General features: G+C 35.7%; 1 protein-coding gene across 1 annotated transcript; it reads left to right on the forward strand.

Moving 5' to 3' along the window:
- The first annotated feature begins 24,239 nt into the window (after positions 1 to 24,239).
- Positions 24,240 to 120,881, forward strand: LOC131049199 (diacylglycerol kinase 7). The gene is made up of 12 exons (XM_057983241.2): positions 24,240 to 24,777; positions 25,955 to 26,077; positions 26,217 to 26,354; positions 26,559 to 26,644; positions 46,545 to 46,632; positions 48,221 to 48,296; positions 71,021 to 71,103; positions 78,561 to 78,631; positions 101,322 to 101,399; positions 107,721 to 107,808; positions 120,124 to 120,240; positions 120,380 to 120,881. The coding sequence occupies exons 1-12, from the start codon at positions 24,397 to 24,399 to the stop codon at positions 120,536 to 120,538; spliced, it is 1,488 nt and encodes a 495-aa protein (XP_057839224.2). The 5' UTR covers positions 24,240 to 24,396; the 3' UTR covers positions 120,539 to 120,881.
- Positions 120,882 to 144,179: the final 23,298 nt, after the last annotated feature.

Raw genomic sequence — 144,179 nt, forward strand, 5'->3', positions numbered from 1 at the left:
TAATTCAATAGGAGAGTTTTACGGATAAATGAGATAGAGGTGACACATGATTAGTAAAATCAATGACTAAAGTTAATTAGATTAATCATGATTTGAGTAGTGCAAATGATTATTTTGATTAATGTATTGATCTTAGTGAATTAATGTACGAGGCTAATCCATGACCATATATTATCTTGTACTTGCAAGCTCATCCTTGAACATTATCATCAAAAAAATTAGTTTATCATCTATTGTTCTTGATCCTAAGCCTTATTAGATCCAAATCTTCATCAATTTTTGTGCACTTGTCAATTATAGAGCCATGTACATTTGTTTTCTATTTCTATGAACCCACACATTTCAATAACTAGGTCAATATTTCTAATTCTCAACTTTAATAATTAATAAGTATAGGTTAATTGTGGTTGGATGATTGTATTTTATTTACATTATTTTTCTCTTACAAAACACATTAGATTATTTAAATATTTTTAAAATATGTTAACCACTAAGTAACACTTGTTTCAATAATCCAATGTATAAACAATAATTTTATCTTAATCTACTACAATTAAAATGGTGTTAGTTTTGGCATAAGTATATATGGGCAAATGATGAATGACATAATTTTGTGAAGAGTTCATTTTTTAGCTTTTATTCACCCTTATGCATTTATATCTCAATATACTATTGTCTAAATTACACATATATCCACACAACTACTTTTATATGTAATTGTTATCCGCCTTGATTTGATCATTTGTGCACCTAAAATAATTTCTATGATCACTAGATGACCTTGTAATTATAAACTTGATCCTTTCTTTTCTAGAATTCAAATATAAGATTCAATCGATAAGATCCTTTATTTCCCACCTCAGGTCAATTAAATACACATTTGATGCAATTTGACGCTATATGCTAGTATTTAACGACATTTAATGCATTCATTCTAACCATACAAGAAAAATTGAATTCATATGCATTTTAGAGCATTAAAAAAGCAATCACCAGTGACACACTTTTATTTGGTTCTTTAAAGGAGTAAATACTATGTATACATCCTTCTAGGGTACTCGAACTTTTGTACATATTTCTCAAGGTTAATGTAAGATAACTTATGGAACCTTTGTAAGGTATTTTTAAATACCATCAACATTCATATCAATAGAAGTAGCAAAGCAAACAAATTCTTTTATTTTGAAAATTCTTATTAATGCCTGAGACATTCTACAAAAACCTACATAAAAGTTATTACTATTGAAATTCTTTTATTTTGTAAATTCTTACTAATGTAGAGACATTCTAAGCAAGGGGTGGAATGTAATGTTAACAAACAAAAACTCTCACTTTTTAGTTTTAATTTGACAATCATTTACATCTCAAAATATTAATATTAATTATAAACATAATTTTTTTTAAAAAACACCACATAAAAAGAAAGATATGACCTCATCAATATTTAATTTTAGATAGATGTATAAGTATAAAATAAAAATAAAAATATTTAAAAAATAATAATAATCTACCATTTCATGAGAGGTCTCTGCGTGCGAAAAAGAGATGCAATGCATCAACATCTTCTTTCGAGTGCTCTTATCCGCCGCAGGGAAATTACAGAGGTTCTGCTAATCGATTCGTTGTTTTGGCTAATAACTCCGGGACTGAGGATCTTGGTAGGGTCATTTCACGGACCCGTGATCAAGAGGCCTTCTTTGCAAAAACAAAATACTCTTTGGTTAATGCGGTTAGGGCTCCCCCTCCTCTTTACAAAGGCTGGGATCAGGATTGGCATTTGGTTAGCCGCAGAAGGGCATTAGGGCAACCAAACGGCCTCAAAAGGATTTCCAATCATTGTCGGGAGGAGGGTTTTGTAAAACCTAACCAACCAAAGAGTTCCTTTGCTCGCTACATTCCTCCATGAAAATCCCTGGGCAAATTATCAGAGGATATGGAAACCTCTAACCATCACAATTCTAAGGAAATTAAGCACCCTAGGTCGGATCTACCTTCAAATTCCCCAACTACTCCTAACAGGTTGGTCATTGAAATTGATAATTATACTTAGGCTAGGTATCAAATGCATTGTAGTGATAGAATGATCTTTGCTCGATGGAAAGGCTGGGGGATCCCGTCGGAACAAATTGCTAATTGGGTGTCATCCTCCTTCAATAACCAGGTAAAAATTGACATCCTTCCTAATAATTTCTTAGCTATTGAATGTGGTAATTAGAATCTTAGAAATTCATTTCTTAATGAGGATATATTAAAATTTAAAGGTCTAGGGTTTGATTGTTGGGAATGGCAACCTCTCTTTCTCCCATCTCAATTTAATTCCTGCATGGTTAATAGAGAAATTTCACTTGATAAATTCCCTGTAGAATTGCGCAATAATGACTTTTTAAGAATAATAGGCAACAAAATAGGTAAATTTGTAGAAGTCAAAAAATCAGCCCTAAGCTTCTTTAACCAGCTCTTAATCATTAAAATGAATATTAACATTAAATCTTTAGAGCCTATAACTCTGAAATGTGATAAATCTTGTTTAACCCTAGAATTGCCCTTTTATAATGGTCCTTTCAAAGATTCTATGCCAAGGAAGATCCCCTCCAAGAAACCTTTCCTTGTATCGTTGCTCAAGTCTAATGGCGCTCCGTTTAGATTTGTGGAAGGAGGGGGTTTTACCCTAGAGGGCTATAAGATTGATATTAACCCTAATCATCTTACCTCTAACCTATATCCTCATAGCTCCCCTGTTAAGCCCTCTCGCTCCCCTCTTCCTTCACTACTAACTATAAATTCACCTATAGCTGACTCTCTTTTGCGGGATCGAGATCTGGAAGATGGTGAAATCAATGAGGTTATCCCCTAGAAAGAGTAGCTCGACCTGACAAATTTGTCATCATCTAGCTCTCTCATTCCACCAGAGAGGCTGAGTCTCTTGGGGTCTCCCCCTTTAATGGAACTAATTGCCTCTGAGCAATTAGTAGAGTTGGATAGGCTTTCCCCGGATCTAGGATTGGCATCCTTACAGGGTCAACCAATATCTCTAGTCTCAAGTATGGAGGGCTTTGAGGAGGCAGAGGTTTGCCCTCCATCTCTGAAGGTTGTTTCTGATCCAATTGTAGAATCTGAGAATGATCGAGTGGCTAGGGAAGTTAAAAGCATTGCCAATTTTGTAGGGGAAGAAGTAGTAAATGACCTCATGGACCTATTGGTTGATGAAATATGTGATGATGAGGAGTTGGAAAGACAAAGGGATCTCCTTGTCAAAAATCTAGTGGATGTTACTAGAGTCGACTTAGAAACAAATGAACTCTTTGTAGCATTAGATAACTTAGAAAATGATAACCCAAATATTCTAGGCATTCTCAGCTCTGATAGAAGAGAAGACTCCCCTGACTGTGCTAAACATAGTAAGAGAAGAGGTAGGAGATCCCTTGCTAAACTAAGATCAAAGGATGGAGAAGCCAAGGGTCAATCTAAAATATCTACTATTTTTAATGCAGGGGAGGGGAAGTTCCTCCCCATAGAGCCATGAAAATCATAACTTGGAATGTTAGGGGTCTGAATGACCCCTAACAAATAGTGCATCTTAAAGTGCTACACCTCTGATTCTAAACCAGATATAATGTTAATCCAAGAAATCAAAATGAACTCCTCTGATATAGCCCTTTTTGAGAAAAAACTAGGCGTTAGACAGCTAAAGCACTCCCCTGCAACAGGGGCCTTAGGGGGCTTAGCCATCATTTGGGACTCTAGATTCATCTCATTTACACCTTTAGAGATTAAGCAAAATTGGATGGGAGGAGAAGTAATAAGTTATAAAAATAACCTAAGATTCAAATTGAATAACGTTTACGGTCCTATCCAAAATAGGGATAAGGCTAGGGTGTGGGTGGAACTGGAGTCTTTCCTCAGAAGTTTCCCAAATGATGTAAGCATCATTGGGGGAGATTTCAATGCTATCACTAAGGTAGCAGACAAAAGAGGAGGTAGCAGCAAACTTCCTCCAGCGGCTGTAGATTTCAATCATTGGATCAATAGGAACTCCCTGTTGGAAATCCAGATGACAAATAATGCCTTCACCTGGAACAATAGAAGGCCTGATTTCTGTAACATTGTTGAGAAACTAGATAGGTTCTTTATCCATGGAGGGCTCTCAGAGCTTAACTTTACCCTAAATGCAGAAACCCTCCCTTTAGCAGGATCTGACCATTTCCCCCTCCAACTAATCTTATTATCTGACCACTCCCCTAAAAAATGTCCCTTCAAATTTGAGAGCATGTGGTTCAGAGATGATAACTTTTTAAACTTAATTGAGAACTGGTGGAGAAGCTTTGTTTTCTCTGGTTCAAAGATGTTTATTATCACAAGCAAGTTAAAGCTTATCAAAAGGAAGCTCTTAGAATGGAACAGGACTAATTTTGGAAATATTTTTGATAAAAAAACTCCTAATAGAAAATGATCTTAAGAATGTTAACATTGAGGTTCTTGAGAAGGGGATGGATGAACATCTCTTCCTCAAAGAAAAGGCTCTACTCTCTGAGTATGAAAAGACACTCTCAAATGAAGAGATCTTTTGGAAACAAAAATCGAGGGAGACTTGGTTGAGTGATGGGGACCAAAATACTAAGTTTTTCCACAATAGTACTAAGCAGAGGCGATGGGTCAATCGAATTTCTAAAATTAAGAATTGCCAGGGTTCCATCATGTCTGAACTGGATGATGTTGCCTCCGAGGCAGTAAGGTTTTTTGATAAAATCTTAAACAATATTGAAGGCTCCAACCTTAGAGGCCAACTCAATATTATCAAGAATCTTCCAAAACTCATTAACGATGACCACAAAAAAATCCTATCAAAAAAATTTTCTGAGGAGGAGGTTAAATCTGTCCTTATGAAGATGAATCCCGTCAAGTCCCCGGGCCCGGATGGCTTTCCCACTAGCTTTTTCCAAAAATGTTGGGGTTTTATGGGGACAAAGATCACAGATGCCTTAGAAGGTATTAGGAACTCTGGTAAGATTCTCAAAGAAATCAACAATACCTTCTTAGCTCTCATCCCCAAAAAAGAGAATCCTAAAAGCTTTAATGACTTCAGACCAATAGCCATTTGCAACACTCTGTACAAACTCTTAACCAAAACCCTAGCAACTAGACTCTAGAATCTTCTCCCCATTATTATTAGTGAAGAAAAAATTGGCTTCGTAGCACATAGATCAATCTATGATGGGGTTATTATAGCCCAAGAGGCCATTCATTCGGTCCAGCTCAACAGGGCTCCAAGTATGCTAGTCAAATTAGACATAAGCAAAGCTTACGACAAAGTTGATTGGTGCTTCCTATGCAAATGCTTGGAGGCCTTTGGATTTTCCAAATCCTGGATCAACCTAATCTTTGAATGTATATCCACCCCCAAATTCTCAGTCTTGGTTAATGGTTCCCCGGAAGGTTTCTTCAGTAGCTCAAGAGGGCTCAGGCAAGGAGATCATATGTCCCCCTTCCTCTTCATCATCATGGTTGAAGCCCTAGGTAGATCCATCTCTAAGGCCAAAGAGGAAGGAGGGATCCAAGGAATCCCCATTACCAGCGGCCTCCCTCCCTTTACCCACTAGCAATTTGTCGACGACACGATGCTTTTTGGGCAGGGAAGTGAGCGCCTTCAAAGGCATCCTTAATTCCTATATGCTAGCCTCGGGTCAAGAGGTGAATTTGGCCAAGTCTGCAGTTTTTATGTTCAGCATAGACCCCTCCTTAGGGAAAGTGATCATCAATGTCCTGGAGATTAGTGAAGGAACTCTTCCTTGAAAATACCTAGGCATTCCCCTTGACAAGGGTCGAAGACCCTCAAAATTATGGGACAACTTGGTGGATAAAATCAACTCTAGGATTAACACTTGGAAAGGAAAATGGCTCTCATCTGCAAGTAGAGCAACCTTGGTTAGATCGGTCTTGTCAGCTATGCCCATTTACTAGCTCTCCTGTCAACATTTATCTTCTTCTAAACTTGCAGAGCTCAACAAGCATCTCAAGACTTTCTTTTGGCAAGGTGCTAATGACAATTGTAAAATATCACTCATATCCTGGGATAAGATATGCAAACCTAAAGAAGAAGGAGGAATTGGCATTAAAAACCTTCATCATTAGGGAAAAGCCTTGGGTGCCAAGTTGGTCTGGAGGATGTTCAAAACCCCCCACCTCAAATGGGCTCACTTGTTGCACCACAAATACCTTAATGGAGGGAATCTTATCCAAATCTTCACAGAAACCAACCCTCCCAAAGGGTCCTGCCTATGGAATTTTATGTTAGACTGCAGGAGGATTATCTCAGACAGACTTACTTGGAACCTGGGGTCCAGGGATAAAGCTCTTTTCTGGTCGGATTCATGGGGTGGATATAAGGCTATTGATAATATCCATGACTTTGGTGCTACTCGTATCCTTCTTAAATCTCATAGAGGGCCCCTGTTAAACAACTATATCTCCCCTTCAGAGGATGGGGCTGGTTGGCAGTGGATCGAGAAGGAAGATGAGGATATCCCGGTAAGGGATAAACAAAAACTTATGGCAATTCTTAAATCAAGGAACATTGCCTTAGGTCAGAATGAAGACAAGCTCGTATGGGATGACTCCTTAAGAGGAGAATACAACTCTAAGGATGGGTACTCTCTCATCTCCAAATTGTTTATAAGACCTATGACTGAGCTTCCCATGAAACTTTGTTGGGATAAATATTGTCTACCTAAGGCAGGTATCTTCTCCTGGCTTGCGGTTCAGAACAAGCTCCTAACTGCGGACAAATTTAGAAGAATGGGGTATGAGGGCCCTAGTAGATGTCCTCTTTGCGAGGCAGACAAGGAAGACACCAATCATATCCTCCTTAACTGCCCCTTTGCTCACAAATGTTGTATCTAGTTTACCAACAAACTTGAATGGTCTGCGGCCTTCCCCCACACCATCTTTGGAATGCTCAAGGCATGGCCTCCCCTCAGGCGTGGTTGTCTCTTTGAAGGTTTATGGACAACTCTTCCTTCTTCCATTATGTGGGAACTATGGAAGGAGAGAAATAAACGTCTCTTTAAAAATGAAAAACTAGAGGTTCCCAGAATCATTAACAGGATAGAGTCAACTATCACTAAGCTCATGAACAACCGACTATCATCAGGCACATTGAAGAATGCCTCTATCACTTATTGGGATGAAAAGATGAAAAAATTATGGGAAGGCTTATCCTTTCCTCCCTTTGTAGGAGATGGTCCTATTGCAAATCTTCGATCAAGGGATGCATGCAGATGGCAACCCCCAGGCGAAGGTTGGGTGAAGCTAAACTTTGATGGGCATCCCATGGCAACCCAGGGAACTAGCAACCCTTGCCTCTCCAGTTGGTATCAACACCAACAATTGGGCAGAACTTATGGCCCTAGTGGAGGGTCTTCATTTATGTAGGAAACTAGGAGTTAAGAACTTGGAAATTGAAGGAGATTCGGCTATAATTGTCAATGCTCTGAGGAAAGGTAGTATGCCTAACTAGAGACTAAATACTTTGTTGTCAAAAGCTCTTGACTTATGCAGAGATTTTGATAGGTTCATAGTTAATCATATTTATAGGGAGGGCAATAAAAGAGCGGATGAGTTGGCCAACTTGGGAGTCGATGGCATCAATCTCCTATTTGTACCACCTTGAGGCAACCCCCTCTTTTTTTTCGTGTCCTAAGTGGTCGTTAGCATGTTTCTCCTTTCATCCCCTTATGTTTCTCCTTCCCAGACTCTGTTTTAACCCCCTTATTTATTCCTCTTCCTGCCCCCTATATTTACGTATAGATACTCAGACAAACATTCAGTTTAAATATGCCCATATATCTGTTCTCCTAGACTTTAACTTAGGTAGTTAGGCTCAATCCATGGTCGGATATAATCATTAAAACACAAATCTCAATCATAGATTTTATTCCTCTCCTTCATAGCCATTTAGTCTTCCATCCTTTAGCCCAAGGAGAGGCCCCTCGTCTAATATTTGTGTATATACTTATCTGGGAACTTTCATTATCAGACCCTCACCTTGATTCAGTCATCCATCCTCATATTCAACCTCTCATTAGCACACACACACACACACACACACACACACACACACACATATGCAGGTTTTATCTCACATTCTTGCAGTCCATGACCCTTTCATGAATTATCTGGGACAGATAAGCACTCTCAACACATGTATCCTTCTTTCATCGAAATACTATATTCGGTCACTATGGTTGTTTCCTCACCGATACCTATCTGTTATTCATTGGGTTTTATGTTGAAGAAACCTCGGGCTTCGATGACCTCCTTTATCTTTTCCATCGAAACACTTCTTCCATCGAAATCATCATGCCTTGTCGGTGAATGGATCTATTGTCTCACCGAAGCCTTTCTTTATCCTCCCTTATCATCCTCCACCGATAAAGTTGCATTGGTGAAACCATGCGTATCGGAGGCATGCCTTTTCACTTCCTCGAAACCTATTTCCTCGTCGATATCTTTTATCGATGTAGCTTCCTTTTGTTTGATCGAATTTATTCTTTCAATGAGAACATTCCTTTCGGTGAGTCCTTTTTATGTTACATCGAGGGTACTATCTCCTCAAAGACCTTTTCCCAATGATAAAAACCATCTCCGCTTTCCTCGATATCTTTGGTCAATGGAATTACTATCTTTGATGAGTCTTTTCTGAAGTTCATCGATGCTTCCTTTCTTTGATGGCCCTTCTATATCGATGAGACATCGTTGGGTCTCATCGATATTATTTGAACCTGGATATCTTAAATAGGATGCTATTACACCCGCTTGATGACTTGTGGGCTACCACGGTATTAATGAAAATGATAATTTCTTTTAACAATAGGGGGCTTTTATAATTTAACTTCACAGGTAATCCTTCTTTCATTGAAATACTGTATTCGGTCACTATGGTTGTTTCCTCACCGATACCTATCTGATATCCATTGGGTTTTTATGTCGAAGAAACCGCGGGCTTCGATGACCTCCTTTATTTTCTCCACCGAAACACTTCTTCCATTGAAATCATCATGCCTTGTCGGTGAATGGCTCTATTGTCTCACCAAAGCCTTTCTTTTTCTTCCCTTATCATCTTCCACCAATAAAGTTGCATCGGTGAAACCATGCGTATCAGAGGCATGCCTTTTTGCCTCCTCGAAACCTATTTCCTCATCGATATCTTTTATTGATGTAGCCTTCTTTTGTCTGATCGACATTTTTCTTTTGATGAGAACATTCCCTTCAGTGAGTCCTTTTTATGTTACAACGATGGTATTATCTCCTCGTAGACCTTCCTGTCGATGAAAACCATCTCCGCTTTCCTCGATATCTTTTGTCGATGGAATTTTTGTCCTCAATGAGTCTTTTCTAAAGTTCATCGGCGCTTCCTTTCTTCGATGGCCCTTCTATATCGATGAGACATCGTTGGGTCTCATTGATATTATTTGAACCCAGATATCTTAAAGAGGATGCTATTACACCCGCTTGATGACTTGTGGGCTACCATGGTATTAATGAAAATGATAATTCTTTTAACAATAGGGGGCTTTTATAATTTAACTTCACAGATAATCCTTCTTTCATTGAAATACTGTATTCGGTCACTATGGTTGTTTCCTCACCGATACCTATTTGATATCCAATGGGTTTTTTATGTTGAAGAAACCGCGGGCTTCGGTGACCTCCTTTATTTTCTCCACCGAAACACTTCTTCCATCGAAATCATCATGCCCTGTCGGTGAATGGATCTATTGTCTCATCGAAGCCTTTCTTTATCCTCCCTTATCTTCCACTGATAAAGTTGCATCAGTGAAACCATGCGTATCGGAGGCATGCCTTTTAGCCTCCTCGAAACCTATTTCCTCATCGATATATTTTATCGAGGTAGCCTCCTTTTGTCTAATCGACATTATTCTTTCGATGAGAACATTCCTTTCGGTGAGAAGTTACACCAATGGCATTATCTCCTCATAGACCTTTTCCTGTCAATGAAAACCATCTCCGCTTTCCTCGATATCTTTTGTCGATGGAATTTCTGTCTTTGATGAGTCTTTTTTGAAGTTCATCGGCGCTTCCTTTCTTCAATGGCCCTTCTATATCGATGAAGAGATCATTGGGTCTCATCGATATTATCATCCTCCCTTATCATCCTTCACCGATAAAGTCACATCAGTGAAATCATGCATATCGGAGGCATGCCTTTTCGCTTCCTCGAAACCTATTTCCTCATCGATATCTTTTATCGATGTAGCTTCCTTTTGTCTGATCGACTTTATTCTTTCGATGGGAACATTCCTTTCGGTGATTATGTTACACTGATGGTACTATCTCCTCAAAGACCTTTTCCCGTCGATAAAAACCATCTCTGCTTTCCTCGATATCTTTTGTCGATGGAATTAATGTCTTCGATGAGTCTTTTCTGAAGTTCATCGGCGCTTCCTTTCTTCGATGGCCCTTCTATACTGATGAGACATCGTTGGGTCTCATCGATATTATTTGAACCTGGATATCTTAAATAGGTTGCTATTACACCTGCTTGATGACTTGTGGGCTACCATGGTATTAATGAAAATGACAATTTCTTTTAACAATATGGGGCTTTTATAATTTAACTTCACAGATAATCCTTCTTTCATCGAAATACTGTATTCGGTCACTATGGTTGTTTCCTCACTGATACCTATCTGATATCCATTGGGTTTTTATGTCGAAGAAACCTTGGGCTTCGGTGACCTTTTTTCCATCGAAATCATCATGCCTTGTCGATGAATGGATCTATTGTCTCACCAAAGCCTTTCTTTATCCTCCCTTATCATCTTCCACCGATAAAGGCGCATCAGTGAAACCATACGTATCAGAGGCATGCCTTTTAGCATCCTCGATACCTATTTCCTCATCGATATCTTTATCAATGTAGCTTCCTTTTGTCTGATCGACATCATTCTTTCGATGAGAACTTTCCTTTCGGTGAGCCCTTTTTATGTTACACTGATGGTATTATCTCCTCGAAGACCTTTTCCCGTCGATGAAAACCATCTTCGCTCTCCTTGTTATCTTTTGTCGATGGAATTACTGTCTTCAATGAGTCTTTTATGAAGTTCATCGCCGCTCTGCTAGGATAAGCTTTAAGACTAAAAGGAGGCAATACCTTACATTAATGAGCATAGGTATATAAACGTGCTGGCATATCTCGCTCCCGGATATATGTGATCACAGATATATAGGTATTATTATTATTTATGTAGATATTGCCTTCTTTTAGGACTAACACTTACCTAGGTATCCTCATCTCTATTTTACCTTTTCGATCCCCTATATTCTTGATGTTTTGTCTCTTGTTTTGTTCTTAAGAAGCTTTCAGGCTTTCATGTCTCTAGGTTGCTTTAACTTAGCTTCATAATCTTGTTAAGCTATGTATGTTCTTTAAGATGGTAGCTCCTCGCGATCTCTTTGCAGGAATACTTATGGAATTTGCCTCATTAATATTTATTGAGTTTATGCTCTTCGATGGGCAATCACTCTTGCATTATGTTTGTGGAGATTTTTTCAGACTAATATTTTGAGTTGTGTATCCTAACAGGGTGACCATCCAGGCAAGTATGATATATTGTATAAGTTGACTTGTTCGGTTTTCCTTTTCCTAACATTCTGGTGAGAGATTTCTCAAGATTTTGTGTAGCATATGGAGCAGAGTATGCTTAACCCTGTGTTTTAGGAATAGCAAGAACTGTCGCCCACAAATGGCAGCATCACCCCAAGAAATGGGCAATCTAATGCTCAACTTTACACAAAGGATTTCTACAGACAATCTTCATTATTTTGAACAAGTTCCCTTGTGATCATCATGTATCTCCATTTTGTATCGCATTCTTAATTTTTTCTAATCCTTGAGGGATCTGGGCTAGACCAGAGGTTTTCTTCCCTCCATTCTTTCCTACCGGTGCCCACACCGAATGGAGGTGTAAATATAATTCTATCTATTTTTTAAAATTAATAAAATTGTTTGGCCTCGACCTTTTATCGATAAAAAAAAAATAAAAAAAAATCTACCATTTCATAACTACAATGTGTAGTATTTAAAAAAAAATTATTAGTAGACATTAATAATAATTAATTTAGTTATAAAATATATTAATAAATTCTAATTTTTAATGATTTTTCAAATAATGACAAGAAAGCTAAAATATAAAAATTATATATAAATTATCAAATTTTAGAAATTAGAATAAAAAAATGTGTATTATGAAAATAAAATAATGTAGTCACACTAATATGAATATGAATGTTAATTATGTATTCATCTAATTCTAATGTTAATTAAGATGAAGGTATTATACTCATATAAGTATGGATACAAAAACACCCTTCAGTTTTATTTTGATATGTTTGTGACACTTAAATGTATGTAAAACAAAAAAAAAAATTAAAAAAATTACTTTCTATATTTTTTAATTATTCAATATCAATTAACTTGGTAATAGTCCAAAAAAACACATTTAATTTGTTTCCTCCAATCAAATACTAATGATAATCTTTTTAGCTAACTTAAACTTAAATTGTTAGTGTGATATTTAAAATATAATTATTTTTAACTTTATTTTTATTTTTAACATTGATATTTTAAACCAATTTTCTGATTCACCAAAACAATAAAAATTAATGATACCTTATAAATTACAAAACCCTCAGTAACTCTCATAAATGATCGTCAATTTTCAAAATACCACGTCTCGAACGTTCCAGAAACAAATTATAGTTCAACAACAAAAGTCGCGAAGGAAGAAGGAAAATGCTATTGTTCAACTGAAAGCCGTTTTAAATGTGGAAATCTTTGTTTGTTCTCGAAGATTTGACAAACTCATACCTTGAAAAGCGGACTGTCAAACAAGGATAGCCAAATTTGAAAGATTTCATCACGTGAATTGAATACCTACATCATTTAATAGATTCCAATCTTTCGTTCAGTTCAAAGTTTGGTATCATGTTCTAGACTTTTTTCTTTTAGAGTGTAATAAATGCAGGTTTTGGTTGAATGATTTCCCTTAAAAGTAGTATTAATTTAGATTTATGTTTGTGATTTTAATTTTGAATTTGAGTTTTTAAATAATTTATATGATTAAAAAATTAAAAATAATAATAATAAAAAATATTTTAATTTTGAATATATTAATTTGTAAATTTAAAATTTTATTAAATTTTTAAATGAATTAAAAGTATAATTTTATATATTTAATAAGAATATAATAATTAAATGATGTTATATTTTCACAAGTTCAAATTGATATATTCTGTGAATCAAAATACAAATATCAAAAATCTTTACATAATTATAATAAAAAACTTTATCTAACAAACAAGCACATCTCACTTTTCTTACTTAACCCCACTATGAAATCACAATAGCTAGAAACAAAAAACTATTGAGAGGGAATAATGTTTTACTTTTGGTCAAAATTATCTATTTATATTTACTTGAGTACACAAAATTCTTTTCTTCTGGAATGTATTTGATTCTAGGATTGATTTTTTTATTTGGGGAAAAATTACATTTAAGGAGCTTTTTTCTCTTGGTCAAATTTATCTATTTATATTCTTTTCTTCTAGTATGTGTCTACTCTAGGATTGATTTTTTTGGGGAAAAAATTGCATTTAAGGAGTGTTGGATATTTAATTGAGTTGTTCTAATTAATCTAAATTTAAAAAAATATTAATTCTCTAATTTCAATTAATTAAAAAAAAATTAAATGAAAATTATATATATCAATTAATTTTTAACTTCTAGTTAAAGTAGTATTAATTTAGATTTATGTTTGTGATTTTAATTTTGAATTTGAGTTTTTAAAGAATTAAATGATTAAAAAATTAAAAATAATAATAATAAAAAATATTTTAATTTTGAATATATTAATTTGTAAATTTAAAATTTCATTAAATTTTTAAATGAATTAAAAGTATAATTTTATATATTTAATAAGAATATAATAATTAAATGATGTTATATTTTCACAATTTCAAATTGATATATTATGTGATTCAAAATACAAATATAAAAAATCTTTACATAATTATAATAAAAAACTTTATCTAACAAACAAGCACATCTCACTTTTCTTACTTAACCCCACTATGAAATCATAATAGCTAGAAACAAAAAACTATTGAGAGGAAATAATGTTTTACTTTTGGTCAAAATTATCTATTTATATTTACTTGAGTACACAAAATTCTTTTCTTCTGGAATGTATTTGATTCTAGGATTGATTTTTTTATTTGGGGAAAAATTACATTTAAGGAGATTTTTTCTCTTGGTCAAATTTATCTATTTATATTCTTTTCTTCTAGTATGTGTCTACTCTAGGATTGATTTTTTTTGGGGGAAAAATTTGCATTTAAGAAGTGTTTTTGGGAGGGTCAAGGATGGTGTTTCACATAAGTCTATTAGATATTTAATTGAGTTGTTTTAATTAATCTAAATTTTAAAAAATATTAATTCTTGAATTTCAATTAATTAAAAAATTTAAATGAAAATTTTATATATCAATTAAATTTTCTTTTGAGAGAAGAGGATGTATCAAATTATATATCCTCCCTTTACTTAATTATTCTTTATGTGGAATGATTTTAGAACATCTTTTTTTCTTATTTTCAAAATAGCATAATAACTCCTACAAATGGTATGGTCAAACATGATCAAAGCACCATGCATATCAAAATAGGTAAAAGTGAGCACATCTCTTTATATATCCTCCCTTTACTTAATTATTCTTTATGTGGAATGATTTTAGAACATCTTTTTTTCTTATTCTCAAAATAGCATAATTACTCCTACAAATGGTATGGTCAAACATGATCAAAGCACCATGCATATCAAAATAGGTAAAAGTGAGCACATCTCTTTGGCCATGCAAGAATTCAAGCTGGTAACTTAAAAATAATAATTGAACTGAATTTTTTTCATTGTTCTTTAATGGAATTCAGTATGAATTTTGATATCCATCCAAGGTGATATATTAATACATTGTGTAGATGGACAAGATCTTTTCTAGTGTTGTTGGAGAACAATTAGGGACATTGTTACAACATGTTGCAAATTATGAAATTATCATGGTATAAAATGGTAGGGCATATTATATGCTAACTTTACCTATTTTGCACTTCCTCGATTTGGCCCCTATTTAGTCAAGCAAGTTAGGAGAAGAGGTTTTTACAAATTCCTCCCTTGATTGTGACATGTGCTATGACAACTATAAATTATAGACCTTCACTCATGCCCCCAACAACTCCAAGAAAATTAAATATTGATTACAACCACACATCTTCTATTATTGGTTGCATAAATAATTCTACAACAATTCACATTGTGCACTACCAGCGAGTGGCTTTAGTATATGCTCATCAATCAACATCAAGAACAACACCTACTCAAACCAAAGTAGAAATAACATCTCCAATGGGTGACCCATGTAAAATACAATAATCTATACAAAAATATTTGATTATTCCCATGCATAAATTTATATACTCATGGCCTTTATAGTTATGCACACATATCAGACAACACCCTTGCATGAATCATAAGCAATCAACTCTCCTCGAGACAAAGAGCACATAAAGCCTCTGCAGATTCAATATAATAGTTGAGTTTTCAATTTGACTACATCAAACTTATGTAACACATCTTGAACAATAGCCACAATAAAACACATAATCTTGTCCAATGATAACTTCAATATTTTGTGCCAATGAGCCACTTCAAGTAGCAACAATATTTTGGATCATTATTTTTGACCTCATACACTAGTGTTAATTTCATATTTTGCATACAAAAACCATTTTCTCTCAACAAGGGCACATGGATTCAATGAGACTCTCTTCTTTTAATACCATAATATAAGGGTAACTCCTTTTAGCATATGCAATCATGCATGGTCAAGAATGTATTTTAGATTGTTGTAACAACAAACACACTTTATACCTTCATTGGTTCCTAGGTAGAAGCGTGACTATTTTAGATCTTCATTGATTCCTAAGATTTGCAAAAGTTTTTGATGTTCAAATTTCTAGGTCATTAGTACTATGTACATCACCAAGCCACACCTCATGCACAATAATGATCATTTCATGTGTTAGCACCCCTACATCTTGCTAAAGTAATGAGGGCACAAATCTATAAGAAATAGTGCATCGTCCCAATTTTTATGTTGGCGCCTCTAGGTCATCCCAACGTAATATGGATCATATCACTTTATAGGAAATGGTAGTGGTCTAGATACAACTACACGATTTTTTCATATAACCAATGGTTTTTAAATCAACATCAACTAAGTTCTTCATCTATGCACTAGATGTATGTAGCCATTACTTTATAAGTTCTTCATCTATGCACTAGATGTATGTAGCCATTACTTTATAAAAAAAGGTGAATGATGCATGCATAAAATAACTATTAAGTAAACAAAAATAGCTTTCAATTAAAAATAAAATAAATAATGCAAATGAAATAAAATAATCACTAAGTAAATATAATAGTTCTAAGTTAATATTTATCAATGTGTATTTAGGTAAAAGTATTTAAGATATCTATGCTAGTTTATATTGTTTCTAAAGAGTTGTCTTTTTAACTTAATAATTATCTTTTACCTAATTTTTTTATATATACATGTCAATTATGTTTTAGCTTTTTGACCTAAGATTTTATGATGCCATTGTAGAAAGTCTCTCAAAATAATTATAATAATATATAAATTCATAAGATTTATAACAAAATATTATAATATTCATCAAAGTATTAAGATTATACTATTTTATTATATAAATCTTATAATTAAAATATTAGTTTTATATATATTACATTGCAATTATTTGTAATGATTAGAATACTTGTCACATTTATATTAATTTAATATTTAAATTTATTATAGGGTAAAAGTACAAAGTTGTGTCACGCTTTTATAAAGAAAATGGACAATGCTGATTCAACTTTTTAAATTGAATCAATAAAAAGTGAAATGTATATTTTGAATTTTGAAATGATGTAAACTAATAAAATGTATATTATTTTGTATAATTTATGTTTGTAATTTTTATAAAATTTTTAAAAATTATTTGAATATAGTTTTGTAAAAAGTAAACAATATAATTTAATTGATGATAAAATGTTGAAATTGAAGTTACACAAGTCGCCACCCTTTATTTAATAAATTTTACCTTATTCTTCTTGATGCTTCTAGATTAGATTGTGTACAATTTTTTTACCATCAATGTTTTAAATCACACTCCATGATTCATCATCAGGATGAGAAAATGAATCAAGGAGTGTGATTTGAAACGTTGATGATAAAAAAATTATACACAAATTTCCAATCCACGAGCATCAAGAAGATTATAGCATGGATTGTGGAAATCTGATAGCATTAAATTTATTATAAGATATTAAAAAAAAAAATTATAAGTAAATCATGGCCTTGAGGACCACTCCCATTGTATTATATTTATGGTAAAAAATATAAGTCCACTCAACTATTATGGGTTGTAACAAAAACCCAAATCGAGGTGATGGACATGGGTATTCTAACAAAACCTCCTAATAAGTTGTTATCCTACCATCTATCTCTTACTAGCTTACTATTTATTGGCATTGTACCAAGATTGCATTAATGAAGTATAGTATTGTCATTGATGTTAATAGTAATCGGTAATGGAGTTGTAATGCAACCAGTAGTAGAGCAGTGAAGGAAACTAGTATTGTTATTCAAGCAGAGTGATCAACCGGTAACCCTAACCGATGGAGCTTGGTGAATCAAGTATGTTGATCTATGATCAAATGGTGATCGGAGATGGAGATGTCATGTATGCATGATGCACGTGATGAGTTTCAAAGTGATTTTGGCGTGCGAAGATAACTATTTATCTTGGGAATGAGCAAATGCATATCATGAAGTGATAAACTGCGTGATGAGTTACAAGATTTGATGTGTGGTGATCCAGGAGCGGTTCAAGTTGTCTAGAACAATGTGTAGTTGATTGCTATGTAATCTAACAATCATGTTTGAACCGATATGTTTGTAATCTTGATGAGATTTGTAGGTTTTGTGATGTGTTATCAGCCTATTGTATTTGCTTATAAGGTCAATGAGTTGTTTTGTAATTATGTTGGCAATTTTGTTAAGTGTGGTAGTGAGACTATTGCCAAATCAGAAGGAGTGACTGTAAAATTTTTTGAAGGCAGATAGGAGCATAAAAGGATCTGACTAAGCAAGATAGTTCTATTACTAGATTAGCAAAGACCCTATTATTCTCTAACAATTACAACAGTTAAATCCCCTAAGCAGGTAAGCTTTAACAGGCTTGGTGTTGTCTAAATCCTCTAACCAGGTGATCCATTAGTTTGGATTTGAAATCCTCTATCGAGGTTACTCCTAACAGAGTATTGCCTTTAATAGGGTATTGTAGTCAATCCCTTAACCCAGTGGTCCCTAATCAGATTTGTTCTTAACATGGCATTATTGTATAAGCTTCTAACAAGGCTTGGCTCCTAACAAGGAGAACTTCAGAAGAGTTTAGAATACTTATGGGCTTTCATCCCCATCGTGGTTTTTCCCATTTGGGTTTCCACATCAAAAATCATTGTGTCAAGTGGTGAATGATTTTGTGGATATGTTTTGATATGGTTGATTTGATTAACTGGTAAAGACCCTTAGATATGATTAGATGACCGGAAGTGATCTGAAATGAGCTATTACTGATGTTAGTAAAGTGGTCTAATGTTTTGGTTAAATGGTATGTGAGTTATAGATCTGTTACATTGTATCATTGTTGTTTTGGTCAATCGACAAAGTTTGACAGTGCAGTAATAGTTTTAGATATAGTGTCTAAACCGATTAGTTTAGTGATTGGTTTATGAGTTGGGATTATGATTGGTGAAAGTTTAGTTTGTTTTCTATCTACTAATTCACCCCCCCCTCTCAGTAGTTGACCGAATCCTTATTGATTCATCATATTATCACTATCAAGTTTTATCTCTATATATTAGTAGTATTAAGTGGAAACAACTAATAGCAAGTCTGCCATAGTAAAAATTCACATTTCTACTGTATGATTATTATCTGATATGAGTGTGTTCAACCATGCTACTCCTTTAGTCACTAGCAACCCCATAGATTGATTGCTTCAAAAAATTTGTGCCTCTCACCACCTTCCTTCTCCTTGTAGCCTCATTTTATTGCCTCTAATTGTTTAGACATCAAACTATCTAGACATCAAGTTAGGGAATTTTTTGCTATATTTTGATTTTTTTTAATAATTTTCTTGTAGGAAGAAAAATAAAATAAAATAGACAAGTCCTTGGCAAAAGAATTTTAAAAAAAGAATAATATATTTACTTGAATCATATTTTGGTTTGGAAATGCAAGATATGATTTAGGACAGAGGTTTGCTTGAGATTATTTAGCTAGAGCTTAGTTTTTTTATGCAACTTGTCTTTCCTATTTTGATAGCCTGTATTTTGATTAAGTTTTAGGTAACTAGGCTTTATTTTCCTTTTGCGCCATCTTTAGTCATTTAGCACCCTTGTAAAAATTGAAATATGATTTTTATTGTAAGTTAATATAAAGGGCGAGGGACCCAAATTTCTTCTCTTCATAGATTGACATGAAAAATAAACCATATCCCCTTATGATTATATCTTTCTTGGGTATAACTTGAATGATCATTTCTTGATCCATAAATGCAAAGTAGAAATTGATCCTATCTAAATTATTTACATTGCTTCTACAACCAAAAAGTTTCCATTCTACATTAAAATAAGTAATCTCAAATTAGTTGGAAGGATAGTCTATTACAATGTATAGAGTCCAATTTACCATGTCCCTTATGTTAATAGGGGTGATGCCATAATGGAAGTAACCCTCATACTAACATAATAGTTTGTTGCTTGTGGAAAAGCAGCTTGATTGGTTGGGTCTCCCTTCTCCTTGTTAGGAAAATCATATAAGTTGATCAAAACATTTCCTACATAACCCCACAAGAGAAAATCATGCATACAAGCTTACATAAATACCATATGCAAAAATCAAAGATATGTCACAAGATAACACATGATATACCCTAGGAATAGCCTCAAGGGTAAATCCAACCTCACTCTTGATGTATTATTTAATAATGAAAACACTACAATACTCTTATAGAGTATCCTAGAATACTTTTGTAACATCAAGCTCCATGTATTCTCCACGAGTCTAAGCATGCATTTATACATCCTATGCCATGCTTCACATATGCACTCTTTAAACGAAATCCCAACATAATGACAACTAACCCCAATAATAAATACTTAAATAACCAAACAACCAGTTCCTTAACCACTAAGGGTGAAACCATGTGCCTCAAAACCTTGAGTACATAAAACCTTTAACCCCACATTTATTTTTTCCTACTAAGTTTCTAAAACATTATATATTTTTCCATGTGCAATCCACACATAAATTATCTATCCAATGTTACCTGCAACTTTACAAGTGGACCTAAATAAATATTTAATGTGACTAAACGATATCCTAAAGATGCACCATAAACAAGTATTAATTTTACATGAATAAAATTTTTATTATTGTGCAAGGTGTACAACACTTCATTCCTAACACTTTTTCTTTCTAGGCTAAAATTTACACAAAAAATACCATTCCTACAATCTTATAAAAAATGCTCTCTCCCTAAAGTTGCACGTCTCTCACATTTTCTTACAAGCTTCTTAAAAGTGCCTTCACCCCAACTAATACACCCCAAAAAAGGTAGAAACCCTAGGTTCTTTCTATAACTAAGAATTTGCATATTTAGATTCAAAAAATAAATTCCATATTTTCCTAAAGCTCACAAACACACCTTTCCCTTTAAGTTGAATACACCTAAGAAAATGTGAGTTTCATAATTTCGTCTATGATATCTCTTTCATATATGCATTTAAAAATTAATGTCATGTTGGTCATAATACTTTTTGTGACAACATACATAGATATGCTATAACACAATGGTTGATTGGTTGCATAAAAATGTGTTTTTTTGCTTACCCTCCCTTTTTGTCGTATTTAGTTGAAAATTTTGAAAAAAAAATCTCCTTCCTATAATCTTGCAAACTTCCTAAAAACACTTTTCCACTCAAGTACAATATGCTTATAAATATTTGCTTCTTGGAGTTTATGAATTTTTTCTCTCACATCTACATTCAAAATATGGAAACAATATTCACATATTAGTTGGAAGGCTTGGTTTTTGTGCCTTGGAATACATGCCTTAAAAAACTTTGTATCTACAACCCGTTAATGTGTCTCGAAGGGTTCATCCCCTTTCAGAAGCAGCAAAAGAAGAGGTCAAATGGGAACCACCTACTAAGAACTGGATTAAAATAAACTTTGACGGGGCTTCTAGGGGAAACCCAGGAATCTCAGGAGTGGGAGTAGTTGCAAGAAATGATAAAGGGGTCATCCAATTCAAGGGGGCTCGACGACTTTAGAATGGGACAAATAACGAAGCTGAAGGACAGGTGACATTAATGGCCACAAAATTGGCCATAAACATGAAAGTACCAAAAGTGCACCTGGAAGGGGATTCCCAAGTGGTGATCAATGCAATAGCGAAGGGTAACACCCCCTTGTGGAAACTATCTCATTGGGTGGAGATAATACGAGAAAAACTCACCTCCTTTGAGGATTTTCGGGTCTCCCATGTCAGGAGAGGTGCCAATGTAGTGGTGGACCTCCTCTCCAATATTGGATGTGATATGACATGTCAAGTGGCAAAGTGGTGGTCGGGAAACGATAGAGCATGGAAGTGGAATTAATGCAGTCCGGGAAGCACAAAACCAGTAAGCACGCAACACAACTAGCAAGGACGAGTACTCACTATCACAGGCATCGTAATTAATGTGGCAGTTCAAAAGCACGAAGTATTTGTTCGAGACAATGGCGGTGGGCAGTAAATCTGCCATGAAATATCTTTCCATTAATATCACAGATTATGCATTTATGTCTTGTCGCAAACTACGATGGATTTACAACTATTTTGAATTTTGAGTAATGTATTAGTTAAAAACCGGATTAATGAAGGTTTGTTGTGTCTCTGCAGTTTAGTTTTTTTGTATCAACAGGGTTTGAGCAGGTCCAATGGAGGCTAATTTCACTCTCAGAACAGAGAAGAAATTAGTCCCTTTTCTGGGAACGGTGTCGGACAAACGAATGCAAGGCCTTTTTAAATATAAGGAAGAAAAGTTGTGGAGTGTGGCTCGGCTAATGCTGGGGGAGGAATTGGTGCATATCCATTTCAGGTACAGGACAAACATGGAGGTCTACTCTTTGATAATGGCCTGGGCTTGCGAATTTGAACCCGAAGTGGAGAAAGTCAAACTTACAATGAAAAAGCTTGTTGACGGGGACTACTTGATCAATCTTGATTCCATCCTGGAATGGGTGATCCCTCAGACCGAAATTCGTATCCGGGAAGGAGAGGCAGAGGAGGAGATACTACCGTTTGTCAGAGGACTGGAGAATCGGTTAAAGGAGCAATGCAGGGAACGAGCTTGTATTGGCTGGGAAGCCATGAAGCTCTGTGTTAAGTTGATATGAATAGATGAGGTTCTAAAGGCACTCAAGGTGGTGGCGCACATGGAGGTGGGAAGAGAGCTTCATGATTGGTTCGAGGAGGGGAGAGCAGTCCAGTTCCTAGCAAGCCTCGAAGGTGACCTAGACTTTGGGAACTTGGACTGCATTCCGAAGATGAAGACTGAAGCAGCCAAAGGGAAAGCTTTGATAGAGATTGTTGATGAGGAGGTGAAGAAGCCGAACCAGAGCGATTCAGATTGAGCGATCATGGTGCCAAAAATCTGTTTTTTGCTTTATGCTTATATGGTTTAAAAAAAAACAATATTTAGGGATGACTGTATTATTTTGTGCATGAATACACAGTATTGTTTTTACTTCTATTTCCGGTTTGTTGGAACTCTGCACAGTAGGTTTGAACTGAATGTTGGGCTGATGTTGAAATCTGAATGGCCCTGGAAGAATGTAGCTATTTTTGAAAATCAATATATTAAAATTACCGATAAAAAAAAAAAAAAACTTTGTATCTACTTCCAAGAGCTAATCTCACATTAGTTGGAAGACTTGGTCCACAACAATGGTAACATATATAGTCCAATATAATATGATCCTTATTTCAATAGAAGTTTTGCCATAATGAAAGTGAGTCTCCTTCTAATATAACAATGGATTAGTATGTTTGCTTGCTTGATCTTTCCTCTCTTATTCAATGACTAATTTTTTTCCAAAAAATTCCTTCTTAGAAGCTTGAATTTTGTTTCTACAATTAACAAATCCTCATATCTACATTCCAAAAAAATCAATATGACATTAGTTAAAAGATTCGATATGCAACTATATATATAAATATATAAAAACACATAATCCTCTTCAAATATAATAAATAATTGATCAAAGAATTTTTTTTCCATATTCACCCTCAAATATACCTCAAAATAATAAATAGAAGAAAAATATACTCAATAAAAAATTCATGATGAAAAAGCTACCCACTTATTTTTCTTTAAAAAATGCATATATTAATAAAAAAAAGAATATACAATAGATATACATTTTAAGAAATGCACCTCGAAACAATTTAAAAAAAAAAAACTACCCACTAATGACAATGATTAATATATTAAATCCTCAATATACTCATTCTATGAAGAAGGACAAAGGTCAACTATTCAACCTTTAAGGGAAAGAAAAAGATAAACCATTTATAAAAAATAATAATTAAAAATAATAAAAATTCAATAATACCCATTTTACAAACAACGGCCGAGAACTCAACCTTCCGAGATATAGACAGGTCACGGACTTATAAAAATAGTAAATTGAATTTTAATTTGTTCCCAAGGAAATGGAAGGTGAAAAATACTAAACGCTGACAGATAATCTATAGGAAACGGTATCAAGTTGGAAACCTCCCGCTTATTTAAATTAAAAGCGATATAATATTATAAAATAATAAAAAACCAATACAGTTGTTTAATGAATTTAAAAAATATTTTGTCCGCTAATTAAAATCATCCATCCCTTCAAACCTGAAAAACGCAAACAAGGGAAAAAGAACAAAGGCTGTTATAAAAAAATAAAATAAAGGCTGTTATAAGCTGTAATGCTGCCACGTAGGATTCCTATATTACATCATCCCTCCTAGTGCTCACGAGAGTCTTCACTGTCTTTTTTGAAAATTTTTGTAGTCCTCAGTACGTTCCGAGTTCGAACCCACGCACGCACCAAATTTCCCTCCTGCAATTGCATCACCAGTGCCCGAAAGGGGAAACAAGAACAGGAAACAATGGCGGTGGAAGAAGAGGGAAAACAGAGAGGTCCTAGATTTGACTCCTTTAATACCGAAATTGAAGAATCCCACGGCGAAACGAGCCGGGTAGCGGCCAGATCGTCTGTCGTCGATTCTCTCCACGGCTGTGGGCTTAGCGGATTTCGGGTTAATAAAGATGAATTGAAGAAAAAATTGCTGATTCCTGAATATTTGAGAAATGCAATGATGGAGGCCGTTACAAAGAAGGAGTTCGTGTATGACGCGGATCGCCATCGTGGGGACGAGACCAGTACCGCGCCTGAAGCTGCCGTAATCGTTTTTATCAATTCAAAGAGCGGCGGCCACCACGGCCCTGCGCTCAAGGCCAGGCTTCAGGAGCTTATCAGTGAACAACAGGTTAGATAGATTCCGTGGCCTTTTACTTATTATTCTGATGATCATATGTCTGGTAATTTGATGTTTTGCTAGAATTTTCATCTTAGCCGAATTTGTTCCTCTAAATCTTAGTAGTCCTCTTGTGTTCCCTATATCATTTCGCATTCTGTTCGCTTCCTCATGTTAATCAGGAAATCTTTCATAGGACTGCTTTTTCTTGAAATTGCAGAATGGTTGATCAATCTTTCTCCTTAAAAGAAAAAAGGTATTTGTAGTACATACAGCTTCCGACCAAACATTTTCAATTTTATACGAATATTTGTCTTAGGGCTAATTGTCATTTATTTTCTTTTTCTTGGGGAGAATTTGCTAATTTGCTATTTCTATGGTTACCTGGAGACTGCTAATGCATAGGCGTCTCTAGCTGAGCTCGGGCTTAAAGGTTCCTGCGGCTCCGGGGCAAATAACCCACCCTGCTTCCAACCTGCGCTGGGGTGAGGGTACAGAGACACCATTTAAATTAGTAGTCGCCAGTAAATGAATAAGGGTACGGTTATATTGTACGTAAATGTAGTCACCAAAATTTGTTGGTGCAGGGACGGGGACATTGTACTCATTCATGTACTGGAGTTTCGGGGTATTTATTAGCCAAGTCGTGAGAAACAGCCAACAAAAAGTACTCTGCTCCCAATTATTACTTAAGGAACTGTAATCAACTTATTTTTTATTTTGAAGTCTAAGGACTTCAACAAAATATATCTCGTATACTCTTTTTATCATTTTAATTTTAAGGTCTGTATGCTTGACGTGTACATTTTTGTTTGATCTTGAGATCCAGACTTTTGAAGACATAAATTCTCTAGATTTTTTTTCTCTGTGGAGAAGGTCTGTTTGGCAGCTTTTAGCTCATTCATAAATAACCGATCGAAGAGAAATTAGTGCAGGAATTATATTTCTTAACATTTATTTCTAATTTTTTTCTGTAATCTGATTGTTATTATAGTGTGGCAGTTGTGGGGTAGCCAAAATGGTTTCTGCCTGTGTCGTTTTGTGAATCTGAACATAGGGAGACACTTTTAATAATTTCATTTCTGTTGCACATATACTTGCAATAACTAGCTATTAACTCAATGCATAGAAACAAAAGATTGCAAAAATTTATCATGATTTGTTCCCTGTGTTATTTTTGTTTGAACAGGTCTTTGATCTGTCAAGTGTAAAACCCTCAGAATTCCTTCACCATGGTCTAGGTTGTTTGGAGGAATTGGCCAACTTTGGGGACCATTGTGCTCAAGAAACCCGTAAGAGAGTACGGATTGTGGTGAGTAGATCACCTTGTACAACTTTTCCTATGATTCCTGATAGCCTATTAAGGTGCTAAATTAATTTAGTATTTAATTGAAACATATCTGGCATCCAAGGATGAATAAATATTGTATGAGTTTGTCAATGTTGGGCAGGTAGCAGGTGGTGATGGGTCTGTGGGATGGGTGCTGGGATGCATTGGAGAGCTTCATTTGGAAAACATAAAACCAATCCCACCTGTTGGAGTTATTCCTCTTGGCACAGGCAATGATCTTTCTCGAAGTTTTGGCTGGGTGGGTAGTTTTCTTTTGCCCAAGGATATATCTATCCTCATGCATATTCCTGACATTTTTGTTTTATTCAAGTCAAAGGTTGAGACGCATCACATATCAGGATTGTTTACAGGTTCAGCATTAAGCTTTGCTGCTTTTAGAAATTAAAATATGGTGTCTATTTACAATGCACACTGCATGACCATCTTGTAATGTCTTTTACAGGGTGGGTCCTTCCCATTTGCATGGAAGTCAGCAATCAAGAGCTCCTTGTTGAGGGTGATTAGTGGTCGAATTCGTCGGCTTGATAGGTAAGCTGGATCTCTCAGTTAAGTTATATTTTTAGAACTCTCAAAAACTTATTTCTCTACAGAACATAAAATTTATATTTTGTCACTGGCAGTTACATTAGTGCTTATTTGTTTCTCTCTCACTGGCATCTATCCTATTCTAGTTTCTTAGATTGGAAATATCCTTTGAACTTCCAACCTAAGAACCATTAGCTGATACTTTTATGAATTTGCTTTCACCCTTTATTATCTGTCCTTGTTTCAAGGATTGACTTTGTATTTTTAGAACTTTAAAAAACTTATCTCTATTAAAGCAACATAGAAGTTCGATTTTGTGACCGACTGCCACTTCGGTTTATTTGTTTCTTGTTAACTGCCATCTGTCCAATTCCTGGTTCCTAGATGGGAAATATCTTTCTTGAACTTCCAACTTAAGAACCATTAGCTGATTTTTTTTATGAATTTGTTCTGGCCTTTTATTATCTGTTCTTGTTTCAAGATTTGGACACTTATTAGTTGTTTCTATTGTGTCTATTGTTCATTAATTTGCCTATTTTTAGAATTTTCAAAAACTTATCTAGGGAAACAACATAGAATATTGATTTTTTGACTCACTGCTACTTTGGTGGTACTTATTTGTTTTTTTATTAATTGCCATCCATCTGATTGTAGTTTCTTAGATGGGAAATATCCTTCTTGAACTTCCAACTTGAGAACTATTAGTTAAAACTTCTATGATTTTGTTCTGGTTTGTTGTTAATTCAAGATTTGAACACTTATTAATTGTTCTTAATATATTTATTATTTATCAATTGACTTTGTATTTTAATCTTGACATTAGAAAACAAGAAAAAACAAAATTAAATTTTGACATAAGTGATGTTCAAGGAAATCAGTCTTGAAGTCTAGTGATCAGATCCATGATTGATGATAAAAGGGACCTTACCAACATGCCCATTGCAATTGCCTCTTCAACATTCGTTAATCAAGCAATTTGATATTTATGCATGCTTAAATGCTTTAACACCCCATAGTTCCTGGTTTTTATCGGTGGACTACTAAATACATCTAAAGGTATACACAACTCATTTCTAGACTTTTGTAAGGCTACTCATGGCTTAGCAGACTCTGCAACCTTGTTTTAGGATCCATTGGCAGCCTCTAGAACATGTTGATCAAGAATGTTGCTTATCATTGATCACCATTGACTTCAAGTAATTACAGCACAATTTTCTATAATCAATCATCATTGACTTCGAGCAATTACGACAATCGGTAAAAGGAAGATAATAATGATATCAGGAAAAGATGTGTGTGAGGAGCAGATACACAATCAAGATCAGACCTCTAACTGATCCAATTCAGATCTGTTATACAAACAACTAACAGTATTAACAATTATCTTTGTGGTATATGTTTAACCTATGCACTATATGCTAGTATTTATATAATCTGTTATATATGCTGAATATAAAATACATATACATGATTATGAATCTTTTTGTAAAACCTAATCACGTAGTGAAGGAAGGAGGTGTAAGGAAGGGGAGTAATGATAAGATCTCCATCTAAGTAGGTCACCCTGAGTGGATGTCCATGCTGCCTACCACTAGGGCCAAGAGGGCAAAGATCTGCTCTTGTGCTTAGATAGGAAGAGTGAGAGGCCCCCTAGCTATGTCAAGTATAGAAGTTGCCTCATCTATAGAGACTTTGGAAAGCTGTGCAATTGTAGCATCTAAATCAACACACTTAGGGGTTACATCACAATTTTTTGTCACACCCTCATTGTATTCAGTTTTCTTATGTTATAAGAGACAAAGTTTGGAGTTTATATAGACCAAATCCTCTGTTATTTTTGCACTCAAATTGTTGCACTTGACCAAGTGGATGGAGGATTATGTACTGTAATTCTGCTTAGCTGAAGAACTTTCAACCTATTGAGTTTGCATACAACATTTAGTATTCAATTTTATAAATCAAAACTTAAAACATAAATTATGAAATCATATTATTATAAAATGTTCAATTTGAACCAGAACAAATAGATAGCAGAAAACTAAACTTATGAACAACACAAAGACAAGAACTTATCCTGGGAAAACCCTCCACCTGAGGGTGAAAAACCTAGCCCACTCAAAAATGAACTTTATTATATCTCTGAAAATGAATACAACTGTTGATAGTTTCAGATTACTATCAATCACAATAAGATAAGATTGATTGTCTACAAATCAATCATGACAATGAAGTCAAAAGATACATCTTGAATACATTCTATAAACCTTCATAAGTCTGAGATCACTGAACACAGAAAACATACAATATTAATGAACTGACAGACTACATACACAATGTCCTCAACTTGCTAAAAGACAAACGAGAGAAGCCAGCAATATATAACTATCCATCTGCCAACGAAGAAGAAGAGCCACAAAAATGGAAGAGAGATGAATATAAAGAATTGGAATTGCAAATGAAGAGACTCCACGAAGGAAGAGGAAAAGACACCAACTGCCACATCTTCACTGATAGACATGAAAAGTCACCGACAGCCACATAGACATAAAAAGTCACCAATCTTCACCGACAGAACATGAAAAGAAAACAGAAGCCAATGAACCGTTGCAAGGTAGATAAAGGTAACAGAATCCACTAGATAAATAGGGGACGTTGCATCTTTGATCTCTAACGCAGCTATACCTTCAACATAAAATATAATATATAGCATGATAGCATCAAATGAAAAATAAGAAAAGTAAAAAATAAAAAGATAAGTACTTGGGAGAGAATTTTAATTAAAAGAGGCTGCAAGTATAAGGAGCCTTGACCATGTAGATACCACCACTCATCAACACTTTTCCTATATTTGTCTAGAAGAGTGGAAACATTATGATTTTTTGAAGCTATGATGTGGCCAAACTCACTCAAAACAATACTTTGGATTTTTTTATTTGAAAATTTCTTTCTAAATGCAGCCTTATAGCCAGCAACAATCTCCCCACCTCCATATTGGGGCACCCTCCTTGGCAATGAAAGTACTTGTTTGCTATAATAATTTGGCAACAAAGTAAATGCTAAGAAATGTAAGGGGGTGGTCATCTTGTTCCAACGATTAACAAAAACCTTTTGCACAATTTTGAAAAATGTTTCTATTAGATCATGTTCCTTGGCTTCTATTATTGCTCTTATTTTCTCCACCATGGAATGCATGCCATCAAAAATTTCACTGAAACATGAGCGATTAGTATCAACATACCTAATCATGCTCGTGATGGGCTTAGTGAAATTCAAAACATATTCCACATGAGCCCACCATTCTAGGATTGATGCTTTTACTTTTTGGGCTCTTTCTATGCTTGACTACCTCTATACACTTCACAAGTTGTCGACGACCATAAAAATCAAGGCCTCTCTCACCTTCACAAGTAGTCTTAAGATGACTGTGTAAGATGCTTTGGCAACCTAACATGGTTTTAAAAAAATACACATCACATATCAACAATACAAAATAAAAAATAAAAAATTAAAAAATGTATTAAAAAGTAAAATTTAAATTACCTTCATAGCTTGATTGGCAAGTTCTTCTTTTCTTCACTTTGTAATGCTTGTGCTTGCGACTCTCGCTCGAGTCCTTCCTTGCACTTGATCCTTTGTGGTTCCTCTGCGCATGTGTGGGGATAGTGTCTGCTCAGCCAAAGGCGTTGATGCCCTAGATGCCGTTCCTGCCCTAGATGCCGTTCCTGTTCGCTTTGTCTCTATTCACCCCAACAGTCGTGGCAATACCTGAATGTTGATCTTGGCCTTCATGGATGCAGTAAGGGTTTCCTCAATGATATAGGCATTTTTCCCTTTGGTCACAGGAGCTTGGATTGTGACTTTGAGAAGTAGATCTTTTCTCCCGTGCATTCCAACATTCACTCCCTAGAGCTGGTGTGAGTGGTAATTTGGTAGTTGGTCCATTTGGTGTGGTGAAATGTGAGGGACTGTTCCTTCAATGATGCCATTGCCCATTGAGGTTCGGGCATTGGGGTTGGACCTTTGGCTTGGGATGCACAAACAAAAAAGAGCAAGATGGTCCTTGATCCGTTGGTGATCTCTATGTCTTGCTCAAAAACGACCTTCAAACGGGCTTCTTCATCCCCAGTTTTAGTTTTTTCTGAAGATTTAAAGAAGGACGTCTTCAAAGGAGAGCAATTTTACATCATCGATGGATTGATCGGACAATTCAAACGACTTTGACCAAAGCTCTTAAACCTACACAAATGGATCCAAGTTGTATGGCAACCTATGCTCAAAGGTAATGTGGAAGTCTACCCTTGTACGTAGGGGTTTTTTATTGTGGTGTTTGATTGTAAACAAGATTGGGATGCCATCCTTCATACTCAAGGACTAACATAATTAGGAGGTATATTGCAAAGGGTCTTCACCATATCCCACCAATAAGGTGATCTAAAAATGTTGAAAGGAAGCCCGTTGCCATAAATGCAACAAGCAATGCTCTAATCTGCAACCTCTCTTACTGCATTTTTAAAGGCCTTGTCCAATGGGGCTCTTTTTTGCAAAACTGAAACGTTCTATTCTTTAGAGGATAGCGGCATTGGCATGAAAGGATGTGGGCCAACTAGTTGTGAGAAGTCACCAGGTGGTTTCTTTGAGATTCTCTTGGCAAGAGGATGTGCAAGAGCCTTTGATTTATTATTTGGTTTGTCAACATCCTCTTGTTCTTTAATATAAGCCAATATTTTTTTCTTTGGCAACCCTTTTTTTTTTCCTTGGACAAACTTTTATTTCTTTTAAAGGGATTGTGCATATGTGAGCTTTCAATTGAAAAAATGAGCTCATAATCTTTTCCATGTTGGCTACAATGCCAAAGAAAACCCCCACCACTAGGAATTTGTTGAATCATTGTAGTATGTTGCCAAAGAGGTGACATTGCATCATATTTAAAAGAACTCTTGATTTTGGGCAATCAAACTAGAGCTTCTAGCCATTTTGTATGAACCTCAAATGAAAACATTACAAATTAGTAACACTTCAATTGAAAAAGTAAATTAAAAATTTGCATTATGATCCCTTATAATGCATAAAATGTTTTAAGAAAAATAAAAAAATATTGAAAACATGAAAAAAATGAAAGATTACTTACCTTTGAAGGCTAAATCTTCCTTGTGCAGCAATTCCTAAACTTCTGATGTAGGTTTTATTCCCCTGTAGCCCTCACCTTCGGAAATAAACAAAGCAGCCTGTAAAACCCAACAATGAGGGAACGAATGCTTTTCTTGGTGTTTTGTGCTTGTCAAATGACTTGCAAACACCAAATACCATCACTTTAGGGCGAATGAATGCGTTGGAGGGACTGCATATATTAAAAAATTGTTTTATTCTTGTTGACAAATGAACTTTTTGGCATCCAGGGCCGTGGGTACACTCAGGGTACCGCCTGTGCATACCCAAGTTTGTACCTAGATTGGAATCGCACTGGTACGTGTACTCGGCTTTACCAGCAGTACCTGATAACATAGCCCTTTCATCTATTCTCCATGGCATTTATTGGATGGGGATGGTGGGATGCATTTTGATGATGGTTGTATACAAATTGTACATACAGTTACATAATACATATATTATATATGTGTGTGTATTTATGCACACATATATGTGGATGTTTTTACAAGTTTAGCTGTACATGACATGAGGATTTAAGTTTAGACAGTCATATAATTCATCAAATTCAAGATTAAGTATTAAATACTAATTGATTCAAGTATAGCAGCAATAATCCTTGTTCAATAGCCTTTTGGGGCTAAATCTGTCTCTTCTCCTAGCTCATATGCAAGGTTATCTCTACCTCTCTTAGATTCTTTCAAGCTGAACTTGATTGTGCTTGTCAAGGCAATCCATGAGTTTCTGATGCTGAGCGTGCCATTTGGGACTCCATATGGTCTCTTTTTAGGGTGAGTTCTAGTAAAGTGAAATTTGTAACCAACAAGAAGGCTGTAGCTGCATTTGTGTTTCTGGTCTCTATTTGACAATTCAGGGTGGAAATTTTCTGCTAATTATTGGAGGAGATTCAATGGTATTTTTCTATGCCATTTGAAATTGGGGATATTTGGATTGGAAAGTTGAAAATATCATAAGGGAAGCTTGGCCTTTGTTAGATATGTTGGCTTCCTTCACTTTCATTATTGTTTCTGGAAGGCCAATAATGTCATCAATTTTCTTGCAAACTATGTGATTGATGTAGAGGACGAAGTATTTTTCATAATAATGCCCCATGTTGGAAAGGATTCTTCTCTATCTGGGATGTGATGCCAATTGTTTTATCATTGCTGTTGTGTTGCAGTGGTCTCTCATTTTGACTTCTATTCATTCCTTCTTTGCTGGTTCAACTTGGGGTTTTAGCAATTTGTTTTGTTTTGGTTATGGAGCCAAGATATTTTTTTTTGGTGGGCAAGAGGAAAATATCCTCGTGTGGGCCTATCATTGACTTGCATTTAGCAAAGATTTTAGAGCTGCTCTTTGATTGTATTTTGGGGTCAATAAGTGATATCTCGAGGAAGGATTTCTTGGATAATGTTTGTGGAGGACTAGATTTGGTTATAGTGGAAGCTAGGGCCTTTGATGGACAATTTCTTCTTGTGACGGGTCAGGATTTTTTGGGATCTGTGCCCATTCCTTTGTTTTGAGAATAAGAAGCTTGCTTCAATCATTGATAGAAGTTGAAAAGATGTAGAGTTTTTTTGTTCACGATGGCGATGATTGTGCTTGTGGGATTGGTTTGAACCATGTGTGGCCACTCTTCATTTGTTGGGTTCACACTTGGATAAATTCAAGTTGGAATGTGCTCACAGTATGGTCAGAATGCTGGTTAGGGTTGCTGGGTGCTTCTTGTGGAAGGCAGCGGTAGTGCTTCAGAGGTGAAGGAGGAAGGCATGGTGGAGCTGAATTTATTCTGGCTTCTTTTCCAAGATGATCTGTGGTTCCCCAAATTTTTTCCATTGCTTCCATTTATGGTTGTTGTTCCAAATTTATAGGGAGTATGTTTGTGTAATCTTCGTTGTTATACAAACTTTTTGATTAGTGAGCCCTAACTAATAATGGTTGCTCTTTGTTGTCAAAATTTAATATAATATAATAGGAGAGGGCCCTACCCCTCAATTTATGAATTAAAAAGGTATAGCAGCAATATTTTTTTAAAGTTTGATTGTTTTGGATGCAAAATGACAAAATATTCAACAATAGGCATATCAATAGTATTATACTGATAATTATATAAATATGCAATTGTCAACAACTAGACCTGTTATGGTTGTGCCACATCTTGGCTATTAATATCAAAATTGGTCTTTTGACTCCAAGTTGGCCCTTATATCATATTGTGATCCATCCATTAACACCCCAATAGATCCTTGCTGCACCTCCTCATCAATTTGCTTACTTTTCCATCCCCCCTTTTTAATTTTTTTAAACCCCAAAAGATTGGGGGGTGTCTAGGTTTCTGATATGTAGGGTTTTCAAAGTGGTTGTTTCAAGGACATTCTCAAAAATTGTAGGTATGAGGGATGGGCTCAAGGCACATGGATGGTAGGTTTGGAGGACACATCCTTGTGTAACATAGTTTTTTTTTGTAGAATATCCCAAGAATTGAAACTGATTTGTTCATTATTAAACTTTGCAACTGTCAAATTTTATCAAAATGTCCAAGTTTTTTGTCAATTAGTCAAATAACTGAACAGATTTTTTCATTCCATTATGAAACTTTTCAACTGTCAAATCTCTCTAAATGTTTAAGTGTAAGAAGTGCAAAATACAGCGGGCTCCACCAATGAATCATCATTATATGTAATATAAACCCATAACTGTTTTTGAAAATTTTCACCAACTAAAAGTAGCATGCAATGTAACATCCTTTCCACTTTCTAGTCATCCAGTTCCTGAGATGGGCAAGGTGAGAGCATACAGCATTCAGGACTATACAATAAAATTGAATGTTGCAACTGAAATGGAAATGCACTAGGCGGAAAGCCAACCAATCTCACTTATTCAGTGGAATGCTTATGCAATACTGAAAGAAAGAACACTACACACTTATTTAATGGAGTGCAATTACAAACATGCACTTATTCAGTGGGAAAGCAAAATGGGCACCTCCATTTATTTAATGGGAAAGAAAATACAAATGTAACCACTTGTTCAGTAGGGTAAGCAAGGCAACGTCTACCCAGCCCCTACGATGCACTGACATCTTATGCATACAATACATGCTATACACACATTACATGTTACACATACGTATAAATGCATGGCAACGTCTACCACATCCTATGCATACAATACATGTTACCCATACATTACATGTTACATATATATATAACTGCATGCCTGCATACCAGTGCATCGTAGGGGCTGGATAGACATTGCTGGGTAAGCAACAACCAAACTGTCCACTTATTCAGTGGGAAAATAAAGAAAAACCACTTGTTCTGTGGGATGAGTGGATAAATCAATGAGTATATGCTAAATACATTGGCGGTTCTACCATCCGCTGTTTACAATGACATATCAGATACATTACAACACATATAAACTGCTGCAAACTCCATAATTGATCCAAACAATATGGCTAAAAACAATGGCGGTTCTACCATTCACCGTTTACAATGATATATCAGATACATTACAACATATATAAACTGCAGCAAACTCCATGATTGATCCAAATAACATGGAATATTCAGCTTATCAATGAATCAACATCAAAATGCCTTATAAGGCTGAAGAGAAATGTTGTGCAGGTTTGATAACCCTTTTGCTGATGTATGTTAGAACTGAAACACTGCTGGAATGCTTAGAAAACTTTGTAAGGAAGTATTTTAACACACCCACTTGCAAACTACTAGAAAGGCACTTCCAACTCCATCAATCACACCCTAAAATCATTGCTAAACATGATATATTACACTGAAATAGAAATGACAACTATCTATAGGTTTGAAACAGCTTATTGAATAGCTGATGAACAAGTACAACAGGTACAAAACATGATCAAACTCACTAAAACCCATAAAGTTCACTTGGAAGTTGCTGGGCCTAACATGGCAGAGCTTTGGCACCTCCAAACAAGGTGTTTTGTACCTCAAAATTGAAGTGAACCTCTTTGTTTCTTCACGTGCCCACTTCCATGATGTTTTATAACCAACCTAACACAGTAAGGAAGTCTTCAAATTTTCAATTAGTCTTTCATTCCCTGAAAAAACTTACAAGGCAATCTTCACAACTGCACAGAAAATCATGTACAATCTATTTTCAGAAGATGAAGAAGTGGGACTGATTTGATAAATCCAGTAGGAAACGTAATCATTATTAAATCTCTATAAATGTATAAGTACAAGATTGCTTCATGTTATACAGTTTAGTTAGTCAGTCTGCTTTTAGAAAGTGGAGAATAGCATGCACCTTGGAATCATAAAAGGTTACATAACTGTCTGGAGTCTGTATTGGTTGAAAATATCTCACATTTAGCATGTCTGCAATCAACACTGTCATGTTAATTCTAGAGTTTTAGTCAGTAGATATCTATTAAGCAGAGTTACCCGGGGATGCGTCCCCGACCTGAAAACCCCCGTCCCCGTCCCGGGGACGTTTCGGGGACTTGGGGACGGCCAGTGGACGTTTCCCCCCATCCCCAAATTGGCCTGTATTTTGAGGGGACGTCCGTATGTCCCGGGGATGGCTAGGGACGGCTGGGACATCCCCAATCTGTCCCGGGGACGGCCAGACGTCCCCCATATCTAAGGCCCTTAAAAAATATTAAAAAAATTTAAAAAGTTGTATTTTCAATTTTTTAGTTAAATTTTCTAATATAGGCCCCTTATTAATTCAAATTGTTATTAAAAATAAAAAAAATAAAAAGATAACATTAATTAAATTTTAAATTTATTAATTTAATTCATAATTTTGACAATGAAACTATATGGCAGCAGTGTAGCCTTTGGGCATTTTGACACAGAGATTAGAAAATCGCCAAACTCGGCGAGTCAATAGAAAAATAACACCCAACGCCTTTATTAAAGAATTAGTTTTTTTGGCTTCGCGGGGCGCTGCTCCTCGACCCTGCCCTGTATCGCGACAGGGAGCGCACAAGGGGCGCTACCCCTTGACCCCGCAAGGGGCAATGCCCCTTGACCCCACCTTGGGGGCGCTGTCCCCCAACCCCCGTTGAAAAATATGGGGGAAAACTGCGTCGATAGAAGTAGGGAAAATTTAACCTCCAAGTCTATTGATATGCATATTGACAATGTGAATGAATTGAAATTCTGATTTATGAATGCATAATTGCATATTGTCTATTGAGTATTAACAATGTTGTATGTTCAAAATTTACATTCTAAAATGTTTTCAACTTTTCATAGTATCATACACATGCTATATCCGTGTTTTATTGCTTACATATGAATATAATGTATGTATGCATGCTTTATCCATGTTTTCATATGAACATTTAGAATTTTAAAATTTTCCTATATATTTAAAATTTTTCCTATATTTTATATAGCCGTCCCCTTTGCCATCCCCCGCCGTCCCCAAATTTGGCAAAAAAATTTGCTGTCCCGGAAACGCGTCCCGCTGTCCCCTACTGTCCCTGTCTCGGAAACTCGAGGTAACTTTGCTATTAAGAGAATGGTTTAACTGCATCTTATGTGTTCTGAAGTTGTTAGGTAAACTTATTTGTAGCACACACATACGACTATTCTCTTCTCTCACATCATAGCTCTTCAAGAGTCCCCCTCCTAGATTTATTTTCTCAAAAGAAACCATGGCTTGTATCAAATGCTGCTTGAAATCTTGTGGTTTGCTCCTAATAATTTCAGCATAGTCTAATCATTGCATGAGATAAATTGACAGGCAATTTTAGGGTTCTCAGGCCTCCTGAGCACGATGGTGACCTCTGTTTTACTTCAAATTGCCTAAATTTTTCAGCTAGCCCTAGATTTTGCTTTGATTTCTGTGCCCTCATCCAATTTGACCCTAAATTTTAACTACCCAAACTTTGACAAAATGACAATCGTTCTTAGGGTTTTCAAATGACATGCACGTAATGGTGATGCCCATTTTGCTCTAAACTTGATGAGAAATTTACCTACCTCCAAATCCACAAAAACAACAAATCTAGGACTTGTTGTGACCTAATCACACATCACCCCATTCAAAATGGGGACCCTCTACCTTTTAGGCCCTCTCTGTCTGTTGGTTTTCGTTTTTTTTGGTCTTTGGTGGCAGTCTCATTAGTCTCTTTGAGTTTGTAAGTGAGTTGGGTCAATTTGATCAAGTCTACTTTTCGTTTGGGCAAATTTGGCCAAGTCTAGGGCTTGTTTTGTCAGTTTTTGGGGTTTCTCCCTTCAGTCCTAGATTTTAGGGGTTTCCTTCTAGGGTCTTTTAAAATTGAATGTAGAGCTGGAATCAGGACCCTTCAAGGAACCTCCCAATGAAATTTGAGCGAATTCTGAGCAACTTTCTATTTTAAGAAAGTTCCTATTTTTTTAGGGATTTCATTGCCTCCCAGAATGTCTTTATTTTACTAAAAATCAAACTTACTATTTTTAGTAATTTCTATTTATAGTAAGTCATCATGTGTCTTGGTTTGGGCTCTAACTTTGACATTTGAGGCACTTTCTATTTTTGGAAAGTTCATTTGTAGCAGGTTCATTGCAGGTAGACATTGAAGACTGAACAATTCTGAAGATTCATCTAAATCCGGAAAGTCAAAAGTAGGCAGAGTGATAAAAATTTGGCTATGTATGGGAATCAGTCTAGAAATGGGAAGTTTGAAGATCATCCAAGTTTGGAAAATTCACCTTGATTTCTAAAGGGGCATCCTGAAACATGCAAATTGGCTAAGTTTGGAAATTGTGGAAAATGTGAAAATCCATTTCCAATTGAAATTGGTGCCCATTTCTAGAGAAGGGGCACCAAAATGCTCATGTCCTAGAATTCATGAAAAAAAAAAATTCCTTCCTAAGGTCAAAACAATGCCCATTTCCCAAGGAGGGTGCTAAAATGCTCATGCCATGGAAAAGACAAATTGTATGAATTCTTTGCCTTAGTGAAAATTCCACCCAAGGGGTCAAGTTGCGCGCTAAATGATGTTTGCAAGGGAAAAGTAAAAGATATCAAAAATCCATCACAAAGGAGAAATGGCACCCATGGAGGAAGAATGGCGCCAAAATGAGGTTAGCAAGGAAAACACAAAATGATTAAAATCTATGCCCAAGTCCAAATAGTGCCCAAGGAAGAGATAGGGCAGCAAATCAAGGTGCTTGTGGAAATCAAGAAATTCAATGAATCCTTAGCCAAGTGAAAAATCCACCCAAGGTAGTCAGGTGGGCACTAGAATGAGTTCATCATGGAAAGTGATTAAAGTATGAAATTCCTTCACTACGTGGATTTAGCGCCCTAGCCTAAGGAGGGGTGCTAACGTGCTTGTACCTTAGAAAATGTTAAATGCTGGAAAATCCATGACCAAGGCAAATTAGCCCCCAAGACATGATCAGGGCACCAAAGGAGGGTTATCATAGAAAATAAAAAAAAGTTTTGAATTCCAAGCCAAGATGGAAATAGCGCCCAAACACCAGGAGGGGCACCGAATCACTCTATCATGAAAAATGAAGAAATTTAAGATTTCCATCTCCAAGGCAATGGGACGCTCAAGGCAAGATTTCCTTCACAATTTGGATTCCACGCCCAAGTTAAAGAATGAAGGAATTTTTCTAAGGCAAAGGGGAAAATGAGGGTCAAGAATGGAATGTAAAAGCAAGAAATCCCCTCGGTTAAAATTTTAAGAATTCCATTTTTAGACATCAAATCTCATTAGAATTTGAATTTTTTTACAGATTTGGACTCGTGAGAGAATTCTCTCCCCTAGACCCGGGTCCTAAATTTTAGGAAAGTTCCTAAAAAATAGGAGATGGTGGAAAAGTGTAGAAAATCCCCTCCAGAGCAAGGAAAGTTGAGCCAAGTGAATGTATTAGGTGAATCTTGAAAGAATCTTCCAATTTCCCTCCAAAAAATAAAAAATGGGAAGATGATGAGTTGGCGTGGGAATATTCTAAGTATGATGTATAACTCAATGCACTAAAAGAAAGTTCCATTTTGGAACTCAACTATGAAGGTAGGACCCATTTGCATGGCATCTTGGAGAGGAAGTATGACGCGTAATTAATGCGATTTCCAAATTTGATTCCTCCTAAGAAACTCTATATAAGCATGAAGGTACAATTCATTTCTCATGTGCGAGTTTCAAGAAAGAAGAGTTGGAAAGGAAGTGAAGAAAGTCATACTTAGAGAATTTTTTCATCCTTTTTCAAGGAGCTACCCTCACCAAGTAGGCACAAATAAAGGCTGAGATGAAGGGCTTTCTTCTTGATTCTGAGATGGTGTCCAGGTAGAAGGATATCAGTGATACAAATTTAGGAACTTTCAACATGGCTTCCTTCAAAATCAGGATGTTTGGAACAACAGGGCACAATCCATCTCCAACCATTGCCAGAATTGTTAGAAGTGGAATTGTTGCGGCAGCTGGGTTTCCCCTTGCTATCCAATGTCCAAACTTGATCCTGGAATGTGCAAAACACTACAATCCGGAAAGGAGGACAATTTCAACATCAAGTGGCAAGCTGTTAGCCACCTTGACTCCAGATCAATTGGTGAAGCCTTTGGAATTCCTTCACATCATTCGATGACTTACCGGACTACGAATGGAGCTAAGGCAATATATAATGCAGGTCCTGACAGATATGCAAAGACTATCAACAAGCATTGGTTGCAAAAACCTAGACCACACATCTCCAAAATGCCTAAGACACTCACCATTTTCATTTTCAAGCAGTAGTATGTGGACCTGATAATGACACTAAGTAGGATAATGGGATGTTCACATATCGTGAATTTTGAGCTGTGGATGTTTTTCTACATTGGTGAAATCATGGATGCTAATGGGTTGGTGGACTGGGCTAGACTAATCAGCCACTACGTGCATGAGCAGCTAAAAGATTTGAAAGAAAAGAAGTCCTAGTCCTTCTACATGAGCTCCTATGTAATTTACATGCTTGCAAGGATGGGAGACTTTGATGGTTTGCTAGGAAAAGGAGTTATGGGCTATGGACCGACACAGCTGAAAGTTCATGAGAATTATCCTCAGCTGCATCTCTACAGTACTAATTCTTTTAAGCTGGCGAATGACACTTTCTCTATGTACCTGATCAGATTCATGCAAAATGAGCTCCACACGAGAGTGTCACCACAGGCTAGGGCATTGGTTCAGAAATTTCGAGCCACGTTCTTGCAATTTCCAAAGTTCACAATATCAGAACATAGGGTTTCACTTTCCAGCCATATAAACTACCACGGTATCCATTTGACAAAATGATATTGCTAGAACTTGTGAGGCAGTTAACAGCTTATGACCAGATTCAGAAGAAGAAAAAGAAGTTGTCTATTGAATTCCCAATCATCCTCGAGGACTATGTGGAAGTGTGCCCGAACCTGGCAGCAATTGAGAAGGCAACATAAGAATTGGCATTTTATCGCTTGGCATATTACACCATTGGGTCCCACTATGATCCACATCATAAGATCAGAAAGGTTGTTGGAGTAAAGTTTTTACACAAGTTTCACTTGGAGGACTATTGGGAAGATGCAAGGGACGTTTTTGATGTTAGAAAGAAGATGTTTTCCAAGCTGCCCTTGCAAACAAGCAGAATAGGTGAAGTAATGCAGGTGCCTGATCAAGTGACGGAAGATTCGGACTTGGTGCAACCAAAATTCAAAAAGGTGAAAGCTCAACCTATACAACTCCCAAATTGGTTAGAACCAGAAGTTGATGATTTGGATATTTAGGCCAAACCAGTTCTAAAATTTACTAAACATTGGGTTGATCGACATATAAGAAGGTTGAAAGAAGGAAATGTCCACCTGACTTTTCGATTAATTGGAAATCTTGATTCCAACAACGAGGCTATGGGAGGATCTTCACAGGCCCAAGGTGAAGAAGGAGAAGTTCAACAAAGGGAAGGAAGAATGTTCAGCAGGAAGCCCAACAAGAAGTCCATCAGGAAGAACCACCACAAAAAAGAGCAAGTGTGGAAAGGATGCAGTCGCCAGCTAGTTCTTCCAATGTGCGGGAGGTAGAAATGTTTTCACAGGAAAATCTAGCAAGTCCACCTCTAGGCAACATCCCTGACAGTGCTCCAACACAAGATATTATTAGTGTGTGTGCTTCACATAGATCCAATTAGCCAGGAGGTCAGAGACAGGAAATTCCTCCTCATCAGGAAGAACCTCGCCAAGATAGTTTTGTGGAAGCCATCCTTGGGGAGATGGATGAAATATCGCAAGAGCATGAGCAGATGGAAATTCATAGTCACTCCTTTCTTGCTCTTGATTGGTTGATGGATAGATTAAGGAGGGAGACGAAAAAGGAATTGATCCAGCATGGGAGTTAGAAGAGCTTTTGAGGAAAATGGATCAGCCGGTAGAGAAGAAGGCTCCCTTGAAATTCTCCAAGGTTGTAAGGGATGAATCTGGATCTCGAACCTTGCATATAGCTGAGCCTGCAGTAGACAAAGACAGGAATGAGATTATCACTTCCTCTCTCCCTAAGGAAGTTGCTAATGACACACAAGTAATTAGGGAAATGGCTTAGAGTTCCAGGGAATGGGTGGAAGACGTCTTTACTGCAGCTGGGAAGTTCATTGAAGACTTAGCTCGTCTTCATTCTAGATTTGTTGCCCTTCTAAATAGATTGGAGGTAGCGGAAGATCTATGGGAGGACGTTCACATCTATCGGGACTTGACCATTCTACGACTCAGGGCTTTAATGAAAGTTCCAAAGCAAACACTAATTGATGGGAAAGTAATTCAGGAGAACGAGGTTTATGACTTTTCCCGATGGTTCTGCGTCATTTGCTCCAGAAGGAATACCTTTGAAATGTTTAGCATGGAGTCTTCAACTTTGAAAGACTCGATTAGAAGGGTGCAGGAAGAAATCATTAGCGGGATTGAAGCATTGTTCGCAAAGAAATTGAGTGAAGATGGAGTGATAGTGAACTCCTTGAAATCCCAATTGCACGAATTCTTCTTCGTAGGTTCATTTTCTAAGGAACATTTTGCAAATGTTTCTTCATTCTCTAGCACGATGAAAAAAACACAAGAAATGATGGTGGAGTGGGAGAACTTCTTTTCCAAGAGTGAGGAAGAAATCACCTTGATGGAGTTTGACATAGAAAGTGTGCCAAGTGTCTCTGTAGGAGAACTGGAAGCCGTCATCGCTAAATTAATCACGTATGCAATTAATGAGAGTGACAATGGTCATCCATTCTTGGACAAGAATCTCTCGACTGAATAGTGGTGGCACGTTTATTGATCAAATATTTTGACTAAGCGGCGGTCCCGTCAATGCATGTTGAATGCATGAAGAATCTTTTGCATGCAGCCGCTGTATTAATGATTTTATGACAGATTCCTTCTACATGTAGCCGTCGCATGGAGAATGATGGGCATTTATTTTTGCATGTGGAATATTCATTATTTTTGGGCAGATTTGATGTAATGGGTGCATTTAATGCACGAATGGATGCCATTTTTAGGCTTATTTGAATTGATTGTATATGGGTTTCATGGGCATTAATTGCTGATTCCCACCTTGTTGCATCTTGAGTGGGGAATCTCTTAGGATGAAGACCTAATTAGGGTTTGCATTTCTTCATGGCCAGAGTCCTATATAAAGGGGTGACCCCCCTCATTTGTAAGAGAGGAGAGATTGAATTCAGAGATTGTTGCTAAGAGTTTTTGAGCAGCCACTTAATACATTGTTCAATTGTTGGTGTATTCTTGTGTTGTTTTGAAGCTTGCATGGTCTCACTCTCTTCATTAGATCATATTTGCTTTCAAGTTATTAGATGAACGAGATTTGATAGGATTGCTTGTTGTAAAATCTGAGCTCGTACCTTTGGTTTGTAGCTGATTGTTGCCTATTGTGTAAGGTTAATCTGAGCCTATTTATGTGTGTACTTAACTTCGATTATCGGGTGGATGTTATTCGAATTGATGGCATACATTGGTAATTTGAAAATTCATTTCACAATCCCTGAAGATTGCACCACCTTCGTGTAGTTGTGCTATGCTAGCAAAGCAAAGCATGGTTTGATTTTGCACAAGTGATCTCATCTCTTTGTTCATAGGATTAGATTAGACTTAGCATAGCTCTCTTAACCCTTTCCACTTTACTTTTTGCATATCTATAATCCAAAAAAAAAAAAAAAAAGAGCTTTTATTGATAAATCATTCGCGACTTGAATTCCTTGAAACTACAAGTTTGTTAAAATCTTCTATGAGCATATGTAAGGCCCCTTGGATTACCAGTAAATACATCAGCCGTTTGAGGAGCTTAAACTTTGTCAACTTCTAAATGCTTTCAATTTTGAGTACAAAATAACATTAATGTTCCACAATAAAACTGTCTTGCCACAAAGCTAAATGAACTGTAATGTCCCCACTATGAAATATAATTCAATAATAAATAATAATAATATAATTAAAATACATAAGAATAAAACTAAAGTTTAATTTAAAATATAAAAGAATATAATTAAAGCTAATCAAAATTTAATTAAGTTAATGAATGGTCAAAAGACATGAAATGAAAAGTTGTGACTCCGTGACTCCTTAAACATGAGATATAAAAGGGAGAAGAGACTGTCATTTGAGGGAGGGAGGAGAAAAGAAAGAAGGAAGCATGTGAATCAAAGAAGATTCAATGGAAGAAGGAAAGAATGGGTAGTGAATAAGGGAGTGACTCTTCCAAAGGAGAGCATAAATTATGAAAGGTTGTGACTCTTTCGAAGGGCAGGCATGTTGAAATAAGGGAGTGACTCTTCCAAAGGGGAGCAGAAATTATGAAAGGTTGTGACTCTTTCGAAGGGCAGGCATGTTGAAGGGGTGTGACTTCTCCCTTACAATGGAAGATATAAAGGGAGATAAGTTTGGGGAATAATATATTATTCTCAGAAGGAAGCAATGAAAAGTGGTGACTTCAATTCTCATGAAAGGTGGTGCCTCATTCCCTATTAAAGGTGGTGACTCTTTAAAGTATAAAGGAAAGATCAGAGCCTTTTGTTTAGAGAAGATCTAAGCGTAAATTATAGGAGATTTATGTGCAGATTTGAAGATCATTATAGCAGACTTATAAAAAGATATATAGCAGACTTGTGAGCAGAATTTAAGGATTATGGCAGTAATTAAACCAGAATTACATCTGCATCAGCAAATGCAATCAGATCTACAGCAAGGCGATCTGTTATAATCTATTAGATTACTTTAGAAATATGCTTGAATCTAAATATCCATACACTTATCGATCATGTGGAAGGGAGTGCAACAAGGGGAATGGTGAAAGATTCTTCACTGGGTATGCTGCCTCGTAAAGATGGTTAAGGATTGTTTGTTAAGGACCACGAGACCACCTCATGATGATGGTTAAGTACCATCTGTTAAGGACCACATGAGGCCAAGGAGGATAAGGTCTCGACATTGGGCTGGGGTTGAGGTTCAAGGGCACCCTATTGCAGCTCCACTACTATCTCCATATTGATCAATTGTTGAAGCGAATCAATCATAAGAGGTGAGAAGATTACAAGTAAGGGAACAGTTTTGGGGTCATCTTCTAGGTACGCCACCTCATGGTATATGACAAGGGAGTCTCATGGGGCCAAAGGGTTACAAAGGGTACTGCCTTTGGGCTTAGAAAGGATGGACTTCCAGGTCACCCTATTGTGAATGCTCCTCATGTTTTCTATCATGGTGAATGAATGCATTAAGAATGATCAAACATGAGAAGTAGGATAGGGGTGGCTAGATTGAGGGGAACGGTTATAGGACACCTCACTAGGTATTCCACTTCATATGGATGGCATAGGCCACATGAGGCCAAGGGAAGGATAAGGTCCACCCTTGGGCCTAGGGTAGAGGATCTCTAGGGCACCCTATTGAGTCACCCTATCTTAGGTCTTCTATGGCTGAGCATTCTCAAACTAGTTAAGCAATCTTGTGTTTAGATCTATAATTCTAATATATGTTTGATGATTTCTAATTAGAAGATCTATTTTATGAATTATGATTGTAAGCAATTCCTAACTTGTTTGCAGCATCTCAGTCAAAGTGAAAGGTATCTCTAGCCCTACCTTGTTTAAATAAAAAATTCGTGTATTTATAATTTGGGGACATTACATGAACTCATTGAATGATTGCTGGGCCTATATCCTTGGAGAAAGTTTTTTTATTCTTGTTGCTACCCAAATCTGCATCCCCTTATGGATATAAATTAATTATTTCCTTGGCTCTGACTATGCACATTAGGGTTAAAATATATTCCATATCTTGTAGTATTTACTCCAAAAAACTAAAGCCAACAAAAATAGGTTGCGGTTCACTTGCATCCACTGTTGGCTTTTTGATATATTTTTGTTAATTTCTCAATTAGTTAGAATTCTTCTTGCACTATACTTTGATGTGTAATTGGTTGTTTATCCTTTCAAGCAGAGAAGGTGTATCCTCTATGCTTAGTAATATAAGATGCACGCACTTTTCTTTATTTCACCTTTTTTTGAAGAAAAGTTGTTGATTCCTTTAGTTTTAATCTTCCCATTTTTCCATTTGAGTTATTGAAAGTGAAACCAAAGATCCCGAATAATCTTCTCAGGGTTATTACCCTTTATTCCTTTAAATGAAACCTTTATGTATATTGATTGTATCATGGAATTCCGATAGACACACATACGTTTTTGTTGAAATCATAATGAAGAAACATCTTTGTTTGAGCACAAGCTTGCTTTTCTGAATAATAAACTTCATTTTTGCTATTAAGCAGTTGGCAGGTGGTCATGACAACAGTAGATGAAAAAAAATTAGAATTGCCCTATGCACTCAAGCCACGTCAACAAACTTCAATTCCTCAGGTTTGTATAGTTATTAACTTATTTATTATAATTATTAGGTGGACAATTTTCCTTTTTGTCTGTAAATTAAGGACATGAAATAAAGACAAATTTTTTGAACTTCAAATTCATCCTCTTTTTATACCGTTTCCTTACAGATTCATAATATAATTACTATATAACAGTTCAGATTATATAAACTGATAGCATGATTGTTTAGTTTTGGTTGTTAGTATATAACATTTCAGGTTATCTTGTCTAGGTTTTTGAATGTACAAATTTTGTGAGGTGAAATAGATGCAAGCTTTACATCTTTGTCTGAAATAAATGTGAAAACTCTATTTATTAGCAATAGCTTTAAGTTTAAATATCCAATAATTTAAATGGGATTTTAGATGAGAATGTAAATACAGAAGTTGACTTCTTATGGTTATGATTTCAAAGAAAACAACCATTGCAAAATTATTAAGATTATACAGATATATGTATGCGTATCTGTCTGAGAGAGAGAGAGAGGGTGGATCACTAGTATTGAATCAACCTGAGGAAGGGATAGGGGTTTCTTCTATATGGTGGGGTGGCCACTGAATAAAATGTGAGGATAATATATCGTTGCTGAGGATTTATACAACTTTATCTGGATTCAGATGAATTAATTATTTGATAGACTATGGGATTATGGTCAATTAGTGTCAAGATACTCTATATATAGAATTCTTTTTATATCCATTTTTGTTTTTTATCTTTCTCAGATAGCTGTATCATAGAAGTTTCTTTATATCTATGGTTGATTCAGATGAATAATTATTTGATAGACTATGGGACTTTTGTGGTCAATTGATGCCAGGTCACTCTATATGTATAGAATTCTTTTTTTATCCTTTTTTGATCAGAAAGCACGTCTTAATCCTAACCAGGGTAGTTTTGTTTCACATGTCATCTGCACATGTTTGTCACAACAAATATAAGCTTTTCAGACAAAAGTGTGCTAAGGACAATACTTATTTTCTTTATGATTTCGGTCTTTCATGCCTTGAAGATTATTTCAGGTTGTTTTGAATAATATTACAATAACTTTCTTTGTTGCAAATGAAGATAGGTTGGTAGTGTGGTATAATAAAAGATTTGCTAGATTTTCGAGACTGTGATACCATCCAAAGATAATATTGTAATTTGTTACTAATGCAATACTTCTGTTGGTAACCACATTGACAACCATTCATTATTGATAGTTTCATGTGGTGCAAAATGGAGGATGGTGTACTTTTGGTGAGATTTTTTAGGCCTTCTTCTCATTGGTGATAACAATAGCCTTTGGGTTGGACATAATTACATGCTTTTCGTGGTACTCCTTGATAAAATATATAATATTATCCAAGGCCAACATATGCAATCCCATTAAAGGCTTCAAATATCCAAATAAAATGCTGTTATAGCAAGAAAGGTCATGTAAACCTGGTATATTATTTTCAGATTCAGGCTGTGAACTGTTTTGACATAATGTAGGTTTTGTATCCTGGATATCTCCCCGATACCCTATACATTTAAGTTCTTGTTTATATGTTTATTCTTGAAACAAAAATAAGCATAAGTTTTACTTTTTGTGCAGGATGGGATTCAAGATGGCACCTTGTCTAGTACTTTTGTTTCCTATGAAGGAGTATTTTACAATTACTTCAGTATGGGTATGGTATTCCTAACATTTTAAACTCAGTGACTTGGTGTGTTGACAATTTGATGTTTTCTGTTGTTAAAATCTATAAAATTAGATAAAAAATAAAATATGAATTTTCTGCAATTTGTAACTCAATGTGTAGAATTCTCTTCTACAATTAGTATTCACATGTTGATATAATAAGATATGGTAAATCTATGGGAGTTAATATAGGTACAAAGCAAATGTGTATTGTCTCTTGTTTGCCCCTAAAAACTTGATGCATCTATTGAACTATAAGAGTGCTGCAGTTAAGGCAAATTTATGGAACGATTCCATATGGTCAAATAATTTAAATTGTCTACCTCTAAGAATTTTTTTTGTACATGATAGACTGCTCAAGCAACAAGCATTATAGACTTGAGCATGAAGATGTCTTAAATTTTAGCAAATTTCCTATATTATTGTCTTCACACGTACACTTGGTAACTTGATTTTATTAGTTTTGTGAACAATAATGCTTGAATTGTTAGGGAATTGCATCCAACTTGAAGGATATGTACAAATTGATTATTCAATAAAAGGCATCGTTTATTTTTTATCGATAAGAGGGAGAGAACCCCTACCCATTTTGTAAGTTGAAAGAACAGCAGAAAGAAGAGCCTGCAGGCCCTTAAAAAAGGGGAGCTTGGACAAAATTCTATTTGGTAGGATACCAATACTATTCCCAAACTATGCTTTTCTCTAACCTCTATCTTCGTGTGAGCACAGGGTCATAGCATGAGTAATCTTTCCTTTTCTGGAGTAGTCTTTTTTCTTTTGAGAGATTGACCAATATTCCTTGTCCATGGACATGTGATTTTGTTCAAAAGGATTTTATATGAGATTGAATTGATTCATGATGTGTGGTGGTCAACCTCTCTTTGGCCCCAAAGATACCTCCAGATTTGGGGATGATGCTTTGAGAAGCACCTTTGGGTCAACTGGATTTCCATTAGTCAAACAAGAGGAAATCCTCTTTGGTTGTTCACCAAGTGGTTAAGAGGGGAGAATCATTCGAGTCAAGTCCAATTCAATGCAATGACGGAGTTTGGCCCCTTGTTACTAGACAGGCTTGTTGATGGGGAAGTTCAACACTTCCGTCAATGCAAAATAAAATGCACCAAGTACATCCTACTCTCTCTTGTATGAGGAAATACTGTATTCCCTCTGACTTGTCCAAACAAGATAACCTCAAGGTTTCTAATGTTAGGTCATGACTAAGCTCGGGATAACTCAAGGCTGATGCAATTTGCTAGTAATCTCAAGGGGACTTATGCATTTGACAAGCAGGTGTGCATCTGGTTGATGCCTTTACTTCTCAAATTGTTGAAATAAATGGCAAAAGGATAGGGTTTGGAGAACCTAGGGACAATGACAGTAATGGCTGGTGCTGTGGATAGATGGACTCCACATAAAACAAATTCCTGCTTAGTTAGAGATAAACTCACAACTCCACAGAACTAGTGCAATCTCCAAAGGGGAATAAAAGGATTTTCAGACCATGAACATTCGTTAAGTACCCAATTTTGGCGCAACTTAGATGAATAGTCACAGTTGAACTGACAACAATAGAAGGCTTAGACTAACATGCACAAAGATTTACAATCAGCAAATCTCCAATGGTATAAACCATATTTCTATCAAATATCCTCACACTTTGCTATTAAAATCATTGAACAAATAACTAACTTGATGAAGAGAAACCGTGGAAACAGAAGAAGCCAAATGGCAAAACACCATGCTTCAATGTTTTATTCATTTGCTTCAACTGCCATTACAAGAATATTTGCTCAACAATTCTTACTCTACTCCTAATTCTACTTCAAATGTCTACCGCTTAACTCTATTTTCTAACCCCTTACAATGAGAGAGGCATTGGCCTTTTATAGATTTTACATTCCGAATTAATGGCCACGATTTAATCCATCAATGCCCTAGATCTGCCTTCTAGAAACTCTGATAGCTTTCAGCTAATGGCCAGAACAACTTCCAACCACCTTTTCAGCTACTTTCAACTGCCTTCAATTAGTCCCACTAGAAGACAAAAGTTCATGGGTCTCAAGACACAAAAAGACAAACTTGGTAGCTGGGTGAACAACTAACTTTTGGCCTCCTTTTTGAATTTTATTAAATTGGGCCAACAAGTAGTCCTTTTACAATATAATAATCCCTTTTTTAGAATAAATCTTTTTCCAGCTCAGACCTAGCTGTTCGTTCTCCATTTCTGTATGCTCCTGCAACATTCTGGTGTCTTGTCATTGTTTTCCAGAGTTCTGGAAATGGTATCACTTAGGTCTTCTATACTATGGTATTGATCTTTGCTCATTCAACCCCTTGTACTTTGCCTCTGGTGATCCTCTAGCTCAATCACAATCACATCTTCAATCTGTGCGCTAGGTTTCCTCTTGTTGCCTTATTGGTGGTCTCTGTCTCTTTGATCCTCCCATCTATCGAATTCCTTTGGTGGTCCCCTTACCCTGCATGGACAGACGAATCAAGGATCAATCACCATTTTAGTTAGTCATTCATTCATTACCATCGCATCCATTGGTGATTAATCTTATTGAACATCACTTATGCCTTATGAACTAAGACCTAGAAGGGTCCTTTTGCTCGTGGGAAAGAGATCAAGGGACCACACTTCAGATGATGCAACCTCCCAAATTCCCCAAATCTGTTATCAAACTCTATCCTAAGACAACTTTAAGAATTCACCATCAAACTTGGTCCTAGGGGTGCCCTTAAGATTAGGGACTTGATCTTGCATTCATCGAATTTGGTGTAAGGAAAGCTTTTAAGATTAAGGATTAAACCACTTTTGAATGTTCATACCAAATTTGGGAAGGCTAGTGCAACACCTCGACTTTGGAAGGCAATTAGGACTAGGGTTAAATCTGAATCTCAATGCTAATACCAAGTTTAGGAGGAAAGTCAGAGTTTGGGGGCAAATTCGGTCCTAACCTTGGCATGAGGATACCCTTTTGGATTAATAACAATTCCCTATTTTAGTTCTTTTCACCAAATGTTGAACTGAAAGGAGAAAGTTCAGACCTAACCTCAGGGTTAGGAAGGCTTTTGGGAACAAGCCTTAATCAGCTTTAGCATGCATGTACTGAACTTTGGAAGTGCTGGGCAAAAGTTTGGCCTGAAACTCGGTCTGAGGAAACATTTTAGGAGTAGGCCTTAATCCTATTCACTGGGACATCACCGAACTTTGTGATGAAAAATGAAAGTTCAGTCAAAACTTTGGACTTTGGAAGGCAATCAGGATCAGGTCTTATTCCAAAATTCTATGTAGGCACTGAACTTTGGAAGGTTTTGGAAAAATCTGGGCCCAAGTTTGGTGTTGGGAACATTTAAGGGAGTAGTGCTTAATTCAAATTTGCTTGCAAGTACCAAAGTTTGGAAAGGTTTGGGTGGAAATTCGTTGTTGAGACATCTTTTGGGAATAAAGGGGATTTTCTTATTTGAGATTTACAACACTGAATATCTGAGTTAATACACTTGCTCTTAGACTTCCTTGCCTTGGGCTGTACATGAAACGTCATGGGGTTGCAAACTTGTATCCAAGCCTTATCCCTAGTTCACCCTTGTTATCAATCCATTTCCATTGGCCTCAAGCATAGGGATCTGATATCACCTTATGTTTTTCATCATTCCTTTTGCATTTGCAACCGTGCTGTCAATGTTTATGACCAGAATCCTATTGTTGGTGACTGCAAATTTTGACCTTAGAGGCAAACTCGGGTCAAAGTTTGGTAGTAGGAAAGGTTTTGGGATTAAAGTTCTAATCCTATTTTCAATGCAAGCACCGAAGTTTAGGCTGGTCAGTTAGAAGTTCGGTCTTAGGATAGGTTTTGGGAATAAGGTCTTATTCCCATTGTGTGTGCTATCACCGAACTTTGGAGGAAAACTTCAAAATTTAGTCTCAAGTCCAAGTTTGGCCATTGAAGGACCTTCGCCCCCTTTACCTATGGTGAGGTTTGATCTTTAGATTCAGATCTATAGGCATGCATTCACCTTATTGTCCTCATGCTTGGACTTTACCTTGACTCGCTATACACCTCTAAGCTCTCTCTCTCTCTCTCACACACACACACACACACAAAATTAATTGCTTCAGGACCCCAATGAAGCAAGCAAAAAGTAGGGGGTCCCTATTGGAGACGGGGAGTGTGTGCAAGGCACAACAAGGCTTCTTGCCTTGTTGAATTGAAGCACTAGTCTTTAACATTTGAATGGAATGTTCACATAAAAAAATACTCGAGACCAACACCATCCGTGGTTCTTCAATGGTATTGATTTTGGAAGTCCATTGTTGAGGTCCACCTAAACACAATCTTTGCATGTGGTGCAATAAAGATCTTTAGCATCCGTGGAAGCATGAAGGAATCATCCAAATGAGTTTTTGATGGTTTGCCACCTTAAGTCATGATAAAATTATAGTAGAAGGTTGGGAAGTTGAACCCACACCTAGATTGTGGTGAAAGAGTCATTGATGGGGTCGAAAGAGGGGAACAAGAGCTTTAAGAATAGGAAGTGTTTCTCCTAAAACCAAGGCCTAGAATTTATAATCACATCCTTGTCCTTGACAGTTTCACAATAAATGACAAAGAAGCCTCACTAGGTTGGGCCTTGTTGGGTTATCTCATGATATCAAAAAAAAAAAGAAGCCCTATATGTAGGGGAAATGTCTAGCAGATCCATAACCAATTGTTTCCATTCCATGATTAAGCATTGGTTAAGACCTTTCAAGCCTGGCTATAAGCTGTGGAACTTACCTATGATAGGTAGACACTTTAGATTACTTTTGACCAAATGAACACCCTTGTTTTTGTCAAAGATTGCTTCTAAAATGATATCTGAATTTATGATGATATCTTTTGGTTTGGCTTGTGATCTATCAATTGATTACCATACTTGTGTTCCTTGAGCCCATAGTACCCTACATCCATGTAAAGAAGCCTCTAGGGAGAACATATTGTCTCCTTGTGCATGGTTAGTGGATTGTTCCTTATTAACCCTAGTGTCATTAGTACTTGTGATGCTCCATTGCTTATCTTTGGAAGTCATTGTTAGAGATTTGGATATCGTTAAAATATCCTTGAAGGACTTGGAGGTAGCTTGAGAGAGGCTTCAATCTAGCATCAAAGAGCCATGGAAGTGAGATGAGCTAGAAGGGTTTCAATCATAGCCATTCGAAGACGAAATGAAGGTCCTGGGAGGTAGAGAGATATGGCTTGCATGTGTTGAAAAATGCAGAGGCCACAATGTGTTGTTTGTGGCTGCTCAAAGGAGGGTTTTCACTTGCTACAATTTACGTAATGTTGGGAGTTTTTAAGGAGTGCCATTTTTCCTTTGTTAAAAATAGTCAAAAGCTAGTTTGCATTGTATTATTTTGCATCAATTATTGTTCATTGTCTCAGGTGCAGCTTACCATTCTAGCTTCTGCTTTGTGTTTTTTGTTCATGTTGGCTTAGCACAATTTCACTACTATGTAGCATGTCACATGCTAGAGTTTTGCTGATGCACATTACTTTGGTGGCAGGCTTGTAAATAATCTTATTATATGTTGAAAGAAATGACTTGATGGTAAGATTGTTAAGAATTTTATTATATATTGATGGAAAGCTATATTGGTGTAAACTTGATGTGATATGAATACCTTGCCGTGAGTGTCTTTGATTTTCTTATGTACTCAAAATATGGTTTCTCAAGATGGACTTTAGTTCACATGGTTATACACTTGAACATTGTTGACATTCTCTTGGAATGTGCAATTTCATCATTGTGTAGTGGGTAACATGCTCTAGAATTTGGCAATGCACAATTCTTTGATGATGAACTCGAAAAGACCCTTATTATGCATTGATGGAGAGGTCTTGGATTATAATTTATTATAGTGTGAACTTGATGTCATTCAAATTCTTATAATGCCATGAATATATTTATTTTCTTTTGGTCTCATAATATGGTTTCTCAAGAAGGTGGAATCTAGTACACTTGGTTGGTGAATGGAACATATGCTTTATATTGTTTGCAATCTCTTGGAATATAAGGTAACATGATGTACAGTCAATTTTATATGGTTTTTATTATTTATTTTTCTTATCACATTTTATTTATTTTTCTTAGATCTCTTGTGGCAAAATGCCAATAATCTTTCATTCAGCCTTTGACTTTGATCATAAAAAGGAATTGGAATGAGACCTAAGCCCCTTAATCATTTCCAAGATATACATAGGAAAAGTTTGGAATATGACAAATTTAATAAAACAATAACAAAATTGTTAAAAACTGGCCAAAAAAATCGTACTTGTGGCAAAATGCCAATAATCTTTCATTCGGCCATTGACTTTGATCATAAAAAGGAATTGGAATGAGACCTAAGCCCTTTAATCATTTCCAAGATATACATAGGAGAAGTTTGGAAAATGACAAATTTAATAAAACAATAAAAAAATTGTTTAAAACTGGCCAAAAAATTCATATGGGTGAATATTGTTGAATTTGATAAAAGAATCTTCAAAATATTTGAAAAAATAAGACAGTGCTTTACCATTTGTGTTGTATTGTTTCTTCTTGATTGACTAGTATTTGGGCTGCGTTGTTTCTTCTTGAAAGAAGATGTTCATAAGAAGGAATAAGGGTCACATAAAGAGCAATATGGAGTTTGGAGAATTAACATAAATGTTTATTGCTGATGTTAGGAGGTGAATGATAAATAAATGGCTAGAAGTAGGACTTGGGCCATTCAAATCTTCACATTTTTCACAATGACTTGAGAATATTGACCTCTTTGCTCTGAATTTATCTTTGAGATTGGACTTGGAGGCTCAACAATTTTGTTTGGTCTATTGACTTTTTGGTTTGTTGATATCAATTTTGTTGCCCTCAAAGAACCTAAATAGTTATATTTTCAATGAGATTTTAATTTTTGGATTTTTTTGTTTTATTTAGTAAAGTATATGATTAGATTTAACTTTTCTTGAACTTCAATTATTATTTTTAATTATATGGGGTTCTATTAAGCAGTCTTCGTTCAATATTTTGAAAGACATATAATATAAGAATGCATTCTAGATATTGTACATGAAGATCATGGAATACTTTATTTCAAGGTATTGCTTGTAGAATCAGAATGTAGATCAAGTAAGATTGTGGCAAATCAAATTAGCTCTGCTAACTACAAGAAGCCTATTTAATGTACATGATGATTGCCAAATAGAACACAAATTTCAACAATTGCTAACAAATGACTCCTAACAACTACCTGTTGTGACATTTTCACACATCGCCCCCATTGCAAATGAGGACCCCCACTTTTCACTTTTTATGTTGTCATTTTGTTTAGTTTCCTTTGCTTGGCAATAGTTTCTCAGTCGTTCGTCTTTTCTTATAAGAGGATAGGTCTTTGGGTCCTAGATTGAAGTTCATGGTTCATTGTCAAGATTAGGTTTGATCAAGTTTGGAGATTCTCATCAAGTCTGGAAGGTAAGATAGATTCAAGATTTCCTTCTAGGGGTTGTTTTTCCACCCTTTGGAGGATAGTTGAAACCAAGTGTTTAATGATTAAGTTTGTTTCAAGGCAATTGAAAGAGAAATTGGAAATTTCCTTCTAAGAGTTAATTTTTCACTACTGGAGAATGAATGTTAAGTGAAAGAGAAATTGGAAAATTCCTTGTGGGGATCGATTTTCCACTCTAAGGGGAAAATTTATAGGGCAAAATATGGTGCGAAATTGAGAATTTCCTTGTACCCATCGAATTTCCACTCTGGAGGTCAAGTCCTAGATGGAGAGTGAAGAAGAGTTATCTTCCTTGTCTGTTTTTCCACACGTTGAAATTGAGCAAATTATCAAGAAGGAAAGGAAGTGAAGGTGAAATCTCCTTTCTAAAGGTCTATTTTCCACTCTAGGTGAAAAGTTGCTAGTTAAATGGAATGAAGAAGGATGAAAAACAAGGAAATCAAAATCTTCCTTCTATGTTGTGATTTTCCACTCTCCAAGAAAATTGATGAACAATGCATGTAAAATGTAATGAAGAAGGTTCAAAAACAAGGAAATCAAAACCTTCCTTCTAAGTGGGGAATTTCCACTTTTCCTTCTACATGTCAATTTTCCACCCTTCCTTCTACATGTTAGTTTTGTTAAAATCTAAGAAATAGATTACAACCTAGAATTGAATTGAAAGAGATAGATCAAATAAATTGTAAATGCAAATGAAATAAACAGCATAACAGTGATACCCAGAGAAAACTGATGTGAAGTGCTCCAAGGCAAAATAGCATCAGATTACTATCTCCAACTATATGAAAATACAAGCAAGGTAGCATGCTTATATAGAATCAAGAGAGGGGTGGAGGTGGCAATACCGGCCAATGAGGAGAGACCACCATGATGGTCTAAACATAGTAAATGCACCTCCTCATAGCATGTCGACACCTCAATACCCACTTGTCTTAAGTAAACATGCTTTATTAACCTAAGCAAGCTTAATTAAAGTGTAGGAAAAACCTAGGAAAAGGGAAAATAATAAACCCAACTAGGAAAATAAAAACCTACACTAACACCCCGCCTTAAGCATAGCTTAGGTGGGTGAAAATATGGGTCCCGACAAATGAAGCCTGATGAGGTATGCATGTACATAGTCCTCCCCCCAAACAAAGAAGAAGCTCCCCCCAACAAAGGAGAGTACACCCCCCCAGAATAGAGAGAGAAAAAAAAGAATTAAGAAGCCCCCCCAACAAAAGAGAACACCTGCCGCACCCCAAGCAAAGATCTCAAATGAATGAACTTGCTTTCAGTGAAGGGTTTGGTGAAGATGTCTGCAGTTTGATTTGATGTCGGACGGTACTGAAGATCAAGAACCTGCTCATGAATCAGCTCTTGAATATAGTGCATGTGAATCTCAATGTGCTTGGTTCGTTGATGATGGACCGGATTGCGAGAAATCTGAATAGCACTCTAGTTGTCACAAAAGATGATTGTAGGCTTTCAAAAGGAAATGCCAAACTCAGTGAGAATGTTCTGAAGCCAAATGGCCTTAGTAGCAGCATTAACTGCTCCTCAATACTCAACCTCAGTAGATGAAAGAGCAATAGCAGATTGTTTCTTGCTCGACCAAGAAACTGGACCAAAACCAAGAGAGAAGCAATACCTTGAAGTGGCCTTGCGATCCTGAGAATCACCTGCCCAATCTGAATCTGTATATCCCACCAAGTCAATATCCACGCCCGCTGTATAATGAATCCCATAACTGTGAGTACCCTGTACATAGTGAAGAATCCGCTTAGCTGCTTTCCAATGCAGCTCATGTGGCTCCTGCATGAACCTAGAGACCAGGCCCACTGCATATGAAATATCAGGCCTTGTGTGAGTCAAATATATGAGGCTTCCAACTAATTGACAATACAAGGTAGCATCCGCCAAGGGTGAAGAACAAGAAGCCTCAAGTTTGACTCCTGACAGAAATGGAGTCGGTGCGGGCTTACAGTCAGCCATGCAAAATCTCGAGAGCATATCAAGAGCGTACTTAGGCTGTCCAATGAATATACCAGAAGGTGACTGAGTGATCTCAATCCCTAAGAAGTAATGGAGTAGGCCTAGGTCAGACATCAAGAAGCAATCATAAAGGGCAGTTTTGACTGCCTTGATACGAGATGAGTGACTCCCAGTGATTCATAAGTCATCAACATAGAGAACAAGGAAGGTGAGAGTATCATCCTGCTGCAAAATGTAGACGTTTGGATCAGAATGGCACCGAGTGAACCCAACTAACAGAAGGAAGGAGTCCATCTTGGCATACGAGGCACGAGGGGCCTATTTAAGGCCACAGAGAGACTTCCGAAGGCGACAAACAAGTGAAGGATCCTGGACGAACCCCTGTGGCTGCTCCATATATATCTCCTCTTGAAGGTCACCATGAAGAAAAGCACTCTTCACATCCATCTGATGAACTTCCCAATGATGGGCTGCAACAATAGCAAGGACAAGTTGGATGGAATTCATCTTGGCAACTGGCGCAAAAGTCTCAGAGCAGTCAATCCCAACAACTTGGGAGAATCCTTTAGCAACCAGGCCAGCCTTATACTTATCAACCAACCCATTTGCAGCAGATTTTGTTCGGTAGATCCACTTGCACCGAACAAGTTTTCTTCCCTTAGGAAGAGAGACTAAATCCCAAGTATGGTTCCTCTCCAAGGAATTGAACTCCTCTTGCATAGTTGCATCCCACTTGGGGACACCTGAAGCTTCCCGAAAGGTCTATGGATCGGAAGCTGTAGCAAAGAAGAGATGTGGAGCATGCTCAAATTGTGACCTTGTTCTTCTCTCATCTGAAGGATCACCAACCCAATTACCTGCTGACTCCAATGTCTGACGAGCCCAAAGAGGCCCAGTAGCTAGAGAATGAGGCGAATTTGGAGGAGAATCATCACCCTCTGAAGGATGACTAAGAGAAGAGGAAGATGAATCCTCACCATCGTCATCTGAAGTGGAGGAAGAAGACTCCTCAGAAGGATCAGGAGGATTAAAATCCTCAGGAGAATTGTCATCATGAAGTTGCAATGTCTCCATAGGAATGAAAGATGGATAAGTGGTAGAAGAAGAACTGGAAGTATCCTCCTCAAAACGAACACTCCTCTCAATGAAAAGCTCATGTGTGGTAGGATGGAGAAGCCTGTAGCCTTTAACACCATCTGGATACCCAACAAATATGCAAGGCTTGCTCTGCGGATCCATAGCCTTGCGTTTCTTTGCTAGAATGTGGGCCCATGCAGAAGACCCAAACACTCATAAGTGTTTGACTGTGGGTTTCCGACCAGTCCAAACTTGAAAAGGAGTTACCTCCTTCACAGCTTGATGAGGAACTCGATTTTGGATATAACATGCACAGTTGATGGCCTCTACCCAATACTGAGGTGCCAATGATCTGGAGTGGATCATACAATTAGCCATTTCCTTCAAGACCGATTCTTACGTTTTGCAACTCCATTTTGTTGTGGAGTGTAGGGAACTGTGTGTCGAAGATCAATGCCTTCTGAGTTACAAAACTGCTCAAACCTCTGGTTGACATATTCCCCCCCATTATCGATGCGCAGAACCTTGATGGTTTTTCCTGATTGCTTCTTTGTAAAGGCTTTGAATTCATGAAAAGACTCAAAGACCTCAGACTTTTGTTTGAGAAAATATACAAAGGTGTACCGAGAAAGATCATCAATGAATGTCAAGACATATTTGGCCCTGCTGAAAGAAGGATTTGGAAATGGTCCTGCTAAATCACTGTGAACTAGCTCCAAAAGCTGTGTGACTCTCCATGCTTTGCCTTTATCAATTTTTTCTTTAGGGTGCTTGCCAAGAATGCATCCTTGACAAACTCCATCAAGAAATCGAATAGAAGGCAACCCTATAACCATGTCATGTTGACTGAGTTGCTACAAGTAGCGGTAGTTCAAGTGGCCAAACCGCTGATGCCACAAATGACTCACCTCATCTGAGTGAGTAAGCAATGCAAGTGAAGGAGAATTAGGAACAAAGTGAGAAAAGTGATACAATCTGGACTAATGATCTGCCTTTCCCACTGCAATTGTAGACCCATTATGCATCTCACTAATTACCACTGGGTCTGGAGTGAACTCAATCCGCTTGCCAGAGCCAGTGTGAGTTATCTGATAGACAGATAGGAGATTACTTGACAAAGATGGAACACAAAGGACATCTTGAAACGTTCCTTCGCCCACGTCAATAGACCCTCTCCCATGCACTTCAGCAGGAGTGTCATCACCCAATAGAATAGATGGCATAGAACATGACTCCAAGGAGGAAAAACTATCCTTTGATGAAGCCATGTGATGTGAAGCACCCGAGTCGATAATCCAGGAATTAGGTTGGGAAGCAACAACAAGAAGGGCCTTGCCCTTTCCTTTCCCCTTACTTGTGTCCTTTGAAGATTCCTGAGATGGATCCAGTTTGACAAAATCAGGCACCTTGATGTTGTTCTTTTCTAGAAGATGAGTCAAATGATCAATTTGCTTCTTTAGACATTTATGTTCATCATGACTAGGTTTCTTACAATAGGAACACTTAGTTTTCTCCTTCTTGGGCTTCTCACCCTTTGAAGAAGATGCATCATTAGTTGCTTTTGAAGTAATTGGCTTTTGTTCTTGCTTATTTTATCTTTGGTTCTTTTGTTTTTTTTCTTGCTTAGAAAACCCATTTTGATCTTTTGTACCTTGGTTGGCAACCAAGGCTTGAGATTTAGAGGGCTTAATTGTGCCCATTTGAATCAGCTTATCCTATTCTTGTGTGAGTTCTTTTGCAAAATAATCAGAGAAGGCATTTCAAAGCTGGTTCCTAAGACACTTTTTGTAGCATAGAAAGTAGACACAAAAACTGAATAGTTTGGACCAAGTTTGGAAAGAATGCTTAGAATCAATTGTGAATCTTTCTTATCTATCCCACATGCCTTCAATTGCAATCTTACAGCCTTTAGTTTTGTAAAGAAGTTTTGAATTGTATCAAAATTACATGGATTTATCCCTATTAGCTCATTCTCCAATTGGTGTCCCCTTAATTCATCTTGTTTACCAAACAACCCTTCTAATGTTGTCCATACATCATTTGGAGTTGTAGCAGATTCAACATGAAAAAGAAGATCAGAAGATACAGACATACATAGAGTACCATAAGCTTCATCACATTTGTTAAACCATTTTGGCTTTTCTGCAATTAGTGTTGGTTCAGTTTCAAGTCCCATAGTTACTCTAAACAACCCCAACTTCTTAAGATAGATTGTCATTTTTTATTTCGACTCATAGTAGTTGTAAGGTGTGAGTATTGGTACTGTACTTTGATCCATTTTAATGCAGAAAGTAAGATTGCTTGTATAGGAAAGAGAGACCAAAAACTTAGAGAGAACACACTGGACCACCCCCCCTTTGTACTAGATCATAAATCACCCCCCCTAGATATTATAAGGTGGCACTTTATAATTTAGTGCATTTACAATGCTGGAGTTATTTTCCAGAGTTTTACAAAGTCCAAAAAATGGACACAAATACTGAAGGTAAAAATAATATCTTAGAATATGAGTATAAAACCAACATCAATGTATTTTACTTGAAAAAAATCCACTTTCAAAAAACGAATGACCTGAATCCGAGATCATATGTGAAAGTTATAGTGGTTTGAAGTTCATAAAACGGGGTCTGCCCTTTAGATCTGCTGATAAAACTTAATTTCTGGAAAATTGGTAACTTCTAAGAAAGAATTAATTGCACCATTGCAAAGAGCACGAAAAAATACCCCATTTCAAAAAATATTGCACTGAAAAATACCTCCATATGACTGATAAAACCTCATTTGGAGATCAGATGCAAAAATGAAACTGGAATGGTGAGGGATCTGGCTGAAGCTTTCCGATGCGATTTTCAAAAGATCTGTTGAGTGAATAAAAAATCTGGAAGCCACCTAGATGGTTTTTTTCAGCGGCGAAACAAAGCCTGAAAGCGTTTTTCTTTATCACTTTCGGAAGATGGGGCCACAGTGTTAAAAAAAACGCCTTTAACAAAGAAAAACGACATGCAAAGCTTCTGGTGTCCAATCTGCACACACTTTATATGAAAATAGAGGTTTTTGGGCCTTCTAAACACAAAGGAAAGGTCTGTTATGTCTGAAAACACACTATTTGAAAGTTCCTTCACAAATCTAAGCTTCAAAAAACCTTGTTTTACAAAAAAAACATATATGTAAAACAATATTACCGAATCTTCATAAACCTTTGCTGGTTTTTCAGATCATGCAAAATGCAAAAGAAAACACAACAAAATTTTACAAGATCTCTACAATAATCTAATCTTTCAAAACAAGCTCTGATACCATGTTAAAATCTGAGAAACAGATTATAACCCAGAATTGAATTGAAAGAGATAGATCAAATAAACTATAAATGCAAATGAAATAAACAGCATAACAGTGATACCGAGAGAATGTGAAGTGCTCCAAGGCAAAATAGCATCAGATTACTATCTCCAACTATATGAAAATACAAGCAAGGTAGCATGCTTATATAGAATCAAGAGAGGGGTGGAGGTGGCAATACCGACCAATGAGGAGAGACCACTATGATGGTCTAAACATAGTAAATGCACCTCCTCATAGCATGTCTACACATCAATACCCACTTGTCTTAAGTAAACATGCTTTATTAACCTAAGCAAGCTTAATTAAAGTGTAGGAAAAACCTAGGAAAAGGGAAAATAATAAACCTAACTAGGAAAATAAAAACCTACACTAACATTGGTCTAAAATTTAAATTGAATGATGAAAAGGAAAGTGAAATTTTAAGGCAAATAAAGTGGAACCTTCTTTGTGGAGTTTGAATTTCCACTCTCTTTTGTAAACCACGCATTGAGTGAAATTTGAGTAAAGAAAATTTTCCTTGTGCCTGGCGAATTTCCACTCTTCATTCTTCCTTGTGATTTTCCACTCTTCGTTGTGAGGTGCAAATTTCCACTCCAAGTTATGATGAATTTTCAAGAGCTAAAACGAAATCTTCCTTCTATGTTGTGTTTTTTCACTTTTTCCTTCTACCTTGCGTTTTTCCACTCCTTCCTTGTCCAAGTTGAATTTCCACTCTTGAATAACAAGTAAAACTTGAGCTCTTCACATTAATTAATGATTTTTTTAATGCAAAATCGCATGAGGAAGAAAGAGCCAACTTGACAAGGAGGCAAATCTGAATTTCATTAGCAAATACAAAATGTTTCAAGTACAAAGTTGACTTATATGGAAGAGTTAAAAACTTTAAAATAGAATATACATAAAAAACCCATTTTGATATAAATGGTGTTATTGTAACTACCACTCAAATTAGGAGATACCACCACTAAAGCTATAGAAAGGAAAAAGTCACATGTGAATGAGGCCCAAACAAAACCATCCATCTGAAGCACAAAACACAATTATAGAGGTTTAGAGACTCTATAGCAAGTTACGCCTGGATTGCATGGAGTAGTCTTCCAATAATCATAAGCCCCATTTTATGTTGCATTACCAAGAATCGTTAATCTCCTCACCTTTGCATCACTTTTGCACATCTCATGGACTGAATCAAATTACCATTTTGCAAACGTCAAAGTGTTTAGGTGTAAACAATTTTGAATATAAACGCTTGTGATGAAAAATAACCATGTTCTTGGTAACCAGTTGCATGTCTTGATAGAAATCCATGAGGTTGCTTACATCCTTGATGAGGTCTGTTAATGACTACATTGCCAAGACATTCAACTTAATCCCTAGCCCTTGCTCACCTTGAAGCAATATATCTTCCTTATCTTTCATTGATTGCACTAGAAGCATTTCCAAACTACCATACTCATCCTCAACCTATATGATTGTAGCCAATTGTGCCTTCAATAGGACGTGGCTTCAAGAGTTCTAGACTCTAATTATTAATTCCTCCTTTATGCAGAGGATCCCTAGATGATCAAAAACCCCAACTATCAATGAAATAAATCCTTGAAGGTAACTAGACACGCCATGCCAACAACATTAAAGACCCTACAAATACAATCTAGAACACCAAAAGCACAAGAATAACAAATGAAGAATGTCTATATGTCAAGCATGTTTTGGCTAAGAGAAGCCAACAGTTTCTTCCAACCATTTACATGTTTGAATTTGTCACACTTGATACAACCAGTCCATCACTTTATACAAGGCTTAAAGAGAAATAAGTTGAAGTATAGAGAAGTCATATCACCAATCAATCATGGCAGATGATCCTCTTTGATGAGCTTGAAAAGACTATCCCAAGCAAACATAACTCAACTTTCAAGGGAGAGAAATTAGAATTGTCTATCCCCTTATTGTCTTAGATCAACTTGTTTTTTACTCCCTATAGGAATAAACGAAATCAATAGAATTAGTTATATTTTCTCACATTAATATTTATTCCAAAATGGAGCAAAGATTCCAGTTAGTACTATTTGCTTTTTTCCAGCTAAGATCACTGCAACATGTGATATCCTCTAGAATAAGCCATGATTATAAGTTATAACAGCTAAGATCACTGACCATTCAAGATCATTGTTAGTTTATAAACTCAAATTATGCATTCCGCCTAGCAAGAACACTCCCGAGGCATCCCTAAGCAGGTAACTAGCACCCGTTGGCCTTGGATTATCTTGAGAAGCACCATAAAAATTCAACTTCCCACCCTGCAATAGAGCTTCCTAGCTCTCCCTTGTTTTATGTTTCTTTGAGATGACTAACCCGTTAATGAGAGAACTTCAAGTTAAAATTGACATAATATTTCCTTTCCATGTGGACCTATCAAGATGCTTTAGGTTGAATCTCTTTACAGTTTGAACCAAAACCATTTATTTTGGTACATTTTGGTTTTCTATTTATTCTCATTTATCATGGTTTAAATCTAAGTTACCAAGTTCGTTGGTGGCCTGGCTTGATCCAGGTTTGTGTTATTGGTCTAGTTCGCCTATGGGTCCGACAATTTGGTATCCGTCAAAATTTTGTGCGAGGGAAAAAAATTTGCTAGTATTTTGTAGAAGATTTTGCCAGGTATCTTGCCGTCGTTGAGGACTCCTGAAGTAGAGTCAGATGGAGTATCTGGAAATAATTTCAGAAGACTAAAGTTTTGCTCTTTCAAAATATTAAATTTAGATATGTTAAATTAATGTATTTTAGTATTTATAATCATAGAAATGGACCCGGACTTGGCTCGGACTCAACAAGGGTGACTCGATTCGGGACTCGGGACTCAGGAAAAAACTTCGGCACAGACTTAGCAAAGTGAAAAACCCAAGAAATTTAAAGATTTTCAAGGATTTAAAACTTGTTTCAAGCACCCTTTATTTAATAAACCTTAAAGGCACAATAACATCATCAAATAGAAGCTAATTTGATGACATTCACAAGTATACATCAGTGACACAAGTATAAATGCAAATTGTATTTGAAGGAAATAACAAACTTAGATATATAAATATTGTTAAATGTATACAAAACTCATGGAATATAAAATCCACGACATCAAATGTTCCATATAAATATCAAAACAATAACTACAAGTCTATGGCTCAAAGGAGCCTTCATCCCTCCTACGAAGGCGTCTAAGGTAGGTCTTGGATGATTGACTAGCCATAGTCTTTGTCCATGACTCCATGCCACCCTCACCAACATCAGTTGTGCCTATGTCTGCTCGTGCTCTAACCTCCTCCTCTGCCATGGCTACAACCGCAGCCTCTCTATTTGCTTGGTCGACCCAATCAAGGTCCTTATCACTAAAGACAGGATCCATAGCCTCAGTGATCCACACAAGGTGTTAGATGTGAGAAAAACTCGTAACCTCGGTTATTTTTTGAGATAAAAAATAAAATAAAAATTATTGGCCGAGTCCAAGCATAAGGACTTGTCGGGTCTGGGCCGAGTCAGCGTGTCTGGGCCCTTGGGACTTGCCTAGGGTCACCTAGTTCGGGATTCGTCAAGTCCAGGTTCTCTGTTTATAATATTTATGTTAATTTTTTAATATATTTGTATTCTAATATTTTATAATTTATCTAAGGTGAATATATATATATATATATAACATTGTTTTTGTACTAACGAATCCAAACCCCTTCTCAAAATTTTGTTGAACTGGCGAACCTGGTTCTAAACCTAAACCGGTGCCTGAACCTGAACTGACAACTTAGGTTTAAATATTTTGACATCTTATACAATTTTCAAACCTATTTAGTAATATTTTTTATTTTGACATTTTTTGCATTTAATTATTATTTAAAAATAAATAATTTTATTTTTTAATTTCATCATACTTATCACAATTGTTTTCCCATTTTTTTTATTGGTAAACTTATAGAACACAAACATGAATGCAAATCTTGTGAGTTAGTGAAGGGTTATTTATTAATTTTTTGAAGTTCGAATAATGATTAGAAGTCACACTCAAACCAATATTCAGTGTTTTGCTCATCATAGGGAACTTTATTGTATCTAATTATCGATACGAGTGTTTCTTGCTGCTGGCTCTAGTCTTATGAGACATTTAAAAACATGCTTAATATAAAGAGATATTACTTTAAAGCAAAGTTGCATGGACACGGATTCAAATACAAATATGGATAGGGTATTAGATATGGATACGACCATTTTTTAAGACCCCCAATATGGATACGGTTGGATACAACATTCATAAAACACATACACATATATTTAACACAATTTTCCAAGTTATTAGAGGAGATTTACATTACTTCAAAAGAAATATAGACAAATAATTGCTACATTAATAATTATATGTTGATTTAACAATTTACGATATGCAAAAAATAGAAGAGTTGCATTGGAAGATAACCCAAAAACTGAGTCACTGCAATAGAAAAACATTTCATTTGTCTTTCTCATTTGTGTTGGTTGGAAATTTGGTACACCTGAGAATGTGCAAAATTGTGGTTTCAGCCACAGTGTGTGAGTATGATACTCTCCTAATTTAGGGAAGGCTCCCCCTATCTACAAACTAAACTAATCTAATATGGGTGAGACAACAATCTTTCTTCCTTTTTCAAGAAAATCTATACTCTTTTCTCTTCACAGAAAAGTAATAGCAATTGGAAATAAATAAAAGCAAATACAGAAATGAGACTTTTTTGTAGGATTTTTGGAACATAAAGGGAAGCAAAGTTTCCATGAAAGCACAAAGACCTCCATCACTTCCTTGGGACGGGAAAACAGAAATGAAAGTTCAAAGTCTTCAACTATCTTTTCTCCTATCAACCTTTTTAAATGATTTTTTGGTAACCAAACATAGTATGTAGTAGCTCAAAGTCTAACTACATGATGCACCTCTTATGCACAAACATAGAAAATAAAAGCAGCACAAAGTCTGCAAGTTACTCCCTTTGCTTGAGCTATCTACACTAGCTCCAAACGTGATAAACAACTCAAAGTCTGTAGTATCAAATCTTAAAACCAATGTAAAATTCCAAACACAATAAGCAGCTCAAATTCTGTAGTATCAAATCTTAAAACCAATCTAAAATTTCAAACACAATAAGAAGCTCAAAGTATGCAAGATTGAGCTTGAATCCCTCTTGTATAACACCTCAAAACTCACAATCAATCTCTAGAAAATGTCGTCACATAACACCTTGAATCAACACAAAGTTTGAAAGCAATTTGTCTCTTTTAATTGATTGCAATCTGATTTACAACTAAGCTCAAAGTCTTAGAGTGCACATACAAACTGGCAGAATTTTGTTGCATTGCCAAAAGATAAAAATTACAATAGACCTCCTCAAGTATTTATAGGAGAGGAGACTTGAGAAAAAGGTGGGAGGATCCTAACTAATTTGAGAAATTCTCTCAACCACCATGACTTATTCCAACTACAGTCCTAATTGAACTCAACTTGTAGTTGCTTTACATGTAATTACAAAAGTGCAAGTGATGAGTTAATTTGCAATTACAAAGTTGTTTTTTTACATGTAACTTGTCAAAACAAAATTACAAATGCATAATTAAAATTATTCTATGTGTCCAAAGACACGACTCTAATTGCATCATCCTTTGTCTGTGATGATCTTCATGCCGCTTCAGGATGCTAGAACTTGAAGTATTCTAGATTGGTAAAGACATCTTGAACCAGAACGAGAATTTGCATCCTTAATGATCTTTGTGTCCTTGGCCAATGAACTTCAACCTTATCTTCTTGGTTGGGGTAGTATTGGCTTTTTAGGAGGGAAAGGGTTGCCTTCCGCTTTTCATGTCATGACCATTTCTGTCTTGAAAGCATTCTATGCTCTCAACCATGAATTGTTGTTATATCTTTTCTTTGTATCATCCTCCAATCTTGAAATCTGCTTGCAAAATAAGGCCCATGCCTTAATTTATTGATTTGGTAGGTCGTGTGTGCAAACAGGACTGACATGGGAAGGAATAAATTGATGCAAAAATGGGTTCACAAGTGAATTTCGGGTTCTGGAAACTGCATTAGATGTTTGGAAAAACAAGAGCATTAACTTGCAATTGTGGAGAACAAACATGCAACTTCATATGTGTAATGGGTAACTACAAGTTTGCACTTGTAATTGGACCTTTAAAACTCATTTTCAAGTGTTTATTGAGTGCATCTTGGACCAATTTCGGGTTCTAGAAGGTTGATTGCAAGTAGACTTTAAATGGGAAAAATGAATGAAGGTGTGAAATGAGTGGATGAAATGGTGGGAATAGGGATCTTGATATGAGGGAAATGAAGCTTATGACCAAAGACAACAAGTGCGGATGGAAAGAGTGATACCAACCGGTAATGGCAAACTTGGAAAATGGGAAAAACTCTTGTTTGCAATTGGATTTGTAAAACCCGAAATCAAATGAATGAGTCTCATGGCAATTCTTCAACATTTGTAAATTTTGTAAAAAGAAGATTAACTCTTTTTACCAAAGGGAAAGGTCAACATTACCAAAGTTACTTGTAATTGGAATTTCAAAACCCGAATACAAGTGAACTAATAAAAAATATAAAGGGGAAAAACAATGCAATCTCCAAATTCCATTCAAAGAACTTAGCAAAATGGGAAGAAATTTTACTTGCTTGATCAAGATGCCCTTGAAAGAGATGAATAATCTTTGAAAGAACCAATCAGCTCTTTAAATAGAAGATGAAGGAAAAACATTAGAATCCTTGTTGCATCCAAGACAATCTTGGATTCAAACTTGTTGCACAAAAAACGACATGGAAGGAGGAAGAAAAATGCCTTCAATCTTGTTGCAAATCCATGTTGGGGTAGAAGAAGGAAAAACGCCTTGCAATGGAGGATCAAAATGCAGCAACACGTGTTTGAAAAACATCCATAATGGGGCAAAAACGTGGCTCCAAATCAGTAAAAATGTCTCCCAAATAACAAGGAAATGTGGCCCATAAACCAATAAATGAAGAACAAAACATCCCACCTCCTTCATTCAATGCATTCATCCATGAAAACCGGATTCAAACCAGATTTTTTGGGAGCAAAAATGCATTTCGGGTTCTTCGTTTGCAAGTACAAGCAAAATGTGCCCTCCAAAAGATGCATTCAGATTTCTAAAACCCCTTTACAAGTTTTAAATTACATCATTTTTCCTTCATTAGGGCAAATTCGGGTTTTAAAGGAAGAACACAAAAACACAAAAATAAAGAGCAAAGCAACTTGTAATAGGGAAATAAAATCCACATTAGAAGTTTTTAAAAACAAAACATAAAGGAACAAAAAGACTTGTAATAGGGAAATAAAATCCCTATTACAACTAAAAGCAACACATAACAACTTGTAATAGGGAAATAAAATCCCCTTTACAAGTTTAAAAATGACTTAAAGGACATAGAACATGTAATAGGGAAATAAAAACCCTATTACAAGTAAAAAGAACATTAAAACTTGTAATAGAGAAAAAGAATCCTTACCACAACTTAAAATCACTTAAATAGGAACTTTTAAAAGAAATTACAAGTTCTTTTTAAACTTAGAATTTTAAATTCACATGTAATTTGTCCAAAAAGTTCCTACAATGACTTAAAAAACATAAAAAGCAAGGGGGAAATAAAAAGTAAGTTACAAGTGACGAGTTTTCAATAAAGTGCACTTGTAATTGTTTTAAAATTTCCCTACAACACAAAAACATGAGAAAATTAAAACTTGCAATCAAAGGAAAATTTCCCACCTGCAGTCAGGAAGAAAAAACCCAAAATTGAAAAAAAAAACATAGCAAACGAACTCGAAACGCAATGAAATTTGAAACGTGGATCGAGGATGGACTGAAGATTAGTCTAGTCCAGCAAGAAGCAAAAATTTTGCCTCAAGAAGCGTGCCTTAAGAGAAAAATCTTCAACTTGTAGTGACTGCTTTGAAGCTCGAAATTGCACAAAAAGCTAGGAAATAGAAGACCAAAACTCACCAAAATTTGGACATGATGGCAAAGATATGCCCCAATGATTTGACACTAGTGAGTTTTGCACCTCATAAAACATGCCTTGAAGACAAAAATGGCGCATTTTAGGCAAAAATTTGTAGGGGTTGTCACATTTTTGAATTTTCAAAAATGAGGACAATAATTTGGTGTAGATTTTGTTTATACCAAATTTTCTTTTATTAAACTGAATGAATGAAGTTTTTCTAAATAAATTTAGGAAGATTTATGTCAATTTTTTTAAAAATCAAATCACATAGTATCCGACATGGTTGGAAAATCAAGATTTTTTGGGCACATGTGGGTACAGAATTTGACGTATATCCAGGCTGTATCGGATACGTATCCTTTTCCGATACGCGGTTACGCGTGCCCAGGGAGGGACAAAGGAGTTTCTGGCTACTATTTTAAAGACATTACTTAATAGATCAGATGATCAAGAGGCCTTATTGTCATTTAGACCAAAATCCTTTTGGTGAGATTTGTTTGTAAAAATGAGCTGTGCTTATGAAGTTCACTTTTTTTCTCGTTAGATTAAAAACAATTTTCCTAGTTGTTTGAGGGTTTTTATGATATATTTATTTAGGAAATCTTTGTGTGGAGTACAAACTGGTTATTACTATTCCATTAGGAAAATTTTGAAGATTGTCAAGGATGCCGTTGTATAATATGCATGCTTTGTTGGTATAGTACGTGTAAACAATAAATTTTCTCCCCATGACTTTGTACTTTATTTGGATTACATGTTGCAGGTATGGATGCTCAAGTAGCTTATGGATTTCATCATTTACGAAATGAGAAACCATATCTTGCTCAAGGTCCAATTACTAATAAAGTATGTGATGACTCTTAACACTTTTCTTTTGAGGAAGCTTTTGTTTGTGTTTTATTTCAATTCTTATCCATGTGCGTGATGGGGTAATTGATAAATTTCACACCATATCATTTTATTGCAGTGTAATGTTGTTGCTGAATCCATGTTTATAATTGTTCTTTTCAGAGCTCAACACAGAATTCAGACAGACATGTTTCATCCAATTTCTAATACAAACTATTCTAAACTCTTTTTATTTGAATAGCTACAATACTAGTTTAATCAAAACTACCTATTCGTGTACAATGCACATAGCAAGAAAATGTAAAATTTTAAGGTGCTTAACTAGAACAGAAACATTGTTTATAATATAAATGAGGACACATTACTGCTGAATTCTTGGAATACTCATAGTTACAACAGTTTACAAACATAGCCTTATAAGAGTTGTACTGAAACTGAATTAATGACTCCTTGATGAGCTAGAAACTGCATTTCTGAACTCAAACCAGTTTAATAAAATGAACAAGTTTCTGAAAAGCATAGTCAAGTACCACGGTACTCACATCTCTTGCACACTAACAAAAACACAAAGAATAACCTTGGAAAATGAAAATCATGACTATGCAAGAAATGTAAAGATAAACTTGACCACAACCTTCATTTTTGAAGTTAAAACAAATAATGCACATTCCAATAATCTTCTACTTTAATGGAAGCTGAAAAGGAAATTTCCAGTGAACCACGGGGACGCGCCCCCCCCCCTTTTTGGGCGCGTCCCCCCGTCAGAGACGTCTCGGGGACGGGGGGACGGGGACGCGACATCCCCCGCCGTCCCGCCACCGCCACCCAAACGCCGCCGGGACGTGGAGACGTCCCCGCGTGGAGACGTCTCCTTGGGAGACGTTTGGGCGTCTCCCCGTCCTTCAAGAGACGTGCAGACGTCTCTCCAAGGACGGGGAGACGCCCAGACGTCTCCTGTCGCCCCCACTTATATGCAATGTTTAAAATTAAAATTTTTAAAAAAAGTGAGTTTTTAAGTTTTTTGAGGGTTAAGGGGTAACTCTAATTGGACGTGGGCCAATGGAAAAATAACACCCGACGCCTTTAGAAAATAATAAAAGTATTTTTGGCCTCGCGGGGCGCTGCCCCTCGACCCCCGCCCTGTATCGCGACAGGGAATGCGCAAGGGGCGCTGCCCCTTGACCCCGCAAGGGGCGATGCCCCTTGACCCCAACTTGGGGGCGCTGCCCCCAAACCCCCGTTGAAAAATATAGGGGGAAACCGCGCCGATAGAAGTAGGGAAAATCTAACCTCCGAGTTTGATCAGGCTCCATATAACAACACAACTTAGAAATCTTGGTATTTAGATTTAGTATTTCAAATTTCCTATAGTCTCATTTGAAATGTAATTCTTACACTGTAATATTGTCATACATCTTTTCAAAACTAGTTTTTCAAGTACTATATGTATATGTACAAGTATATGAGCACCACCACCCCGCCACCCCCCCCGCCGCCGTCCCCCCGCCGTCCCCAAATTTAGGCCCTTGGTCCCCCCGTCCCGGAAACGCGTCCCCCTCGTCCCCCCGTCCCCCTGTCCCCAACGCCCGTGGAACACTGGAAATTTCTCTAACATTTTCAAAAATAAGGAGGAACATTACTTTTATACAAGTAATAAATCAGCTTCCATTGATTCCAATAAAACAGGAACACCAATGGATAATTGATTTATGCAATGAGTCTAGAAATGAAAATTGGAAAATCATATTTCTTTTGTAGGGTAAATGGTTACACCAATTACTCCCCTTTAGAGGCTTCTTGTGAAAATCCAATTTATAAATAATTTTCATTGTTTCCCTTCATGTTTGAAATTGAGACATTTGCGGTTTTACATGGGGATACGTCCCCACCCTCCCTTGTCCCTGTCCCCTTGGGCGTTTTGAGAATAGTTGAAAGACTCCGACTCATCAAAAACTTGGTAAACCCAAAATTTGTGCCTTGGAATAATCTCATGCAAATCTCGACAAAAAACTTGACAACATAAAAAAATGCTTACATTTCTTTATGAATACATTCTTTTGCAAAGTTCAATGTTAAAATGTATCCAATGAGTACAAAAGTGTTTTCCATTTATTTTGATTAATTTGAATACAAATTGATTACAAAATTGCATCATCATGCAAAATCTTGATATAATAGATAGCTGACAATTATGATGATTGCCTTTAAAAATCATCATTGTAATTCATAAATTGCATGTTACACTAAGTTGCCAGTTCGGGTTTGAGAATCCGGTTCGCCAGTTCGGCAAAATTTTGAAAAGGGGTTTGGGTTCGTTAGTACAAAACAATATGTATTATATTATAATATATATCATAATATTATTACATTATAATATATATAAATAATAATATATGCCTATTATATAATATATTTAATCTACTATATAATAACATATATATAATACAATATGATATGATATATTATATTATATTGTATTATATTATATTATATTATATCATATATCATTTAATTTCAATTTATAAAAGACCTTATAATTAATAAACCTCTCTCATTTAAATAGCCCAAGAACGAACTGTCAGTATAGCTACTTTGACCTAGAGCTGCTGCAAATATACTGAGACGGAAGCAAGCAGCACCTGAGTCAGACACGAATGTTAGCAGCAGGAGGCTGAGGAGCTAGAATTATCGAACTGAACTTAGAACGCTAACCATGAACCACGAACCATATTTAGGCAATACAGGGAGCTATATAGCCGAACCCGGTAACTTTGATATTACATAATACAACATTTTACATATTCCTCTTCCATAATCTAGTGCAAAATTAGGGAGAGGTTTAGGTTTTAATCCTCGCAGTTTGATGCGGCTCCTTGCTTGGCATAGAAGGTTGTATTTGTGGCTCCAGCTCAACCTACATCCTGCTAGTAGATGGCAATGACTCCTCTACCTCATCAATGTCATCCAATCCAATAGCTCCTCGTGTTTGTAGCCACATCCTCCATTGCCTGCTTCTCAAAACCAAGAATTTTGTCTATAGTAAACAATAAGGGCTGCTCATTTAGCCATTTCCAATCACTATAAGGATCAATGCCATCCAAAATCAATGAGCTCCACTCGTTTGTGTTTGCGCTTCTTGTGTGAAGCCGAAGGTTGTATTGGACAAAAAACAAGTCCAATGAGTCATTTTTGAGTTAATTTGTTACTCTGCATTGTGTGGATGGCCTCAAACAAATTCCAATTGTGATCACAATTGGATGCACGACAAGGTTGGCACAAAATGCAAAGGTTTAAATCTTTGAAGATTTGGGATTTATCTTGCTTAAGGCATTTTAATTGGTAAAATTATAACTCTTAACTATTTTACATTTCTTATTTTAAGGGAACATGTGATTTTAGCGCAAGATTTAAGGCAATCCCAAAAAGGAACATTATAGAGCATGAGCGTGATGTAGAGTGAGACCTTAATCTATAGGATTCTTCTTTTGCCATTGTATCTAATATACATGTACCAAGTACAACATTTTAATTTTTAAATAGAAAAAAGTTAGTCTAAATTCAACATAAATTATTATACATCAACCTAAAATTCAATATAACCTAATCATTTTATTCCCCCAAAAATGTTAAAATCAGAAAAATAATGTGTATACAAAAAAGTAGTGAATTCGTTAAAGTATAATTGAACAAAAAAAGTTTATAAACCCAGATTTTTGGAAGCGAAATTCAGAATACTACTAGCTTTTAGTAAATTATGAATTGTATGTAACTTACATGCTATATTTTAGAAGCTAAAATGAATTTAAAAGCTTGAATAGATTTTACTGATCAGCCCTTGAAATTTTCAAATGTGCCCTTCAAATTCACCTAAAAATCCTTGCAATAGGTCAAATGGATGCAAGTGTGTATTATGAAGAAGTGTGAGGATATGGTTGCACTTACAGGGAAAAATCACATGTTTTTTAGCATTATTTTCATGTTTTTGACACTGTCTTTTCAGCATTTGGTGTGTTTTTCTGTTAGATTCATTGAGTTTCTGATATGTACTAGCCAAAAAAGACGAGTAGTTGGCAGAAACTCGATGAGTTTCCCACCAAGTTACTTGTGCAAAAAACTTATTGAGCACTCTCGGGTCTGCCAACTATAGTTTTGAGGACAATGGGATGACAGGGGACATTTTTTGGCCATCCCTTCAACAATCAAATTCAAGAAACATATTGAAAACATGTCCCCATTTTAGGGGACAACAAGAAATGGTTAGAGGATGTTTAGCGGTTCTTAAGGTGGCTAAGGACGTGAAGAGGTTCCTTGACTATCTTGAAAATAACTAGACATCCCTTGTGAAAATGACTTAAAAAAAAGACACTTGGGATAAAAAATCAATGTTTAAAAAAGCAAACACTTGGCAAAAAAAAATAGTGTTTAAAAGTGACATGGGTGTCCGACAAACTTGTTGTTTGTAACTAGGTAAAAATGGGGGTCCTATCCTAAAGGGGTAACGTGCCCCCAAGTTGAGCCCAGCCCTATACCTCCATGCCACCCTAAATACTCCACGCCACAATAAATAAATTGGCGCCAAAAGAGGGAGGCCGACTTGGATTTAATAAAGGCTAAGGACTCATATAAATAAAGGTTAAATTGCAAATGCAAATACAATTCAGTTATCCATGAAATCAGCGAATTAGCTCTGCAAACAAGAGGTGCAAAATCACCAAAGAAGGTTGTGCGAATTTGTCCAAGGATTGGGCGAATTTATTCAAGAGGATATAGGGCATTTTGGTGCAGTCTTGAAGCATGCAAAAAGGGCAGATCTGATATATAAAGATCAGATTCAGAAAAGCAAGCTAAGTATTGTATTTGTGCAATAAGAGTGAATACATAATCTGACCTGTGGGTCTTTAATGCTGGGTTTTTCCTCCTTGGAGGTTTTCCCAGGGTATTTGTGTTTGTCCCTTGGTTCCTTGTTTCATTCTTGAATTTACTTGATTATAGTTTACTAAATTACAAATCTGATTAATAAACTAGGGCATGATTAAATGTTACAAATCTGATTACTGATCTAGGGCACGAATTTAACAAAACTGACCCACACCCTTTATTCACCATGAACACACTGAAAAACAAAGAAAGAAATAAGGGTTAAAAGAAGGGAAATAACCTTTTACCTTGCTTTTCAATGCTCCTTAGATTGAACTAAAGATGAGTGTGTCCTATGGGTTGAGAGATGGTTTTCTCAACCCTCTTGGTTTGCCCCTTAGATGAAGTTGAGGGGTGATGAAATATAGGTTGCTTGTCAAAATAATAGCATGATTTTAGGGTAAAATGCTAAGTTACCGATTTGGGTATGGGTACGGATTCGTAGGTATGACAATATTTTTTCCTTGGGTACGGGTGCAAGTACTTTTGTACATATATATATATATATATATATATATATAATATTATATTATGTAATATAACATTATATATTATATATAATTAAAAAAAATAAAAATTAATAAATAAATAAAAGACCTATTTTATTATAGTCGTGAATATAAACTCTAAATAATAAACAAACCTATTCTCAAACCCCTATAAGTTATACCTAAGCAAAGAAAAAGAAAATGTCATTACAAACCCGCAAGAAAGAAAATGTCATCGCAAATGGAAAGGGAAATATCAAAAATGGAAGAGGAAAGGGCATGATCAAAACTAGAAAGTGAAGGGCACAAAAATTTTCGGCGACTAGCACAAAGAGTTTGAACCAGCGACATAACCAAGGGCGGACCAGACCCAGACCCCAACCTGTCTTGCACCTTAACCCTAGGCCACGATTCCAGTATCTTAGGTAAAATGTGATGATCAAATAGAGTATGGACAACATCAGGATAGGACGCAAAGAGATGATGCAAATTGCTTGAAAGGACTTTGATTTATAGATGTAAGAGTGGATTGATCAAGGGCTTAATACAATTTGAACATCAATGGTGGAGGATGAATGAGAGATTAGGTTTGAGGAGAGGATGCCAAATGGCATCACTAGATTGTTGGATTTGGGAGAGAAGATTGAGGAAAAATCAAAAGATAAGATTTGTTTGATCAAATCTAGTGGTGGAGGATCTCACATATGTGTGAGAACGCCTTGGGAAGAGAGGTAGGGACAAGTTCTCTTTGATTCTATCACCAAATTCAAGAAGCGCTTGCTGTTCGCTAGATTTTGTGTGTTTTTGGAGAAGAACTAAGTACTCTCTTCTTGGATTACCTTATCTTCCAAATATGGTGATTGGTTGCAGCAGATTAAATTTGAAGGCTCTCTTGTTGTTTTCCATTCTTGTGGTAAAGTGGGCCATGCTACTGCTACTTGCTTGAGCAACAAGAACTCGTCTGGAAGAAAAAAGAATAAATGCCTACTACTATTGCAGAGTCTATACTACCTTCGAGGAGGTGTAGAAGGAAGATAATAGGGGGAAATCTACTATAGATTGTATAATGATGGACACATCTTTTGAAGCTTCGTGGTTGGATGAGGGATCTACATGTGGTCTTATAAATGTTCTTTTTTATAGGAAAAACAATTTAGGAGAGAATGATCCTTGTATTGTGGTAAAGCAAAAATCCTTGGAACAATTTTTTCAAACCATCCTGACTTTGGGTTGGTATATTGTAAGGTTTTGTAATGTTTGGCATATTGAAAAAAACACATGCTGGAATAACTGAGCAGAAAATTAACATCACAAAATAATTCTGAATTGTCTACTGCTAATTTTTTTTTATGGGGGGCAACTAACTTATAAAGAGTTTTTGACCCCAAAAATATAATCAACATGCATGCTGGGTGCTGTAAGAAACTGCAGATCTTACATTATCAAATTATCTTATAACCTCTGAAACAGGTGTGCACTAAATTAAACACTAGTTTAAAATAAACTTCTATTAAAAGACAAAATGCAGACTTCTAAAAATATAATAAAACCTAAAATTAGTCTCCAAATTGACAACCAAAACCACATGAACTCTCCTATTTTAGACTCTTAAAAATAGAACTTGGTGTGGTCCAAAACTAAGAATAAACTCTTCTAAAAATATTTCTTTGACTGCTAGAAAGATAGCATGTAAAAATATAACATCATCCACTATTTTTGTTTGTGCCTAAAAGTAGATCTGTTAAAAAAAGCCTACCAGAAATAGTGAGTTGTATGATCAACATTCTGCTGATTTGATATCAAATTTCCCTACAAATTCTTGCTCAGCAAATCCTAGCTTTGTAAGCTTGAAAGTTGTCTATGTGATGTTTCCTTCATTTGTCAAGATCTAGAGATTGGCCTGCTTATTGATTGAAGGTGTTTTATGCTCTTTCACTTCTTTTGTTTAGCATAGTATCCACATATGCAATGCATTTACTATTTCTTTGTATATTACATCAGTTTATTCTGTTCCTACTTGGTTTGATCTAACGCTGATTCAATTTGCAGATGATCTATTCAGGATATAGTTGTGCTCAAGGGTGGTTTTGCACCCCATTTTCATCCAATCCTCGAGTAAGGTAGTGTATGCTTATACATATCTCTGTATAGATGATCAGTGAATTAGATTGTACTACAGTACATTTATATTATATATATAACATTATGTTTAAGATTGTTTGTCATTTTCCTTACATCCATTCATATCTTTGTAAGAAATGAGTAAGTAAAAGTAAAGGTATCTTTTAGTGTTTCAATATGCACCTTTTAGTGACACAAAATGGAATAAGTGTGTGGTGGAATTGCTTTTCAAATTAGAAGGGGAAGATTCATTTTAAACAAAACAGAAAAAAGCACCTAAAACTGTAATCTAGACGTACTTGCATATTTACAATCTTTATAGTGATTTTGAGGTTTCTCCTACTTATGTCGAATAAAACTGAAGCTATGCCTTTTTGGATTCAACTAGGACAAAGGTAAAATGCTCTTCGACTATAGTTAAAAGAGAATTATTTTTGACATTATTTTTTGATTGAAAATTAATTGTACAACTACTCACTATATTCAATAAAATTAGAAACTGAGTAGTGGAAGTACACAAAACGAATGGATAGATTAAAAGACAAAGACATGAATGCCTTGATACAGTTGAAAACCTTGGACTGGGCAAGCCCAAACAATTTTTTAAACTTGGGACTGGGGAAAAACTCGACAATAACTCAGCAAATTTCCAAACATATGAAAATACATAAATGTTTAAAATATTCTTCACACACACATCTAATTTAAGAATACTCTATTTAGCCTTTAAAATTGTTATTTCCTCCTGCAACTTATCTTTGTGAAACATATTCTCCAACTTCATAATATAGATTTTAAACCGTCAACCTGCCTGACCAATCTACTCTTTGCATTGTCAGTTCCATTGTACTGAGATGTTCGATCGAAGTTTAATTTCTTCTCTTTCGCAGCTGGTACGCCACTTCTTGAATCTTGAAAATTAGTTTATACTATCTGCCAATGACATTGTTTTTTATTTTGTTTATTTCTTCTGCCATCCCTTTCTTAGAACCTGCAATATTAATATTACATTCTGGAAAAACCACAACTTGGTACCTTGCATAGAGTGAAACCTGCAGTCATGTGCTACAGCTGTGCCGTCCGTCCCTCTTTTTGCATCGCAAAAAAGCTTTAAAAGCCGTAAAAAAATTGTGGTTCCTAATTAACGCTTTTGTATTTTGACTAGACACATTTTTGGCGATCCTAAGGCAAAAAATTGTGCATTTTTGCGTTTTTTAAGGAAAAACTGCTGCGCTTTTTTGCATAAACTCAGAGTCAGAGTTTAATGGCAAGTGACTAGGATATGGTTTTGACCCCTAAGTACTCGCGAGTTTGATTTTTTGCCAATTTTTTCAATATTGCTTTGATATATTAAATTAAGAGATTGGCATAAAGTTGCATTCTCCAACTTCAAGCAAACTTACAATACAAAAGTTTGCAATCTTGCTGAAATCAATATTGATCTACCTCAAGACACATAAAAAACCATCTTAATAGCAATCTAGAAGCAAGACATGCATAATAAATTTTATTTAATGTACACTGAATATTTGAATCAATGATTATATTTAATAGCAATTTCCGCAACAAGGCATTAAAATTATCTAAATGCAAATAACACTTGTTAATGATCATTGAAAACTATTTATAAAAATAAATGAAATAAACCAAATGCATTCCAAGTTGACCTCTTGATTACTTTTGTGACATACAAGTTCTTTTACGAAATCCTATATTGTAATATCCCTTGGTCAAATAGGAGTAGAAATAAAGTATTCCAACCCAAAGAATATTGTCAAACAATTGTCATTCAGAGTCTCAGACTGCTGTTCTTAGTTTTTAATCAGACTTAATATTGTATAACAGCACCCATGACGTTTGCCAATGATCTCATCAATGCCATACTAACATACACAATGCTTTAACTTCAATTCTAACTCTTCTAATACTTAATCATGACTTACATAGGGTTTAATGAACAGATACAGCCAATAGACATTTAGTCAAACAATTGGCTTGCAACCACATATCTAGATGACACATGAAATCTGAATTCAACCTTGTTTCTCCTTCTCTCAAAGATAATAATAGCTTCATACAATGTCTCCACTAAAGACCAAGCACTTAGCATATATTATTTAGCAAGTCTGAAGACAATGGACAGCCATGAACATTACAAATTATTTGAAAGTACAAGAGTGATGCCAATAACCTGATTCAATGAGGCACCTATGTTTATGCAAAGCAAAATTGTGATTTTTGATGCCTCGCATCCACCTAATTAGCTTGTCCTCAGAATTGCCCCTGCTGCTGATATTGATGGTCTGATAATAAGTGCTATGTCAGCTGCAACCTTACACTTGTTGTTCAAAACTGATCGCCTTAATCCCCTGAATATAGTGCTATTCTTCAAGATAGGATTCGATGTCTAAATGATGAGTTATGTGCAGAATCAGAGGGCATTACCAGTCTGATACGAACTATTGCAGTCCTCAAATGGGTGATGAAATCTGCTTGTAACTCCTCCAAACCCATCCACAAAGAATTGCCTTATCCCTCTAATGAATTATCCCCCTTCAAATTGACCCTTTGATGCTCAAATGAGGAATCATGCGAGAAATCGTGGGTTTTGGGCTGACTGCCACGATTCTGATTTTAGTCTGATATAACACTTAATCCTTCCATACAACACCTTCAAAAATGTCTAAAAAGAATCGCCTAACCTTTCCAAAAAATATCAGTCTTTCTATATATGGTTTGGTGACTTAATGATGAGGAAAGGGCAAAGTCGTGGGGATAGAGGAAATCCCGAATTTCCCTTCAGACCTGCAAAGGATCTTCAATCAGTTCGCCTCTCTTCTTCACTGAAAATCGTGGCAATTAGGACACTAAATGTGATAATTTGAAAGTGCTATGATTCCCAACCACCATGAAAATGTGAACTCAATAGGCTCAATATGAGAGACTGAAATGTCTCCCACTCACAGCTGCAAATTTGTCTTCAAAGAAGACTTCACAATGCGGGCACTGATGTAGATTCCGTCATGAACCCGCTCCCAATATGAAGAACTAGGGTTTCATCGAACCCTTCTATCGATCTGCTGAAGGTTTGCGTCCTCAGAGATTCAACTAATACAAAGCATCAGTTCATCAATTCCAAATCCAAATCTCCAATCTGCCTGATCAACAATCACCCTCTTCTATTTATCCTTTTCATAACCCATCATGAGATTCCTTCTAGAAGAGGGTAGGTACACTTTATTATTTATTAAGTGACTTTTTAATTATTTTTATTTTATACTTTAGTCACTTTATTAATTTAATAAAATATAGAGTCATCTCACGTGTGATTTTAAATAAATATAATGAGACACTTATATAATATTAAATTAAATAATTTTCCCCCTTATTTCTCCTCAAACAATTTCAGGCTAAAATTGGGGACATTACAAATATTTTAGATCTAAAACTAAAACTAGGTGGTTGCTAGTTATAGTGACGATTGAAATTATTACAAATTAACACATAAATAAAATTGTCATATCCTTTGTATTATGAGATCTGAAGATAAATGATCTAACAATAGTTAACACCAGGTAAAAAAATTGCATGAACAATAAGTAACACCACCTAAAAATAGCAAATTTCAAAATAATGCAAGTTAAACTGTTAAAAGTATTTTTTTACTTTAAAGCAGGCGATGGCGAAAAATAATTCAAGTTAAAAATAGAGTTTTTGATTGGCAACTTTGAATGATTTTTCTCAAAGTATTTCCCTCTATTTTAGTTAATGTTTGGCAAATTCTTTGAAGCTTTTGAAAAATTATTGAATCCTTATGAAAATGAACTTGATGAATACCTTACCAATTTGATGATAAGAAATTGGAACATCGACCATGATGAAACTATTGGTGTGAAACACCTTATTTGGAAACCCTTTGATATTTTGAACAGTGTGGTGGGTAGAATACTTAGAAGACGGAAGACAGCATATACATATGTATGTATGCATGTATGAATGCATGTACATATGTGTATAATGTGGAAATAAAGATTCACTAATTTAATTATGTAAACAAGGAATCAAACTTATTTCCAATCAAGATAGATTGAAGGGGGAATAAGATCAATAGGTTCAACCTTAAATCTGTAAATGAAAGGGCAAAACATAGATTGGATTTCACTCTCCCTTTCTTTGAGTTTAAATCGAATGATTGAATGTGGGAACTAGGGTTAATGAAGGAAAATTGGAAGTAATCAGAATGCATGGACAATTTCAGATCAGACATACAAACATTAGCACAAATATGAAAATAGCAAATTGAGTGGAACCTGTGTCTGAAATTTGGACCTGAAAATGCCAGTTAATGGTGCTTGGGGCGACCTTGATCTCAAAGTGTCGGATGTGAACAATAGATGTCTTTTCAGGATCAAGATGCAGTTCTTAGTGTTTCCCGAAAGTTTCATCAGAAATGTGTCGGTCAATGGTGCTTGGGGCCACTATGACCTCTAGTTTCTGCCTCTGTAAAAGTTGAACCTGTATGTCTCGGTCTGCTCTTTCCAAATCTGTATCTGTTGTCTCCAAATCTTACCTCCTGCACATACAAAAGAGATAAATGGTGTTGTTGATAAAGGGTTGCCTAAGTCAAAACTTGGGTTTGGAATTAACATTTGAAATGAATTGGAAATGCTGAAGTAAAATGTTGGATGTTATACCTCAAGCTTGCTGAAGTTGATGAAGGTTGATGATGCAATGCTCTTTGAATGTGATTACAAGTGTTGATGCAATAACATGACATGACAAGACATAAAGGGAATCAATCATGAAACACATGCTTGCATGAAGATTGTTGTAATATGCTGCTCCATAATGCTTAGATTTGAAGAACGCTTGAAGGATATGAATGGAGGAAATGTCACCTTGATGCTTGTGGATGGAATGCTTGTTGAAAAGGTAGGATAAAAATGAATTGGAAGAATGCTCTTATATAGGGTTTTCAAGGAATTTCTTAAATTAGGCCGACCTCCAATTGTCATATTGAGATATTGGGATTGGGAACCAAATGGCGAGAAGCGGGTACCAACATGCTCAAATTTGGGACCTAATTAAGGGGACAAGGGTGCCTCAAGTGCCCTTGTCTAGGACAAGGGTGCCCCAAGCGCCCTTGCCCTCCCAAAATAGGTTGAACAAGCGGGAATCATGTGCACTCAATCTGAGAATAGAGGTCCAAATCACAACGCAAACATATGCAATCAATTTTGTAGTACAAAGGCCAAAAATAGGCTTGGATAAGAGCTAGGAGAAAACAAACTAAGGCAAGGGCACAAAAAGTAGTGTAAAATTGTAACAGGGTTACAATTTATGACACTACATTTAGGCCCCACTCTAGTGGGAGTATGAGCTTACACGCATACTCATTGTAAGGAGAAGAGAGAGAGAGAGAGAGAGAGAGAGAGAGAGAGAGAGAGAGAGAGAGATGAGTAACTAAGAGCAAGATTACAAGGAGATAAGACATGACTAAAGTCGAGGGAACTAGCCCCCAAGCTTAGGATCTTATTTGACTCAATCACATACAAGGACACACTAAACAAAGCAAAAACGAACAAAAAGGCAAAAAGACAAACAAAGACCAAAAGACTAAAGACACACTAAAAGGCTCCAAGTCAACTAGTTGAAGAGACCTCAATAATCAAAATATCTCATTGGCTAATATCATTTTCGGAATGCTATTGCAAGAGCACAAGTGGTCACATTGAAAGAGCAAGAGCATACATCGAGCGAGGAACCATGATCCAACAACTAGCAAGGAGTGTTATGCTATGGTTCTGTTGTGACTTTTTTTCACACATCACCCCATTGCAAACGGGGACCCCCAGTTTTCTACTTTTTAGGGTTTTTAGTCGCCAATATTCTCAAGTCTAGAATTAGGGGTTTTTTAGTGAGTTTTCCAGTACTCCTCAAGTCAGTTGGACCAATTATGATCAAAGGGACATTTTGACATCTCAGAAGTGCTAAAGCAGGCCAAAGGACGAAAAACACAACTACTTAGGGCCAATTTTGACAACTTGCTATTTTTGTGGAATTTTGCTTTTTTTGCTTTTTGATTTTTGATTTTTGGCATTTTGGGACCAATTTGAGAAGTAGCTTCTTCCCTTGCTTTTTTGCTTTTTTGCTCCTTTGCTTTTTCCATCTTTTTCGAAAGTTGACCTAGGATTAGGTCACTCAGGTCATGGCAACAAGGTTCTTGCCTTCAAAATGAAAATTTTGTATCTCCAAGTATGAAAAGCAAGGGAAAATCATCTAGGCCAGGTGTTGATCCAAAGGTTCCAGACAAATATGGCGATGAGCAAGAAAATCCACTAAGTGTTTATGGCAAAGAAAATTTCTAAATGGAGAAGGCAACATCTTGTGCAATGCTCAAGTCCGCCATCATGGAGAAAGCAATGACTTGTGCAATGCTCAAGTCCGCCATCATGGAGAAAGCAATGACTTGTGCAATGCCTAACAGCACATGAGTTCCCCCCAAGGCAAAGACGAGAATGTCCTAATTGCACATGAGTTCCCCCCAAGGCAAAAATGAAAATGTCTTAACTACAAATGAGTTCCCCCCAAGGCAAAGATGAAAATGTCTTAGCTGCACATGAGTTGCCCCCAAGGAAAAGATGAAAATGTCTTAATTACTCATGAGTTCCCCCCAAGGTTGGATGAAAACTGTGTGACAAGAAGCAAATTCCTACCAACACATAGCAAAAACTGTGTGACAACAAGAAAACTCCTATCAACACATAGCGAAAACGATGTGACAACAAGCAAACTCCTACCAACACATAGTGAAAACGGCGTGACAATAAGCAAACTCTGCCCTACACATAGCAAAAATGACTTGGTAGAAAGTGAAGTCCGTCCAACACTTAGGAAAATTCCTTGTCCAAGTAGCAAATCCGCCCAAGGGGAGGATAAGAAAATTGGTTAAGTGTTGATACCTCGGGGAGAAAAAATTCAGAATATTAGCTAAGTGTTGATACCACGGGGAGAAAAAGTTCAGAATATTGGCCAAGTGTTGATAGTTTGGGGAGAAAAAATTTAGGATATTGGCTAAGTGTCGATACCTTGGGGAGAAAAAAATCAGAATATTTGCTAAGTGTTGATACCTTGGGGAGAAAAAAATTCAGAATATTGGCCAAGTGTTGATACCTTGGAGGAAATAAAATTTGAAATTTTGGTTAAGTGTCAAGGAAATTCCCTAAGCAAGATTCAAAGTCTGCACAAAGAGATTGGAAATGACATGCCAACACACCAACTCCACCCAAGAATGAAGCAAACTAGGCTTGATAATACATGAACTCCGCCAACACAAAGAAGGAAATTTCTTGACAACATACAAAGTCCGCCCAACACTTAGCCAAAAATGGCTTAGCAATGTATCAAGTCCGCCTAGGAAAAGCTAAATGACTTGCTAATGTGTGAAGTCCGCAAAGATCAAAAGGAAAACTCCTAGCACATGGTGAAGTTCACCATAGATGAAAGTTTGACCAAGTTTGAAATGCAAAAGAGAAATTTTGCCCAACACTTAGAATATTTTTTCAACACATTCGCCTAGCACTTAGAAAGATTTTTTTAAAACATATGGAGAATCTAAAAGATTCCTTGCCAACACATTCGCCTACATGGACAAGATGAAGACAATTTTGGCCAAGTGTGAAGTGGCGCCAAGGAGCAAGAATGGAAACTTTCTTTTGGAAACCTTCTAGAGGGATAAAGTTGCCATTTTTTAGGAAGATGAGAAAGGGACTAAGTTTGACGAATCCACCAAAAAAATAAAAACATAAAGATGCCAAAAGAGTTCGAACTTCTCAACCTTATATCAATTTCAACATGTCATTTTCACTTTCATTTCTTCAAGTTTGAAAGTTGAAGAGCTCTTTCTCTCCCAAACACAAGGAAGGAAGATTTTTGAACGATAGCAAGATGATTTCTGAGCAAGAGAAAGAATTAATCAAGAGTTTTCATCTTCTAAAAGAAGTAAAAGGCATATTTTTCATCAAAACTCAGTCAAGAATTCATCAAAACTTAGTCAAATGTATAATTTTAAAGTTCAAAATCTGAGTTATTGACTGATTTCCTTCATCTTTTTCTGTCTCAAACACTTATTTTTCTTGAATTTTTACTAAGTGTTGAGTAGATTTTCTCCATTCGTAGTCTGATTTTTTTTTCGCAGAATTTTAATATATATGACAGGCTGAAGGTGAAATTTTAGGACAAACAAGTTCGAAATTAGGATTAAAATCTTGGGATTCAAGTAATATTCATTTAAATTCCATGTCTCTTGCAGGAAGTAGATGACCACTCAAGGAGGACATTCGAGAAAGGTTCAAATGAAGTTTGCCAACAAAGGAATGCAGCCAGAGTCCAAAATCACTTCAAAGTGGAGAAAGGTTGGAGACACCAACCTTGGTCACGTTGATTTCAAGGAATTCAAAAGAAGAATGCACAGACATCAAGGAGTTTTACCAAGGGCAATTGCTCAAAGAATGATGATGAATGGTATAGTCCAGGCAGCCAAATTTCCACCAGCAGTAGAGTGCAGTGAGCTAATTGTAGAATGTGCCATGCACTACAATGTCCAAGATAGGCAAATTATTGCACCCGATGGGAGAGTATTAGCGTATCTTGGAGAACTGGCTATCTAGGAGGCATTCGGGATTCCAAACTACAACAGAACCTCATTCAAAACCAAGGAGGAAACCACTAGTATCTATGAAGAACAACTTGAACCTTGTGCGACAAATATCAACAAACTATGGTTGGAGAGGACTAGGCCTACTTAGAAGAGGATGCCAAAGGACCTTCTTCACATTGATTTCAAAGAAGATAATGGAGATATTGTCTTGCTCCTTAATAGAGTAATGGGCAGCCCTCAGGGTGCTCCATTTGAGGCCTAGATGTATTATTTTATTGATGAAATTACCTCAGGAGTGAAGATGTTCAATTGGGCTAAGATAATCAACAATAACTTGGATGAACAACTGAGAAACTTGGAGAAAACAAAATATTTCTATATGAGTTCTTACATTATTTACCTCTTGGCCAGAAACTATAAGTACATTGGATTGATTTGCAAGGTTGTAGTGGATAATGGTGAAAATGAATTCAAGGCATATGATTGTTACCCACAACTGCAGCTTCATGAGAAGTCTCATTTCAAAAGGGTGAATGATGCATTTTTTATGTATATCACTAGAATACTGCAAGGAAGAACTCACCAAAGACTAACTTAGGAAGCCAAGTACTTGGTAGGCAGATTTGGATCCTGGTTCATTCAGTATCCAAGATTCACATATGTGAGGGTTTAGGGATTTACCAGATGTCCTCGCAGACTTCCAATTTATCCCACCAACAAAATGATATTGCTTGAAGTTTTGAGGCAATTGGAAACATATGAAAGCTTCTAGAGAGCAAAGCACAAGACTGCTATTTCTTTTCCATTTTTTATTGGAAAAATGATTGAATCCTGTTCAACAACACAAGCAACTGAATGTGCAAGGTTGGAAATGTAATGGTATCCATTTATCACCTACCGATCTAGAGAAAACCTCAATCCCCATAATCATATTGGATTAGTAAATGGAGAAGAGTACAAGCATAGGATAGATCTTGAAGACTTTTGGGTGAATGTTGCAAATGAATTTGATATTAGGAAAAGGCTATGGTCAAGATTACTTGTAAATTTGATCAGAACAACTAAGCTTTTTCGTGTGCCTAACTAACTGGAGGATGATGGAGAATACACACAACCACATAATGATGAGAATAGACCTCTTTCTTCGATAAGATGGTCTAATCCAAAACTTGCTGATTTAGCCACTCTGATCTGGCCAGTTGCCAAATATTCACAATGGTGGGTTGATCAACATGTTCAAGTGCTAAAACGAAGAAATATGTTTCTTACTTACAACTTGATGGGCATCATTGAGTCATATTCTTCTAATCATGAAGAAGCTTCTCAAAGTGTGGAGCCACTAGAAAGTACAAATTCAAGGAAAAGAAAGGAAGTAGCTGAAGGTTCTATGAAGTCAAAAGGGAAGAAAATTGTAAATAAGCAAGCTGCTGAAAAGAAATAAAAATCAGGACCATCTCATTCCTCCATTAGTGTTGCATTCATAAATGTGAACAATACGTCAATTCCTGACAATGAACCACTAGGCGAGATGAAAATCCCTTCCCCAATTCATGAAGAAAGGAATGAGGAATCAATTCCACAAGAAGATAAAGAACCACTATCTCCCTCAAATACAAAAACAATTGAATCAGAAAATGAGGAGAAGGATATCTTAGATGAGGAATTCCAAGATGGAATGATTTCCGCTCTTCGGGGAGTTGAGGATAATCTAGGTGAAGAAAGTAATCAAGAAGAGGAAGGTATTGAGCAACCAACAATTCTTGATTAGTTAAAGCAAAGGATGAAAGTAAAGGCACTTGTGGAAGTTCAACAAGAAGATGATACAATTGATTTCCTGGCTAGGTTGGAAAATGTTGCAGTAAAGAAGACAGCCAAGAAGTTTTCTTCAATTCAAAGGGATGAAGCGGGCTATTGTTCAGTTCAAATAGTTGTGCCAAAAGTTGATAAGGCAAAAGAAGATATTACTCATGAGGAGTATGAAATAACATCTATCAACTTAGGTCCAACCACCAAGGGGCAGGAAGTTGAGGACTTGGATAATTCAATCACTTCCATCTAGGCAAAGTTAGAGAAGGAAATAGGAAAGAAAAGGGAGTACAAAAAGGAAGTTGAGCAGTTGAAGAAGTATATCCAACACTTGACCAAACCCATTAATCAAGGAGATGCATCAACTCCCCCGCTCTTGACTCTTCAACAAGAAACAATTGGGGACTTCGAAGAAGGGAAAGTGACAACTGAAGATACTAAAGAATGGATGGCAAGCAGCAGTAAAGAAGTTGTTACATTTGTGGAAAAATTGATGTTGGCATATGGACAAACTTCTTTATTTCTCTCTAGAATTCAGGACATGTTAGAAGTATGGGAAGATCTTCATGATATTCAAGATAGAATAATCCCATGCTTAGAAGTGTTGAAAGGAATTCCCATGTGGGAATTAATAGATGTACAAGTGATTGCAGCTAGAGTTGTATATGATTTGAACACATGGTATTGGGCATTAATTGCAAGAAGTGAAGTTCTGGAAAAGGTAAAAGTTGATGGTGACAAAATTGAGGAGTTGATCAAAGAGATGATTTTCCTTGTGGCCACTGATATACTTGGGAATGAAACAATTTAGGAAAATGAAATGCACGTGGAAAATCTGAGGATCAAAGGTCAGGAGAATTTCTTCACCGTCACCTGACCAATCCTTAAACAAAATTTGACTAAGGTATCAAATTTCTTTTCCATCAAGGATGCCTTTCAGAAACAAGAACTGGAATGGGAGAATGCTTTTGCCACATATGTTGATGACTTGGATGTAATGGAATTCAAGATAAACATGCTGCCACGTCACAATGTAAGAGGTCAATCCTCTTGTGTCCAGGTTCATTGAACATGTTGTTGAAGAAAGAGGATAAGGGCTCCCCGTGCCACTTGTCTTTACTTTATTTTTTCTTATCAAATAACTATTGGAAACCCTAATTAGGGTATTTATGCTTTAATCTTAGTCATTGATCGCTGTTTGATTTGGGCCTTTCATTTGTTTACATAAACTCTATATAAGCCCCTCTTCTCTCATTTGTATAGGAGAGATTTTTGAAATTGTTGCTAAGAACCACTTTGATAATAAAAGTTCATTTACATTGCTTTGAATCCCTATTGTTATCACATGGTTTGCATGGTTTCACATTTTCTTCAACCTAGAGTAGAATTTGCTTTACAAAGTTGTTAAATGAATGCAAAATTTGATAGTATTGATTGGTGAAATTATTGCTCATACTTTTGACGAACAAATGATTTTTGTTCATTTAGTAAAGTTAGCCTAAGCTTATTTTGTGGATGTTTAACTTCTTCTTTGGATAAATATTATTCATTTTGATGGTATTATTCATAGTATGAAAACCTTAAGCACAACCCTTGAAGATTGCACCTACTTTGTGGAGTTGTCCCGATGTGGCAAAGCAAAGCATGGTTGTTAGTTTTACCCAATCATCGCCATCTCTTAAATTCTTAGTAGTATAGAATTCCTAAAACCCTTTCCCTTTTACCCCTTTTTTAAAGTCCAAATTGAGAAAATCCCAAAAACAAAGTAGAAAGTTTTCACAGTGATTAAAATCCACAAGTCCCCCTTGGGTTACCAACTTACATAACCAAACGAACTATATTCAACATTAAAGTTGCTAGTTTGCATTATAAACATTGGAATCACCATATGATCTTTTTTGCAAACTCAACATACACGGTGATTTTATTCAAAAGAGAATAGTGTCTTCTAGGCATCTTTATTTTGTGTTCAGTGTGTCATAAAACATGCACCAACAGGTTCATGGGGAAGGAGAAAGGAAACATGGATTTCACAGGATAGCAAGTTGTGTTAGGCTAGGTGATCCATGAGAGCAGAAATTCTATGGGACAACTTGTGTTATGTTGTGTGATCCGTGTGAAGAGGGAAAAGGAAGAGTCAAAATAGTCTAGTAAGTTGTGTTATGCTAGTTCACTCATCTTGAAAAAGGGGTGCCAAGCAATGTTTTATTATTGCAAGGCAATTGCAAATTGAAAAAGGAGTGTCAAGAGGTCTAGCAAGCTGTGTTATGCTAGTCAACTCATTCTGCAAGAAGGGAAATTGCCAAGCAAAGTTTTCTTAGTACAAGGCAATTGATCGGTGCAAATTGAAAGGATTCTGCCAAGCGATGCTTTCTTATCACAAGGGAAACAATTGGAAAGGAAGGTGTTACTGGGACACGACAACTAGGATAGCTGAACAAAGCATTGTTCATAAGGAAATCTGCAAAAATGGAGCAAAAATCTGCAAATTGAAAAAGGATAACCAAACAAAGCCCGTTGTTTGTGAGGAAATCTTGCAATATGGAATAAGGATAACTAAACAAAGCACGATGTTCATGAGAAAATCTTGCAACATTGAATTGAAAATAAGCAACAAGGAGGCCACATTTATACCCTCCCCTTAAGATGTCAACATAGCCGTATGTTGTTGTTGTAAGGGAAAGATCAAGGATAAACACCTTTAACACCAAGGAGATATTCTTTAAGCAACAATGTACATACACTCCAAGCTAAAGAGGCCTAACTCATTTAAGTAAGGAACAGATAGTTGAAAAGAGATATCTTGCAATAAATGTAAAGGGATCCTTTTGGTGGATGCATTTTGAAAGGAGGAAGAGATCTTTGTTCAAAGACATCAACCTCCAAGAGGTGATCTTTAACAAAAATAACTCCTTTGGCAAAAGAGAGAAGAATGAGAACAAGGATGCACTTTCAACACCCAAGAGAGATCATTTATATAACCACTTTTAAGCAAGGAAGAGGTCCTAAAACAAGGAAACACACCTCCAAGCAAGGATAAAAGATGCTACTCACTAAAGGAAAAGTGAATCATTGAAAAGAGAGAAGATTGAAACACTATCCTTGTCCCCCAAGCCACCATGAATGACAAAGCCCCCAAAAGATTAGCTACTAATGTCACATGGTGAGGAGCAACATAATAGGTCATGAATGTTATTTAGAACGGTGATGAATACTAGAATAGGTCTTGAATGATACTAGAATCAATGAATTGTTGAATTTTCATATGGAAAGCTTGACATTTATTAGTGGTGTGGCCTTCAAGTTGATGATACATACATTTAGAAGAAGTTTCAAGATTTTATTTACATTTCCTTCTTTGTTTGGGTGAAAGAAGGGAAAAATCAACTTGGCTCGAAGAAGATTGAACAAAATGCTCTCTTAGTTGATTATGAGGGGCAAGTGCAGGACGCAAACTTGATTTTCAAATTCCTTATTGAGTCCATAGAGATGGTGGGTGTTGAGCATGTTATCCAAGTCATAATGGATAGTATTAAATTGTTGGACTTTATTGAGGAAAGAAATGAGCACATTTTCGGACACCATGAACCATACAGTCTCTTAACTTGGTAATGGAAGACATTGACATTCAATTAGTGTGGGTGAGAACAATATACGCCAATGGTGAGGAGATTCAGATGTTCATGACAAACCATAATATGTCACAAGGTACTTTTAGGAATATCTCCAATTTGGAGTTGTTAGAGGTAAATTTATGAAATTTCAATAATTTTTTAAATTTAATTTAAAATATTTACTTAATTAAATATTAATTTTTTATAAACTTATTTTTTAAACAGTATTAGGTTGCTAAGACTCAATTCGCATGGGACACAATCATTTTGAGTGGACTTGGAAGGTACAAGATCTATTAAGCGCCACATTTATTAGCTACCAATGGAGTGTATGGAGGCAATCAAATTTAGAGAGGGTCCTGTTGTGACCTCTTTCACACATCGCCCCATTGCAAATGGGGACCCCCTTTTTTTGTTTTTTTAGGGTTTTGCTTTGGCGTCACAACTGCTAATCACCATTTTTTTTTGCAAATGAGGAGTTAGAGTTTTGGGGTCATTCCGAGCCAGATTGAGAATTTATGCTCAAAATTGAATTTGAACGCTGCCAAAGTGTTTGGGAGGTTTGAGGGACGAAAATTGCAATTGCTTTGAGTCAGTTTTGACAACCTGCTATTTTTTAGAAATTTTTGCTTTTTCTGTTTTTTTTGCTTTTTGAATTTGGCATCTGGTTTTTGTTCTTTGAGCTATTTTATTACTACCCATTTTGTCGAAATTTGAAAATCTCACCTCTAGATATAAAAAGCAGGGCTTCGAAAATTTTGCTTTTTTCTTAAATTAGGGTTTTGTTCTTTAGGTCATTCTGATCTTGCCCATGTCTTCAAATTTGAAAAATTTGGCTTCTAAGTGTAAAAAGCAAGGGTTTGAAAATTTTTCTTTTTTCTGAGATTAGGGTTTTGATCCCCACACCGAATTATTCCTACCCATGTTCTCAGATTTAAAAAATGAGGTCTCCAAGTGCAAAAAGCAAAATGAAAATCTAGATTAGGGTTTTTGTCCAAATGAACCAGCAAGGTATGAACATGGCATGAACATTGTTGACCAACTCAAAAGAAGGCAAGTGGAATGGCACATCGAAAATTTTGTCCAAGTTGAAGAAATAAAATAGCAGACAAGTTCAACAAGGTTCAAGGGTAGAATGGCAGACGATCAGTTAAAATGTGGAAGAAGTTTGAGCAGGATCAATTTAAAAATTGTCCAAGAAAAATTGTTCGACAAGTGTTAAACTCCTATCGAGGGTTAACTAACTCATGGCAAGGGTTACTTAACTCTTGCCTAAGGTTAAGATTATTCATGCACCAAAAATGTCTGGCAATTTTCAAAGTGCACTTCATGTCCAAGCTAGAAATTCTTTTGCACAGGCAATAAATTCTTTCCAAGTCCACTTTAAAAGCATGGCATAAGGAAGATATGCAAAATTCGCCAAAGCTTGAGAAAGAATGTAGGGCCCACTTAGGTAAAATTGAAGATGGCATAGAATAAAAATGATAAAAATTTCCTAGTTGGCAATAAAAGATGACTTGGAAATAAAAGATGACATGGCATTCCAAGAGAATAAATTATGACAAGTATGATGTCTTGGCATTTAAACAATTAAAGTAAAAAAAAATTAAAAATAAATAAATTAATAAAAATAAAATGAAAAATTTGGCATGCCTTCCTCAAATTTGAATTTCTAAAAGACGATTTAAAACAAATAAAACTTTCTAAAACATGATGGAAGCTTCTAAGGATAAAATTCTAACTTCTTAGAGGGAGGATAAAACAATAAAACTTTCTAATTTTTGAGAATCTTCCAAGCTTCCTTCTAGAAGAAGGCAAAGGGTTTCAATTTTCCAAAGATAGAATAAAACACAAAGCTTTTGAAAATTGCTAAGAAGCTATAAAGACATGATGCCTATTCATTAATACTTTGTTTGCCAAGAAGTTTGTATAGCAAAGAAGGAAGCATCAAAACTCTGTCAAAATTCGCCAAAGTTGAGAGAAGTTAGTAGCTTCAATCCATGATCAGATTATCCAACTTCAAAATCTGCCATGTCTACAGGTTTGGAGATCAAAGTGAACAGCTCTCAGGCATAAAGATTATTAGATTCATGCCAAAATCTGATCATATTATCAGATTACCTTTGTAGAAGTAAAATAAATTCAAGGGTTTGAAGAAAAAAAATTCGAATTCTTTAGAGGAAGCAACTCCAAAATCCAACTAGATTTTCAAATTTACAGAAGAATTTGGATGAGAAATAAAGCAAAATCAAGGGTTTGGAGAAAATAAGTTCGATATTCTCCTTAAATTCGCCATTGATAACCGTTTAAAGGTGAAAATTCTACTTTGATCATTTCCAAAAGGAAGAATAAAGCAGGTCCAAGGGTTTGAAAAGACTTTCAAAAGATTCAAGTTTGCCATCACCAAGGTTTGTTGATAAAATTCTGAGTTCACCATTGATCATCCTTGAATCTACCTTGGGAAAAGAATTCAAATTTGTACATAGATTTCTCATAAATATTTCAAATTTGCCAAAAACAATTCATCCAAGTTAGTCCAAGACAGCAAATTGAAAGTGGACTTGCCCAAGGAAGAATAAATTCTGCCCTGTCAAAAAGAAAGTAATCTAAATTCACATTGTCCAACTGCTGCTATCATGGTCAGCAAGGAAGTTTTAATCATCTCCAAACCCTCCTTGGAAGAGGAAGATTGTTTATATCTGATATACATGTGATAACCTTCCAAGTTTGAAATGAAGCATGAACCAAAATCTGTCCAAAGATGTGGAAAGTCCGCCCTTTCATATACAAGGAAGAAAATTTGCTGAGGAATAAGACATGTCCAAAGAAGCTAAGCACAAAATTTGTCCAATTAAATCAAGCGAAAATAAAAAAATTGTCCAAGGATATGTGAACTTCGCCCTGCCAAGAGGAAAGCCTTCGAGCATGCCAAACAATCCAAAGCATGAATTTTTTCTTTCCAAGAACAAGATGGCCTGACAAATTGGAAGACAATTTGTCTGATCATACTTCTGAAGCCTACCAAGATGACATGACAAAGAGCAAGACAAATTGTCTAATTATATTTCCAAAATTTGCCAAAGACAAGAGGACATGTGATTGTTCGAACTCTTCCGATCCATCAAACATGAAGGATGATTGTTCAAGAATATTTCAAGTCCGAGGACAGGCCAATTGACATGAAGCATGCCAAGACATAAAGACTGAGACAAATTTGTTCCAAGACACAAACCTTAATATGTCAGACACATTCAAGTTCCTGGTTTAAGACAACTTAAGAGGGAGAAAACATAAATTGGCACATTCACAGTCAAGACATAAGACATGATTGAAAATTGTCCAAGCAAGTTGATCAAACTCAGACACGAATTTGTCCAAGGCATAAATAAAATATGTGAAGATGTCGAATCGGGGACCTCAAATTTGATCCATTAAACAAGAAGACAACCAAGTTGGCACACTATGAGGAAAGACAAATTTTGACAAATTCACATGAATTCAGACCAACAATCAAGCATGAAAATGAATTTGACAAGCACATGAAATCAAGGGTTAGTCAAACAAATGGGTTGATACAAGTTTGATACGTGAAAAATGGCTAAGTGTGGAATTCTCCACAACCAAAAGAGTCAAATTTTGACTAAATGTTGGAGAGGAAACAAGAAGAAAGAAGAAGAACAAAGAAGAAAATAAAGAGGAGATGAATCAATTCTTCTCCAAATCTAAGGCACCTGAAAGAGTCTCCAAGCATCAAGAAAGAAAAGTCTTCAGACTCGGCGAAAGTATGGAAATAAATTCCAAATTTCTTGAAGGATTTCATTTCTGAAGAGTCAAAGACAAGCTCCCACGTGCAACATAAATTGGCGTCAAGAGGAGTATTCCAGACAAATTTCCATACTTAAGCAAATTTTTTGACACAAATTGGGGAATTCAAGGCAACATGTCCAGGTTCATTGAACACACTACTTCTCAGCAAAAGAAGGGGGTGCATCTTGTGCCACTTGTCTCTCATCCGACGGATATTTGATCTATTTTGGGAAACCCTGATTAGGGTTAGGTTGTTTTAATCTCAGCAGTTGATTATAAATCAATCCTGGCCATTGAATTGTAATTGGGGAGCCTATAAATTGAGCTCACCCCTCATTTGTAAATCATAGGAGCATGTTGCAAAACATGCTGAGATAAGCAATCGTTGCATACAATTGCCAAAGTAATAAGTAATGCACTGTTCGAATTTATGGTGATTACCTCTTTTATTTTGGAGTTGGCATGGTTCTTATCCCTCGTCATAGTTTAGATTTATTTCATGTATGTTAGATGAATGAAGGATTTGATAGTTTAGATTGGTGAAAGTTTTTGCTCATATTTTTGTTGGATGGATGATTTTCATGCAATGTGTAAAGTTAGCTTGAGCTTTTGATGTGGATGCTTAACTACTACTTTGAGTAATATTGTTCAATTGTTGGTATTATTCACAAGTGTGAAAATCTTGAGCACAACCTTACAAGATTGCACATGCTTTGCATAGTTGTCCTAAGTGTGGCGAAACAAAGTGTTGTTATTAGCTTCACCCAGTCTTTACTGTCTCCTGAATTCTTAGGAATAGATTAGAATTTTTAAACCTTATCTCCTTTTTAATTTTCTTGAAGTCCACAATCCAAAACCCAAAAACAATAAATCTCCATTGTGAATTGAACGAACCAAGCGTAAGTCCCTTTGTGTATTACTAGCATATCACAACGCCCATTGAGCTTATCCACACGTCAAGACCTGACCGAAGAAACCTTGGAATCACCATATAGTCTTCTTGCAACCTTAGCATAAGTGGTAGTTTTTCAAGAGAGGATAGAGTATCCTTGGGTATTTTATTCTAATGTTCGGTATATGATAAAACGTACACCAATAGGTCCAAAAGGTCAAATCATTGATCTTGGATGACAATTGGGTTCGTCTAGGCTATGCCAAGTTTCTTCAAAGCCAAAGCCATTATGAGTATGATTAGGTTTTCTCATATAGATTGATAAATCTATGATGACCTGGACTCTAAATTGAAGAAATATAGACCATAATAATAGAATGATGGCAAAGAAATAATGTATATCCCATGCTTGTTTTGCTACTAGAACTGCTAACCTAGCTTGAAAGGTTTACCTTAGAGGCACTTCTTGAGGAAAAATTGAATAAATTTTGTTCATTTTGTGTGGTAGGAGATCATGTCTTAGGAGTTATCTTGAAATGCTTTGCATGTTGTAGTTCATGGCCTTTTTTGGGCCATTACATCTAAGGGTTTCAAGTATACTTCAGCATCTTCAAAATGAGCCTAGTGACAATTCTATGACTAGATATTTTCAATATGGACCTGTTGATGTTGAAAAAAAAATACATTCAATGGCCACGTGTCTTTGAAGTAAATAATTTGAGAAAGATCATGTAGATAAAAGGAGGAAGGCACGTGAAGAGAATCCGTTAAGGAACAAGAGCTTCTTGAAGATTATTGAACTCTAGAGGCACATATCATGTTAGAAGTATTTGAGGGTCATTAATAGAAAACAATGAATTTTCTATTTGAGTTGACTCATCCTCATCTTTAGAATCTTTTGTAAACATCTATATATAGCAGCTATTGGTTAGTTGATGTCAATTTTGGATTTGTGAATTGGAGAAGTGTTTTTGAACAAAGGAGAAGACATGTTTCCACCCCAGCTTTTGTGTTAGAAAAGGATAGTTGCACAATTGAAGATGACGAGTCTAATTAGTTTCTCCTTCTGTTGGATGGATTCTTTGAAGCAATTTGTTATGATGAAGCTAAAGAAGTCTAGCTCACTAAAACTCCATCAGCACCATATGAGGATGATTTGTAGGGTTTGTTGCCAAAGATTGATGTTTTCCTTCAACATATTCATTTAATGATGACTAGTGTCCGAAGAAGATGTTGACCTTGAAGCTTTGGTGGACCAAGCTCAAATAAATGCATTTATAATATTATTGAAGCTAATGAAGTGTTTTCAGAACAAGATTTACAACCGTTACTAATGAAGTGCCATTCACATTTATGGTTGAGTACACCAAAATAATGGATGAAGAGTTTGTGTGTGAGTTGATCACCATTCCTAAGGATGTGCTTTGACAAAAAGACCTGCGAGATACCTTCAAAAGTGGGAAAAGTATCTCCATTAGATGTAGATAAATTTTGGTAAATAAGAAGATATCTAGAACCACCAGTAATTGAAGGATTCATGCTCGAGTTTTCCTTGCATGATTGTTTATAGCATTGTGAACCACGGATTTTGATGAATATTTTTTAAAGGTTTCTAGGATGTGAATAACCTCTAGAATCCTAATTTGAACAGACATGTTGCTACTTCTCTTAGTTCATAACTGGTTTTGTTTAGGCAATTTATTTCTTCTTGTTTGTAGGTAGGTATGTCACTTTTGGTCTTTGTCTTTCAATAATGTGTTTCCCTTTTCCATAATGTGTTAGATTTCGTCCTTGTTCTTATTTAGGTTATAGTGGTTGTGTATTTAGGTTTTAAGAAACAAGCTCAAGTCTATTGTTCATTGACATTATCAATTCTTTTTGGCTAATGATTTTGAAGTTTTCTTATGACTCAAATTTGTCTCATGGTTCTTAGAAAGAGCCAAGTATTGCACTCCTATGAAACTCAAATGTTTGTTCTTATCTTTTGCTCAATTCTCATCAAATTAATTATTGTTTGTGTATAAATACCATCGAAGTTGTGGACTTTCTTGATAGTTTGCAAAGTTGTATCTTAGTCTTTTTTTTGGCTAATGATATTTTTAGGTTGATTGAGGTTGCAGATGTTCTGAAATTAAATAATGAGTAAAATCAAAAGTTTTTATAGGCATATTTCTAGATCAATAAAAAAGCATGAACAACGAAATGTGGTAGAATACATGGAACAATTTCAAAGATTTGACTAGGGCAGCCATGGGGTAGAAATAAGAGAACATCTAGAGCAGACAAAAGTAATCATGTGGTAGAAACAAGAGCAGATTACCAAGAAGCTGGCTAAATCCTATCAGAGTTCCACCTTGGCAAGTTCCTATCAGGGTTCCGCCTACCAGAAACAGGGCTAAGACAACACAAACTTCTGCCTGGGATGGCATGGATGAGCACGAGTTCTGGCTAGTTTATGAAAAGTGGCTTAAGTCATGAAATTCTTCCAAGCGGCAATAAGAGGTAGCAAACTATGATGAGGTTTGTGCCAATGATAGCTCAGCCATCTAAGAATTCCAACCCAAAACATGGAAAACTAGCCAAAGAGATCTAAACATTGACCAAGGATATGAAATGTAGCAAGAATGAACAAAAATGCACCTACTTCATAAAGTTGGCAATAACAAACTAAAGTTCTGCCTGAGTTTTAAGTTAAAAGAGGGCAAAAACACAGAAGTTCTGTCCAAGAGTCGAACAAGGTGGTTAATGAGTCCTGGACAGACATCTGCTAGGGTCTAACATCATAAAATTGTGCCAACATGTAAAGGTGAGTTTAAGCAAGCGAGATATGTGTCAGTAGTGGCTATGTAACATTAGACTGATGCCCGTCATCTGAAACCATGGTTAAGATGAACAAAAACTACACCCACAATTCTAGGCATGCTTTTCCAACTGTCCAACCATCTAAAATCTCTGCTCAAGGCTATAAAAACTTGGCATAAGTGATATCAAACTCCACCTAAGTCGTTTGGTGTACTTTTCCAATAGTTTGGCTCTGCCCAATATTTTGATGAGTGGCATAAGTGTCTACAAAGCGCAACCTCCTAAGTTCTTTTCCTTGTCATGGATTTCCAATTACTGAACCATCCAAGGCACTTTTTTCTCTTGGTTGAGCCAAATGAAATGAATGAAATTCATAGATAAATTGGATTTCTTTATGTTGGTTGCACATTTTCAACCATTAAACCACTTCAATTGCCATTGCTTCATGGCAATGCCCAAGCAAGATGCAACTTTCACTTAGATGCTTTAAGTTATTTCGTCCTGTGCTGAAGTTCCTGGACCATTGAAAATTCAATTTCTTTTATTTACCACTCCTTGTCCATGAGTAATTTGCACATGTCGTTAGCCAAAAATAGGCCAACATTTGATGACTTGATACTTTGACCAGGGAGACAACTTAGTTGACAATGATAATATGACAAGAATAACATGGTTATTGATTAGGATCTTGACCTGCAGGTGAAGTTTTATAGGGTTACTAAGTTTGGTACTAACATATGAAAGCTAACTGTTAAAGGCAATAATGATAATTGATAACTAAAATTTATTACCATCCTTGGAGAAGTTGCTTCCAGCAGTAGGAGAAACAGTTCAATAAATTTCATCTAACAGTAACTCTTTACAATGTCTGAGCTCAGAAAAATTGCCTTAAAATATAATCTGGTGTGGTAATGTATGCTGAACATTCTTTGTTTTTCACCATGTACACATTATCCTTGAGCTGCACTTATTGTATTGTGAAAATATTCCATATCAATATAAGTCTTTCTATTCCATTTCTTAAGCATTAAAAGCAGTCTGTTACCATAAATTATTGCTTATGTGTAGTGTTCCTTTAAAACTATAACAAAAGCAGGAAATGATTTCAGGGGATTAAATAATATTTTGCGCGTGGAAATCAAAAGGAGGAACTGTTCTGATTGGGAGATTCTTCGAATACCTTCAAGGTAGCACATCAACTTAAGTTGCATTAATATGTTTGAGAGTTTTTAACCATGGTAGTAAAGACAGCTGTCTGTAAACTGTTTTCTTTCATCTGAAATTGCTCAACTGTTATATTTTTTTCATTAGCATATAGTTAGAATTTAACATTTTACATATATTTTTTTTAGAAGTAAATAATGCATAAGAGGTGATTTTTCTGGCATAGGCCATTAATATCAAGGAGTGAATTTCTCTTAAGAAATCTCTACAAGTATTGGTAGTTCTTGTTACAATTTATCATTCATATTATAATCAATAAGGAAATAGGAGGAACATTATTGTGTATTCCATTGATTGAATTGTGCATACTGATAGGATACCTAGGAGTCACTTATCATTTAGTGGCCTGTGTGCATTAGCAATGCACAGTAGACAATACAAATATTCATATAATTTTAACTATTCCTTGTTTAATCAGCAATATTTAGTATACTGCAACTTGTCATGATAGAAAATTAAACATCAATGGTATGTAAACAATGAAAATATTTATACATTCAGAAGCGTCACTTGTGTTTTCATCATTTTTGTGTCTCAGTTGTTTGTTTTTATAGAAAGTCTAGAATATAATTTCTGTACTTGCTAGAATATGTAAAATAAGTCCAGTTGAGTGCTATATGTTTATATTCAAAGCAAAAATATTTTTGTAAATGCTACAATATTTGAAAGTTTCTTGCCTATTTTACCTTTCGGATGTTTAAATTAAATTAGTACTACCTTATTTTGGTCTGACCATCAATGTGCTTTTTATGAGCATCATATATCAGATTCTTCATCAAACAAATGGCATTATGACTTTCATATCCTAGCCTGAGATGTTTACATTCAAAGTAAACACCTAAACAAAATTTCTATATCCACACTACCTCTTTACAAATGTGTTACAACCGTGTACTCTTTCTATAGTGTGCTGCTAGCTCGTTCAACTGAAAGCTCCTCCAATCACAAGGAATAAATAAGCATTAGTGGACCTCTTATTGTGCAAACCACCCAGCCAATCTGAATCAACAAAGCCCTCCCTATTTATCAAGAATCTTAGCCACATTGTTAGACCCGTGATAAGAAATACAATAAACAGAAGTCCGTCACAAATATCTAAAACCCTTTTTCACATACTTCCAATGTTCTCTACTAAAAGTAGATATAAACCTACTAAAAATTCCCATTGCTTGGTCAATGTTTGGTCTTTTATAAACCATAACATACATCAGACTTCCTACAACACCTGCATAAGAAACATTACACATATTCTTCAAATAATTATCTTAGGACATTGATATGATGATAACTTATTATTGACAGGTTAAGGAATACTAATTGGTTTAGTCATGGGTCACAAACCTTTGCAAAATAATATAAACATACTTACTCTGACTGAGCCAGATCTTTTTGCCAACCCGATCCTTGTTGATCTCCATACCAAAAATGTACTTCAGAGCCCCAAAATCTTTCACGTCAGTGGCCTTAAAAAATTGAGTTTTGAAAGCTTTTTAATCATTTCGTTACTATTTCCAATTAACATGACATCAACATACATGACAATGTTTAGCAATTGATCATATCAATTAATCTAAAATAAACACAATGATTACATTCTAACAAACCCAAGGCCCAATGTGAAAGCATTCAAATTTTGACACCACTTTAGTGGTGATTGCTTTAGACCATACTATGACAGTTTCAACTTGCAAACCAAGTTCTCATTATGTTTTACCACAAAATTATAAGGTTTTTTCATATATGTTTATTTCTCAAGATTCTCATTCAAGAAGGCAATTTTAACATGTATTTTCTCTACTTCTAGATCATAAGAAGCAGCAATAGAAAATAGGAATCTAATAGAATTATGTTTCATTAAAATCTACTCTCTCCAATTGAGAGTATCTTTTTAAACATCCACTACCAACCAGTGAGTTTTCTTCCCTCGAGTAGCTCAATCTAATGCCCCTTCTTTGTAATTAAACCAAGATAAACACCCGAACAACCATCAACATTTCTTGTGGGTCTTGCGAATTTGAGATTTTTTTGGAGGAAAACTTTGTTTAAGAGAGGTCCTGCAAGGAGGCATGTTGATCAAGCATTCTATTTTTTGATTTCTACTCATTGTTGGAGGTTTGCACTTTAGTATAATTAACTTGTGGACAAAAACCCCCTAGGTTTGGAATATCAGGACGGAAACACACAATTCCTTGAGTGATTTCGTATGGGAGTCACCATTGGGTTGAACTGTTGAAAGTTCAGATTGATTTTAATATTACATTTGTATTGAAGGGGCATTATGACTGTTTGCCCTCTCGGGTAAACGGTTAAATGCAGAAAGTAAATGCACAGAACATAATGGAAATATATTAAATAACCAGCCTTTGTATTAATTCCACAGTCCATGTACAATAAGTGCTTATAACATTACATCTGACACGACTAACATGATCCTACTTCGAAGAAAAGGTACACAATATATAATACCCGAAGGGGTGCGACACAACCGTCGCGACTCCAACTACCTACCCGTCGGCTAACTAACTGACCGCCGTAACTCATTATTACCGACGACAACATGAACATAATATAACAACATAACATAATGATTATTCCCGGCAACATAATGGGGGGCAGAAATATAACAGGATTTTGGATGTGATCTACACAAATAAGGAGTGTGCTATCAGTTGGGTACCATATGCCACATAAATCACTGCCATTAGAGCATGATACTGGTCTCCTTATGATTGCTGGTTGCTGTTGATACAATTACATCATAGGTGTAGCAATGAAAAAGGCTTCATATGGTTAGTCACTAGGTTCCACGTATATAAATTACATCATTATTTCCAGGGTAGTGCTGCAACTTGGGGCAGGACTCATATTTGGTGTATATATATGGTATATGCAACTCTTGTATTGTGGTTGCAACGACAATCTGAGTCTAGATTATGGTGTGCAGCTTTTAAAAATCACTATCTCATATAGGACAATGACAATTGTGGCAACTTAATTTTTGGCTCAGGTGTAAAGGATTGTGAAATGTATTATTATCGAGGTTTCAGGACTGCTAGCATGAACACGAGTCCATATTATATGATTGATAACAATCAACCAAAATATTCTTCATTTTCAGACTTAGCCAATCTGCAAATCTTGTTGATATTGTTGTTTAGTTGCACTGTGCTATATCCATAAAATATTTTAATTTGTGTGATCAGAAAACACCAAAAAAGAGGGCATCAAATCAGAAAATACCAAAAAATCAGAAAGTTAATACTTTTTTTGAATTGGGGACATGTTGACGTGTATTTTGTACACAATCATACACAGAATAAAATACCCAAGGGTACCTTATCCTCTCTTGAATAAAGTCTCTGATTGCTGAAGATGTCGCAAAAAAAGGATCAATCAGGGTGACTCCAATGTTCTTTTATGTAGGGTCTCTACGTGTGGATAAGCGCCAGTGGTCGTTGTATTTGCTGTTTCATCAAGGGGCCTTACGTCAATCCGAATTGCAGGAACAAGATTTCCTAACACTAACAAGTTCTCAAAAAGATCAAAAGAGTAGGGCTTGCAAGAGATAAATTCTAATCTAATCCTAACAACAACTCAATGTAGGCTAGACTTGGCAAGGTTCTACCAACTTCAGTATCGCCAAGGAATTACAACTTTACTGAAACTGATGCGATCTTCTAAGGTGAGTAATGATTTTTCAAATCATCAAGAATCATAGGTACTACCATGAAGGTACATATCAATGACTGAATGATGAATGAAGGTTTATGCAATCCAAATATTTCCATCCGATCCAGGACAAAGTGTTTGAAGTATTATGTACTATTCTTGGCAAGAGGATTGCAGTTGAGACAGATGTGGATTTGCAGGAATTAGAAGAAAGAGTCAAGGTCATCTTTTGCAAAGATGAGAATGTTATTACAGATGAGCAACGGGATCAGATGTTTGCTACCATGCTCCTGATTGAGAAAATCAAAGAACTTGAACCTGGATGGGACACTGCTCTTCTCAAGGCTTTCGATCAGGTCATCCACTTGGAGGAACGAATGAGGAATCTTCCCGAGATTCCAATTGCTGAGATCGCGGGAATTGTGTCTAGATTCATTGCATATGCTAAGAAAGAGCATTGGAAGGGAAATAAGATTCTAGAAGAAAGGTTGTTATAGATGATGTGGCACCTTAATTGTCATTGGTCTATGTCTCCTAGATTTTTGTGCCAAAATTTAATATTTGGCTATGCATTTAATATTGTTCAATAAAAAGGGGACTATTTGTAATAAACCCTAATTAGGGTTTAGGTGTCATAATCTTGGCCATTGATCTTCTTTTGATCTGGACCGTTCATTGTAATTGAGGATGCTATTTATACCCTCATTCATTTTCATTTTGATATATAGATAGATATAGAGATAGAATTAAGAGAGAGCAATAAGAAATAGTTAGAGTTTTTTGAGAAGCAAATATTTTGTAGCAAGATTGAGCTTTGAAGAAGGAATTTCAAACAATTGTTGTCCATGATGGCTTTGAGATCAATAAAATATTGAAGTTATGGTGTTTTATTGCAATTCTTGTGGTTATCTTCATGGTTGTTTACTTTCTTGAATCATTCTTAGTCAAAGTAGTATTTAAATTTGAAGGACTAAGTGTTGGGCTTGATCTTTGGTGAGATTCATACTCCAAACCACTAGCTTTTTACTGATTGTAAGGACGCCTTGTGTGGTTGACTGGAAATATTTGGATTGCATAAACCTTCATTCATCATTCAGTCATTGATATGTACCTTCATGGTAGTACCTATGATTCTTGATGATTTGAAAAATCATTACTCACCTTAGAAGATCGCATCAGTTTCAGTAAAGTTGTAATTCCTTGGCGATACTGAAGTTGGTAGAACCTTGCCAAGTCTAGCCTACATTGAGTTGTTGTTAGGATTAGATTAGAATTTATCTCTTGCAAGCCCTACTCTTTTGATCTTTTTGAGAACTTGTTAGTGTTAGGAAATCTTGTTCCTGCAATTCGGATTGACGTAAGGCCCCTTGATGAAACAGCAAATACAACGACCACTGGCGCTTATCCACACGTAGAGACCCTACATAAAAGAACATTGGAGTCACCCTGATTGATCCTTTTTTTGCGACATCTTCAGCAATCAGAGACTTTATTCAAGAGAGGATAAGGTACCCTTGGGTATTTTATTCTGTGTATGATTGTGTACAAAATACACGTCAACAGGACATTACACTCAACTAAATGCTAGGTCTTACATCTATTTGGAGCTATCATCTATTGCCTCTATCTAAGACTCATTCTCTTTTGAGAAATAGCTTTCTCCATGGATCTAGGTTCATTGTTAGGAGTCAGGACATGATAAAGCAAATACAGAATACAAATTTAGTGGGCTACACTCATCAACTTAATTCTCTTGCCTTGTGGACTTGTGTAAGGTTGTATTAAGAGGTTCTTGTTCTTCCTTTAAATTCTCTATTTGAACTTTGTTCTTCCTCTACATCTTAATGTCTAACTCATTGTTCTTCCACCTGGGTATCTTCATACTTCTCAATTTTGGTTTCAAATTGCACAGTTTCTTTCCCTTTTCTTTTGGCTATACCTGATTAGACTTAACTCTAAGTTCCTTGAAAATTACATTTTCAGAATATACCATTTTCAAAGTGAGGATTCCAAGGCTTATACCCTTATCATTATTGCCATAACCAATTAAAATACATTTGTTAGCTTTGAAATTCAACTTAGATAATATTTCTTTAAGCACGTAAATAAAAGACTTACATCCAAATACTTTAATGCGCAAAACAAAGGGTTTTATTGCTTATCCATACTTAATATGGTGTTTTATCAACCAAATCTGAACAAGGTGATCTATTAATCAAATAACAAGCAGTACATACAACCATAGCTTAGAATTAGAAACATTGATTCAACTAAGCACCACTTGATGCATTTTTGGCTTTTCCCATTAATGTCATGTTCATCCTTTTTTGGTGCCATTTTGTTGCTGCTTTACTTATAGTTGTTATCTCCTTTACAATATCAACCTGCCTGCAAAAGTAATAAAATTCTCTAGAAAAGTGCTCCCATAAAATTCATATTATCATTGGACTGTTTTTTTGAAAGGGTGGAATTTTTTAAGTGTGCAAACAATTTCAACCTCTAGTAACAAAGTATTTTTATCCCTTTTCTGATCTGCTTTGTATGTGGTCTGTAGTGTAAAGTGCCATGCTTAATTTATTTTAACTGTGGTTTCATGTATGCATTTCCTTCTGCAGTGTTCGAGCAGTTGTTGCATTGAATCTTCACAACTATGCTAGCGGACGAAATCCTTGGGGTCACCCTAGCCCAGACTACTTGGAGAAGGTATAAAATCCACTACTGTTTCAGATACTGTAATCAGCTTGTATTTAAAAAGCTTCTCACAGGCAGTGCAAAATCTTCAAGCCTTATTCATTACACCACTATATATAACAGGCAAAGTTTTAACTCATTCTTTGGACTGATAGAAGCTTATTATTTATTCTTTTCTGTTTTCATTCAACTTTATACTATTTGAGATTTTTTAAGATTAAAATGAAGAATCTTACAATATTGGAAAAAAGTACATTCCCATAGTTTTAAGTCCAAAAGGTTCACGATGCAAGGGACAAAAACTACTAGTCTATGTTGCTATTGGTAGTTATCATTGTGAGTCTTTCAAAGTACTTAAAGACGGGATTTTACTGTATGTTAAATTGGATTTGCCATTTTCCTGTCAGCGCTCATGTTAACATGCAATACATTTGTGGCTGCAGTTTATAGTGTTGTTTGGTTATCAAGACTTTATGGATCTTTTTCAAAATATTAAATCTAAATTTTAGGGTCACTGGCTAGCAAAACCAGTTTGATGTATACTGTTCAACTTTTGTAACCCTGGCTTTGACCTTGTGACCAAGCCTAGTGGTAAACTTGAACTTGCATATCCTCCTACACCTAGAGAAGTAAACTTGAACTGTTCTTGTCTCCTTGTAATACTTTCATAATTAATATTATTCACTACTCATTTTTTATGATCAAAAGAGAATATGTATTAAGTTCCAACTCCAAATATTTCTCCAAGGAGCAATCTATTGGTTTAGCATTATCATATGTAGGCTAATTATCAATGTATGATAAACATTGTTAACTCTTCCAATGTTCATTTGAATGCGAATATAAAACTCTCTTCATAGTCATACTTATTGATGCAGAGGCCTACCCAAACTCCTAATAACAAGCCCAAATAAGGTTGGGCTAGTGACCCTTCAACTACTCACAAGGGTCCTGCAAGGAAGGACTCTACACCTTGGATGAAACTACTCACACGCTCACTAGTCATGGGCCTACTCAAGATGAGTAAAAGGCTTCAACTCTTCAAAAGTACCTTACCGGTGATCCCTACTCCTTGGGATTTTGTATTTGGCCCACACATAACATCTAAGACCTCTTTCAAGCACTGGTTTTGATCTTGGGCATCAAACCCTAATACCTCCTTTGTAAACCTACCCCTTCGGCTAGTAGCCCTCCTGTACCAGTGTTTTGGCCTTAACTCAAAAATATCCCACACACCCATACAAACAACTTAGCATTTCAGACACCCTTCTGGGAGTTATACTGATCCCCAAAATGGTTTGATCAGGTCTGCAAATATAAGGTTTGCTCCCTTTAGAGGCTAAGAGACCTAATAGGGGCAATTAGCCCTATTTTCCAAAGCAACTACCTTTACCGGTAGACCAAATGAAAAATCAACTTAATAGGCATGTGGGGGGTAGTGAGAAACTTCTAATTCCAGGGTTGCACGCTTGGAATCCATCGCTAAGACAAATTATGATGACTATCCTAAAACTTGTCCTAGGTAGTCACATAGAGATGCCTACCTAAATCTGTTATTTTCTCCACACAACAAGGTCTCCCCTGCAACAAAACACAAAAACACTAAAATACAAAGGCTTATCTTGCATCCCTCCAAAGGAAGAGTCTTCTAATGGACTGGAGTGCAAGATAAAGCCATTTTGATTCAAAACCCTCTCCAAACCCTCACTTTCCGGGTCACAGTTAGTAAAATAAAGGGTTCTCTCTACTCCGGAATGATTAAGACCTCAGACCACCACCAAAGAAAGCTAATTCATCTCCCTCTCTACTCCATGGATTGTGGGGTTCAAACCAATCCGTACAATCACGTACAACACTTGCAAACTCAGAATTTTTGGGAAAACTGAAGTATTTTGAGTATTATTGCTTCATAAACTCCAACTCCAACAACAGCAACCTTGGGAATCGAGCCCACAAGGCTTATACAACTCTCCAACGGTTGCTCACTAAATTTGGAGTAGGTTGGAGCTGTTGAAAGGCTTCCCCCAACCGAATTACAAAAAGTTGCACTTTTGCACTCAAAAGTTGCATTTTTGCAATTTTGCTCACAAAGTTGTCATACTTCCTAAGGTTGGGATCCACACACATGGACCAACCAAACACACACAAAACATGTCTAAAACCTATCAAACACAAATCTAAACCATCTACTACCCCTTTTTACCACATTGTCCCAATTGGCTTCTCAAATTGCCTAATTGGTGACATGGGCTTACGTGGTGGGGTTTATTTGCACACATGAAACACAAGACACTCGAACACATCCTAATGGTCCTAGTCTTCATCCTCAGGGTCATGAATAGCTTGTTGATGAGGTGCTCCTGCACCACTTATGCTTTGAAGCCTATCTAGAACTTACTGTTTGTACAATACTTTGTGCTCTTTATATTTGTTTGACTATACTGTAAAATGTCAAACATGTGCCAGATAATTGTAAAATCCTCTTTATAACCATGTCCAGAATTGACTGAATGCTGGCTAGAGATCTATGTGGTCACTAAACTTTACTGTTGTTTGCATTTATATGACTGGATCCAATTGTGTGTGGGAAAAGTGGTGCAATGAAACGGATATTTCGGTTTCTAGACAAGTCCACACACCAATGGGACTCTTGGTGCAAGTTATGGAGCTATGTTGAAATAGCTCAACTTCCCAAGGGACGTTCCATTGTTCTCTATCTCACAGGATCCCTCAAGCCAATGCCTTTGCTCTCATATCATTGAGCAAAGTGACTCAGGAATGACAACTATGAGAACGAGGGATATTGATCAATTTAATATGAATGCAATCCTAGTTGTGCATGATATTAAATCTAGTATGAATTAAACTAGCATGAATATGATGATAAGATGAAAGATTAGTAAAATCTATCCTAACATGATATACTAGTCTAATATGATAATGCTATGATAATTAGAAATGCTTCTAAAAATGCTTATTTAGATGATTTCTATTCAAAGAGAGGCTAAATGCTTGATTTAAAAAATGATTTAGATTAGATGCTTAGTAACATGTCTATAAGTTTGATACCAAAGACTTGGATATCAAAATGAGAGAAGGAGGGCTCTATTTATAGGAAAAACAGGGCAATGAATGGTCAATATTGGATAATCTTATCAAGGGCCAGGATTGAAAGTTATCAGTCCATGTTTACAATTCTCACCAATGAAATGGTGACAATTGTCAAAATAAGACTGCTTGAAAGGAGATGTAAGAAGCATTAAATGCTCAAGAAGACCTCATGGTTACCTTAGGAGGTAAGGGTTATCCAATGGATAAAGCTTTTACCCAAAGGATAAACTCTTGTGCAAGGGTTAAAGGGATAGCCATGGTCAAAGCAATGAATGCTTGATGAGACCCTTGGGTTAGATGAGGGTTGAGTTAGAGAGAAAGTCTCTAATCATGCAAGAGGGTTGAGTTAACCATTAATGGTTTGGAAGACTTTCAAGGTTAACTTTTTGAAGACATAAAGCCTTTAATGGTTTTTAAAGACTTTAAGGGTTTGAGAAATGACTTCCCCTTGCTTAGGGATGTGACAATATTTAGCTATTGGATTAGGCTAAATTGGAAGTGATTAGAAGAATCTAGAAGGGGGTTTAGAGAGGCAAGTGGGAGATGTAGGATTTTGCAAGTGGATGGAGGGTAATTTTAATTAAAATAAATTACTTTATTTCAACAAAAATAGATGCAACTTGCATAAATGCAAGTGGGGGATTTAAATAAATAAATTAGATTTATTTACTTGCAAGGATCAATTTAATCTAATCAACTGTAAATTTAATTAAAAAGGGAGAAAGGGGAATTAATTAAATAAAGTGATTTATTTAATTAAAGGCTATGAAAGGTTTAGGTGAACTTAATTAAATAATTCATTTAATCAAATAGATGAATGTGACTAATTTAATTAAATAGAGGAATGGGTTCAAAATGAATATTAAATATTCACTTAGGAAAGTGGTCATTTTTATACGTCTACACCAATAATTGAGGCAACCATCTGTTTGGCTTCCCTAAAACTTTTCATCTTAGTCCTAGCTCTTTGGAAAAATGCTAATCTTCACCTTGAATCTTTTCACATAAATCTAGCGGCTCTTGGCACTTGTTTAGAATCCTTCTTTTCTTCAAGATCTGAATTGAGACAAATTTTGGACTTGTTAAACATGCAATAAAACTAGAACTATGGGTTTGTTAGAACTAGCAAGTCCTACAAGTACAACAATTTTAGCTTAAAATAATAGTTCATTTTTGTGAGCAACAAAAAATATTGCTTCAATCTTTCGAAAATTCTCTACTTGTCTCCATATTCATGTCATATATTAATATAACTATACAAATATTAAGCACCAGTCACAAAAGAGGTAATTGAAGTGTAAATATTTAAAGAAATGCATTCTTATTGAAATTTTAAATTCTTTTTTTGGGCTATATTAATTTCGTCTAGAGATTCTTTTAGATCTTATATTTCTACTATATGTTTGTTGCTGTACTTATGCATATTTTCTGTATTCCATTTCAGATAGTTGCATATACATTACACTTTAAAGTGGAAATTATTTATGTATTTTGTTACCATGATTTCAGTCTAAGTTACCGGGTATGTCCAGAACTGTTACTATACCCATTCTGGAAGCATCCCAGTGCAGTTTTGCCCATGGGTATGCCTAGAGAGCACTCTGGACGCTTTGGGTTCCATGTCGATAAGTGCTCCTGTACCAAAAGCCATAGGGAACCTGAGACCATCTGTGGCGCTCCCTGGGCGCACCTGCATGTACCCAGTGGGTTTGACCACCCAAAAAGTGCCCAAGACACTTATTTTTATAACATTTTTTAACTTGGAAAAAACAACAATGAAAACCTTACACAACCAATTGGCATTTAACATTTATCTTTATCGCTACCATTTTGGCATTTGGCATTGATCAATGATGAAGTATCATACTGTCAAAATGTATTTAGTTTTACAATTCTGTAAAATTTTAATTTTTTTACACACACTTACCATACTGTAATGTCCCCACTTTGAAATAGGATTTAATAACTAAATTAATATACAAAAGAATAAAAATATAATTTAAATTAAAATATGCAAGAATTAAATTAAGGATAATTAAAATTTAATTAAGTTAATGAATGGTCAAGGCCTGAAATGAAAAGTTGTGACTCCTCCCTCAAACATGAGATATATAAGGGAGAAGAGAACCTCATTTGTGAGGGAGGAAGAGAAGAAAGAATGGAGCATGTGAATCAAGGGTGAATCAATGGAAGAAGGAATGGGAAGTAAATAAGTGTCTCTTTCAATGGAGGGTAGAAGTTATGAAAGGTTGCAACTCTTTCAGAGGGTATAAAATGATGAAGGGTTGTGACTTTTTCAAAAGGGTGGTAATTATGAAAGGTTATCTCTTTCAAAGGGCATAACTAGGGAAGGTTGTGACTCTTTCAAAGGGCATAAATGATGAAGGGTCATGACTCTTTCGAAGGGTGATGATTTTGAAAGGTTGTGACCATTACAAAGGGTAAACATGATGAAGAGATGTGACCCTCCCTCACACTGGAAGATATAAGTGGAGAAGGTTTCATTTGATGAGGACATGGAAGCATAACAGGAGTTCTCGTTAAGCAATCAGATCAAATCTGAACGGTGATGCTCTAATCTCTTGTGGGCAAAATATAAGGTTATTCAACTAGGAGACATTACAAATGGTATCAGAGCATGATTCAGCCAGCCTGAGGGACATTGCAAGTGGTATTTGGTAGGTATAAATAAGAAATTATTGGAGATCATTTTATCATGGATTAAATTGATTATCATCCCAATTAAAAACCAGATCTGAGCAAACCTAGTGAGAAGAATCAAAGGCAAATTGTAGTAGAACAAAGAGAAGAATTAATGGCGATTTGTAGCAGACCTAAGACCAGACTTAAGGAGCCTTTGAGAGCAGATTTTTAAAGGTTTAATAAGAAGACTTTCTGAGCAGATTTAGTATACCTTATGAGTCTTGAACACCATAGTTCATAAGCAGATTCTAAAGCAATTTATTGCAGACATTTTCCAGATTTATGGGTAGACATTTTCCAGACTTGCGAGCAGATTGTATCAGACCCCCTTGAGCAGAAATTTTGAAGTAAATTGAGCAGATTTTGAAGGTGTTTTATAGCAGATCTTAAAGGCGAATATGCACAGACTTGTGTTGCATAGATGAAGGTATGAAAGTCCAAAAAGAGACCTTCATGACTTTCTAAATCAAGAAGAGGCACAAGAGAGACAAGGGTTTTGAGAATCAACTCTACATGGAAGGATAATGAGAAGTGACAGTCCTATGATTGAGATAAGAGGCAAGTTAGATTACATCAAGGGATGGAACTGTTTATAGTTGGATGTTCCTGCCTCTTGTGGGCCAAGTGATGAATTGATTACCCCAAGGGATGGAACTGGTCATAGTTGGACGTTCCTACCTCTTGTGGGTCAAGTGATGAATTAATTGCTCCAAGGGATGGAACTGATCATAGTTGGATGTTCCTGCCTCTTGTGGGTCAAATTACGAATTTATTACCCCAAGGGATCAAATTGGTAATAGATGGATGTTCCTGCCTCTTGTTGGCCAAATGATGAATTGATTACCCCAAGGCATGGAGTTGGTCATAGTTGGGCGTTTTGTGGGCTAAGTAATGAATTGATTACCCCAAAGGATGGAATTGGTCATAGTTGGACATTCTTGCTTCTTGTGGGCCAGTTGATGAATTGATTATCCCAAGGGATGGAACTAGTCATAGTTGTATGTTCCTGCCTCTTGTGGGCCAAGTGATGAATTGATTACCCCAAGGGATGGAATCAGTCATAGTTGGACATTCCTTCCGCTTGTGGGATGTGAGGCAAATGGCCATGATTTGGATGTGACGCTCTCTCAGGCTTAGTTGTGTTGGGCAGTTTATTGGGGCCCCTTGAGTTCCTACCAAAAAGCAATGATTGGTTATAGGTTAATTAGCTGGTCATAATGTTAATTGTAATCTACCTGTTCACTATGTCTACATATATTCATGTGTATGCTCCGTGTTTTCATGTGTATACTCTATGTTTTTATGTGTATGCTCGGTGTTTGGTTCATACTTGATGTGTTTCTAGCATGTCTACTCTATGTGTGCCTTCCTAATGTTATGCCTTATGTCTTGAATATGCTTCGCATCATGTTTGATGTGTTTTCAAAGCCATTTCATTTTGGGAATCGTTTGAACACTCCATGATCATTGCTTGAGGACAAGCAATCTTGGGTGGGGTGGACTGTAATGTCCCCACTTTGAAATAGGATTTAATAATAAAATTAAAATACAAAAGAATAAAACTAAAACTTAAATTAAAATATGCAAGAATTAAATTAAATATAATTAAAATTTAATTAAGTTAATGAATGGTCAAAAGGCCTGAAATGAAAAGTTGTGACTCCCTCAAACATGAGATATAAAAGGGAGAAGAGAACCTCATTTGTGAGGGAGGAGGAGAAGAAAGATTGGAACTTGTGAATCAAGGATGAATCAATGGAAAAAGGAAGGAATGGGAAGTAAATAAGTGACTCTTCCAGGGAGGGCAGAAATTATGAAAGGTTGTGACTTTTTCAAAGGGTATAAAATGATGAAGGGTTCTGACTCTTTCGAAGGGTAAGGGAAGGTTGTGACTCTTTCGAATGGTGATGATTGTGAAAGGTTGTGACCATTACAAAGGGAAGACATGATGAAGAGGTGTGACCCTCCCTCACATTGGGAGATATAAGTGGAGAAGGTTTCATTTGATGAGGACATGGAAGCATAGCAGGAGTTCTCATTAAGCAATCAGATCAAATCTGAACCATGATACTATAATCTGTTGTGGGTAAATAGGGGGACATTACACATACCCAAATGTACCATACGCAAGGGAAATTATTTTTTGCCATGCCGGTATACCTGTACCTGATCCTATACTAGGACTGGCAACTTAGATTTCAGCAAACTGCAGACGCAAGGATATTGCATACATGAGATTTAATTTATCATCTTTAACTGAACATTAAATTTGAACTGCAAGAGTTATGAGCAAAATTTGTCCTACCAATGACACTAGTAAGTACTTGAAAGGCCAATCAACTAGAAACAGTCAGTTCTGTATTTATCTTCTTAAATTGTAGCTACATTAGCATTGGTCGAGTTTTTGGTTTGTGTTTGCTTTTTAAGTCACCAGCCACCATCACAAGAACACTGTGTTGTGAGAGCAAGAGGCGAAATATTCTTTACATTGATCAGAAAGCAGTCAGATGACACATTTTTGGATTCACCCTTGATCCAACTTTTTGAGTCTGAAGTAAAAGCAATCTCGGTCTGTTCTCTCAGCTCCCATTTGGCATCATCGCAAATTCTAAAGTGTGACCATTCAAATCAATCTCAACATTATACTGATTTCTAAGCCATTGATGCTTAGTGTAGCATCGGAATTAGGAATCATAAAAAAAGTAGATCAAAACACTAGACATGATAACTCAATCATGAGAGCACTCATTGCAAATGAACCTAATCCTAAGCACACTCAATAGAGATATGAAAACAAAGCATTCAAAATGAAAGATTATGCAAACCAAATGCAGAATTGAATGCTCCTTCCATGCGGCTCCATTGTTCTTCTTTCCTCTTCAATGGATTTGTGGATCTCACCTACAAGTGCACATACAATTGAAAGCAAGATTGATGAAAAGCTCAAGAGTACTAGAAGCGTAAGTTCGATAGTTTGATTAAGAATTCGGATTAGCTTTGATTGAAAATCATCCAATTTATAGAAGAATTGGATAAATGACAAGATTAGCATGATTCAATTCAAATGGAAATTGCAAATCAATATGACAAATTATGCACTTTCTATGCAAAATTTGTTGATTGATGATTTATGACAAATTATGACAACTTCTATGTCAAAAATTGATTGATTGTCAATTATGACAAATTATGACAAATTTCTATGTCATTTCCATGAATTTAGGAGAGAAATAGGAGGAAATTGAAATTAGGAATTAAGAAAATTAGAAAATTGAAATTGATGACAATTAGGAATTAGAAATTGATGGAAAAATAGGAAATTGATGGAAATTAGAAATTAGGTAAATTAATAAATAATTTGTCATTTATTAATTAATTTACAAGAGGAAGAATAATTAGCCAATTAAATAAAGATTTAATTGTAATGAGAAGACCTAGGATTAATAAATAATTTAGTAATCCTAGAGGAAGAAATGAGAAATTAGGTTAAATGAATAAATCATAAAACCCTAGAGGACGAATTAGAAATGCAAAAATGACAATTAGGTCTTGATTGAAGATAATTAATGTCATGATTTTGAATTGATAAATGACCAATGCAACAAAATGATTTGATTGAGAAATGCGCCAATTGACGAGGAACAATGACAAATTGATCCAAATTGACATATTTGAGACAAACCACGATCGATGACAAATCGATCGCAAAATGACAAGATCGAACAAGATGACAAGAGTCGATGATAAATAGATTGCAAAATGACAGGATTCAAAATGACCACGATCAATGACGAATTGATCGCAAAATGACAAGATCAAACATGACAACGACCGATGACAAATCGATCGTTAAACGACAAGATTGAAGGATTGATGATAACTCGACAAGATTGATAAGAGGACAACGATCAATGACAAATCGATCGCAAGATTGACAGGAGGACAAAACCCTAATTAGGATTGACGATGTCCAAAATGATAAGATTGATGATAAGATTAATAAGAGGACAAAACCCTAATTAGGATTGACGATGTCCAAAATGATGACAAATAAGCACGCACATTGATGCAATAGGATAAGATCGATTAAAATCATGACTGGATAGTGTTGTCGACAAGACCAAATTTGAGGACGAGATGACTGAAGAATGCAGAAGAATGACTCGATGCTCGCAAATGATAAAGATCAAGTGTGAATCATAGGAGAAATGTTAAATGTGACGCAAAAAACCTAAAATAAGGCAATGCGCAAATGTTAAAGTATGACCTCGCAAGCGTCGACCATTTTTAGGTGTCTACACTTAGCATTTGGAGCAACTGAGTAGGTGTGTCATGAGATACTGGTTGTGAAGAACACACGATTATACTGAGAGGGGGGGTGAATCAGTATAATGAAACTTTTCAATTTAATATGATAGAATTAAGTTATCCAAAACAATTATGCACATAAATATAATAACACAAGAATTTGAGTGGAAACCCAATGAGGGAGAAAACCACTAAAATGAATATTGTATATTTATATTTCTTTTACAATGTTTTTGAGCACCAACCCACTGGAAGCACTAACTCCCCAATCTGAAAATCAAGGCACCAACCCTCTGAATATGAAGCACCAACTATGAATATGAAGCACCAACTATAAAGAAATGAAGCACCCACTCTACCCAACTTTTGCATAAATCTTTGTTGTAACTTGATTTCAAAATCAGTCACCAAGCTGTCCTCAAACTGTATATCAGAATCATCAATAAGTCTGTCCCTGAACTGATGCAACAATTTCAGTAGGTCCACTCGTATGCCCCATAAACTATTCTTTCCTTCACATGTATATTCAATCTTCACATATTCTCTTCATAATGTCTTTTAATATCAGCATAGTCAATCTGAAAAATATTTTCTGAAATAAGTTCTAACTAAGTTTAGAATCAAGCATTCAGCATATCTTTCTTGTTCACATACAACACACTTAAGATCTGAAAAAGATCATTTTGGACAGGTTGCTGGTTATATGTTTCACTGTACAATATATCCCTTCATACGGTATGATTATCCCATGTACTTGAAGTAATTCACCATATGTTTTATGTTTTGCACACTCACTTTCTCTATGTTGTATTTGTTCTGATCTCACCAACAGCATACACACAGTAATATACCAGTCTGCACACCACACATTACGGTAGTCTTGGCCCCCTTACATTTGTGTTTGTTTTTCATCTTATATATATTATCCAAGCATCTGACTCTTCACGAAGCATTGCGAGTTTTTAATCACGACTTTTCATTGAATCGTATTTAACAAGAGTGTTATTTACTTAAGGCTTTATTTGCAAATATATTAATGTTTGTATCCATCGAATTTTGAGATAATATATTATGTCTGCCGCTTTTTATCTTTGACCACGGTCTTTAATAATTTGGATTGCCTTGTTTTATCATATCCGATATATTCGTTGATATAAAATAATGGTGATGTTTATGCTTATATATCTCTTCCGCGATAATAAGAGTCTTTTCTTTCCGCAGATATTCAACGCTTTATAAAATATGCACTATAATATACTTTGAAGTATTTAAAAATATGATGCCGTCGATATATTTTTAATATATTTGTTTTCCGCTCCATACGATAAACTATATTGCTTTTGCTTTAGCATTAATGGTATAGGATGTATTCACCGCCAAGGTTTTCAATTTTTATTTACCACCGCTTTGATAGAAATATGTTTGTTTGAATCTGACTTTGGAATATGTTTATTTGCCACCACCTTGCATCGTCTTTATCCATAATATATCGGACCATATGCATATAGCCGCTCCTTGGTATATATCGGGCAATGGTATTATTCTGCTAATATAATCTCTGCTGAAATATATATAATTCTCTTTGTTTTTGCCGATATTATATTATATTGATACTTTAAAAATATGCTTCATTATATCGTTGCTTTGTTGTGTACCACTGTATATTGCTGTATATGTATCGTAGTCCTGTAGATAGTTTGTTCTGTGTATTTGATCACTGCTGACTATTTACTGTATACATATATTTCTGAGTATCACTCTTTTGGCATCAATGACAATATTCCCATCAGGTTGAAGTAGAAAAGTAGATCACCTTCTTATATATAGCATTCTGTTAAGATGTCAAAAGTTAATGAACATGTTTGTACCTCCAGGTTGGTTATGATCGTTATAAGATCTGTGCTTATTCAGCTTGAAAAACTTCCTGCCAAATTATGTAAATACATTGTTATATTTCTGTAGCATTATTGAGGAGATATGCACTATTCTTGCAAAGTGGTGTTTTTAAATAAGATCTACCCATTTGAAGATTCCAAATTCAAATGCGATCGTTTCAAGCTGCGTTAAAATATCTGAAACTATTTGCTTTAATTTCCAGCAAAGTTCTATGATATGTTTGACAGAGGCAAAAAGGTGTAATTTAGCTTAAGTGAATGGTTCCAGCAAAACTCTAATGTTTCTAACTTTCTATGAATGTGTTCCCAGAAAGGGTTTGTGGAAGCCCATCCTGATGATGGATTGCTAGAAATCTTTGGTTTAAAGGAGGGTTGGCATACAACGTTCGTCATGATTGAGCTTATTAAAGCAAAGCATCTTGCTCAGGTCTGATGATTCGGTTTCATCCTCTTGAAGCTATGATTTAAAATTGTCAGAGAGAACATTGTCTACTTACTAAATTGAATCCTATACCCATTTTTGTAATCATATGGGACCTGAAATCTGCCTACTAATAATTTTGCAGGCGGCTGCTATTAGAGTGGAACTAAGGAGTGGGCGAAGAAAAAATGCTTATTTGCAAATGGACGGCGAACCCTGGAAACACCCACTTAGTGAGAACAATTCAACAACAATTGAGATAACAAAAGCACCTTTCCCATCCTTCATGATAAGTGGAGAATGAACTTTTGGATAATCGTATCACTAACTTATAAGCATGGTGTACAAGATTCAGATTCAGCTAAGGACGAACAAATTCTATTAGTAAATATCAATGCTGTTTGCAGTGCTGCATGTTCTAATTCTATTTATTCATTTTTTCAAAAGCTCTTCTGAGCTTTTTGTATTCTCTATGACATGGCAATTGTTGAGTGGTTTTAACAGAGAATTTACTGCAGAGTTTGATCTTGTTCCGAGGCAGAACATTTGTTAACACTACATGGTAAATATTTATGCCAATATTTGCCCGGATTGCTGTATTGTGTCAATATTTATGAAGAAAAAGAATTTAGGCTGAAATTCTTTTACGGAAAGTAAAGCGGTCTCTTGATTTGTGAAGCATTTTGTAAAATATTAAAATGACAGTATTTAAAAGAAGGGAATCATCTGGTCATTGTCATGACCCATTCTTTCTGAACTATAAATTATTATAATTAATATCTCAACTAATTATGAAGTGTGCAAGTAATTAATCTATTTTTATAAGAATAATATGAAAAAAAATTATTGATATTCATTGTTATAATAATTTTTTAAAATTATCTAGATTTAAATTTGACATCTATAACAACTTTTCTTAATAATTATTAACATTATTTTGAATATTCAAAATAAATAAATAGAATAAATGAAAATAAAAAATATTACATTTGAAAAATTAAAATTAGCTGGATTATTTTGAGTTTTTTAATTAATTTAATTTAATATTATTTTAAATTTAAAAAAATTAAAATAATAAACCTAAATAAAAGATAAATAAAAAACAAGAATAACATATTGCAATTAGTATATTTATCTTTACGTTGTATTAGAATTGCAAATTTAAAATTAAATTTTTAGTTAAAATCTAAGTTTTGTGTGTGTCTCTTCATTGTTTGAAGTTCAGAACTATTTGTTACTGTTTCTTTTGGTTGTCTTTATTTTTCAATCATTATCAATATTCATATTTCAACCTATACAAACAAAAAAAGAAGAAAAATTGATGTGTTGTATAGGCGCTTGCCAAAGTCAAATTGTGTGTTGTTGCTCTAATCTCCACAACAACAATGATGGATGATAAGCCATCACATGCTCCCTCAAAAGAAGAAGTAAATAAAAAACATAAACTAAACGATTACTTTAGTCATGAAACCATTGCATGAATTTATGTAAGGTGATGTTGACTCGTTCTCATGGAGTCCTACAAAAGGCTACTGCAATATGGTACTAATGATGAATAATATTGGATATTTGTGAGATTTTGCCAAGATCAAGAGCTCAATGAAATGTACAAATAGAGACAAGATATAGGACAAGAATAAACTGTATTGTCATCAATAGATAGATGATCAAAAGATCAATAGTTCTTTCATACAATGAATATGAGCTTGCATATATAGGCAAGGCTATATGGATATGTGAGCACGCAAACATGACATGTGGTTCAATAAGAAACAAGGGTAGGTAGGAAATAGGTGTGGTAGGTAGGAGAAACAATAAAATATTCCACATGTGGTGGATCACCCACCGAAGGTGGAATTATCACTCCACAATAAGTGGATATGATAGAGTAGTAACAAGATCACACCATAAAAGGTGGAAATTCTTCTACACACACTATCTCAATGTGGCACAAACACCCAAGTGTTTCATACCCAAACTACTATAAAATGCATTTCCTAAGTAAACTTAAGTAAAGTGTAATAATATCCAAGATGAATAATTATTTACACCAACAATACTTGATAGTAGATCGTTGTATGCTTGATAATGTCCTTAGACTTATTTACTTGATTTCTCTTGTATTATTTAGGATTAGAGAGAGATATTCTTAAAAGGTGTTATAAATGAGAGAGAAAGATTCATCTTTCTATGCAACTTACACCATTTTATTAACAATTGCCTGAGAGAGGCTAACAACAAGGATACAATTGTTAAGGGCTCAACATTGACATCCCAATATTCAAATTTGGAGCCAAATGGGGAGGATGTTAGCGTTAGGTGCTAGTGTCCAACCCAATTAGGATACAGAAAAGTCTAGACAAAAGGGGGTGAGACCAATATTGTAGATTTGGACTCTAGATGAGCCTATTTGCACAAGATCAAACACCACCTCCAAATAGATGCTAAATATAATGTAAAGTTGTAAAGGGTATACAATTTGTGATGTTACATAGAAAAATAATTGAAAAAAATAAACAAATATGTTCATCATCACACCTAATCTAGAGACAAGCTACTAAACATGGACAACACATGAAGAAACTTAAAGTGATTATGGTATTTGATGCTTTATTGAGGGAATTCCTTACACAAATTTAGATAATTAAACATTGATGCACCGATAGGATAGTGGATTATTTTCTTCTTGCCATCTTGAATGTGTTATATTTTACTAGGAAAGGCCTCATCCAACACTAACATTTTTCTTAAATAAATACATCTACTTCAATATGTCACATGTTACATGTGATTCATAGAAAACGATTTCTCATCCTAAAAGATAAGGATATGGAATACCACAGTTTTGATGTACAAAATGCATATTACACATTACAATGGCAATGTATGATATTGGTGATTCTTATCATTATTAAAATCATGATGGCATTAACATCCAGTCATAAATAGGTTTCATGCAAATATTCATATATAAACACCAAACAAATAAATATCATTTACATAAGATGTTTAAGATAATGGAAAGTGGTTGTGAAGATGATTTGAGAGCTTGAGTGGTAGTTTAAGGAGGTGATCATATAAATTTTTCTCTTAGAAGGAATTTTGTGATGTACTTTTGAATTGTAACATTAAGTGGATTATAAGATGATGGAAAAGTAAACATTCAAATTAGAATATATCTTTGTCTAAATTTCTATGAGCAACACATTTATGGTACAAATTGAATTGCAAATAGAAGGATAATTTATGAAACACATAGTACAAAGTATAGAGTGTTTGGTTTTATGAGATGCAAGAATGAATCGATCATATTACATATGTAATGCAAATGACTCTTAATGACTCAACTTTGATGCCCCAATGCATGTGGTATGATCCTCGACCCATTATTTGTTGGGTGAATCAATCTATGGTGCCCTACTATCCATAGGGGGTGCCCATATAGTAGGGTAGGATGAAACTTTCCAACATCACATTAAGCCAAGCCCTACCTCCACACCCGGGGCCCCCCACTATAGATGTGAATCTTATGGATATATGGAGGTGGATGAAACTTTCTCGATTCACTCAACCAAATTATACAAAGTTGGGGCCCCTTTGGGTGTGGTGTTTTACAGTCAATAGGGTGGTGACTCCTTTGATTCAAGTTATGAAGATTTTATCTTAGAAATTGGAGCACGCACATTTTTCTTTAATATGTTGGTGCACAAATTTCAAGAATTTTGAGATTTGTAGCATGAAGAAAACTATTATAGCACATCTCTATCATCTCCCATTCAAATTTTGGATTAAATTTTAGAGGGATTTGGAAAGATTTTAGGAGATTTGATAGAGATAAGTCAAAATACTCTTAAGAAATCCCATACGATTTATGTTAGATTGAAAATATCTAGGGCTATACTACTTCCTACAAATTTGTTTATATTTCTCTTTGGTTAGGTTATTTCTTTCAAGAGATAGATTATGAAGGAATTAATATTTTATTATTTTATTTTTTATTAGGTTGGTCATCTGATAGGTTTTTTTTTATCATGACAAAATTAAGCTTCACTTTCCTAGTTGCTTCACTTCTTAGTAATGTATATTTGAAGAAGGAAAATATTTTTTTAAAGAAAATAAGGTGTTCAAATAAACCACGATTGATTTTTTAAAGATGAGTAGATGCCTTTGAAATTGGACAAGTTGTCACTTGAAGAGTAGAGAAGGATGGGTTGAAGATTAAGGGAAGTACATAGGGGAATGAGGAGGTTGGTTGAAAGGGAGTCCACTATTGGAAATATTGTCATTGATGCCAAAGGAATTGAAAGTTATCATCAAGATATCACTGGGGAAAACAATGTCATTCATATTGTCATTGATGTCAAAAGTATGGAGAGCATATTGTTAGCAAAGGCCAAAGGGAAAAGGTCATTTATGGATATACACATTAATTAAGAATGTATTGGCATATGCACATTAATAAAAGTAGTAATGTGAATGTTTAAAAAAATGTAGTGATCATACACATAAATATGGACAACATGGAGAGCGATGCATACTGATAGACCAAGCAAAAATTCTTTGGAGGGCATCTTTGCCAATGCTTATTACGAATATGTTTCTTTATTATGATAAATCTAAAGCAAATTGGTAAACTAATATTGCACACAACAATTATGAATGTATTTGACATGGTATAACTATGAGCAAGAGAATTTGTTTTAAAAAATGGGAAGGCTCATACGCCTACAACTTGAAGGAGAGTAGGAGTGACAACATAATTACTTGAAGTAAGATTGTGATCTCTAGTGAGATAATAATGATTCCTTTGAGACAGAGATAAGGATTATCAAAACTGCCAAAGTCAAACCTCGTGTTCTCCACAGTAGCAATGATGGATGTAAACCATCACATGCTCCTTCAAGTGAAGAGGTAAATAAACAACATAAACTAAAATGATTATCTTAGTCATTAAACCATTGATTGAATTTTATGCAAGATGATGCTGACCTGCTCTGATGAAGTCCTACAAAAGGCTCAAGTACAATATGGTACATATGATGAATTATAAACTATATTTGATATGTCATAGTAGATTTTTGTATGCTTGATAATGCCTTTAGACTTGTTTACTTGATTTCTCTTGAATTCTTTAGGATTGGAGAAAAATATTCTTAGAAGGTGGTGTAAATGAGATAGGGAGTCACCTTTATGTACAAGTTACACCTTTTTGTTAACAATTATCCAAGAGAGGTCGACAAGGATACAACTATTAAAGGTTTAACATTGACATCCCAATATTTAAATTTGAAGCCAATTTGGGAGGACACTAGTGTTGGGTGCTAGTGTCTAGCCAAATTAGGCTATACAATTGTCTAAGCACAAGGGGGTGAGGACAATATTGTAGATCTAGAGTCGAGATGAACTTATTGGCACAAGATTAAGAACCACCTCCAAAACAGATGCCAAACATAACATAAAATTGTAAAAGGTATATAATTTATGATGTTACATAAAAAAAATGAAAATAATAATTTTTTTGAGATTCAATGGGCGAAATATTGATATACAAGTTGAAGGTTTTTACATCCATGATATGTTTCAATCTTTTTGTTGTAATTATTCACATAAAGTTTGTAGTTTTCATTGAATTTTTATTAAATGTCAAGTAATTTATATTTATTCTTAGCACATGCGAACCTACAAGTAACATCTATATTGCTTCCAAACTAATAGCAAAATACATTAAAAAAATGTTAATTTCATTTTAATAAGTTATTATTTTAGAGACTTGCATTCTTGGAGGAAAAATATGAGTCTAATGTTATTCAAATAAAGGTTGCTTTTTTGTCCTCGTGACCCATCTTGATGCCCATTTTGAGGTGAGTTGAGGTGAGACTAATCCCTTTGGTGTGGGTAAGGGATAGTGCAATACACACACTGTATAACCATTGAGTTCAGAGAATTGAACTTGAGACCAATGGGGAGCAAATCGACTACCCAAGCCAACTCTCCTACTCGTCATAGGCTTCAAATAAAGGTTGTTGTTACCATTGATGTTTTATTAAATGTCAAATACATAGCATTACTATATAGAATATGGTAATCTTCAAATAACATCTATTATATCTCCTAATATACTTTAAAAAAATACATTAATTTTTTTTATATAATCTTGTGAATTAAGGGATTTTCTAGAAACCTAGATTCTTGGGACACAAATAGGGACCTAATACCCTTACTAGCTTGTATCCAACAATATTATGATGAATTAAACTTGGGCAGTCATTGCATTAACATAAACAGTCTTCATTATCTAGTGACACCTACTAGCTTGTAGTAGAACAAGTTAAAATAGTGTAAACCACCAAAATATATTGTAAGGCATAAAACTTCAAGTATACATAAATGAATGATCAAACCTAATTAAAAAAAATCTATGTGGTAAAAGAGGTGTCAACATCAACACCGTCATGAAGTGTTTGGGGTTTTGTGATTGAACTTTTCTTAACTGTAGCAACATTTAGGCTTTACCACTCAATAATACATGTACAAGTTGTTGATGATAGAAAGTTAATATCTTTTGTAGGCCATCAAAATTTAAGATTATGGGATTGTTCATTAATCCTGTTTAAGAACTTCTGTTTGGTAGAGATGATATCAACATTGATACCATCTTGAATCATTTTTGGATTAGTGTACACATGTTCACCATACACCTAATCTAGAGGTAAGCTACTAAACATGGACAATAAATGAGGAAACTTAAAGTGATTATGGTATTTGATGCTTTACTAAGGGGATTCCTTATACAAATTTAGATACTTAAACATTGATGTATCAATAGGCAATTGATTATTTTCTTCTTGTCATCTTGAATGCGTTATATTCTACTATAAAAGGGTGCACCCAACACTACCATTTTTCGTATATAAATATATCTATCTCAATATCTCACATGTTTCTTGTGATTAAGAACAAACAATTTCTCATCCTCAAAGATCCCTGAATAGGAAAGGATCCAACTGAACATAATAGAAGTAATTACAAAGATCAACTGGAGCATCCGCGAAATTAAATCTTCGCAACCCAAGGTCTAGCATGATATCAGGTTCTCACAAGGGCATAAGCAACAGGATGACTCCACAACAGTGCTCCTATCATGACAACACAACAATACACTAGCGAACATAAGGGACAAGTGTCATCACATAACCTGGTATGGTTACCATGGTAGGTCTTCATAGGTTTTGGCTCCATCCACTGGGTTACCCTAGCAACCTATTCCAAAACTCTGGCCCATCCAAGCCTCATGTGGACCCACACATCCTCTCGTGAAGACAAGGATGATGGTTTGCCATTTTAGGCCTTCTCACTGCATGTTAATTTTGTACTAGCACTCATCCCATGCGTGAGACACAATTATCTTACTTAGTGATTCATTAACTAACTCTCTAATATGCTATTAGGTTTTCACTTATTAGACACACTTCCAATGGTTTACCCAACAGCCACTTTGGGTGCGACCCCCAATCGAAAGCCACTTTCCCATATGACACTAGACTACACTCAAATGAACTCCTAAACCAAGGAATACACAAGGTCAAACAAATGGAGTTCAACACGGTAGGAATACCCACTTGGTCAAACAAGACTTCATACGAGGTGCATTGACTGATGGTACTCTAAATTTCATCATAAACTAATGAATATTTTCCAAGCATACTTTAATTTCATTATCAATAACTGAATATATTCCATTATTCTAATCTACATTATTTCATGATCCAATTTACTGCATTTAATATGATGACTAGACACATGCATTTAAGATTAATTTCATCTAATCCACTTTATACATTTTAACATAATGCCATCCATACATGCTAAAACTAAAAAGGAAACATAAGAACATAAGCATCACATAACACCAAATTGATCTCGGAGTTCACCCCTAGAGGGCTACATCTCCGGGTCTTCTCAACTGCAAGACCCCTTTTGTGAGACATGGACCAACTCTGATACGATGTGAGATTTTGCCAAGATCAAGAGGCAATGGAAAGCACAAATAAGAGAGACAAAATATATGATAGAAATAAACTGTATCCTATCAAGATGAAAAATATGATCAACTAGATCATTAAGCGTTGTTGTTTATACAATGAATATGAGCCTACTTATATAGGCAAGGCTATATGGATATGTGAGCACACAAACATGGCATGTGGCTCAATAAGAAACAAGGGTAGGTAGGAAATAGGTGTGGGTAGGTAGGAGAAACAATATAATAGTCCACATGAGGTGGATCACCCACTAAATGTGGAGTGTAACAACAAGATCACACCATAAAAGGTGGAAATTCTCCTACACACACTATCCCAATGTGGCACAAACACCCAAGTGTCTCATACCCAAACTACTATGTAATGCATTTCCTAAGTAAACTTAAATAAAGTGTAATAATATCCATGATGAATAATTATTTACACCAACACCTTTGATAATTAAATAATTGAGAAGAATACATAAGGTCACATCATTTACAATCCAGCCATCAAGGTGAACATAACCAAATATACATACGACCACATCGGTCCAATGAATACATAAATGATCCCTGAATAGGAAAGGATCCAACTGAACATAATAGAAGCAATTACAAAGATCAACTGGAGCATCCACGAAACTAAATCTTCGCAACCCAAGGTCTAGCATGATATCAGGTTCTCACAAGGGCATAAGCAATAGGATGACTCCACAATAGTGCTCCTATCAAGACAACACAACAATACACTAGCAAACAGAAGGGACAAGTGTCATCACATAATCTGGTATGGTTACCATGGCAGGTCTTCATAGGTTTCGGCCCCATCCACTGGGTTACCCTAGCAGCCTATTCTGAAACTTTGACCCATCCAAGCCTCATGTGGACCCACACATCCTCTTGTGAAGACAAGGATGATGGTTTGCCATTTAAGCTTTCTCACTACATATTGAGTCTGTACTAACACTCATCCCATACGTGAGGCACAATTATCTTACTTAGTGATTCATTAACTAACTCTCTAATATTCTATTAGATTTTCACTTATTAGATACACTTTCGATGGGTTACCCAGTAGCCACTTTGGGCACAGCCCCCAATCGAAAGCCACTTTCCCATATGACACTAAACTACACTCAAACGAACTCCTAAACCAAGGAATACATAAGGTCAAGCAAACGGAGTTCAACACGGTAAGAATACCCACTTGGTCAAACAAGACTTCATACGAGGTGCACTAATTGACGGTACTCTAACTAGAGACCTGACCAGCTATGGCCAACCACGAATCAACATTCGACACCCACATAGAGGATATGACTAATTACAACACCACCACAAAACAACAGTCAAACTCAAGATCGAGGACTGAAACAGGTACCCAAATCAACCATACGACAGGGTCCAATCAAACAAATCAAAGTCTTGCCATTTCTTAAGAAAATGTGAATACAAAAAACTAAACATGTATAGGCATAGATTGGAAAAGACAATCTTCTTTCCTATTGTTTACACATAGCAATCGATCCAGTTTTCTAAAGGATCTAAGTTTTGTTGGCAATATAGCATTATAACAGACAATGAAAGATTATTGGCATTTCATAAGGATATTGAGAAGGTTGTTGATGATTATGGATATAACTGATTAAGGATGTTTACTGTCTTGATATTATTATTTTGTCATTGATGTCAAGAAATTGATTTTCTAATTCAGTATGATGTTGCCATATCTTGAGAAGTATGATTTAAAGATTATAAAGATGTCGGTAAAAGACACAGGAAAGAATATAATGAATAAGGTATTCAATGGGCAACTAGTACCGAGTCAGACAATGATGAGATCATGATGTTTTAGATTGTTTTAACATCATACATATGTTGTAAATTGTAAAGGTTAATACTATACTATGTTATCAAGCAAAGAACCTAGTCGATAAACCCTAAGGTTATTGCTATCGGTTAATGAAGGCAGAATGTCTATCAAGTGAAGATTAGTAATTACGAAGTTGTTACCGAGTTGTAACCGAGCTATAACAGAATGCATTAAGTGTTTTCATGTGTTATTTAATGAAGGAAGTTGATGAGCTGGAACTGATTAAATGATTGGTGAGCCGTACATGAAGTTTGTTAACGAATCTAAGGCAATGGAAAGCCGGCATGAAGATCTACCATTCAGATTGAACCGCAATACCTTGGCACAAGTTCCAAGGTGGGGTAAAACATTTTCAGAACGAAAGATGCATTGAACCTGGACAAGATCAAAGATTTGATGGCTATGATTGATCATGGGAAATGTGATCAAGGAGATTAAGCGGTTACCTAATTGTTTATAAATAGGAAATTGTTGATAAACAATGTATGTGGGAAAGTGTATGCACAGGGATGCTACATAGTGATTACCGAGCACAGAAGCTTGAAGACCTGTTTGAATAATAGAGTATAGAAGCCTAGGAGATAGACAAGATTAGTTCTATGTCTAGATTGTATTGAACAAATAGGAATCTGCTTTAGCATTTTAGATGTGAAGTTGTAGATAGATTTTATTACTGTTATTTTGTGAAAGTGACAGAAAATCTCTTAACCGAGTGGACTTAACAGTCTTATTTGTAAAACCCTCTAGCAAGGTGACATTTTGATTGAGTGTTTGAAATCCTTTAACAAGATCACTTCTAACAAGGTGAAGATCCTAACAGATCTGAGGGAAATCCCTTAACCGGGTCACATCTAGCAATGTGTTTGTAATCTTTAACAAGATTTGCTTTTAACCAATCATACTCTAGAAGAGTATATTTCTTAGTGGGTCCGAAATCCCACAGTGGTTTTTCCCTATTTGGGTTTCCACGTTAAATCTGGTGTTATGAGGTTTATGATGTTTATATGCTTTTGAGTTTGCATGTTTAACAGTTTTGGTTATATTACTAAAATATATGTTACCAATGTTGAATCTGATGTTTTTATGGATGATTAAGTTTGTATGATTCACCTCCCCCCCCTCCCCCCCTCTCATCTTGTTGGCTATTGGATCTATACTTATATTAAGTATCAGAACTATCAAGTTTTCAAAAGACAATAACAGAAGAATCACCATTACAAGATGAATTCAATACCACAATTGCAATAGTATAATTTTGCCTATTTCTCAATACAGAGGAAAAATATAAATTAAATAATTTATTTTACTAAATGAAAATATCATTTACTTACCAATTTTCCAAACGATACATTATTTAATTTCCAATAGCATATCATTTAAATTTCCAAAATATCCAATGATATAATATTCCATTTTCCAATTACTCAAACACTATATTATTTCATTTCTAAAATTCCCAGATAACCTATTATCATTCAATTTCTTAAATAATATATTCCTGAAAATATATTATTTAAAATTTACCAAATAATAAATATATTTTATTTTCAATTTTTTTCCAAATAAGATATTATTTTATCTTTTTCCAAATAAGATACTTCCTCATTAAGACAAATACCAAAATTAAATATTAATTAATATATATATATATATTAATTCTCATTAATAAAATATATATTAAATAATAATTAATAAATAAATAAAAACTATTAAAAAAACTTTTTAATAAAATTAAAAAAAATTAATTTTTTTTTTAATAATAAAACAAAGCTCCACTGCGGAGCCCACCTCCCATCACGGGAGTGGTGGAAGCCCACCCGCAGCCCCTGCGGCCACACTGTGGACGTAGGGTTCCCACAGCCACACTGTGGTCGCAGGGTTCGTGCGGGCACATTGTGGTCATAGGTACTGTTGCAAACCTACGGGAGGAGGGTGCGAGTAGAGCCTCGGCTCCTCCGCCGTCCAACCCTAAATCCACCCACTAACAAAATAAAAATCGTTTAAAATATTTTTTTTTTAAAATTTTTTTATACAAACTTTTAAAAATAAAAAGAAAACCCCAGATTTCTAGAATACACAGTCTCATACAAAGACTTAAACGAAATTTTCCAGAATGATCAAGGTTTTACAAATAGAAGAATTATGTTGAGTAACCATCCAAATAAGCAAAAAAAAAATTAAAAACAAAGCCATATTGGGCATGGAATCATTTCTCACAAATCTATTCCCCAATCTGCCCAAACTACAAACTAATTTCCAATATGAATCTAAATCCTGAAAGCATTCAATGGAGAATTTAAACCAAAATTGCATGAAGAACATCCAAACCCAAATTTTTTTTATTAAACAAAGAACTAAAATGATAAACAAAATCCTACCTCATTAAGCATTTTTAGAAAAGATTGAAGGAGAGCCCAACCTGCAAGCTCCAAAAATCCTTCTTCCCCCAATATGCCCAAAAAAATTTTACCATCCAAAAATATTTTCCAAAAATAATCCTCCCAAAATTCTTTTCCAAACCTAAGTTAAATGGGAGATTGTTGACCAAAAATTCATTTTTGGATTCAAAATATTTTTATTTAAAATAAAATCTCCAAATTCATTATTTTCAACAACTCAATATATTAAACTTGCTTTTCAAATTAAAATTGATTTTCTTAAATATTTGAAATTAACCTTTTCTATTCCAAAATGCCAAAGAAATTAAATCATTTCTATTTCAATTAAATTTCAAATCTTTCATTTCAAAAGCATAACTGAAAATATTCATCATTAAAATTAACCATTTAAACGAACTTGCTACCAACCTGAATGGAGCAATTCTAATTAATAATTAATCACATTAAAAGGGAACCTATTTAATTTAGTCCCCAAAATAGTAATGCGTAAACACACGTTAAATCCAACTAGATATTAATGATTAATTACTCAATTTAACAACACACAAACACGCAACCCAAGAAAGCCAAACAGACAAAGGACCTTCATACCCAACCAAAGGGGATACCAACGACAACTGACGATGCTCACTTGAGCATGACTATGGTCAAATGAGGGTCTTAAGACCACCTAATCCAAAATCTAAGGACCAAAGAGGTACACTCAAACTTGCAAATCCAAGCGGAGATGAACCTCGCACCCATGCGGTACTGTACCTGAAATCTCCTGCAACCAAGAGTCATACATGCATACATATATATACTTAATGAAAGTGTTAGCCCGAGATTAATAACACGAAATAGGAGAACTAATAAACTTGCATACGAATTGGTGTGAAAACCACATTAACAGGTATGCACACAAAAATCAAAACATTTGACTATAACATTATAACATGATAAACTAACCAAGGTCAAACCGAGATTAGAAATTGATTAGGGCAGGGGTACTACAAAACAAAGCTCATAAATTGTCAAACACTACACAGCCGAATATATTTCTATAACGCAACATCCAAAGAACGACTTCTAGAGCACCAAAAATAGAATACACTAATCTTAAGTAATAATTACCAACATACCAAAAATGCGCTATCATATCTGTAACGAGACAAAAATATGGAGCACTACAATCCTGAAAAATTATCAACTGAATACCACTATATTATATTATCATTAAAGCATATACATCCAAAGCATGAAACCAGTTGCCACCAACACCAAAAATCAAACATTGTGAGAACCATATCCACATACCAACACTATACATTTTCAAAGCAACAGTTTACCAAAAGAGTATACCAACAACATACTTGCAACCACTATTATACATACCCATCGTCCACTACTCTGCATTACCAATACTCTGCACACTCAATATAAACTGTGAACACTACCTTTTTGCAATATCTAGACCAATCCAAATCACCAGGATTGACATCAATGACGATCAATCAGGTATTTCTAACAAATATATTGGGATAAAAACCCTTCCTCAAGATGAGTGAGGTTGCTTGCTATTGAAAGCCATAATTGAAAACTATAAGGCTATACACTTTGAATGATTGTATGTGGATTTTTTGTGTACTTTTAACTATAAGTTATGAGGGAAACAAAAGGAAGAAAGGTTAATAAGGAGAAGAACAAGAAAATTCTAGATAGAGTAAACTACACAACTATTAGGATTCCTTAGAAAAAGATTTAGAAAATGAATGAATATTTCAACAATTGGCATCCATAAAATACAAGGAATAAAAAAAAAGAAAAGATTTCATATCAGACATAAAATTAGCATAAAATGTCACAAAAGAAGCAAGAGATAAAATTCTATAAAAGTATATTTTTTCTACAAGAAGATTCATACATATATTTTTAACATTCAATCTTGTAGGACTATGGGACCTAATACTATATAATTGCAAGTTCTTCAATCTGGGGACATCATTCATCCACCTAGAGAGTCCTTGCATCCTTTTAGTCACCTTTTGGGTATCCTTTTTTGTGATTTTGCATTTTATTTTTTAACTTCAGCAAATCTTATCACTTAGTGTTATTAGCCTGCTAAAGTAAGGGGAAAATATACTATAAATTATTGTTTACTCACAAAATTTTATATTGCACTGCAAACCCACTTTCGTATCTAGTTTAATAATATATTTAAATTAATATTTTTGCACCAAATTTCTTATCCATATTTTGAAGAGTACAATGTCATTTTAACCCTTATTGTGAAAACACATGTAAGATTTTAGAATAATTTCAATGGATGGTAGTGCAACATGGAAATATTTATATGATGACCTGACATGTCAAATATTGTCAAAATTCAAAATAATGTTTTCCATGAATATTGTCAAAATTCAAAATAATGTTTTCCATGCGGCCTATTTGTGAGACCTATGTTAACATCTAACTATGAATATAATGCTTGTTTCTACCCATCTGAGCAAAAAAACCATTTAACATCCCATTTTGGAAAAGAAAATCATTTTCTATAGCTCTAGTACTCCCTCCTTGTAATCCTACAAAAACCCTTGTCAAGGTCCCCTCTAAAGCTACTAGATTTTTGGCATCCTTGTTGATATAAGGTGTTGCACACCTTGCATAACATTTATTTTATTATTATGTATGTGGTGCACCTGAGGGGACTTAGATGGACATGCATCACTGGGAGTTGACATTCTTGGTGCCACTTTATGTGTTGTATGTAACATTGAGAAATATATTTATTGTGGGCCTCACATTGGGAAATTGTATTTGATTTAATATTGGATAAATATTAATAAAGTTAAATCTCGGTACTCGATATTAAATGCAGGCTTAAAGGTTTTGTGAACTCATGGTTTTGAGTCACACTGGTTCTACATTACCACTTGTTTGTATTTGTGTGAGCTTATGTCTATATAAGAAAGCGCATGTTTAATGGTTAAGGTTGGCTAGTTGAGTGGGTTGCCATTATTGAGTCTTTTAAATAATGCATATGTGAAGCATGGTATGAGATGTGTGGATTCATTCTTAGATACATGGATGATGCATTGAAGGGTTTAATATTTTAGAAGTATTCATTGTAATTTTGTAAGTGCTTTATATTACTTTATTGTTGAATAATGGATGAGGCATGGATGCTTTTGGAGATTGGGTTTTTCCCTCATGAGATTTTTTCCATAGTATATATTGTGTTATCTTTTGGCTTGTCTATTGATCTTTGCGCAATGGTCAATTTGTAAGATTTTATGCATGCTTGTGTCTCATGGGTTATGTAGGAAATGGAAGAAATGAACTAGGTATTGAAGCATTATTTCCTATTTGTGGAGGGGAAAAAGTGAGACCAGGTGACTAGGACCTAATCCCACTTTAGCCAACACAGTGAGAATATGAAAGAGCCTAGGGAGATAGCTCACTTTGGATACTTCTTGTGAGAAAGAGAGAGTCGAGGATTATCTCTTAGGGTTTCTATTCCTCTTTTTGTAAAATACGGTGTGATTGATCAACTAGACTAGGAGATGAACAATGAAGTATATATGAACTGAAATTGCAGAAACTTGCAAATTTGAAACTGAGATACTAAAAGCAAAGAAGGGGGAGGAATTTGAACGTGTACCTAGTGTTGGAAAATGAGCCAAACTGACCTGGACATGAGTGCCATGCTCTGGTCCTGTTTTGTCTGACATGAGGCTGCAATTGAGAGACTGCAAACTGAAGGTCCTCAAACATCGCCCTACTGAAAATCACTTGAAAGTGGAGGGACCAGGGTGCCATGCCCCCATCTTGGGTAGAACTAGGGCACCATGCCCCTGTCCTGGGTAGGAGTAGGGCACCATGCCCCTGTCCTAGGTAGGACTAGGGTACCATGCCCCTGTTCTAGGTAGGACCAGAGTGCCACGCCCCTGTCCTTGATGGTTTTGGGGTAGATCTAAGGCTTGCAATTGTCCATGTGTCTTCTACTAATCTTGAAAGTCTCTCGAGTACATGTACCTACACCTTCAACTGAAAAGAGAAGGTTTGGGTGGCTATGTAGGGTTTTTCCTTAGTCAAACCCCTATTTTCATGAATTCTGCCTCAACAAATAGTCGATTTGTATAGTAAAATAGTGTGTGCAGGAATCTTGTGTGTTTGCAAGACCCTAGAATGAGAAAGGTAAGAAACTAGAACTACCCTATGCCTTGGAGAGTAATATGTATGTAAATATAAATGTAAATGAAAATTCCCTATATCAAATGTGATAAATGATCTAAAGCATGAATGTAAATGTGGAAATGAGTGTAAAGAAGGTCATGCAAAGACATGAAAATGACATGAAACAATATCAATCCCCAAGGGAGATATAAGCCACTTGCTCTCCTATTATTCTTCAATGACTTTCAAGGCTCCTAATTGATGATGAATATGTTAGGTCCCGGAGACAACTGAGAAAGGGGGGGGTGAATCAGTTGTCTAATAAATTCAAACCAAAAACAACTTATCCAAACTTAATGCTTAATACTGGTAAACCAAACTTTATGTCGGTAGACAGTTTATCAGTTAATTGCAGTACCGGTAAAGATTAATGTATGAAACAAAAAGACAATAACATCCACAACACATAACACCAATATTTGTACGTGGAAACCCTGTAAGGGGAAAAACCACAATGGGAAACCTTACCCACAATCAGATGATACTATTGCAGATAGTATGTGTATACAAATGTGGTGTGCACATGTAGAAAGGCCAAGCACCTAGAGCTCACTGCTCAAACACAAATAGGAGTCACACTGACTACAATTGGATGGTTAAATCCAATAATGATGTATTGCTCAAAATAACATCTTCATATGCTGGATTCAGGTATGGTGTAGTTCTGATATGCCTTCACAATTCCTTTTCCCAATCGCATATCGATCTTACAAATAAGATCTTTACATATATACCATAACCTAAGACCAATTTTAGTAGGTCGGCTCTAAAAGATATTACAATAAAAATAATTTACAAGTAAATCAATAACCGATGCAATATATGATTCAACATGTCGGCTTAATGCAGTTACAACATTGATAAATCATCTCCAAAGCATGTCGTGCTGATCTGGAATAGATAAGCCTGTCGGTGCTTATTCTTGACCTATTTGTCGGTAATAGCAAATATGCAAACACGAATATACCAATGACCAAATCTCCAAGACAAAGTGTCAAAATGATGTCTTCAACATGACCAAGTGTTTTCCATGTCATTCCAAGTGTCGATGAACAATATGTCCTGTCAGTGAGCCAGATACCGGTGACTGTGCATAAAGTCACTTGCTTGTCGGTGAACATTGCCAATTCTCCAAAGTGCCAGAGTTGATAAGTGTTAATAGGTGTTGACATCAATGACAAAACCATATCAACATATCCAAAATACCAACATAATATTTCATGAATTCTTTATGAATGTTGTTCAAGACTCCACATAAGCTTCTCTTTCACTACATAGAAGGCTCCTTGTGCTCGCTTCAAAAGCTTTTTCCTCCATTAGATTAGATTAGGTGCCTTCAAATGAAGAAAGAGAGCTCTTATGTATGAAACTTTAGATCTTAATTTTTATCTTTAGGCCAACCTAGGATTTGAATTTCCTGCCAATTTCTTGGGGTTAAGCATTATAATATCATAGAATTATGCTCCCAAAAATTCGGGAAAAATGTCGAGAACCAGGTGCACTTTGCGCCTTGTCTGACCAACTTTTCACCAAAATTTCAGGGTTGTTAGATATGATGATATTAGAGAAAATCCCAAAGTTACGGATGATTTTGAGATGTTTTGATATCCAAAATTGGGCCTTAAAGGTCAAAATAGGACATAATTAGGGTTTATGATTTAATGATTTATTGGAGGTGTAGCGTTGTAAATTGTATGCACTTGCTAGGGTGGTACAATTTCACACCTAGTTTAGCACCCGCCTTGGCGCATTTTGCATCTTGCATTGCATTTCCCCTTTAGCACTTAATTAATCAAATTAATTAGGTCTAAGGTTCTATTTCATCATCGTCCACATCATAAAGTTGGGCCCTTTCATTAAAGTGTGCCCTTTTCATTTTATTCCTCCAATACATCATTTAATCAAAAACCCTAATTAGGTCCTATTTTGAACTTGGGGGCTTGATTTCGAGGGTCAAAACATCTCGAAATCACCTGTAACTTCGGGATTCTCTCTAAAATCATCATATCCGACGGCCTTGAAAATTTGGTGAAAAGTTGTCAGGACCATGGCGCCCGGAGTGCACACAGTCCCGGACATTTTTCCCGAAATTTTAGGAGCACAATCCAATCATAAAATAAAGCTTAACCCCAAGAAATTGGTGGGAGATTCAATCTCTAGGTTGGCCAAAAGTTGAAATTAAGACCTAGGGTTTCATATATAAGAGCTCTCCTTCTTCATTGGAAAGGATGGGATTTTTGGTTTCAGGGACCTTCTATGCAGCGAAAGAGCAGATCTTTGAAGACTTCGACAATATTCAACATCCATCCATCAAGCATTCATCAATTTCATTCATCCATTTAGGGCTTTGAAGACATTGAAGAGCAATAAGGGATCACCGACTAAAGATTGGCTTGTACCCCTCCCTTGGGGTTGGGTATGATTTCATGTTGTTTTCATGTCTTTGCATAAGCCTCATTATATCATTTGTATTCATGCTTTAGGTCACTTTGCATCTTGATTTGGAGCATTTACATTATCATTTACAAGTAATTAGGGTTTACTTTCTAGGTTGCTCTAGTTTGCTTACTTGCATTTTAGGATCTTGCACACACACAAGGTCTGCACACACACTACTTTTACAATACAACTTGGCTATTCATGGAGGTGGAAATCACCAAAGTGGGGGTTTGACTAAGGCAAAACCCTATATAGCCGCCCATAATACCCTTTTAAGATATAAGTGCAGATTTCGAGATTTGGACGACGCCGCAAATTGCAGATCCGGCGGAAGTAGACGGAAACTGAACTTCACACCAAATTTCAGAACAAAAGACCAGGACAGGGGCGTGGGGCGCCCTGGTCCTGCCAGGACAGGGGCGCTGGGCACCCTGGTCCTTGGGACAGTGGCGCTAGGCGCCCTGGTCCCTCTGTCAAACAGCAAGTTTCAGCATTTTCCGACAGCTTTTCAGGTTGCAAAACAGCAGTTTCAGGAGCAGAATCAGGATAGTGGCGCTTGCGCCCCCGTCCCAAACATTTTCACTCAAATTTTAACTCCAAGTACGCATCTGCATTTTTGTCTTGTCCTTGTGTTTACAGCTTTCCATTGTTTAATCTTAATTCTGCAATCTTGTTATTAGTTCATACTTGCACTTTGGGGTTAGGAATTGAACTTGCATCATCTTATCTTTCAATTACAACAAAAGAATAGAAATCCTAATAGGTATCCCATGGCTCTCTCTTCCACAAAAAGAAGTAGCCAATTGTGTGATACCTCTAGGCTCTTTCGTATTCCACAATGTGTGTCAAAAGGTAGGATTAGGGCATGTTAGCCTCATCTCGCTTTTTCCCCCACACAGGAGGAATAAAATAAAAAGGGGCACACTTAGGGTAAAGGGCCCAATTTTATGATGTGGGGACTGATTAAAAATGAATTTAGATTTAATTAAATTAATTAATTAAATGCTTAAAGGAAAATTACAATGCAAGATGCAAACACACTAAGGCAGGTGCTAAACTAAGCATAAAATTGTACCACCCTAGCAAGGGTGTACAATTTACAATGCTACACTAACAATCCTCTTTCTCCTTTCTCAACTCAACAATAAGAATAATAACTCTAGTTGAAGTCTCAACCCGAAGTTTGGACATTCATTTGGCAAAATCACTATTTTTCATAGCTAGTGTTCATTTGATTGTCAACCTAGGGACGTAATACTTGAAATGGGTCTACACTATATATGCACTAAGTTCCTGCGACAGCTATTCTGCATTACTGCAACAACTAACATTATGCGGAAAAGATAATCAAGAATTGAAACTATAGAAAGGCTACAGGAAAACTTCTGCATAAACTCATAAAAGCAATACTAGATAAATTCAATGCTGATAAACATAAATTACTCTGTTCTAGCTTGGCTGTAGGAACAGTCAGTGGATCTGTTTCCAGTGGCTGCAGGAACAATCAATGCAAGAACGTCTACTGCAACTAAGGAAAGAAAACTAATCTTAACAAATGCGCAGGAACACTCACCAAGTGGGCCCCCTTGGATGAGTGATACCAGGCTTCCTAAAAACAACTCTAAAAGCTCAGAATAACATATTTTTATTCATCGTTCTTTGGAAGTCATTACATGATTCAATATGACAAGAAACTCAAAAATGCTTATGAAAAATCCTCTTCTCTATTCTTCTCTCTTTCTATCTCACCTCTGAGAAGAAGAAGAGCTTATTATTAAAAAGAAATCGCCTACAATAGACAACACAAATCACGCCGAAAAGAGGAGGTAGATGATTGACTAAGAAAGGATATAGCTAGAGTTATGCTGCAGGAAACATGGATCTAAACCGAACCACAATCATAACATATTGTGGCGGTATTTACAAATTTAATTTCTTCTTAAGTTAGACATTGGTAGTATAGCTTGATTGCTCCTCTTATGTCGTCCCTTACGCTTGCTCAACTTTTCTACAATCTGATCTTCAGTCATCTCTTGAGTATCCTTCCCTTCAACAGGCGCGATAGGTGAACATCCACCACAACATCATTTGTTCCCTGCACTACAAAAGAAACAACATACAAGAACATACATATGCATTTTATTTAACCAAGACATCTATTAATTTCACATATGATATTGCCCTAAATAATCTGCATGGCAACAGGAATAAATCACATGGCTGCAGGAATACACTGGCAAAGATAAAACATGATTTAATAGGTTCAGGCTTAACAAATGGAAAACATATAGAAAAATTCCAATACATCACTACTACTATGCAAACCAAAAGATGACAAAAACTCAAGAGTTCTGAGGATAGAAATATGACAATGTCTCAACTCATCATGCCCCCCAACTTTAAGAGCTTGTTGATCCTATAGCAAAAGGAAAATTTCTGACTCTTGCACTAATTCTTAAATCACCAATGGTTCCTTGACATGTTCCTCCTGAAGCTAAATTCCAATAAAATCCTTTCATCTTTTCCAACCTAGACCATCTGGCTAATTCTTCTGTAACTACATCCCAATAGTGGCCACATAAGAATAGGAGGTTGAAAGATCAGTTGTAACCAGTTATTGGTCTTCTCTATGCCCAGTTGTATATATTTGGGGGCTCTTTGCATAGCTACCTGAAAATTTTGCAGTGAATGAGGTTCTCCTTGCTTCAATTATTTTGGTAAGTTATTCCAGCACTGAGTTAACCCATCTATTGCAGCTACACTGTCAGTCTAAACTAAATGCTCATATGCCTGGTATATTTCCTCCCTCATTGGAAGCACTAGTTTCTTAACATCATCTCTTACTAGTAATTTCTGCCATTCATAATAAAGAGCTCTTGGTTCTTTTTCTTCTTTCCTTAATGGCAATGGACAGTCAAATTCAAAGTCTTTGCATTCTTTGGCTTGTGCTCCCATGCTGATCTCATTTTGAATCCATGACATTAAAGCTTTTATATGGATATCTCCAATATATAACAAAGGATTCCTCACTGTTTGAGGGTACAACATAGTTATGTAAGTAAAATTCACATAGCAAATTCTTCACAGCTGCTGGAGAAGTCTGGTAAGCATAATAAAATTCCTCAAGGCTTTCCAAAGAGGGGCTAAGGTCCCTGACAATGCTGTTCAATTTGAAATTGTAATACCGCTTCTTTAAATGCAAAGCATAAACCCTTGGAGGTGCCCTACATTGCATCAATTCGAGGACAATACTAGCTATTGTTTCAATCTTAGCTTCTAATTCCTCAATTTTGTTATCCCTCTTTTCAATTTCTCTTTGTTGTTTGTCAATAACCCCTTGCAATCTAGCCCTCTCTATTTCCCATTGTCTATAAAATGTTAAAGCAATAGATAAACTGCTTAGGGATGGTGGAGATCTAATAGGTGTTACCTTAGGCCGTGGAATCTCTTCAATAAGTTCCTCAAGCTGTTGTGGAATTTCTCCAACAGTTTCCTCAAGCTGCTTTGCCACAAAAGCAAGATTTGACAGTTTATCTTCATCACCTTTTTCCTAGATTTCAACTTCTACTGGGCTCCCTTCTTCTGATGTTTCCACTTAAATAACCTCTGCCGGATCACCTGCTGGACGAGTCTTCTGGGTCCTACTCTGTGTTCTTCTCACATAAACCTTTGGAATGGCTGCAGGAATGGTTTCTACCTGTGGCTCTGCTACAGGTGTTTTTCTTTTTGACCTATGCCTCTTGGCTGCAGGAGAAATTTGAGTTGCATGTGGTTGAACCATAGGTTCTTCATCTGTTTCATTTATTTCCAATTCCTTCCCTTTTCTCTAAGCAATTGGTGAATCTCTTTGAAGAGAAGTGGAGGGTTTCTCCACATTTGCCTCAACCATCTCTTCTTCCATAATAACCACAACTCCTTCACCAACAAGCAAATCATCCTCTACAACAACTATGGGAGAAGAGGGTTCTGCAATATTTTCTTCTTCAACTGGTGAATCCTCTTTAACAGGAGCATCTTTAATAGGAGCATCTTCAACCCTAAACTACAATATGTCCTCAAATACCGCCCATTCAATCTGTGAAATGCCTCTAAGAGAACGTTCTACAAACAATTTAACCAAACCAGGATCGCTAATGGAACGATTTCCATTCTTCCGCGTTTCTTTAGCACTTATAGAAATGAGGTGGTATAGAAAATTAGGGACATTCATCCTCCGGCCATGTCATAAATGACTAAGTAATTTAAAATGTGGTGAATGTAGATTTGAATATCTCCCTTCGCAAGTAATGTATTTCATGACATATAAAGTTACCTAAGGCCAATCTGCTGATAGGGAAACCCTCCTAGTTCCTTGTTTGTCTATCGTTAGAGGTCCATTTGTGGGAAGTGTAAACTCTGCTCTGGCACTCCTTGCGTCTTTTGATTCTGGAAACAATTCTCCTTCCTACGGAAACCCTGTTACTTCAGCTATCCGCTGCTCTGTAGCAATTACCCTTAAATCTTTAATCGCAGCTTCTCTTTCATTGAAGGAATGCATAAACTAAAGAGCATCTTGTAGCAATGCATCATGGACTGTTGGTTCATGGCGGATTGGATCTCCACCCATTTCTTACTCTGTTAGTATAGAACACTTTGCAACTGAGAAACAGAGAACCAAAATATCCGATAGACTTGCAAAATTGAAAATTCTATACATATCTCCAAATTGGCGGCATAATTTATTACTTCCTTGTGTGAAAGAATATCTTGTTAAAAGAATGATGGCAAGCAATCAATTCTAAGTACCGAAAAGGATGAATAATTACTAACTTTGGAAACCGAACTATAAAACACCCCCCCAACTGAACCTTGCACGTGTCCGCACAAGCTAATGAGATTTAGGGAAGTGTACACGGATTTAGGAAAGCGTAATCATAATGAAATCATAAATGCATAATTAAAATAAAATACAATATGTACATACCTGCAGTCATACTAACATGATGGTGAAATGAAG

This window comes from Cryptomeria japonica, chromosome 5 (genome assembly GCF_030272615.1).
Source record: "Cryptomeria japonica chromosome 5, Sugi_1.0, whole genome shotgun sequence".
In the NCBI taxonomy this organism is placed as follows: Eukaryota; Viridiplantae; Streptophyta; class Pinopsida; order Cupressales; family Cupressaceae; genus Cryptomeria; species Cryptomeria japonica.

Excerpts from the sequence above, each read along its gene's own strand:
- LOC131049199 (XM_057983241.2), top strand. The coding sequence starts at position 24,397 with ATGGCGGTGGAAGAAGAGGGAAAACAGAGAGGTCCTAGATTTGACTCC. Across the intron at positions 26,645-46,544 it reads CGAATTCGTCGGCTTGATAG|TTGGCAGGTGGTCATGACAA; the intron begins GTAAGCTGGATC and ends GCTATTAAGCAG. Across the intron at positions 48,297-71,020 it reads TTACAATTACTTCAGTATGG|GTATGGATGCTCAAGTAGCT; the intron begins GTATGGTATTCC and ends TACATGTTGCAG.